At 54.2% G+C, this 141,460-nt stretch overlaps 2 protein-coding genes across 4 annotated transcripts; one reads left to right on the top strand and one right to left on the bottom strand.

Annotated features, from left to right (window-relative positions):
- The first annotated feature begins 50,594 nt into the window (after positions 1-50,594).
- Positions 50,595-83,815, top strand: KCNG2 (potassium voltage-gated channel modifier subfamily G member 2). Its single transcript, XM_079943516.1, has 2 exons — positions 50,595-51,333; positions 81,876-83,815. Exons 1-2 carry the CDS (start codon positions 50,656-50,658, stop codon positions 82,674-82,676), a joined length of 1,479 nt encoding a protein of 492 aa, XP_079799642.1. The 5' UTR covers positions 50,595-50,655; the 3' UTR covers positions 82,677-83,815.
- A 1,942-nt stretch (positions 83,816-85,757) lies between these two features.
- Positions 85,758-134,163, bottom strand: SLC66A2 (solute carrier family 66 member 2). 3 transcript variants are annotated; one of them, XM_079942223.1, is made up of 5 exons: positions 133,836-134,163; positions 128,546-128,679; positions 121,030-121,080; positions 99,237-99,453; positions 85,758-87,564 (listed from the first exon to the last, which is right to left on the bottom strand). In XM_079942223.1, exons 1-5 carry the CDS (start codon positions 134,036-134,038, stop codon positions 87,357-87,359), a joined length of 813 nt encoding a protein of 270 aa, XP_079798349.1. In that variant the 5' UTR covers positions 134,039-134,163; the 3' UTR covers positions 85,758-87,356. The 3 variants fall into 3 exon arrangements, with proteins under 3 accessions (XP_079798349.1, XP_079798350.1, XP_079798351.1); XM_079942224.1 differs by lacking the exon at positions 121,030-121,080; XM_079942225.1 differs by lacking the exons at positions 99,237-99,453; positions 121,030-121,080 and having other exon boundaries at positions 87,380-87,564.
- Between the last annotated feature and the right edge of the window lie 7,297 nt (positions 134,164-141,460).

The raw sequence follows: 141,460 nt of genomic DNA, 5'->3' as shown, positions 1-141,460 counted from the left end.
TGGGGTGCTGAGCCGGGGAGGGACTCGCCTGCCCGGGAGGGCTTCGTCCTGGGATCTTCGGGACCCGGCGACCCGTCAGGTGGCCACGGGGACTTGGTGCGGCGGCCGGAACTCAGAGGCCTCGAGCGCATTCACAAAGGCCCTGAAAATGCCTGGTGCAGAGGAGCACCCAGTCCCGCCCGGGTCCAAACAGCGTCCAAGGAGCGCTTTAACAACAGTGACACATCTGACCCCGGTTAGCCTGTCTCCTTGGATACCAGGATGGTGAGGACGCAGGAGGAGCCTCGCTTGCAGCAAGTTGTTGCTTCGTAACTGGGGCAGAGGCTGCGAGAGGGACCGCTGCACTGGGCGTCGCCCAGAAACTTCTGAGAGCGTGAAGCAAGGGGCACAGGACCGTCAGAAATCATGAGGCAGCGGCGGAAAGATGTGGATGTGCAGAGAGACGTGCATTCGGAAAATAGGCCAGAGCAGAGTCAGCAAAGCGGGAGTGAGGGCTGGAGCAGGAGGGTGCCCCGGGGTGTCTCTGGCCACTTCCCCTCCCCCCCACGGCCCCGCCCAAATGAAAGGGAAGCCGCACTGCTCGCTACTCAAAGGCCCTCCGGACACTCCTCAAAGAACTTCCTGCCTGGCCAGGGGCCAGCTCTCCCAGGGGTCGGCTAACAGATGTCTTTCCCCGCCCTGGAGGAGAGACACTGAACCAAGGCCTGCATGTGACAAAGGTGGGGGGAATCCCGGTGGTCCGAATGTCTGCACAGTCACACCTGACTACCCACATGGTCACACCTGTTTACCTGCGCATCACACCTGGCCACCTGCAATGTCACACATGTCTACCTGCACAGTCACACCCGTCTACCTGCACCATAACATCTGACACCTGTCTACAGGTCTGTCTCCCTGACAAGAGCAGAAGCTCCTTGGTCACAGGAACCCTTTGCATGACAAGCGTCTGGCACAGACCCAGCGCCGAGAGGGTAATTAAGGAAAGTTCATAAGTGAGAGAGAAAAAATTACAAGAATGGAAAATACAACTAAGGACAGTGTCCACGCACACCAGCAGGTGCTTCCACTGTGGATCCAACGGTCAGTTGCATAGGAAATGGGAGCCTCCCAGGTAAGGGCGTCGCTGTTGGTAAAGGGCGTGTGGGCTGCGGCCGCAGGACTGGCACTGCGCCCCCTGCCATGCCGCGCAGGGCGAGTTCCCCTCGAGACGCTCAGCTACAGCTCCTGGATGCTACACGCTCTCTGCCCCCCCGGGCCTCGAGCCGACTGGACCCCCTTCGGGGGCTGGCTCAGCCCTGGACTCCCACAGCTTGGGAGCCAGAGGGAGGACTTGGGGCCATTTCATCCAGAGCCGCACACGCGGGTACCTGGCAGAGGAGAGGGCTTATGAAACATTGTAACAGAGCTGGGATGTTTAGCCGGAAGAAGGGAGGGGACAGGCTGCATTTGTCACCGGAACTTGTCTATTTTTAGCTCCTGCAACTCCCATTTTTGAGGTTTGCGGCTTCAGAAAACTATGGGGGGCCGTGAGTAGCCGGGAGGGGCACACAGGGCAGCTTCTGATGTGGCCACACATTCTGCCCCTATTTTCTCCCGTGTTCACATCCATTCGTTGCAGTGAATAGCCAGCCCTGAAACAATGAAAATAAACCGGGGTTTGCCTTATCTGTTCCTCTAAGTTGTACCTGAGACATTAGTAACCTTTCCTCACCTGTAAGTGAGAGCCGGCCCAAACGACCTCTGACATTGGTAACCTTTCCTCACCTGTAAGTGAGAGCCGGCCCAAACGACCTCTGAGATCAAGTCCAAGCCAACTCAGAACCGACTGCAGCTCTGAAACAGCGATTTCCTCGCTTCATTCTAACAGAATTCGCGATGGCGCTCACCGGGGCGACCCTGCCGCCCGTCCGCGGGCACACTCGGCAGCAGCTGGAGAGCCTGGGTGATGCGATGGGGGTGGGGGGCGCTGCATCTCGCGCCGGGGGCGGGTATGTGCTGACCGTCAGCCACAGGACCCCAGGGACGACCCGCCCCGGAAGCTGAGGGAGCGAGGCCCTGGCCCTCACCTCCCCGTGGTCCCAGCCGGATGTGCCGGGCGTCCATGCCTCTGGACGCAGTGACGCGAGCCTAACCACCCAGACCCCTCCTGGAAGTGTTGCCAGAACCTTCCCTCCCCTTGGAGCCGACGGGGCCTTGGCTCCGGTGCAGTCCTGCCGAGAGCAGACCGAGGGCCCAGAGCAGAGAGACACGTGGGCCCCGAGACGCCGTCTGAAGCCTCAGCTCACGTCCTTTGCTGAGAGGAAGTGAGGTGCGGGGCTCGCGCCAGCCCACTTACCTATGTAACAACTGTTCCCAGTAAGGAGGCAAACGTGATTCTCCACCAGAATTAGTTTTCTTTCCTTCTCCCCTTTTTAATGTGAGGCAGTCAACACATGTGGTTTTTCTCTGTTGAACGTTTTTTTCTTCACTCGGCTGGTCTACGGTTAGAAAAAGCACTTTGGATCCTCAGTTTTCACCAAATTGTCAAAGAATCTGTTGCCAAAGCAGGGCTAGGCCTTCCCGGAGTAAACCTTGGGGAATCCTCAGGTTTTCCATCTCCAGCCCGTTTCCTTCAGAGGGGTTTTCAGGACAGGATGACTGGGACCATTGGAAGATACTTCTTTTCATAAGGAAAAGCGGCATCTTTTCAACTTGCAGTTTTTACTTATAAGTGAGCTTAAACAGTTCTTCCAAATGTTTGTTGACATTTTTATTTTTTGTCACTTTCATTTTGGTCCCTTGGGAAGGAGCCGCTATTCCCAGGAAGCAAACAAACCGAATGAAAACATCCCCTGGACCCTGAGCTGACGGCTGCCCCTGCAGGGGAAGCAGCCCCGTGAGGCACGAGGAGGTCGCGGTCTCCACGGGATGGGGCTGAGCCGTGCCCCGCCTCCCGTCCCCGCGCCCCGCCCCCCCGTCCCCGCGCCCCGCCCCCACCTGCACAGAGGACCCGGCACAGAGAAGAGCCTCCTGCTGGAAGGGCTCTCTCGTCCCCGAAACCAAACGCGACCCGAGGTCGCCATCAAGCCGGTCACGGGACATAGGGTCGGGACCTGCTACTTCTAGAAATTCACACTAAAGATCTGTCTGCCTTGAGAGGTAGTGTAATGTAGCCCTTCTGGTGAACAGAGAGCTTTACTAGTTTTCAGTGGGAAACTGGGGGTGAAGAGCCGCCACCTCGACTCTCAGAGAAGCTGGGAGCAGGGGCCACCAGCACCGGGGCCACGGCCACGAGCCCGGTCCAGTCCGTTAACCAGTGCAGGAAAAGCTCTCCAGACGGCTGGGGCTGTTCCTCGGGCCACCACGTGGGCCCTCCTCCGCGCCTGGCGACATCCGCGCTCCACGGGGGGAGGACAGACCGAACTCTGCCCAGAGGCTGACCCTACCCTCGCCGCCCTAGAGCCACAGCCCTGGTAGCCCCCACCCGTGTCCCCGCTCCTTCGCCACGAGGCCCCGGGGGGCCCCCGAGCCGGAAGGGCAGATGCAGACTTTCCCCGGAAGCAGGGGAACTCCACCGCCCGCCCGCCTGGCCCACCTCCGCTCCTTACGGGGTCCACCTGGGGCCGTCCTTCCGGAGGGCTCGTCCCATCTCAGCCGCTCCCGGACAGGAGGTCCGCGGGGTGCTCACGCGCAGGGGCCCGCCCTGCACCCCACACCGGGCCCAGCATCCCTGAATCCCGGAGGCTTCCTCCCCCAGGACTGGGAAGGGGCGCGGAGGGGCGGGGGACGGAGAGGAGCGGCTGCCATCAGGACAGAAGGAACCCCAGCATTTGCCACGTGAAGCTCCGTGTTCTTCCCTGAGCGCGTGCACCTAGCGCCTGCCACGGCACGGCGCACACGCACACACACGTGCACACACACACGCCTCACGGGTGCACGCACACGTGCACACACACGGGCTGGCTGCCCAGGGCCGTCATCTTGTCCGAGGGGGGGCGTGACCAGACTCCCAGCCCCGCTAGGAAGCACGAAAATCCTAGATGACTGGCTGTTTCGTAACCAGGGCAGGAGCTCCGCCTCGCGCGTGTAACCAGCGTGGGCGTTCTGTTCTCTCGTGGCAGATGCGAGCAGGACAGCCACAGATGGAAGTGTTGTCAGAACCGTGGGGACTCCTCGTAATTAGGATCGGGCCTTGTTATTCCTCAGCAAAGAAACACCCTAAAGCCAGCGTGGGAGCACGGAGCAGGCAGCCCTGCGAAGGCCACCAAACGCCCCAGAGCCGCGGCGCTCGGACGATAATTAGACCAGGCAGGCTGAGGCGCCCACCCTAGATGTCGTGAGGATGAATGTGTACGAGGGAACTGTTAGCACGGGTGTGAGGCTGAACATTTACCCAGGAAAAAGGCCAACAAACGGGCATTTCTGCCTGAAGTGCAACACGCTCTTACAAGCAATGGTCTTGCTGTGCGCTGGGGGGAGATGGACCCGAGTTTTTAAAAGGCAAGCGCAGGAAGAACGTGCGTGATGAACGGCAGCCCGTCGTCCGAAGGAGGGAGTGAGCGTCGTGAGTGGGGACCATGGACGGACGGGATCTGCGGCGAGGCCACCGGCAGGTCTGACCTCGGCGCCTGGACAGCTGGGCACCTGAGTGGACTCGGGGAGCCCAGCTTAGGCCCTGATAGCAGCATGTACGGGCAGGCAGGAAGCTCTAACCACCACCCCAGCGAGAAGAGGTGGCTGACCGGCCAGGGCAGCGTGGGGGGCGGGGAGGCAGCCCTGCTCCGCGCTTGGGCCTGACGGGGACGGTCACCCTCCTTCTGAGGGACGGAGGAAAGTGCGGTCAAGGGCGGCTGGGATGTCACTGCTCGGCGTCTGTGTTATTTTTGTCGCACCCATTCTGCTAACCCTTTTCCGAGCGTCTCCTGCACCGCTTTTATTATCACTTGCAGGAAATCCTTCCGTGCGCCTCCTCTGATTCATTCATCACTATCCGAGGAGGGCGCCTACCTCCAGCGCAGGCCATCAAGGGCCTGCTGCTTGCTACTGCCTTGTCCAGAACCCAGAACGGCTCTGCGCTCTGTCTGGGCTTGTGCGTGGGTGCCGTGGGTGCGGGGCAGCTGTAGCTTCTCCCTGTGTCTCTCTGTCTCTTTCTCACCACTGTCCTGGCCTCTGTGATCTGAGACACCACCGTTCTGCAGAGCTTGCCGGTGGAGCGCAGTGGCTTCCCGTTTGTGGGGGAGACATTTAAAGCTCATTTATAGGCTGAGCCAGGACGGAAAAGCCCTGCGCGTCAACATTCAGGCTCTTCCCCTCCGCCCACCGCACAGCTACCGCAGAGCGAGGTTTTTCTAGCTGGTTCCAGTGCATCTTGCAGGCTGCAAGGCCCAGCACTCCCGGCACCGATCGGGTGTGAAGGAGAATTTACTGAACTGGATGAGGGTGACTGGCCTGTCCCGTGACACTGGAGCCGCCGAGGGCTCTGCCCTATTCACAAAGGCAAGAGAAGTATTTCTCTTCAAAGTGTCACTGAGGCCAATAACTCGGGAAAAAGCAAGTCCCAACCAGCCAGACCCTTACGCAGTATTCTGTACAGGATTAAGCAATTCAAACAATTTAAAACGTTATTGCGTCCAATTTGAGGCCACTTTCGAGAAGCATGACACAAGTGAAACTGCATGTTAAATTCATAAGCACAAAACTGAGAGAGGCAGCAAGACCCTCGCATCCCACTGTAGGTTTAAATTAAATGATGAGCGGCTTCTGTAGAAACCCTGCTGCGCTTCTGGGATCACAAGCATCTCATAATAACAAAAGCCACGTTGAGAAGTGTTGCACGAGTCGCCCGCTGAGGCACAGATTCTGAAGTTCACAGATGAAAAGCAGCAGAGCCGGGCCCACGGGCCTGGACGACAAGTGTGCTGCTCGTTAGGACGAGAGGAGGACCCAGTCCCGGGAAGAGCCTCGCTCCTTAGGTGCGTGGGGTTAAGAGAATTCAAACGTGCGCGCCGCCCACCCCCCAACCGCGGAGACAAGCTGGTTGCTTACACTTGGCAAGAGTCCACCGCAGGCCCCTGTCCTCAGAGCCCACCCTAAAGTGATGCACACGTTTCAGAAGGACGTCTCTCTCCTGAGTGAAACACCGTCCTGTTCTTGAAACACAGGCACGAGGAGAAGGCCCAGGGCCTCCTGGACAACACGCTGAGGCAAACGATCTACCTTTTAGTAGGTGGTGTCCCTGTGTGGAGCTCAAAGTAAGATGAGGAAATGGAAGAAGAGAAATGCAGAGCAGGGGAGTGGGGGTGGACGATGAAAGGGATGAACAAAGGGGGAATTCTGGGGAAGCTCAAAGGCCCGGCCTCCCGTGACGGGGTGGGGGAGCGTGTGGTCCATCCAAGCGGGAGGATGGGGTGGACACAGGGTGGGACAGCCACCAGTGGCCTGGGGGTGGGGGGAGCACAGATCATGGGCATCTGCGGGAACTACAAAGTGACCAGAACACGTGAAATGCTGCAAACGCTCCCGAGAAAGAAAAATCAGAGAACAGAAAGGCAGAAAGAGAAATGTTTTCAAGTAGCAGCTGAGCGAACCACTGACAGGGAGAGGGCCGGTTCCCCGCAGCACTCAGAGATGAAGGGTGACACACGTCCGAAATGGATGAACAAGAAGAGACAGCAAAAAAGAAAGCCAAGAACAGGCAGATAAACAAACAAAAGAATGCAAGTGTCTGAAAGGCCGACAGACTCTTGAACGGAGCTCTGAGCACCTTGCACGCAAAAGGGACAGGTGGACAGACAGACAGACGGACAGAAAGTGCGTTCACGTCACCAGGGTCCGGGGTTCTTTACGCGGAGGTGAAAGTGCTCTGTCACTGACTGTGACGGTTGTACAGCTCTGTGCGCATCCTAAAACCCACTGAACCGCACACCTGAAGGGCACGAATTGTGCGGTACCTGAATTCTTCCTCAGTAAAGCTGTTACCAAAAAGAGAGGAGGGACTGTATCATCTTGTCTCAAAAAGGAGCCAATTCACGAAAATTTTAGTTAAGTACCCAGAATAAAAGTGCTTACTTGGAAAACGCTGGTAAAGAATGTAATTAGACGTGTGCGTTCATAACAGTATTCACGCCTTTCTGCACGTATACACTCACAGGAAACACCTTCCAAACACGCACATGGGCGCCAGGTCCCATCTACGCTAAGGACAAAGAAGCGAAAATAGAAATGTCCCTGCACACGGGGATTACTATCTGCAAAGAGAGAGAGAGAAACAAGTGCATACGCAAACTTGCTATTTCTTCAAGAAAAGGATTTCACTCACAGCAAGGATTTTCCACTAATAACATACCAGTCAGTATTTACTAATATGCTACTATAGTCAAGAAAGTGGGTTAAGATATATCTAGAAAGCTGTTTTGGCAGAAGTATTTTATAATTAGTGGAAAACTGGAGAAAACATAGATGTCAAACAACAGAGTCTCAGTGACAGTTTGGTACCAGCCACAAGAAGGAGTCCTGTGCAATCATTTAAAATGATGTTGGAGCCTGGAAAACACTGAAGATGTTCATTTGCTATTAAATCCAGTGAAAATCCAGGAGCTACTATGATGCTATTTTTGTATAGAAACAAACAAAAATATATTCTTACATTAAAAAAGTCCAAAATGTTTTGGTACCAAAATGGGTCATAAACAGTAACAGTGGTCAAGTTTGAATGGTGGAGATGGGAAGTACAGGGATTTCTTATTTTCTCCTTTGTATTCTTCACAGAAGGTTTACTAATTTTCAACAATAAGCACGTATTACGTTCAAAAAACATTTTGTAAATGTTTGCTCCTTTCCTAAAACAGAAGCTACACGAAAAATGCAAATGCATCAAACAGCAATGAATTTAATATTATTCAGAAAGAGCAATGATGAGTCTACCGGGGCTGATGGTACCATCTTTTGCAACCCTGTCCCTGGCTCCCGTCCTGTGGACCAGCAGTGAATTTATAAAATCCCTGCAGTGCTGGACCCCCAGGCACGTGGCTGCCAGAGGGTCCAACATCCGCAGCGTTCGCTCCTTACTGATGCTGCCTAACAGTGGCTTCAAAACGATCAGAAATACAGAGCAAAACCTTCAGAAGTCCAGAAACAAAGCAGTAAAAATAATAAAAGGGAATGAGACACACATAATGAAGGAAGTTAAGGGGCTTAGAGAGACGAGAAGAGTACTTAAAAAGGAAGTTTGAGAATGGTCTGTCCCTCTCCGACACGCTGAACTATTTGCTTGGTTTTAGGGAGAGGAGTTGGCCCACGTGGAAGGATGCCCACAGTGCCCATCGCATCTGCGGGTGCCAGGCAGCCCACGGGCGGAGGTTGGACTGCGTGTCCTCCCCAAGGGCCCCTGGGCCCGGAGTTCAAAGCTCCTCGGTTTGCAGATGTGCTCGGTCTCTTGTTTCAGCATTCCTACCACATTCTAGATTGTTACTGCTCTGTAAGCGCCTAAAATAATGATGATAACTGGTTTTGTTTGCTATGGCCCAGATGTGTCCTAGCGCTAACTCATTTAAGCATCAAAACAGTGAAGGAGGTTCTACTGTTATTTCCACTTTATAGACAAGGAAAGTGACCCACAGAGAGCTAAGTGATTTGGTCAAAGATGCACTGAGGCTACTAAGTGATGGACAGGACTTGCACCCGCTGCCAGCAAGTTCACACTGCACTGTTTCTAAAACAAAGTGCTGACGGTTACTCCATCACGACCAAGGGAAATTAAGCAGAACATGCGTGTTATCCTTTCTTTTTCGTTTTTGTAAAATTGGTAGACTTAGCAGTTCAGATGCCTAATGAGTTTTGCTTCTATCTCAGAAAGGCATTCAATTAAGTTTCCCAAAGAAAACAGAAAATGTGCGTCGCTAGAACAGTCTAGATGGGGGTAGAGTGTCCCTGGCACCACGACAAGGCAAGTTGAGTGCAGTTGGCACCAGAGGCACAGCTCAGAGGACGCCCCGGCCCCTGGGTGTCCTCCTCTTTGGAGAACGTTGAGTTACCGCTTTTCCACCAGCTCAAGGTGAGGACAGAGCTAATACACTGTATGATAGAATTAGGCTTCTGAAATACCTGACAGGCTCACCAAAGAGGTTAGTAAAAATGAACAAACACAATTTAATAGAAACAAATATACTGCACCTAGATTTTAAAGAACCAAATAGCTAAAAACCGCGGATCAGGAGAAACCAGGAACAACTGCACCAGTAGAGACTGGGGGAGATGGAGAGATCTTTGCCGACTGAAAATGCAGGGTTGACTGAGAACGTGACGTGATGCCAGGAAAGGCTAGTGAGTGCTTCGGCCGGATGCACAGAGGTACGGTGTCTGGAGAGGGGAGGGGCATGGGCTCGTGCCACTCCGCCCATCACAACCACGGCACAAGCTCTGAAGGGGCAGCCGCGGGGGAGCTGGGGCTGGAAATTTCCTCCCATGAAGGGGTAGGGGCTGGGGAGTATTTAGCCTGAGAATTCATACATACCCATCCGCACTCAGACCTATGTAACCCAGAGGCTGGGCGCTCGCTGTGGGCCAGAGATTTCCATAACCGCCTTGTTTACTCATTTATTGTTCAGTGTTTCCTAGAGTTGGAGGGCTTCTGTGTTAAAGGGATCCTCCACCTAGTTCTGCCTCAGCAGCTACAATATCCATCCCCAGGGGCCAAATGCCCCACCACCCATAACAGGTTCTGCTCAGCCTAGGACAGACTCTGTCCGGAAAACACGGCACGGCCAGCGCCCAGAAGCCATCACCTCCTGGGGGAGAGGTGGCCTTTCAGGGACAGAGAGGTGGCCAGGCCTCTCCGGCTCTGATATTCAGTGAGTGTTTCTATGAAGAAAAAAGCCTTCTTTCAAAGGTTCCGGTGTCCAGGCTCAAGCTGGAGAGGAACACCTTCTTCGTGTAAATGCACGTGGTGAAACAGCCCCTCACAGAGGCCGTCAGGATTCAAGACACACCACACACGCATCTGGCAGTGCCAGCCCGCAAAGCGCAGGCTCTCCTGGTGACCGGCCGAGCGTCTCCAGACCCCTCAAGTGCCCTTCCTCCGGGCTCTCGCGACCGCGCTTACTGGAGAGCCCCTCGCCTGCCCCTTTTCCGCAAGGGCCGCTTCCGCGTGTGGTTCTGGAGGGGGCGAGGGTCTCTGCGCCTCTGGAGCCGCCCCTGCGTCGGTGGGCCCGGGGCACAGATCGGGGTCCGCGGCTCGTGCGCCCCCGAGAGTTCGCCCTGAGTGGACACGTCCCCGGGCTCCCGGACGGACCGCCGCGCCCAGGGGTCCGCTCGCCCTAGGGACCCGCGGCCGGGCGCGAGGGGGCGCCGCGCCACAGCAGCCGGGCGGATCGCCGGGGCCGGGCCGGGCCGGGGGCGGTGCGCGGGGCGGTGCCGGACTCCGCGGGCTGCGGGCTCCAGAGACGCCGCGCTCCTCCTGGAGGAGGCCGCCGGCCCGGCGAGCCGAGCGGCAGCCCGCGGAGTCGGGGGCCCCGAGGTGAAGCTGCGCGCGCGGTGGGGCCGGGGACCCACAGGGGAGGGTCCCGGGGCCGGAACGGGGCCGGGGGCGCAGGCTTCCACACTGGAGGGTGCCGATGCCGGAGCGGGGCGGAAGGGCGCGGGGCTTCTGCAGTGAGGGCTCCGGGCCGGAGCGGGGACAGGAGACGCAGTAGGATCTACACCGGGGGTCCCGAGGCCAGAGGGGAGACGGGGGGCAGACGCGGCGGGGAGAGAGACCTACGCTGGAGTCTCCCGGGGCCGTAGCGGGGACAGGGTGTCTACACCGTGAGATCCTGGGGCGGGGGCGGGAGGGGCGCGGGGTCTACACCCGAGCGTCTGGGCGGGCCCAAGGCAACGGGGGCGCAAGCACCTGTCCCACAGCGGCGACAGTCCGGCGCGCGCGGTCTCTACTCTGTTGCGCAGGGGGCTGGGGCCAAGGAGATTGCGGGAGGGACATTTAAGCGCCCCTCCCCCACCCCCCCGGCCACCGGAGCGGCGGGCGGGGCTGGGCTGGGCGCCGCCCCCGGCCCCCCGTCAGGCTCCAAGTCCCGCGCTGGGCCGGCGCCCGGCCGCAGGCGCGCGCGGGCTCCGCCAGCTTCGTGCGCTTTCATGGATGTCTGGGCGGCCTTGGCCGGAGCCTCGTTCCAGCTGCCGCCCCGTCTGTCTGTGTCGGATCTGCAGGAGCCCAGGTGAGGGGACGGAGGGGTGGGACAAAGCGGCGTCCGCGACCGGGAGCGGGGCGGTGACCTAAGCGGAGATCGGGGTGGGGGCACCAGAGTGGGATGACCAGGGATCTCCCAGGCACCCTCCCTGGCTGGCTGTGGGTGCACCCGGCTCCGCGAAGAGGGCGCGGGACGTGGGCGAGTCCCCGGCGCGCGGGTGCCCTTTCCTCGCCCCTTCCTGCCGCCCCTGCTGTGCAGAGGGGAACGTCGCCCGTATACACAGCGGTGCGCGCTAGGGTAGCCTTACACACACACACACACACACACACACACACACACGCACGCACGCACGCACGGCCGCCCTCCCAGCCTTGCCTTCTCTGGCCCGGGCGCGGAGCCGGGGCGCGGACCTGAACCCACGAGAGGGTCTGCGAATTCTGCCAACTAGGATCCCAAGCGCTCCCTGCGCCCTCCCCATCCGAGCCGAGCCCAGGGGGCTCCCACACTCGCCCTCTGAGCCCATATCGGGCGCCGGGGCTGGGGGGCTCAGAGAGCAGCCTGGGGTCCGGATAGTGGCTCCAGAAATGAGGGGGGCGGGTGCTCAGGGGGTCCCGGGCTTCGGCAGGGATGACAAGGACGTCCAGAAGGGCGAGCTGGGGTCTCTCTGCGCCCCTAATGCTCCCCCAAGCTCCCGAGTCCCTGGGGACCCTGCCGTGTCCCTGCGCCCGCGCGGGTTTGCTCTCCAGGGATTTCGGGTGACCGGTGGAGCCCCCTCCCAGCCCGCTGGTCCCAGCAGACTCAGTTTCTGATTTCCGACTCTCCGGGCAGGGCTCTGATCGTGGGCTGTGTCTCCTTTTGTCACGGTTTGTCACCTCATCCGAAACTCCAGCCCAGAGCTGGGTTGGCCCCGGTGGATTCTACTTGGCCTTTGGAATTCCCTGCCTGGGCCTCCCCTTCTCCTCCCTCTCGCTGGGCTGCAAAGATGCCAGTTTCCTGAGTCCTGTACTCAAGGCCAAGATTTGGAGCCAGTGGCAGTGACCCCGCTGGGAGGTGGCCTCGCGGAGGCGGCGGTGGCAGCTGGTTTGCCCCCTCGTTCCCCGGGGCAGCTGCCGAGGGGGTCAGTTAGGAGAACCCCCAAGGTCTCCCTGTCCACCAGGGGTGGGAGCACAGAGACCCTCCGTCTCTGCGGCGACCTCCAGGGCGATCCCACAACCCAGGCAGTTTAAGCAGAAGCGGGCGCCGTCCTTCCCCCACCCCTAATCTCTAGATGGTGCGGTGTATACAGCAGGCCTCCCGAGGCTTCACCGCATCTATGATGCCCCGTTAGTCAATGGATGGACTCATTCTGGCTTCCCTTAAACTGAACGCAGGGGGAGCGTGGTGGCTCATTTGGGGCTGGAATCCCCTTGCTGTGGATCCCCGTTGCTTACCAGCCACACACACGCTAAGGATTACACAGTATTGCCAATGAAACGCTGGTATATCTGCACCTTCACTGGGGATAAGTTAGGAGAAAACTCCCAGACCCCTTCCAAGTCCAGTGCCAAGTGTCTTGATCCTTTTCATCTTACAATTTGTGTATTTCCACTTTGCAAAAGTTTTTTTTTTTTAATACCTTGAGATTCCCATAATTTAAGGAAACAATTGGATGTTTTTATAGGCATGAGAGAAAAGGAGGGACACGAGTTCTTGCCTGGCACTGAGGCCTGCGCACGCCAGATGCTCAGAAAATATGTGCTGGTTGATTCATTGTTTGAGTTTAATTAAGAGATTCTACCCAGGGTATGGCTGGGACCTGCACTATCATAATTACAGGTGTATGTGCGATGGTTAATAGGTCGTGTGGAACACATGGGTTGGTAGGAAATGATAACATGTTGGGTTTTGCCCTGGCAAAAGCAGGTGGGCTCCGTGTCCCTGGAGGATTTGACAGCCAGGGGCGCGGGCAGCCCCGCTCCTACCCCAGCTCTCCTCCCCGGGCACCAGGAGGGCAGGGCGGGCTCAGGGGCGTTTGGAGTGGGGAGCAGCCTCTCAGCTTCCGCGGCAGCGTGGATGCGAGGGGTGGGAGTGAAGGGGAGCAGATGAGGCGGTGCCGGATGTGAGGGCCCAGGGGGTCCGGGAAGAATGGCCACGTGCGTCTGAATATCTGAGCACCATGTCCTAATGGGCAATTTCCCGAGGAACAGGGACATTTCAGGACTGAGGCGCGGAGCCCGCACTGCCCGCGAGGTCACTCAGGGTCAGACTGAAGAGGGCGTCACCGGGTAGCTCCAGGCCGAGGTGGAGGAGGGTGCCGGGTGAGAGCCGCTCACACCCCAGCACCCTGGCAAGCCCTCCCTCGCTGCCCCACGACGGCCTGGAACCTGCAGCATCACCCTCGGAGCTGGTCGGGGCTCAGGCTCTGGCCCCAGCCGGCCTTTCAGTGGGTGATTAGTCTGCACGTCACAGCTGAAAGGGGGTCCGCTTGGGCGTTGAAGAAACAGCCGTGTCATACCTACAATGGAATATTCCTCAGCCATAAAAAAGAAACGAAATTGAGTTATTTGTAGTGAGGTGGATGGACCTAGAGTCTGTCATACAGAGTGAAGTAAGTCAGAAAGAGAAAAACAAATACCGTATGCTAACGCATATATATGGAATCTAAAAAGAAAAAAAAAGGCATGAAGAACCTAGGGGTAAGATGTGAATGAAGACACAGACCTACTAGAGAATGGACTTGAGGATAGGGGGAGGGGAAAGGGTGAGCTGTGACAAAGTGAGAGAGTGGCATGGACATATAAACACTACCAAACGTAAAATAGATCACTAGTGGGAAGGAGCCACATAGCACAGGGAGATCAGCTTGGTGCTTTGTGACCACCTAGAGCGGTGGGATAGGGAGGGTGGGAGGGAGACGCCAGAGGGAGGAGATATGGGGACATATGTATACGTATAGCTGATTCACTTTGTTATACAGCAGAAACTAACACACCATTGTAAAGAAATTATACTCCAATAAAGATGTTAAAAAAAAAGAAAGAAACAGCCGTGTCTCTGTCACCTCCCAGTGGCTCTCCTGAGAGCTTCAGCGCTTCTCAGCCGAAGCAGACGAGACAGAGGCCTGCTGCCCACTCGGCGTCGCACCTGTGGGCACCTGCCAGGTACGGACGGTTCCTCGGTGCCCCGTGCCATCATCGCACCCAAGCAGGCACGGGTGCGCGTCGCTGTGAGGCCAGACCTACGCGTACTGGGCCTCCTCGATCGTAGCCGCAGGGCAAACGTTTCAGCTGCTGCTGCTTTGTCTTTCCTGATCCCTCCCGTGTCAGACCAGAAGGCTGCACTGAACCATGCCAGCTCTCTGACTTTCGGGGGAAAACTCGTTTCTGTGAAACAGAGCCGGGCATACATTCACGCAGAATGAAACTCCCAACACTTTAATTTGATTGTCTGTTTAGAAAGAAGACAAACTGAAATGTCACGTATAAATAGTACAGGAGACATTACGTTGTTTTTTAAATTAATGAAGCTAAGAAGCGAGAGCAGACCGCACACCGAGGGGCAGACGGCGCCCTGGGCCCCCGACGCCTCGCCGCTCCCGAGGGGCTCCGGCTGGGCCACGGCGCTCTGCCCCCGCCTCACCCACCCGACACCTGCTCTGTCCGCCCCCCTCGGCCTCCCGCCTCCCTAGACAAGCCTCCTGGGGAGGGAGCAGATAAGCTCCAGTGGTGGCAGAGCCAGAGCCCTGGGCTGCAGTTCCCAGAATTTAATGACCTTCCTGGATATTTTTAACCTTCTCAGATATTTAAACGATGGAGTTTAAACCTCAGATTAGACTTGGGAAGTGCTGGGCACATGAAAAGCGAGGCTAGGATTATGGGGCCCAGCAGAGCCTCAGAAACCCTCAGGCTGATATGAATGTTGGGTTTTTACTAAATTCTAGCTTGAAGACGCAGGTTTATTTTTGTAAAGGATTAGCCTTTTCCGGTGGGAAAGGCTGTGATCTCCGTGTTCCTGACTCAGCCCTCACCGGCCTGCAGCCACCCGGCCCCAACAGGACGCAGGGAGGGTGTGTGTGGACGGAGGGTCTGCCCCCCGCTGGCGAGGCTTCCTGGAGCCTGTGCACTCCCAGCCGGGGGTCTCCACATGCACCCTCACCCCTCCCATCCCCAGAGGGTGCCTGCCTCCGTCCCGGGTTCTGTCCGGGGGTTGGCATGGGGCCTGGGCTTCGGAGCCTCAGCCGGAGTCCAGGTGATTCCCATCACTGGGGCAGTGGGAAGCTGGTGTGTAGGTTCTGACTGGCGTCTTTGTAGCAGAGTGAAACGGAAAGTACCGGCATGTCACCTATTAGGAGTGCAGTTCTCTGTGTTCTGGGTCACAACGTTAAACGGGTTCAAAATAACGGAAAGGCCCTGCCCAGAACGTATGTCTAAAAGCCGGATCTCCCCGCTGAGTTCAGCGTAGCCGGGCAGCCGAACGGCCAGGCTCACAGCAGAGCGCAGGGATGCCCACTGGGGTGGGGCCGGCCCGGGGGGCGGGGCGCTGGCTTAGGCCCCGCCCCTTGCTAAGCAGGCACCTGCCGGACTCCCAGGTCCCCGAGTCCCACCCGCACAAGGGTGCCGCCGCCGGCCCCTGAGACAGAGTCCCCGTGCGCTGTCTGAGCCCTCGACCTCCAGGCCAAGCTGATTTCAGATCGTCTCCCTGAACAAACAGCGGCCCAACCGGGTCTGGTAACAGCCAGGAAGAGGGTTCCCTTCCTTTCCGGGGGTCGAGGAGGCGTGTAGATTAACATGGGAAAAAGTGCATGACAAGTGTTAAATCCGTATGTTTTATGTAACATCATAGCAATTAATGCAATGGAGTGTAACGCTTCAGTGAAATAAAACGCATTAAAAATTAATGCCCATTATGTAGATTAGCTACTTAGTCTTGGGAAGGGAACGGTCTTGCTTCTCAGCCTCTGATGTTTGATTGTGGTGCTGTACTGTTGTGAGGCCCCTTTCTGGAGAATTTAGCTAGTTCACAGTTACTTCAAGAAAATGACCGCTTCTGACTGTGAACAAATTTCCTTGATTTTTTTTTCCACCAAAAGAAAAAACAAAGACATATTTTAGATGAAGAAAGATAGGAAATATGTATCGTTGGCTTCTTGAATACTCACCAAATTGGAAGTAGAAAAATTCTAGAGTCTCAAGAAAACGCAGAGGTGTGCGGGGCAACGAGCACGACGAACAAGGTGGCTTTTCATCTCCTGGAATCCTGACGTGTTGTTTTAACAAGAAACCTACAACTGGGGGGCGGAGGCTTGGCCAGTAAGAGGCTTCCGCGGGGCTGTCACTCCCGGCAAACACCTGCCGGCCGGCTGGGGGCCGCGACGCATCTGAGCCCACGCCTGGTCCCCGGGAAGGGGGGTGCCCGGTGCGTCCACCGGAGCAGAGCTGCAGGCAGACAGGCCGTTGGGAGGGAGAGGGGCCCGCTCTGCTCAGCGGCGTCATGGGTGGGTCACGTCTGGGCTGACGCCCTTTTATGTGAAGAGATTATTTCACACCGAAGGGAACGCGACCAAAGAGAAGCCCGCTCCAAGCCCGAGGAGCAAGTGGAAAGGTGGCGCCTCGTGTTTCCAGATACGACAAATGCGACTAAAAATACCTGCTATTTCACCATGAAAGAAGTACATTTTTATCATAGAGGAACTGGAAACATAGATTAAAGAGAAGCATAAGTTTAAGAAGAAGCTTGTGTAATTCCACTCCTAGAGGGACGGGCTACTGATTGTTAGGATATGTCCAAGCTTGTGTAATTCCACTCCTAGAGGAACGGCTACTGATTTGTTAGGATATGTCCTTCTTTCAGGGTTTATATACAGAATTACCACCCACAGTCCCACGTACACACACTCTCACACAAGCATTTGGGATCATTTTATGTCTTCATGTTTTCACTTGTTAAATTGAATATTTTTGGGTGGATTTGTCAAAATGTGTTTGTGTTTCCTTCTATTGTTGGCCATGTGGGTTGTTTCTCATTTCTCAATATTCTATAATAGACATCTTTGTCTTCAGAAGGCGTTTCATTTGGTCACAGTGCATGAGCTCTCAGGCTTTCCACACATGACGCCAGATGGTTTCTCGGGAAAGTTGTGCTGGAGTTCCCTGCACATCACCTTGACTCTCATCACATTTCGAATCTTAATCTCTGCGTTTCCAATGCCAAGGTCTTTCTGTCGGAAGGTACCACGGGGTCGTTACAAAACACTCACGCAGGAGAAAGTGTGAATCGGGACGTGTGTTGCCACCGAGATGGCCGGCTCCTGGGCTGTTTGTCACGCATGTCCCTGCATGTCCCGCACCGGGAGACGCCTGGTTTCCTGCGTGTGTTTTCAGGGGTCCTTGCTGCCTCAGTTGTCCCATCTGTCTCCCGGGAAGGCTGTGCTTCTTCCCCCGTTGCATTTTCCTCCTGTCCTCTGTTTCTCTGTGGCGGCCTCGCTTCTCCCATTTTTGGCGTGTGCTTCCTCCCGGACCACCGTTTGCCCACACTGTTTGCATTTACCTCCAGCCCTGCAGTGGGCCACCGGCTGTGCGAGCACCAGCACTTGGGCGCCCACCCTCTGGCCTTGGCCACAGGGCTGTGTCTGTGCTGCAGGGCCCAGCAGACGTCTCTGAGTGTTCACAGTGAGCTGGGTTCTGTGCTGAGCATCTGGAGTCCAGTTGTGGAGGAGGAGATGTGTACAGATACAGGAGGATGGACGCAGCTACACACACACGCACACCCATACACACGTGTACACACCCACATAGACACCTACACGCAGGCACATCGACACACACGCATACACACATACATACCCACCCACATGTGTACACACCCACATATACACACATTCACACACACTCGCGTGCACAAGCCTGGCGGGCAGGGGAGACCCTTAGAGAAATCTCCAGGCAACGCCCCGTGAGCCACGCGGCCTGGAGACCTGGAGTGGCGCCCGGGGGTTGGGGGCTCTGAGCTGGGTGGCCCGTGTGCGCCTGTGTGGCTCACAGACCTCTTCTTGGTGTCGGTACGTGGGGGGAATGTAGGCGACTTTGAGACGTGTCCCCACTGAGCGCCTGCCCTGGGGCTGCCCCCCGTCCCCCTCCACTCCGCACCCCCAGTGCAGGGAGGCTGCCCAGCGAGGCCCTTTGTCCGCACTCGGTACTCAGTCGGCCTCTCACTGCACCTGCCCTGCAGCCCGTGCGGCCCTGGGCCAGGTGCGGCCTGCCCTCCCACCCCCGCGGCCCTGGGGAACAGGAATCATTCTGTCCGCACACACAACGCGCCGCCCAGCTCGGGCTGGAGAAGAAGGGCCCCAGAATCGTCAGTTGGCGCCACTCACGGCTGCGGGGAGGAGGCCTTGGCACGCGGCTCCCCCACCCCCGGCCTGTGAAGGGGCGTCCCGCTGCCCCTTTGGTGGTGAGACCAGAATAAGGGCTTACAAGCCCCGTTTCAGGCAGGTGAAGGCGATGTTAATGGAGGACAAACAGGACAGTGTGGGCATCTGTTTGCAAAACCGTCATCGGCTCGGGGCCAGAATGAGAAGTTACTGACCTGAGCTCTGCAGCATTTCCTTCTTCACCCTCCCCACGGGTCTAGGCTCCGTGTAGAGTCTCAAGGCTGAACTCCCTCACCTTTTTTCACGTTTAAATATTAGAATTAGCCCCAAACCTGGGCCACTTGAGACTCCCAGGTGTTGAGCTGGAAAGAACTCGGGGAGACTCACCCCAAGGACAAGGAAACTGACCTGCCCATGACCAGTCACGGCCCTGGGCTCAGACCTCGAGTTTGGGTCGGCGCCTGGGGTCTGCAGGCGGCGGGCGGCCGTCCTCTGCTCCCCCAACAGCGGGGCCTCTGGGGGTGTGTTTTGAGAGGTCTGTGCCCCTGGGGCTTGTCTGTCCTCACTGTCCATGTGACTCCTGCGTCTCGGGGCTCCGTCTGCCTGGGGATGTCATCACCCAGATGTCCTCTCGCTGGGGACAAGCCCTGCCGCCAGAGGGCCTTGGGCGCGTCGTTTGCTCCATTGGATGACGAGAAACATCTGAGTGATGAGCTCAAGGCCACACAGCTCCCGACTGAGGGGCCAAGGCTCACATTTGCTGACTCACAATCCTTTCTAGCCTCCGTGGTTGTGAGGCCCCAGACCCGGGCTGGAGTCTGCGCTTGAGAGCCTGGTGTGCGGCCCCAGCCCCACGCAGACACCCCGGCACACGGGCACCTGATGGGGCATCCCTGCCATCCCTCCCTCACAGCAGGGCGGGCACTCGGACCCACTGATGACACCTCCAGATGGTACCTCTAGGCGTCCCAGCCTAGAGCAGAAGCCTTCACTTCTCCCAGGCACTGTTAACAGGAGTCTCGCTGAATGCCCGCCGACTTGGGGCCCAGCCTCCCTGCCTCCGTGACTCACTGCTGTGGTTTCCAACCCCTCCTCCTGCATCATGGGCGCCCAGCCTCCAGGGGTTGTGAGGTCGCTGAGCTGGTGGCCAGTGTCCATGTCACTCAGGCACCTGTGGCCGGGTTCAGTCTGGTCCCACACTGCTCACACGACTGCTATCCCTGTCTGTGGCGTGGAAACAACCCCCATGGCCTTGCAGGGAGGAGAGCAGGCAGGAAGCACTGTCGGCACCCAGGGTGGAGCTTCTTAGGTGAAAGGCCTTTCTGTCTTAGGGCAGAAGCTAGTATTTCAAAAAGAGGAGGAACTTGGAAATAGTCTAAAAGAAAAAAATCAAAGTAAAGAGGGACAAAAAGAGAAACTTAGAAAGGAAGCGTTGGGAAAGAGACAGGAGAGGCTGGAGAAAGACGCCCGTGTCGGGAATGTGACAGTCGCGATGGGGCACAGGCTCTCCTGGGACACAGGGTGGGGCTCCATGGCACTGAGGGAGGCTCACCCTAGCACTCCAGAGAGCAGGGCAGGCTGACCAGGATGCTGGGGCCGTGGCTCAACCAGTAAGAGGAGACCGACTTCGATGTCATCCAATACCAGATACTGAGTAGAGGCAGTACATGCGGAAAGCAAACATTTTAAAACAAACTAGAAAAATCTAGAAGTTACTATTTAAAGTCTCTGGAGGGACAGGACCTTCCAACCTCAGAAGTGGTGGGTGATATCCGTCAGCAATGACTGTTATAAAAACAAACCAGAACTTCAACAACACTCAAAAGCTGGTTGTGTTTCTATACACTAGCATTGAACAATCTGAAAAGGAAATTAAGAAAACAACTCCATTTATAACAGCATCAAAAAGAATAAAATACTTAGGAATACATTTAACCAAGGAAGTACTTGTACGCTGAAAAATACAAAGAAATTAAAGACCTGAATAAATGGAGAGACGTCTTGTGTTCATGGATTGGAAGGCTTAACATTGTCAAAGTGTCAGTACTCCCCAAACTGCCCTGCAGATTCAGTATGCTCCCTGTCAAAATCCCTACTTCCTGTTTGCAGAAATGGCTGGTCCTAAAATTCATATGGAATTGCAAAGGACCCAGGTAAGTAAAAAAAATCTTGAAAAAGAAGAACAGGGTTGGAGGACTCACACTTACTACTTATTGAAACTTACTTCAAAACAACAGTAATCAAAATGGTGTGGTCTTGGCATAAGAAGAGATGTATAGATTAATGGAATAGAGTGGGGAGTCTGGAAATGAACCCCAAAATCTGTGGAGGTTGATTTTCAACAGAGGAGCCAAGACCATTTAGTGGGGAAAGAATAGTTTCTTCAACAAATGGAGCTGGAACAATAGGATTCAACATGCAAAAGAACGTCCAAAAGTATCTCTGATACAAAAAAAAAAAAATCGCTCATCATACCAAGAACCAGAAATATCAAAACCTGACTGAAAAAAGACCATCAATAAATACAGAGATGAATCAGATGTTGGAATTATCTGACTAGTCTTCTAAAGCAGCCTTCACAAAAATGCTTCACCAAGCAATTATGGGTTTTCCTGAAACAAACAAACAAACAAAACGCAGAAAATTTCAGCAAAGAAATGCAAGTTATAAAAAAATACAAAGAAATTATAGAAGGGAAAAATACAATAATTGAATTTAAAAACTTGCTGCATGGGGTCAAAAGTAGAGAGGACATAACAGAGGATAAAATCAGTGAACCTGAGACTAAACAAAACTGACCAGTCTCAACAACAGAGAGGAAAAAAAAGACTGAAAATAAAAATGAACAGAGTCATAGGGACCTGTGGGAAAATAACAAAAATATCAACATTTTTATCATCAGGCCTCAGAGGGAGAGAAGAAAGGGAATGGGACTGAAAAAGTGTTTGAATAAAGAATGCCTGAAAACCTCTCAAACTTGACAAAAAATACAAACCTACAGACTCAAGGAGCAGAGCAGAAAAATAACAGAAAAATCTCTAAATTCTTGGGAATTAATAACACACACAAACAATTCATATGTCAAAGAGGAAGTCTCAAATTTTAAAATATATAGCACTGAAAGGAAATGAAGACACAACAAATCAAAACATGTGGAATGCAGCCAAAGCAGTGCTGAGGAAAATTGATAGCACTAAAATGCTTATATTAGAAAAGAGGAAAGATCTCTATATATGATACTGTATCAATAATATAACTTTTAAAATTGTGTTAATTCTTTAAGAACTCCTAAAGAAAAGAAATCTCCAGGTCCTGGGGGTTTCACTGGAAAATTCTACCAAACATTCAAAAAAGAATTAATCCTACCAGGGCTTCCCTGGTGGTGCAGTGGTTGCGAGTCCGCCTGCCGATGCAGGGGACACGGGAAGATCCCGCATGCCGCGGAGTGGCTGGGCCTGTGCGCCATGGCTGCTGAGCCTGTGCGTCCGGAGCCTGTGCTCTGCAACGGGAGAGGCCACAACAGTGAGAGGCCCGCGTGCCGCAAAAAAAAAAAAAAAAAAAAAAAAAAAAAAATTAATCCTACCAAACATTTAACAAAAAGGAGGGAACACTTTCTAAATCTCTTTGAGGTTAGCATTACCTGGAGACCACATTAGACAAAGACAACACACAAAAAAGAGAACTACAGATCAATATCATTCATGAACTTGGACACAAAATCCTAAACAAAATATTGGCACTTTGAATCTAGTGATGCATAAAGTTGCTGGACCAAGTGAGATTTAATCCAGGTATGCAAGTGTGGTTCAACATTCAAAAATCAGTCAGTATAATTCACCTTATCAACAGAACAGATATATAATCACATCAACTGATGCAGAAAAAGCATTTGATAAAATACAACACCCACTAATAATGAAAACTCTCAGAAAAGTAGAAATAGATCCTCAACTTGATAAACAGCACCTGAAAAAAACATACAGCTAACATCATACTTAATGGTGAATGGCTGAATGTTTTCCCCCTCAGATCAGGAACAAGGCAAAGGCGTCTCCTCTCAACCTAGTACTGAAAGTTAAATAAAGCAAGAAAAGGAAATAAAAGACACACAGTTCAGAAAGGAAGAAATATAACTACCCCTCTTTGCAGGTGCCATGATTATCTGTGTAGAAAATTCCAAGGAATGTACCAAGAAAGCTCCTAGAACCAGTAAGTGAACACAGCAAGGTCACAGGGTAAGATATTAAGACACAAAAATCACTCACATTTCTGTATACCAACAATTAATGTGTGAAACCAGTTAAAAACACAAGACCATTACAGTCACTTGAAAGAAAATTAAATACTTAGGTATGAATGGTGCAAAACACTTACAGGGTCCATATGCTGCAATTTATAAAATGCGGATGAAAGATATCAAAGAAGACCTGAACAATAGAACGGCATACCATGTTCATGGACTAGAAGGCTCTGCACAGTACAGTTGTCTATTCTCCTCAAACTGATCTATGGGTTTAATACGATTTCTATCAAAACCCCAACAAGAATTTTTGTAGACATGTACAGCTTATTCTAAAATTCATATGGAAAGGCACAGACTCTAACATAGCTAAAACAATCTTGAAAAAGAAGGATAAAGTGGATAATTACTCTCCCCAATATTAATGCTCACTATATAGCTCCAGTAATAAGACAATGTGATGCTGGCAGAGGGACAGACAGATGCGTAGAACACGGAACCCAGTAGTGGACCCACACAGGTACACCTAACTGATCTTCAACGAAGTTACAAAACCAGTTCAGTGGAGGAAGCGTAGCCTTTTCAACAAATGGCAGTTCAGTTGGTCATCCACAGGAGAAAAAAAGAACTTATCCTTAACTTCACACCTTCTATAAAAATCAACTCAAACAGGGGCTTCCCTGGTGGCACAGTGGTGGAGAGTCCGCCTGCTGATGCAGGGGACACGGGTTCGTGCCCCGGTCCGGGAAGATCCCACACGCCGCGGAGCGGCTGGGCCCGTGAGCCATGGCCGCTGAGCCTGCACATCCGGAGCCTGTGCTCCGCAACGGGAGAGGCCACACAGTGAGAGGCCTGCGTACCGCAGAAAGGAAAAAAAAAATCAACTCAGACACAACACTGTAACTCAGTTATATTTCAATAAAATACATGTTTTAAAAATTAACTCAAAAATGGATCACAGACTTTAATGTAAAACTGTAAGACTTTTAGAAAAAAATAGAGAATCGTCTGGATTTAGGGTTAGGCAAAAAGTTATTAGACTTGACACCAAAAGCATGGTCTGTAGAAGGTAGACTTGATAAATTGGACCTCGTCAGAATTAAAAACTGCTTTTCCAAAGACCCTTTGAAGAGCATGAAAGGAAAAGCTACAGAGTGGGAGACAATGTCTGCAAAGCACACATCCAATAAAGGACCCAGATCTGTGGTGTATAAAGGATTCTCAGAACTCAATCGCCAACAACAACAACAAAACCAAAAATATCCAATTAAAAATGAGCAAAATACATGAACAGTTATCTCACTGAAGAGGATATAAAGATGGTAAATAAGCACGTGAAAGGTGTTCACCATCGTTAGCCATTAGAGAAAAGCAAATTAAAGCCACAAAAGGGTTTCACTACACACTTATCAAAATACATTAACAATATACACCAAATGCCGACAAGGACGTGGAGAAATGATCTCTCGCACATCGCTGGTGGGAATGTAAAATGGTACAATCACCGTGGAAATTTCTTTGGCGGTTTTTTATGAAATCGATTATGCAACTACAATATGACCCAGCGGTTGCACTCCTGGGCATTTATCCCAGAGAAATGACAACTTCTGTTCACATAAAAGCCTGCACACGACAGTTTATTGCAGTTCTGTTGTAATAATCAAAAACTGGATACAACCCAGATTCTTTCTGTGGGTGAACGGTTAACTGTGGTCCGTCCACACCATGAAATACTACTTGCAATAAAATAGGAGTGACCTATTGATACACGCGGTAGCTTGGATGAATCTCCGGGGAATTCGCTGAGTAAAAACACTCTTTACAATGAAAAATCTATTTATGTGTTAGTTAGTAATATACTTTGATATATATTTCTATTGGGGGTAGGGAAGGCTTCTCAGAGAAAATGACTTTAATAGGCAAAGGGGTGTTCTCTGCAGCCTTCATACAAGTGTCTAGCTGTAAAGTACCAGTGAAATAGTGTCCAGTGATAGGGCAGTGCTGAGGGAGGGTAATGGCCCAGTACCCTCCCCAGTGTCCACCCACACGCTTACAGGCAGTCAGGAGAGCTTAGGGAGGACTTGGGGTGGCATCAAAGGAGAGCCAACGTCCTATTTCCATGGGGTTCCCGGTGCCAAGGAGAGAACCACGATTTAGCGAAAATGTGGGCATTTCCCTACAGCCCTCGCTGCCCACCGACCCCATCCCACCAGCCAGACCCCTGCGTGGAAGCCTTGCTCAGCCTTCCCGTCTGACTGGGAGGGAGCAAAGAGGAGAACTGTGTAGTCTGAGGACGTGTGAGCTCCAGTGTTCCCCCGGGGGCTCTCTTGCCTCTCCTGCTGTGGACGCAGGGCCTGCAGGCACCCACCCGTCCATCTCCCTCCCCGCCGGGCACCATGCCCACCGCAGCTGCCAGCAGCCGGAAGTCAACTCAGCCACCTGTGTCAGAATACGGAAAGAACGTGGGGGCGGACCCCCAGCTCTACGACGGCTGTCAGTGGGGATGGGATTAAAGGTAGTTCTCCCTTCTATGTTATCGCCCTGTCCAATTTTCCACTTTTCCCATGGCTTAGTTTTATACTCGGAACATTATTCTTTATGAAGATGAACTTCTAAGACTCATTTATGCAAATTAATGTAGAGATGAATAAGAAACATCAAAACATATCCTTCTTGTGGCTGAAAAGAAAAGTGTTGCGTCCGTGGTGGGAAGTCTCGTCCCACGCCTTCCTGACAGACCTCCTCCTCTGTATCCAGCAGCTGACCAGTGACACCTGGGGCTTTTGCAGGGTGGACGAGGCACAGCTGCCTCCCTCATTGCTGGGAGCTGGATCGCAGTGGGATCGTAGTGCTCTGTTTGGGCGAAATTAACCCTCTAGTCCCGTCGAAGCAGCTGGATCGCATGGGGCGGGTTGGGCGGGGGCTCAGGGGCGGGGCGTGTCGTCTCGGGGACTCGGGATGCTGGGAACCACGTACATTCACATCCTCCCGTGAGAAGTTCGGAACCTCCTTAGGACCCTGCGACGCTCAGGATACCACATACCCGAGACAGGGTCCGGCAGCCCTGCGTGTCCCCTGGAAGGTGGCCACTGGAAAGGCCCAGTGCCGGGAGGGCTGCCAGGAAGCTGCTAGGATCAGGCTGTGGGCTCTTCCCTGACGGAAGGTTCTGGCGGGAGCGGCGCCCAGCCCCCTGCCCCCTCCTGGCTGCGGCTGCTCCGAGGGACCTGCTCGCTGCCTCTGCCGCACACCCCCAGGAAGACTTTGCCGCTGCTTGGCCGTCATCCCAGTCGTGAGTGCGAGGGGCAGTGCACCCGCATTTGTTCTCCCACCCCAGGTCCATCCGGGTCGCCCTACGGAGGTGCCGACGGAACCCGCTGGGTGGGACCCACAGGTGAGGCGCCCGGGTGGTGGAGTCCCCTCCCTCGGGGCTGCCCTGGGCCTGTTGGGCCGCGCCCTGCTTCCTCTTCATCCCCGCCCCCCCACCAGCTCTCCCGACCTCTTAGAACAAGTGTGCGTTGGTAAGGTAAGAAACTACTTGGGGGCTTCCCTTCCCTGGTGGCGCAGTGGTTACGAATCCGCCTGTCAATGCGGGGGACACGGGTTCGAGCCCTGGTCCGGGAAGATCCCACATGCCGCGGAGCAACTAAGCCCGTGCGCCACAACTACTGAGCCCACGTGCCACAGGTACTGAAGCCCGCACGCCTAGAGCCCGTGCTCCGCAGCAAGAGAAGCTACTGCAATGAGAAGCCTGCGCCCCACAACGAAGAGTAGCCCCCACTCGCCGTAACTAGAGAAAGTCCACGCACAGCAATGAAGACCCAACGCAGCCAAAAATAAATAAATTTTAAATATATATATATATATATTTTTTTTTTTTTTTAAAAAGAAACTATTTGAACCGAAGAGAAAATGTTCTTGAAGCAAGTGGCACAACTGTTTATTTTGGGGCCTCTGTTAACAGCAAGCTGTATAAAAATTAAATGATACCAGTTCACCCCAAGTAGGTCGTCGTGTGCGGCAGCCCCTCCCCAGTCAACGGAGTTTCCTGCTGCGCTTCCGCACAAGCCTCGCCTGATCTGGACGCCTCATTCAGAACTGGCCCGAGGGCCTGGGTACCCCTGGGCCACCGGCGAGCGGCTGCCCGTTGGCAGGACCTGCCTGCAGTCCCACAGGCAAACACGAGGGCTTTGTTGTCATCGTAGAAATGGTCACATCTGGGCTGCAGGAAGGTGATGGCACTGCCTGGAAGGAACAGCGATGGCCTCTCTGGTTCCCTACCCGGTGATACGGGCACCGTCACTGCCACTCGCCGTCGCGGGTGGAGAAACGGACACAGGGTAGGCAGTCGACTTGCGAATGTCACATAGCTCTCGAGGAACAGGCCTCGACCCTTGGACCCCGGGCTGGAGGCAAGAGCCCTTAAGTCTTCCTTGGCTGGGTTTCCGGAACCGAGCGGCAGGTGTTGACCTTGATGGGAGGACAGCAGGTGTGACGCCTGCGGCCCAGCTTTGGGTGCAGACGGAGGGTGGAGACTCGGGGCCTCTGGCCTCTGTGGCTTCATCAGCTGCGCTCCTTTATTATTTATCCTGAATAATTTCAGAGGAACAGGGTGCTTGTGGTCTTGTCACTGATTAGTTATTCAGACTGTAGGCATCGTGGTGAAGGGGCTGACACGTTCATCTGTGGATAATCCCACAGGTTAAAGCTCAAGTATCTGGGCAGGTGCCCGACCCTGGCAATTCCCCAAGGGCCCCTGAGCACAGCCTCAGTGGGAGCAGGAGTGTGACCTGGGGAGGGGGACACAGCTGGGAGGGGAAGGAGGGGGTCTCGGGGTGCACGCCAAGGAGGACTGGAGCTGAACCTGTCAGCAGGCTGACCCATGCGGGAGACCCTGAGGCCTCCCAGAATAGCCTCCTCTGTACTGAGTCCAGGTCAGCCTCCAGCCCCGGTTCCCACCGCCTCCTGGGAGAAGTGGCACAGCTGCCAGCTGTGGTCCCACGGGGACACCCTCACGCCCCTCAGACGCCGCAAGCTTGTGAGGCCCCAGGAGAGCAGCCGGGGGTTCCCCTAGGAAGGGGGTAGTTGTCAGTTTCTGGGAAGGCTGAGAGTCCCTGCTTGTGACCTCACAACACAAGACAGCGGGTTCTTCCAGGAATCTCGTGCGCATCACTGCGAACGTGAACTGTGCAGTCTGCCCCGGGTGTTCCGAAGCAGTCTTCTGAGAGGGACATTTTAGCTGAGGAAAAAGAATGGAAATAGGAAAGCGTGAGGAACCACCGGGTGTACCAAAAGGAAAGTACAGATGCCACGGCCAGGGTTCCTTAAACATGACCGAAGTTTCATGTTTCGGCCGTCTAAACAGTGCTTTCTTCATGATCCCTGTGATCTGAAAACTAATCAGTGATAAGATCTAGGCAACTACATGGCTAATTGCAGTAAACTATACGTAACGTAAAATTTACCATTTTAACAATTTTTAAGTGTACAGTTCAGTGGCATTAGATGCATTTGAATTCTTGTGTAACCATCCCCATCTCCGTCTCCAGAACCTCCTCATTTTCCAGGTGACGCTGTCCCCGTGAAGCACTCACTCCTCCTCCCCTCCCCCAGCCCCCGCCCCCTCCTGCTTTCGGTCCCTGAATTTAACTCCTCAAGGGACCTCCTACAATGTTTGCCCTTTTGTGACTGGCTTCTCTCACTTAGCACGGTGTTCTCAAGGTTGGTCCACGTTGTAGCAGAATTTCTTTCCTTTTTATAACGTAACCTTATAACATTCCCTGTGTCTATCACCACCTGCTGCTGACCCAGCCGTCGGCTGATGGACACCTGGGTTGCTTCCACCTTCGGCTGTTGTGAACCGCGCTGCTGTGAGCGTGGGCGCACAGTATCTGCTTGAGTCCCTGCTTTCAATTCTTCTGGGTAGATACACAGAACTGGCATTGTTGGATCATACAGTGACTCTATTTTTAATTTTTTTTTTTTTTTTTTTTTTGCATACAGATATCCAGTTTTCCCAACACCGTTTGTTGCAGAGATGGTCTTCCGCATTGAATGGTCTTGGCACCATTTAAGCACGTATTCGAGGGTTGATTTCAGGGTTCGCAATTCGTTCTGTTGGTCATAAACTGTCTTTGTGCCAGTGATGTACTGTTTTGTTGGCTACAGCTTTGTAGTAAGTTTTGAAATCAGGAAGGGTGAGGCCTCCACCTTTGTTCCTTTTCAAGATTGTCTTGTCTATTTCGGGGCCCTTGAGGTTCCACATGAACTTCAGGATGGCTCTCCTATTTCTGCAAAAAACCTCATTGGGATTTGACAGGGATTGCACTGAAGCTGCAGATCGCTCTGGGTCGTGTAGATATCATAATCATATTAAGTCTTTCAGTCCATGAACACGGGATGTATTTCCAATTATTTGTGTCTTCTTTCGTTCCCTTTAACAGCCTTTTGTAGTTCTCAGGGAACGGGCTTTTACCTCCTTGGTCGGGTGTATCCCTAAGTACCTTGTACATGGAAGTTTCTTTCATTTACAACGGCCAGGCCTGGATACAGCCCAGCTTGTAAAGCAGGGGCCACACCAGCAGCCCTTTCGGGCACTGTGCCCCCGCCCGCGCCCCCATCCCCGGCCCTCCTCACACACGCCCCACCTCCTGGGGCCCTGCGCCGAGCCTCCGCCCGCTGCTTCTGCCCGGAGGTCCTCTGGGCTTCCACTGAGGATGGAGCCCCGCTCCGCCTCTGGTCCAGCCGTGTCCCCGGTGAACCCTGTCCAGTGAGGTGGGACCACGACTGGGACACATCCTTACTGCTAGTGCCCTTTGCCTCCGAGGAACTGACTTGCCAGAGGAGAAAATGTAACCAGCACAGATGTTTCCCAGGAAGGGGTCTCCCGTCACTGACTGACGCCTGGTCCCTTCAGGAGCCTCATGGCTGGCGCCCCATCGAAGGGGGGTGCACAGGGCCTCCACGTGGCAGGGGGCCTCCGCGTGACAGGGGCCTCCACGTGGCAGGGGCCTCCGCGTGGCAGGGGGCCCTCGTGACTGCAGGAGCAGGATGTCAGTTTTTACTTATTTTGACCCATTTTTATCTATAGCAGCTGTGGATAAAGGAGAAGGGGGAAAAAGTCTTCCCATTGCTGACAGGAAGCAGCATTTCTTCTAAAAATGTTGTTTTCTGAAGCCTGAAGTCACAGCGGGGGCTCCCCCTCAAAATCGCTTAAGGGCTGCGAAGGCGTCTCCTAAGGGGTCCTAATTACGGAGAATGTGGGCTGCTGCCAGAGCAGCTAAGTCATCACCTCTGGGGACGTGCGATGCTGACCCAGCCGGAACCTGCAGAGCCTCTGTGTCCCCAGACAGAACCTTGTCCTGGAGACTCCAGAGGGCTGGCGCGGTGCTCTGCGTGCCGCTTGCAGGGTGAGCCGCTCCCAGGGAGCAGAGGTGGGCGTCCAGCAGCCCGAGGTCTGGCCAGGCTTCTGGAATCGCCTGTGACTCTCGGTCCAGCCCCTCAGAGCCCAGGGCCCAGCCCGGTGCCTGGCGATATGGCACCTCAGTGACCGTGTGTCAAACAAGAAACTGAGGCATCTGCAAATACTCAAGAGATGAAAGAAGCAAAGTAAGAAGAGCAGAGAGCTCTGCCATGGCGGGGGGGGGGGGGGGGGGAGGTGAGACCCCCTTAACCCGAGCCCAGCGAGGGGCAGCGGCCGCGTGGGGAGGCCAGCGGACGAGGCCACATGCCCACAGGGCACTGGCTATGGGAGGAGCCGGCAGAGGGACGCTGGGCAGGACAACGCAGGCAGGACCCCGCGGGCCATGGCCGCCTGGGACGGCTCCGCCGCCGGCACCGCCTGGCTGTCCCGGGCACCTGCCCTGGGGCAGGACACTCGGCCTCACTGTCCTGGGAGCTTCCCTGGTGGCCGATCGGGTACAGCTGGGGCTCAGGCCGCAGCGTGTGAGCAGATGGGGAGGGCTCCTCCATGCTCACCGCAGGCCCCGTCACTCACGGCTGTGGGTCCGCACCGGGCGCCACGCTGAGCGCGCGGTCTACACGGCAGTGTGCAGCCGGCGCCTGCTGTCCGCTCTGGCTGGGCCGCGCCGGGGCCGTGTCGCCGGTCAGGGTGGCGAGTCAGCTCAGGCCACGGCTGGAGGCTCCGCACCGTGTAAAGCGTAGAGTTGGCTGTTTCGACCGTTTTACATTGTACTGTTGTGGCGTTAGCTACACTCACCGTGCTGTGTGACCATCACCACTATTTTCGGGATTTTTTCATCACCCCAGACAGACCCTGTGCCCATTAAGCAATAATTCCCTATTTCCCCTCTTCAGCCCCTGGTAACTTCTTTTTTTAAAAATTTATTTTTATTTTATTTATTTTTGGTTGCGTTGGGTCTTCATTGCTGCGTGCAGGCTTTCTCTAGTTACAGTGCGCGGGCTTCTCATGGCGGTGGCTTCTCTTATTGCGGAGCACGGGCTCTAGGCCCGCAGGCTTCAGTAGTTGTGGCTCGTGGGCTCTAGAGTGCAGGCTCAGTAGTTGTGGCGCACAGGCTTAGTTGCTCCGCAGAACGTGGGATCTTCCCGGACCAGGGCTCGAACCCGTGTCCCCTGCGTTGGCAGGCAGATTCTTAACCACTGTGCCACGAGGGAAACCCCATCCCCTGGTAACTTCTAGTCTACTTTCTGTCTATACAAATTTGCCTCTTCTAGCTGTTTCATACAATATTGGTCCTTTTGTGTCTGCCTTATTTCGCTTAGCACAATGATTTCAGGACTTATCCATGTTGTAGCAGGTGTCGGTACTTCATGTCTTTCTGTGGCTGAGAAATATCCCCTTGCGTGGGTGGACCGCATTGTTTATTTGTTCATCTGTTGAGGGTTGCTCCCAATTTGGCTATTGGGAATAATGCTGCTGCAGACATTGGCTGACATATAACTGTTGGAGTCCCTTCTTTCGATTATTTTGGTATATACTTAGGAGTGGAATTGCCGGGTCATATGGTAATTCTGTGTTTACTTTTTTGAGAAACCATCAAACTGTTTTCCACCGAGGCTGCACCATTTTACATTCCCACCAGCGCTGTGTGGGCGTCCAGTTTTTCCACATTCCAGTCAGTGCTTGCCACTGTCTGTCTGTCTGACTAAAGTCATCCCCATAGAATCTCACTGTGGGTTTGGTTTGCATTTCCCCAGGGACTAAGGATGTGTGGCATCTTTTCATGTGCTTTTTGGCTGTTTGCCTTCTTTGGAGAAATGTCTATTCAAGTGCTTTGCCCATTTTAAAACTGGGTTGTTTCTCTTTTTGTTGTTGAGTTGTGAGAACTCTTTATATATTCTCGATATTAAACCCTGATGAGGTATGTGATTTGCATATATTTTCTCCTGTTCTGTGGGTTGTCTTTTCACTCTGCTGATAGAGTCTTTCAATGCACCAAAGTCTAATTTTAATCAAGTCCAGTTGATCTATTTTTAGATTTTGCTGTGTATGCTTTTTGTGTCATATTTAAGCATTGCCAGATGTAAGATCATGAAGATTTGACCCCATTCTTACTTCGTTTTTATAGTTTTAGCTCTTAAACTTAGATTACTGACCCATCTTGAGTGGAGTGTTACATGTGATGTAAGGTAGGGGTTCAAGTTCACCCTTTTGCACGTGACTGTCCAGTGTTCCCAGCACCATTTGTTAACAAGACTGTCCTTTCCACGTTGAGTGGACCCGGCACCCGTGTCTAGATCAACTGAGCGTGATCGTGAGGCTTTGTCTTGGGCTCTCGATGATGCCCACGTGCCAGGACCACCCTCTTAGTTACTGCAGTTTTGTGGTATGTTCTGAAATTGGAGCGTGAGTCCTCCAACTTTGCTCTTCTTTCGTAAGATCGGCTGTTCGAGTGTCTGGTGTTTCATGGGAATTTTGGACGGTTTCTGGTTTCTGCAGAAAGCGTCAGAGGCCACGCTGGAAGTGGGCTGAGTGTCTGGGTTTTGCCTTTGAGGAGATCCCAGCGCTGATATCTGGGGAGGGGGTGTGAAGGCTGAAGTGAAACTCATCAAGTTCAGACTCAAGGTGCTTTTCATTCCAGTGCCTCAGGGTTTAAACAGAAAAAATTAGATTAAAAAAAACCTTCTTATTTGAACTATTTTAAACTTCCAGAACAGCTGAAAAATTAGCACAGAGTTCTCCTGTATCCCCACCGAGCTTCCCCTCATGTTAAGATCTTCTGCAAAAACACAGTGAAACCAGGGAATCAACGCTGGTCCTGCACGGTGACCGTGCTGAAGCCCGTTCCGGGGTCTCCCGTTCTCACTTGTGCTCCAGGACGCTCGGATCCCTCCCCACGTCTGGGTTGTGTTTCTCCTTCATCTCCTGAGTCTGCAATTCCAGTTTTTCTTTGCATATCGAGTTGCTGACACTGCAGAAGGATGTTCTCAGCCTGAGAGTTTACCTACTCGGCACAGCCTTGCACGCCCGGCTCTTTTGTCTGTGGCCTCACAGCCATCAGTGCTGTTTCCCACGGCTTCTCGGGCGGGTTCTCTCTTCCTCCCACCCCTACGGTGAGGCTCGTACTGTTTTCTCTCCCACCTGGCTGTTGGTCGTTGGTGGCAAAGGGAACGTGGAGCGTGTGGCTCTGGGAGCTCAGGGGGGGCCCCCGCCCTGTCCTCCCCACCCGCCCAGCCGGGGACCAGTCCCTGTGGTTTCTGCTTCTCCTTCCTAAATGTCTCCTGCACAGGCAGGCCCTGTGCGTGTTATATGCCTCTGCCTCACTAGACTGTGCGTCTCCAGATGTGCCCCTGAACACACGGCCCGGAAGTCATCACGCCCGGCTGCAGACATCTTCCTCGTTCTCTTTGCAGCGGCTGGTTGCTCACTGTGTGGACCGTGGTAGTTACTCGGTCACTCTCCTCTGCGTGGGCAGTTAGTTGGGGTGTTTCTGATAATTTTCAGAGACACCGCGCCGAACTGGAGAGAGAATTTCTGGTGCATGAGGTCTTCACAGTGAGGCAGTCACTTCAGACTTGGATTGAAGACTTATTTCTGCAGAGAGTAGGCAGCACCCCCTCTCCTGAGGTGCACTGCTCCTTCCGTGAGGGGCTCGGGGTGCACAGGAGTCCCCTGCTGTCGGGACTCCCTGGAGAAGGCGCCAGCACAGCGGTGCCCCACAGCCTCGCAGGGGCTCACACGGAGGTCCAGCTACGTGCATCACACTCTGTTGCAGAAGGTGTGGGAATGATTACTTGTTTAATAAAATTGATTTGAAAAAGGAATTACCAATTAAGAATTGTCCTGACTAAAAAGTAAAAATTCAATTATCTAGAAACTTTGCTTTGTTCACTTCCTGCTCAGGGAGCTGAGATCTGATGTTTGGAGCCTGTGAGGAGGCCGCCTGCTCTTACTGGGATCACTGGGGGCCTCTGGTCTTTTATGGGATTGCAGTGGAAGCCTTGGGCCTCCTTCTGGGGACCAGCCTGGGGACCCTCACTTAAGGCCCCAGAGAGTCCAGGGGCCCCGGAGCTGGAGTTGGAGGGTCTGGGGGCTGGTCTGGGCCAGCCCTGTGCCCTCAAGCTGCAGCCCCTCCTCTCAGGTGCCAGGGATACTGGTCCACACAGGGACGCCCACCACCCCCCCCCCGCGATCCCTGTGTGATGGGCAGAGAGCGGTAGCGGGTAGCAGCCGTGACCCACGAGAATTTCAAACCATCATCTTTCCATTCACTGCAGTTTCAGTAGCTCCGTCCTGTACAAACATCTGCTCTGGGGTCGGTGTCCAGGGCCAGGCTGGACCGCAGGCTCAGCCTCTTAGCTCAGGAAGCCCCCCGGGGCCCAGCGAGAGCTCAGGCCCCCACCAGCGGGGCAGGGCCAGGGGGCTCGCTAGCTCAGGACAGCGGCTCTCAAACTCTGCGGTCTATTTTAGACCATTCAAGAGCTTTCATTATGTGGGTTTAGAAATTGATAGGGGTGGGGACAAACCCACTGGGGGCCCCTTGACACACTGAGGGTGCTCAGGATGGATTTGGGAAATGCTGCAGAGAGACAGAATGCCAGTGTGAACCCCTCCCTCGGGGCGATGTTTCCTCCAAATCACAGGCTGGAAACCAGGAATCCACGCGTAAGGGATGGGGCGACTCCCTTCCCCCCGCTGGTGCCGCAGCTCCGAGGCTGGGTGGAAGCCCCTCTCCTCTGGGCTCCAGAAGCAAAAGCACCTATGCAAATAGCTATTTCAGAGAAAACAATGGATGTAACAGACATCCGCATACAGATGTGCTAATTAGAATCCTCTCAGCTATACCCTGAAGCAGACTCAGCAGTTACCGTTGTCCTGGAACACAAGATGCTCTTCCAGCCCGTAGGCTCACAGGCACAGGGAGACGCACTGAAGCCCATAAGGAGGTTCATGCTGAGGGTCCAGAGACCCTAACCCTGCTGAGGGTGAGGCCCGGGCGCCTCTGAAGTGATCGTTCGTCCTGTGAATCACGCAACAGAGCCTGGGGCCTGGGCGCGCCCAGAGGCCTGGGCCACGGGCAGGTGCTGCAGTGCACACACGGGTCAGCTGGGCTCCGGGCGGCTGACAGTGGTGCGCAGGTGGCCTGAGCCCTGGTGACCCCTGGGCTTCTGCCCCAGCGGCTCCTCCACTCGGGGACAGCTCACTTACCACGTGCAAGGGCATAGCTCACGGTCGTCCAGGAGGGCGTCGGGCCTGTGGGGGCAGCGGGGCGAGCCGGGGAGCCCCGGGTGGGCCCAGAGAGGGGAGGCTTCCAGAGGGATGCGCTGTTCATCCCCCGAGCGCTCTGTGGGGCCGGGGCAGGTGCGCACGGTGGAGACTCTCGCCCAGCAGGCAGGGCCGGAAGCGGCTAGCACTGGGGGCAGGGGTGTCCATCTGTGAATTGCTCTTCTGCTGATTAGAAAGAGCCCACAGGGGGCTGGAAGAGGGAATAATTGGGGAGGCGAGGCAGGATGAGGGCACAGGACACACACTGGCCTCCAGAAAGAATCCTCTCCCTGAAACAGGGAAGACGTGGTCAGGGGCCTTGCGTTTGAGCCTGGAGGTGACAGTTCTTACATTTATAGAGCGATACGCCGAGTGTCTGTCTAGGTCGCTGATGGGAGACCGAGAGGAGATAAGAAAAGAACAAGTTCTGAGAAGCTATTATGTTTCCATCTGTCTTGTCAAAGCCCTGCGCTCAGAGCATGTGCACACCTTGGAGACGCGAGTGAGAACGTTGATTGGGACGAAGTACAATGACCATCACGATGTCATTAAGCGGGTAATTGGAATGAACATTCCCCCGGGACCGTGGGGCCCCGTGACCACGGCAGACTTCAGACGGTCCTCAGACCCCCAGACCGACCGTGTGCTTTAGGAGGCAGTGAACCGTGTTTCCCGGATTCTGTAAGAAGTCCGTGACTAACCAACGTCCAGACACGGCGCCCCGAAGGAGGGCCGACCTGTCGTTTCAGGGGTTGGAGAAGCACCGGCAGACGGCCTGGGAGACAGCAGCTCTGGAAGAGGGCTCCCTGGGATGAGCCCTGACGCGGGGAAACCAGCCAACGGTAAGAGGGTCCTGCGTGTGGCCCAGACACCCCCGGGGAGAATGGGCTCATCGAATTAAAACCATCGCGTAAAGAGTCCCAACATGTGGACACCTGAAAACAGCGATTTCCTCAGAGGTTAATGCCCAAGAGGGAGGAGGACAGAGATTTGGGGAAAGAACCAGTGGCATGGACTGGCCACTCAGACGCCTGTCCCCACCGGACAGCTCCCCGGAGCCTGAGGCTGTGCTGGGGAGGAAGGAGGGAGACAGACACAGAGAGAGAAAGACAGAGACAGAGAAAGACAGAGACAGAGACAAAGACAAAGAGAGATGGCCACGAGGAGCTCTGAGTAGAGAAGAGTGGAGTGGTGGCAAAATGAAGAACTCGGGGCCCCCAGAGAGCCTGTGTCCACTGTCCCCTCCCATCCTTGTCCCCTGGGTGCCCCAGGCTCCAGCCGACCTCATTCTCCTCAGGGCTGCCTCACCCCAGGACACGGAGGCCACAGAGGAAACATCATTTCCTCCCAGGACCCGGACTGAAAGTTGGGCTGGTGGTCGGGGGTGCTAACCCCCCGGTGGAACTGTTTCTACCTGCCGCCAGGTGTCCCCCACCTGCCCAGGTCTCTCTCTTCTTCAGGCTTTGCTGCTACTGCCCCCCTCCATCTTCCCGCTCTCTTTTGCTTTTTTCCAAGAGGCTAGGCTTTCCATCTTTTCCACTCTTGTCTGGTACTTATGGACCTTGAGTCTGGAAGAGGCCTAGGGATCATCTCATCCAATCCCTTGATTCACCGACCGGACCCTGAGACCCTGAGAGATTTTAAGTAACTTTTGAGTAACTGGCCCCGGCACCTGGCTTCTGGCTCCGTCCCGGGTTTTCCCGCCTACATGCGGGAATCTCGCTGTGTGCAGCACCTGGCAGGCTTACGAGGCGTTCACACATTTACGTGTGTTGTTTTCAAAGAAACACAGTCTTGGCTTTGTCCCCGCATTGCAGCACATGCCGGCCCTGCGAGAGCTGGGCCGCTTCCGCCTCACCTGCTCGCCTGCCAGCTGGCGCCTCCCCGTCGGTGTGGCAGGCAGAGGCCCGACTTCCCTTAAAAACTGGCCGGGAAGGATGTTGTATAACTTTTCTCAGTGTTTCTCAAGCTTATAATGAATGGAGGCTCTCTCGCCACGTAACCTAAATCTCTCCTGCTGCCGTTGGTTGTGACTGTTGTCCTTGGGAATTTCCGTTGTGATTCTAATTGCTTTTCTTTCGACACCTACGGTGTGAGTGATGTTTGCAAAGTGAGAAATTAGTAAGGACGAGTTTATAGAACAAAACCCAAATCTGTGGCCACAGTATCTTAAAAGAAACAAACTTTTGCAGAACTCCCCGCGGATGGGCAGGAGCCATTGGGAGCAGGTCAAAGTGTGCTGAAAAGTGAATGAACGATGGACAAGTCAATATGTGTAAAAGAGTCATTTGGCCCAAGTGGTCAAGACCAGTGTGGTCGGTTCTGAGTGATGGTTCTGACTGAAACAGCACAAAGGCAGATCCACACAAGCAAAGCTGAGTCCTTGACCGGGGCCTCTGTGTCGGAGGGTGTGCGGGCTCTGTCCTAGCGCAGCTGGCAGACGCCAGGAAGGGAAAGGAAGGTGGGGTGACCCACAGCCGACGTAAGCTGCCAGCCCAGAAACGCCACCAGCAGCAGGAGCAGGGACCCGGCGTCGGGCGTCGGTGGAGGGGGGAGGGGGACCTTGCAGGGCCGAGAGGCAGCGGGCTTGGCTACACAGCAGGGTTTGTATCTTTAAAAACCTTCATGCTAAGACATAAGATGTAAGACACCCACGTCAGGGAGGGCAGCCCGCTTCACTCTACAGATTAGATGTTAATCTCATCCAAAAACGCCTCGGCGGAAACACCCAGAAAAGTGTTTGACCAAATATCTGGGCACCCGTGGCCCAGCCCAGCTGACACAGCATAACCATTATTAATGTTTCCTTCAATAAAAATGGAGGCGTGTGTTGCTCTGCCTCCTGCTTTGTGAGGAGAAAAGTAATGTCATTAGAATCACGTTTAGTTGGTTTTGGCAGGGGGCTGCTTTTTCCTAGCTCCTTTTTAAAATTTATTTATTTAATTTTATTTTTGGCTGCGTTGGGTCTTCGTTGCTGCACGCGGGCTTTCTCTGGTTACCGTGAGCGGGGGCTACTGTTCGTTGTGGCGCGCGGGCTTCTCACTGCAGTGGCTTCTCTTGTTGCAGAGCACGGGCTCTAGGCGCGCAGGCTTCAGTAGTTGTGGCTAGCGGGCTCAGTAGTTGTGGCGCACGGGCTTAGTTGCTCCGCGGCATGTGGAATCTTCCCCGACCAGGTCTCGAACCCCTGTCCGCTGCATTGGCAGGCGGATTCTCAACCACTGCGCCACCAGGGAAGCCCCTTTCCTAGCTCTTTCTAAGTGAAAAATTTCAAGCATAAAAAGAAGTTGAAAGAGTAGTACAGTGAAAACCTAGCCATCTGTGTGGAAGTATATATATATATATGTGTGTGTGTATATATATATATATGAAATGTGTGTATATATATGTGTGTGTGTCCATATATATATGAAATGTATGAACCATTTGGAAGTAGTTTACAGAAACCAAGACAATTATCCCTGAATAGTTAAGCATGCATCTACTAAAAATAAGGTCATTCTCTTCTGTAACCAAATTCCACTGTAACACCTAAGAAAGTTAACAACAATGAATATATCAGGTCCAAATTCAGATTTCCCCAGTTGTCCCAAAACTGTGTTTTGTAGGTTTTTTGGATAAAATCTAATCAAGGTTTATGTACTTCATTTGGTTATGTCTCTTGATCTCCTTTACCCCACATTCTAGAACATCCCTCCCACCTTTTATTTTCCCTGGTCATTGACTCTGAAGACCCCAGTTGTCTCTCCCTCTTCCCGTATCCTCCGGATGCAGGGACTTGGGTCTGGACACCTGTTGGAGCTCGTCCTTGCCCAGGGCAGAGCTGGACGGCTGCTGGAGACTCTGACCGCTGCACCTTCACCACAGCCCAGACCCTTGGCACCAAGTTCGGCTACGGGATTAGGGGTGGACATGGTTCGCACCCGTCGTGAAGCCCGCCCCCCTCTCGATGACGTGGTAGCCAGCACCGTGCGGATGTCTTGTTTTCCGACGGTGAGTTGATTTTTCTCTTTCTTCCTCTCTTTGTCACTGTGTATACTGTATGTACCATAGACTTGAGGGCTTTACTTACTCGTGTGTTAAGTCCAGTCACTATGTATTTAGACTTTCAAAGTCTGCCTGAAGGAGCCCTTCTGTGCCACCCTCGACCTTTGACTCATGCCATTTGACACTGGAGCTCTGCCTTGCTTTCTGGCACACGGTGTCTGATCTCACGTTGGGCCTGGCCTGCTCCCATCAGAAATGAGCCGCTTCTGGTGAGAAACGGTTCTTCAGTGGGAAGACGTGGTCCCAGGTGGTGAAGTGCGATTGCAGTAGAAAGAGAAAGCGTTTAGCTGTACGAGCCTACAAGCTATACTGGGCGTGTTCATGTCCACGCTCTGAGCAGATCGGATATGTCTTTCCTATTTATTCAGTAGAACTATCTGAGCTTAATAAACACTTAGAGGTAAATTAACCCAGTCTAGGCTTATGATTTCAAATCCCCAAAAGGCAGAGATTGAACAGAGGGGTTTGAGAGAACTGGCGCATTTCCGCCACCGGGTACCGGTACAAGGTGGGTGGCGGGTGTCACAGCTGTTGGAACCAAGGCCAGATGTTCCCTCAGAATTGGGTGGAATGTGGGTGAAGATTGCTATTAAAATTCCGAGTCATGCTGGGAGACTAGAGCCGCTTTCAGTGACTGCTATTCTAAGAATAATTTTAGAAAAACTATTTGTTTAGAAATCAGAGTCAATGGGCACCTGAAACATCTGTTTACAAATTTATATTTACACACAGCTTCCAAAGAATGTGTAAGATACGGAGCAGCTAGAACATGAAGACACGCTAGATGCTCCAAGCATATCATTTAAGTAAATTGTAAAATTTTTAGAGGAGAAATTACATTGGTTTTATTTTATTGTAACTTGTTTCCAGAGCCGGCAGAATTTCTTGTAAATGACTCTATCATAAGTCACAAGATTAGCGAACATTTTATAGCTTGCTTTCAAAATCTTTGGGGACTTCCACTTCCGGGAAGATGGTGTAGACGTATTTTCCTGCTGAGCACCTAAGTCCCACACCTTATACAAGAATTAAGTCAGACTTCAATGTAAGTCAAATTAAGTCCGACTTAAATGTAAAATGCAAAACTATTAACTTTAGAAAAATAACAGTAGAAAATCTTTGGAATGTTGGATCATACACATCATTCTTGATACCAAAAGCACAGTGAGGAAAAAAAGAAATGTAAATTAGACTTTATCAAAAGTAAAAACTTTTGGGGCTTCCCTGGTGGCGCAGCGGTTGGGAGTCCACCTGCCGATGCAGGGGACACGGGTTCGTGTCCCGGTCCGGGAGGATCCCACATGCCGCGAAGCGGCTGGGCCCGTGAGCCATGGCCGCTGAGCCTGCGTGTCCGGAGCCTGTGCTCCGCAACGGAGAGGCCACAGCAGTGAGAGGCCCGCGTACCGCAAAAAAAAAAAAAAAAAAAAAGTAAAAACTTTTGCTCCACTGGCTATTTAACCCAGAGAGGGGAAAAAACCTTTATGGAAATGTTTATAGCAGCTTTGCTCGTAACAGCCAAATCGTAGAAGGAACCCAGCTGTCCTTCACCTCGTGGGCGGTTCAAGAGCTGCGAGCATCCACACCATGAGAGCTCGTGGCGTGAACTGTTGATACAGCAACAACCCGGTGAGTCTTCAGAGAATTACGCTGAGTGAAAGAGCCAATCCTCAAAGGTTACATAGCAGCGCAGGTCCTTCTATACACCATTCTCGGGATGACGGGAGCACGGGGACAGAGAACAGACCAGTGGTGGCCGGGTTAGGTTTGGGGGTGGGGCTGGGAGGGCTGGAGGTGGGTTGCGGGGGCCGTGGTGGTGACGGATGCTGTGTCTGGACTGTGTCAGTGTCTGCACCCTGCGGTTCTGCGAGATGCTACCACTGGACAAATTGGCTAAAAGGATCTCTTCAAGCTCAAAATTGAAAGTGTAATTTAAGAAAAATCTTCAGGGCCATTATATGCAGCTCATGCTTTGTGAATAAGAGTTATCAGTTACCAAATGCCAACGTGTCTTACAGATTTGGAGATTATATGTGGTTCTCATAAATCATAACTGAGAAATAACCACCAGCCTTTCCGTCAGCAACATGGCTAAGAACTAGATCGATCTAATCAGCAAGTCTTGAGTTCTGTTCATATATACACTTTAGAAGCCTTTTGTAATTTGTGTAACTTTGACATATAGAATATAAATGCATTTCGAAACAAAATAGTTGAACACACTGGAGTTTAACAACTGGAAGGAAATGATAGGAATGATCCTAATAGTACGTATCTTTAAGGCTGAAGCTTCCTAAGAATCATGTTTCATTTAAAATTAGTTCTTTGCCTTTGGGGCTGTGTTTTTAACCCATAGATGATTTTTATCTTAATTCATATGATGTTTGTCTTGGTAGGACAATAAGAATTGAAAAACAAAAAAGGCAGTGGCTCACGAAATATTAACCTCTGCTCTCTTTATGGTCAGGAGGTTAGATGCATTTTTATTTTAAACTAGCTCAGCCGCAGTCATCTGCTAGTTGGAGAAAAGCATTTCTTATTTAGATCACTTTTTCCATCCTGTCACATGGCCTGTTTCATGTGTTCGTTCTCGTGAACCTGTGTCAGCTCAGAGGTTAAGCATTTCAGCTGTAAAGCAAAGCAGGTACCTGGAAGGAGAGACCAGCCGAGAGGCGGGAATGGTCCTTGTGGAAGGGCCGGGTCACGGCCCCCTTTTCCCGCAAACCACCAGGCGGCTGAGGGTGAGAAGAGGTGAGGGAGGAGGTGGCGTGTGAACTGAACTTGTAAAGATTCCGAACCAGAACTGAGGCAGGGAACAGTCTATCAGAGCCTTTAATCACTGGATTAACTATCTGGCAACATTTACGGTGTGAAATAATGTTTTAGATCCTAAAGCCACTGGCTTTTCGGCTGAGATCAAACACCCACCTTTTGGACGCATCTGGGGGCCTCCTGTGCCCTCGGGGCGCCTGGTTCCCCCACCCTCCCCCCCGTGCCTCACCCTACCCCAGTCCCCACCCCCCAGCCCCCAGCCTACCCCATGCCCCACCCCCTACCCCAAACCACCCACCACCCCCACACCCCACCCCCTACCCCACCCCACCCCTACCCCCACCCACATGCCCCACCCCTACCCCACCCCACCCCCCACCCCCCACCCCCACGCCCTAACCCCGAGTCTGCACTGAGGCCCGGCCGGGGACCGGGGGCTCAGGGGCTTCATGTCACCATGGCAAGAGCTGCCCCGGGGAGCACGAAGGCTCAAGCATCTGTGGCCTGTCCGGCAAAGAGACAGGTGCTGACAGCTGGGAGTCCACCAGCGTGTGCACAGGCCGGGGACGTGGGGGCCACAGGGGGGTGCGGGGTGCCCAACAGCATGGATCCCTCGTCCCAGGTACAGCCAGGGGTCTCATTTTAAAGGTCACCTTCTCCAAGTAAGAAGCTGTCTGTTTCGTACAAGGAAAGAAATCTCTCCTAGAGAATACTCTGCTGAAGAGGTTTTAGTCTGCTCCAGTTCGTGTTTTTAAGCCTAAATTGGTAAATTCAGCTACAGAATAAATATTTCCTCCACTGTGGGTTGACCTGGTATTTGAGAACCTCTTCCTAATCATGTGTGTTTTTCCCCCTTTTCATTTTCATTCACACACGCCCCTCTGCCGCGCTCCCTTGCAGGCCCCCCAGGAGATGCATCCCTAACCGGCCCCCCTCCTGCCCGCAGCTCCAAGGGCCCAGGGACGGAATGCGGGGGTGCCAGCCGGGGCAGGACCCGACGGGCGCACAGCACGATGGGCAGACGCTCCCTCTCCTCTGGCCACGGCTGCCTTGGAGGCAGTGGACCAGGCCCCTGGCCCTTTCTGCGGTGACCGCTGAGTGTGTCCAGCCCCAGTTACAGTGTCACAGGGCTTTGAGCTGAGGGAGAGGCTGTGCCAGACACGGGGGCGTCTTTCCCCAGAGCAGCTACGAAGCCAAGTCCCACAGCACACATTCCTTTTGAGGATAAAGCCCCCAGGTCGCCCTGTGAAGCGCCAGGTGTGGAACCTCCTCGTCCTATTGCGCACTGAGCCTTTGCAGCTGGATGTCTTCCATCTTCACCACATTTTCGTCACTTGGTTTATTTTCACCTCTTCTCCTGGGATTCCTGTAAACAGAATTGATCATTTTCCTTTCTCCTTTGCTTGCTTTATGTGTCCTTGTCTGTGATGTCTGTCTTGCATTGACCCCTTTTGGAGGGTTCCTGGGAGAGAATGCCTCCACCTGACCCAGCCTGACCTCAAGCTGACCCAACCTGACCTCAAGCTGACCTAACCCGACCTCAACCTGACCTCAACCTGACCTCAAGCTGACCTAACCTGACCTAACCTGACCTAACCTGATCTCAGCCTGACCCAACTTGACCTCAGCCTGACCTCACCCTAACCCCAACCTGATCTCACCCTGACCCTAACCTGACAGACTCTACTTTCAGTCTCATCTGTTCACCTCTGGAAACTGTCTTTCTTATTCAGATCCTCCTGGACTTTGTGATAATGTCTTTCTTCCTCTGGGGTTTTAATTCCTTCTTTGATGTCTGTGAAGATTTTTGATAATCCTATCATCTCAAGTTCCCAGGAGCCTGATCCTCTTATTCCTGTGTCTGCTGGGGTTTGCTCGGGTGGGACTCTGCCCTGTGTATTTTATAATTTCGGTTTGTAAATTCATCTCAGTTGAGGCTTCATCAGCGGGAAGCTATGAGGCTTGAGTGGCGAGCCGTCCCTCTGGACCAGGGGTGCTGATGGCATTGGGCTGGGTCTGCCCTTGTTCTGGGGTGTCCTGCACGTGCGCTGTAGGGCTTCGTGGCACCCCTGGCTCCTTCCCACCAATGCCAGTCACACCCAATCACGACAACCAAAAATGTCCCGGGCCTTGCCAGGGGTCCCGGGGGCAGAGTCACCCCAGTTGATTATGTGTGTCTCCAGGATATTGCCAACCTGGGACCACCTTTCACGGGGGATAATTTCCTAGCTTTGAGTTTCAGAGACAAAAGTTTCAACCTCAAATCCGCTGTGCAGGTGGGCTTTTTGACACATATTCTTGTAGAGCCAGGCAGAGAAATCTTGTAATCCTCCTATCCCATAGGCAGATTTTTTTCTAGTTTACCCTTTCACTAGGGTGTAAGGACAAACATCAGTGCTTCCTGTAGGATTAGTTCAAACCCTCCACCTCCTGTCATGATGGTTTACCAGTTTACTATCTATCAGAAATGAACACGTCCGAGAGACCCCACATCCTTGGCAATAAAGTGTGTCATCAAACCTTCCCACCTTACAACGTAGTAATTTGAGATGCTTATTTTTGCTATTAGAAATGAACTGGAGGGACTTCCCTGGTGGTCCAGGGGTCAAGAATCCACCTTCCAATGCAGGGGACGTGGGTTCGATCCCTGGTCGGGGAACTAAGATCCCACATGCCGTGGAGCAACTAAGCCCACGCGCCGCAACTACTGAGCCTGCGCTCCTCAACTAGAGGGAGAGAGAAAACCCATGAGCCACAACTAGAGAGCCCGTGCACCACAACAAAGCCCTCTTGCCACAACGAAAGATCCTGCGTGCCGCAACTAACCCCCGAGGCAGCCAAATAAATTAATAAATTAAAAAAAAAAGAAATGAACTGGAGCATCTTTTCATATATTTAAAGTTTGTGTTTTCCCTTTACTGTAAACTCTGTGACAATCTGCCCATTTTTTCTATCGAGCTGTCCGTTTTTTTCTTAAAATCCACGGCACTTGAATGCCTCTTATGCCCCACACAGCGGATAGGGACGCACTTCAGGGCTCTCAGCAGAGAGAACGTGACTTAACGACACTTAGTAACATGTAAGTTACATTTATGTTTGTACATGTATATTCCGGGGAAGAAAACCCTCTACAGGAAAGCTGTCGGGTCTGGCTGATTCCCCAGTTACTTTAACGATCGGTCACCCCTGCCTACAAAGAACTCGGGGCACACATTTGACGTGGCTACAAAGGGACTTGATTGACCTGTGGTACGGATTTGTCACTGGCTGCACGGGGACAGGAAGACGTGGAGGACCCCAGCCTAGCGCAGGCAAGGTGGGCTTTCCCACTCCATACTTGTCTCTGCCCCTCACGGTATTCCAGGCAGAAGCTGCCGTCAGCTCTGGTTCTGACAGTTACGGGAAAAGGACGTGAGGGCACGTGGCGCTTTCCCTCGGGCACACCTCGGCCTCAGCCCAGAAACTCGTGAGCCTGCCCTGCAGGCTCCATCCTCCCCGGTGGCCTCGCACGGCTCCAGAGAGTGGGGCGCCTCCCGTGAGGACCCCCGCCTGCCTCCTGGGCAGATGCTGAGTCCTCCTCCGAGCTGCCTGGGAAGGAGGTCGGCTGTGAGCCGCTGGCATCCTTGATGTGGAACTCGAGCCGCTGTCCCTGGGTCCTCGATGAGAAGCGGCAGCTTGGGGGGTCTCTGCAACAAGTTTCCGCGACCTAAACAACTGACTGCGTTTGAGGGAAGTAGGATCTTCCTCCTCAGCATTACCTCCTCAGATTTCCCCAACCTCCTGCGGGTAGGCGAGGCTGCAAAGCCCTCGGGGCAGCCTCTCCTCTGCGCAGAGCCAGCCTCGCAGTGTTGGAAGTGCCTGTCGTCCTCGCGCCCCCGGCTCCGCCCCCCACCCCCACCGCCATGAGCTCCAGCATCACGTGTCTAGCACCAGCCGATGTTACTGACATTTGCTGCATGAAACGCCGACCCCGAGGCGTCAGCAACACAGCTGAGCCCGGAGCGCCTTCGCCCTCAAATCCTGCAGTGACTGGGCGGGCACGCTGGCTCTCTCCCCACGGCCCCTTCTATTTGGTTTTCTCCCCCTCCCAAATCTCAGGGTCAGTGAGGCATCCGGGCTGCATGCCGAACACCCCTTGGGCGTCCCCCCCTTTACGGTTCGTGAGTCGCCCTGGTGGTAGGTTTGCCTGGCAGTGGTTAGAGCAGCAAATCCTTAACAACAGCGAAAGGTCTTGATTTTGGCCGTTGAAGCAGTGGTTCTCGGGCTTTAGTGCACTACACCTGCTCATTGACATGCACAGAACCGGATGTCAATTTTTTTTTAATTGAAATGATAACGTCCATTTTAATGTGTACAATTCAGTGTTTCTAGTATTTTAACCCTCACCACTACCTAATGCCAGAGCATCCTCATGACCACAAAAAGAAACCCCGTCACCATTAGTCGGTCACTCCCCCACCCCAGCCCCCAGCCCCCGGCAACCACTAACCTACCTTCTGTCTCTGCAGATCTGCCTGCTCTGGACAGCTCCTTTCTGTCCGGCCTCTTCCACTTACACCATGTTTCCAACATCCATCCGTGCCGTGTCCTGTGTCCGCACTTCATTCCTTTTTGTGGTTGATGGTGTCCCAGTATGTAGATGGAGCACGTTTACGTATCCATTGGTCAGCTGACGGACAGTTGTGTTGTTCCCACATTTTGGCTGCTGCGAATGTTCACGTACAAGTTTTTGCGTAAACCTAGGCTTTCATTTCTCTTGGAGTAACACTGCTGGATCCCATGGTACGTCTATGTTTAACTTTTTGAGGAACTTCCCAGCTGTTCTCCACAGCAGCTGCACTATTTCACATTCCCACCAGCAGCAGACGGGGGCCCTGAGTTCTCCACGCCCTTGCCGACACTCCTTTTTCCATTTGTTTGGTCGCAGCCGAGCTAATGGACGTAAAGTGGTACCAAGTCATTTTGATTGGCGTTTTCCTGATGACCGATCACACTGAGCATCTTTTCAAGTGTCTATTAGCCATTTTTGTATCTTTTCTGGAGAAGTCCTTCAAATCCTTTGCCCACGTTTTAGTTGGGTTGTTTGTCTTTTTGTTTTTGAGTTGTAGGAGCTCTTTATATATTCTGGACACTAGACCCTTATCAGATATATGATTTGTACATTTTTTCTCATCCCATGAGCTATCATTTCATTTTCTTGATAAGGTCCTTTAATGCACAAAAGAGTTTAAGTATGACAAAGCCCAGTTTATTTATTTTTCTTTTGTTGCTTATGCTTCTGTTGTATTTCAGAAACCATTGCCTACTCCAAGGCCGTGAAGATTTACTCCTGTGTTCTTCTAATCAGATTCTTCTGCTCCCCAGGGTTTGTTGTAATTGCTGTTGTTTGTTTGACTTTTCTGGACGAATTAGGCAAAGTCTGTATGTTTTTGTCTTGTGTGGCCACTGATATCTCTGTCCCATTAGCTTAATGGTCAGCAAGTGACTGGACAGAGATTCTCACATGCCTGGAACAAAAACAAAAACAAACCAGTCTTTGCCGACGGGCCCTGTGTGTCAGGGCACCCTCAACACCCAGCAGGCCTGTCCCTTGCCTCCCCCTTTCGCCTCCTGCTTGTGCAGAGCTGCAGGTCCGCTGGGGGCGGGGCGGGGGGAGAGTGTAGGGCCTTCTCAGGTCTCTCCCGAGCGCGCACATGGCCCCAGGCGCGTGAGCAGCATTCTAGATTTCCAGCAGTGTGTTGGAGTATTTCCAAAGCGTCTCACTCCCCAGCCTCTTCTCCCAAGCTTTCTGGTTAGTCTATTTTTCGCCCCAACAATAATATTCATCCGTTGCCTCAGCAAACATTTTCGTGTAAGTGATTTCCACAAACTGCCCGGGGGGCCACTTCAGCCCTGGGAGAGTCCCAAGTGAGGGGAGGTACAGGCAAGCCTTCTGACGGGCCTTTCGCGGGAGCCACCAGAAGGGTCCAAATAGTTATGGTTCCTCCTGAATCGGGTCCACTCTCCTCTTCCAGTACCAGTCCTGGTACCAGGAACGCAGGCTGTCATCTTCAAGGCGAATGCTGAACTGAGAAGCAGGTTAAATAAAATGCTAAGAGCTCACTTTTCTTCTTTGCGGTACGCGGGCCTCTCGCTGTTGTGGCCTCTCCCGCTGCGGAGCACAGGCTCTGGACGCGCAGGCTCAGTGGCCATGGCTCACGGGCCCAGCCGCTCCGTGGCATGTGGGATCCTCCTGGACCGGGGCACGAACCCGCGTCCCCCGCATCAGCAGGCGGACTCTCAACCACTGCGCCACCAGGGAAGCCCTCAGCTGTTTTTACTCAAGTGTTCCCCTGGCTGCTGCTACCCTTTGGTTACTGTCCAGAGTTCCAAAAAAAGTTGATTCTGATGGTTTTTGCCGGTTTTCTCATTGCTTTAATGGGGGGATATTTGGGGGTCCTTACTGTGCAGTTTTCCAGTCCCTCAGAATTTTAAGTGTAGAGCCAGGAATATACTTTTTTTTGCAGGTTCTTTTGATAATTTTGGTGCTGTTGGCCCTCAGTCTACACTTTGAGAACCAAACTGGAACTGTCCCTCCCCTGCAGATTACTGCCTAGCCAATGTCTAAGATATACTCCCTGGTAAATGGGACCTTTGGAGTTTATGTCCCCGGATTGGTATTTGCCTATTTTCTCTGCTCTGTCACTGTTGCCACGGTGCAGAGAAGTGCGTGGTGCCCCGTTGTGTTAACACGTCAAGGGGGGCCATCCTGAGCAGGATGTGGAGGAACAGAACCGCCCTCCAGCGGCGTGGAAAAGAACCCACAGGAGCCTCTGCAAAGGACACAGTCATCAGTGTTACTTATGGACCCTTTTTGATGTGGTTCCTGAGTCAGGGACCCTGTTTCCAAACAGATACATAGACGTTAAGGGGTGACCCAGCTCTGGGCAGAGGAAGGAATGCCAGGTGCAATTGTGGGTAAATACGCCACAAAACTTTAAATGTCCACATTCAGGGCAAAAATGATTTTGTCCCAGTAACATATTTCGCGACGCGTCCTTTTAACAAGTGCCGAGTAAACCAACACATTTAGGAATTCTGGCTGCGGTCTGTGCACAAGCTACGATGAGATACTCGTTAAGAAGAATATGATCTCTTTTGTGAGTTTCTTGAACCCTGGTCAAAGAATAAAACAAGTAATCATTCCTGTAAGAAACTCACCTGGAATCTTCCCTCTGCCCAAGCATTCTTAAGAAGGCATCCGACAACGAATGCCAAAGTGTACATGCCCACCAACTAGTGTGGGTGACCCACGTTCAAAATATTGTAAAGGGGACCCGGGCTAGCAATCCCCACACTACAGAGATAGTTCCCTCCCTTATGTTTGGAGCTGTGAGCTTCATTAAGCTTTGAGGCCACAGATCCCTTGAGAATCTGAGGATCCTCTATTAGAAACACGTGTACACAGGCAAGTTTGCATCTAATTTTAGGAGGCTCAGAGACCCCTGAAGGATTCCCATGAACCTCTGGCTTAGAGAATCAAGGCAACCGAAGCACCGTGAGTTTCTCTGCATCAGCGCCTCCCGAACCCAGCTGTGCAGCAGAATTATCTGGAAGCTTTTAAAAAGCAAGACAAACCTGTTTTTATTAGGGACGTTTGTAAACGTACGTAAAAGCAGAGAGAAAGTATAATGGCCCCAGTGTTCCCATCACCGGGCTCCAGCAGCAGGTGAAGCGTTTTGTCTGCACACCACCTTGAGAAAGATGTGCTTAACGAAGACCCAGCCCTCATTGCACGTGAATAGCTCACTGTGGGCCCCTAAGGGGCCGAAACGCCCTGTTTTTCACGAGTGCAGTACTCGTCTCATGCCTTCAAGGCGGCTTTAAAACCATAGGTAGTGCTGGGATTTTCTTATTTACTCTTACGTGTTTCTTTATAGTTGGTTCCCTCTAATCCGAATCCGAACAACGTCCACAGGCTGCTCCGGCAGCCTGGCTGACGCTTCTGAAGGATCAATACATCCGTAGCAGCCCCCTCCCCCGGCCCCACTTGTTAACCAGCCGGAAACCCCCCAGGTCTGGCCTTGCCATCATCTCCTGAGGCAGCATCTCCAGGGCGGCCCGCCCTCCTCCCTCGTGCTGCCCCGCGTTGGCCGCGTCCCTAGTCTCCAGGCAAGAAATTAAGGCGGGTCCCTTGTAAGCGGGGCCTGCTGGAAAGCTGAGGGGCGGGCTCCTGGGACCACCTGCAGGCGTCAGGGATGCAGCAGAGAAGAACCGAGCGGCTGGGCCGATGGAGCCCTTGGTTTGGTTCGCTCCCCAAGCCCCAAGGTCATGCGTGGGCGGGGGTGTCCCAGAGCTCCCGGCCGGTCTACGGCCTAACGCGCGCTCCCTTCCTTCGCAGGCCCAGCCTCCGGACCCTGGTGTGGCGCATGGGGCCATGGCCCTGCTCCCCGGGCCCGCGGAGCCCCCGGGCCCCGAGCCCCCGGTTGGCGGCGGCGGCGGCAGCGGCAGCGGCGGCGTTGGCGGGGCCCGCGCCCGGCACGTCATCATCAACGTGGGCGGCTGCAGGGTGCGCCTGGCCTGGGCCGCGCTGGCCCGCTGTCCCCTGGCGCGCCTCGAGCGCCTCCGCGCCTGCCGCGGCCACGACGAGCTGCTGCGCGTGTGCGACGACTACGACGTGAGCCGCGACGAGTTCTTCTTCGACCGCAGTCCGTGCGCCTTCCGCGCCATCGTGGCGCTGCTGCGCGCCGGGAAGCTGCGGCTGCTGCGCGGCGCGTGCGCCCTGGCCTTCCGCGACGAGCTGGCCTACTGGGGCATCGACGAGGCGCGCCTGGAGCGCTGCTGCCTGCGCCGCCTGCGCCGCCGCGAGGAGGAGGCCGCCGAGGCGCGCGCGGGGCCGGCGGAGCGCGGGGGCCCCGGCAGCCCGGCCTGCGCCCCTGGGTCCGGCGGCGGGCGGCTGGCGCGCGGCCGGCGGCGCCTGCGCGACGTGCTGGACGACCCGCGCTCGGGCCCGGCCGGCAAGCTCTTCGCCTGCGTGTCCGTGGCCTTCGTGGCCGTCACGGCGGTCGGCCTCTGCCTCAGCACCATGCCCGACATCCGCGCCGAGGAGGAGAGGGTGAGCGCGGGGCCGGGATGACGGGGCCGGGCAGGGCTGGGGGCGGCTGGGCCGGAACTGGGGAGGGGCGGCGGCAGCTGGGGCGTGGGGCGCCCGCTGGGTGGTGGTCTTAGGCACCGCGACCCCGTTGGTCGCTGAAACTGCAGGCCCTGGGCCTCCCTGCACCCGCCCAGGGCAGGTTTGCTGGGAGTGAGCCCGCGGCGCGGCTGCCCCATCAGGCCGCCCACTGCGCTGCCAGCAGAGGCTCCAAATTCCAGCCGATTTCAAGAACTCGGCGAGGCTGCCGGGCCAGCGGGCCTTCTCGCTGAACCGCTCTGACGGCCAGGCCTTGAGGCTTGGACAGCTTGGAGTTAAAACACACAGTCTAGAGAGTGCTGTGCTCTAAACTCAAGTCCCGTCGTCCTGGACCACAGGGACAGGACCTCTGAATTCTTCCAGGCGCCCAGCTCTGGCACACCCAGGGCCGGCTTTGTGGAGGTGCTGGGGCTCGTTTCTGAGCAGACAGTAGACTTCCTGCCCCCTCTGTTGTCCCGTGAGGCAGCGGGCAGAAGTGTCGTCCTGGGATCAGGATGTCACCCAGAGCTCAGCAGCGTTTGTGCGATGTGCACACTGCGGAATGTCTCGGAAACACTCGGGGAAGGCCTGAGTGGGTGTCGTCCGGGTCGGGCTTAGACGAGAGGAGGTGCTGCAGTATTTGAAGGATGTGGCTTCGTGTTGCCCTCAAAGCATTGCCTGTGTTTTCTCACGGGGTGGCAGGGGCGTCCTGCCTTAACCTCCCCAGCTCCAGCTTCCAGGGGTGGCAGAGGCTCGGACTTGAACCCCACAGCCCCAGGCAGAGCAGGGCAGAGCTCATGTCAGCCTCTCAGTGAGAGCCCCTCCGCAGTCCGGGGTAGAGCCCGAGCTCCCTGCCGTCAGCTCATTATTCAGAGACACGGAGCTCTGTTCTCCTGGAACATTAGCTGTGAGCCGTCTTGACCACGAGCCTGGTGATCCTGACTGCAGATTAGATTTAAATGTAAATTTTAGGCAATTGGTTTGGCTTCTCCTTCATCGTGTGGGTGTCTGACTCCTGAGCTGTCATTTCCAGTTGTCTTAACCAGGCCCCAGCTGGGGATTCTGCTTGGAAAGACACTTGACGTGTTTGGACTTCCTCAGTAGCAGTAACTCCATACAGTCCGAGGAGGGAAATCACTTACACAGGGATCAGGGAACAGAAGTTAGGGCTGTGCCAACCGATGACAGCGTCACCAGAGGTTGAGCTGACCCTGAGAATCCTCTAGGCGTCATCTGGTCCCCACGTCACCTGCCATTCACGTCCGTCACCCACCTCTTCCCCATTTCCAGAAACACTGCTTCACACCACCCAGGTGCTGTCTCACCACATCAGTCATCAGATTAGGAAGTAAGGACCCCAGTGTTGGTGAGCACGTGGTGAGCGTGGCCGTGTGCTCGTGAGGGGTGCTTACGAAGCCCTGGCCCGCTGCACACAGTAGGAGCTGTCACTGCCACAGGAAGGAGGAAGTTTTATGTTTCATCAGCTGTGTGTGTGGTAAAACCCCATACAATTCACCGTCTCAGCCATTTTCATGTGCAGTTCAGTGGCGTTAAGTACATCCACAGTGCTGTGCAACCATCACCACCCTCTGTCCCCAGAAATCTTTCATCTTCCCAAACTGAAGCTTTGTCCCCATTAAACACTAACTCCCCAGCCCCTGGAACCCAGCCTGTACCTTCTGCCTCTGTGAATGCAGCTCCTTTAGGGACTCATTTAAGTGGAATCCCACAGGCAGCATCTTTCTGTGACTGTCTTGTTTCACTGAGCACAGTGTCCTCTGGGTTCACCCGTGATGCAGCAGGTGTCAGACCCCTTCCTGTTTAGGGGCTGAGTACCTCTCCCGCGTATGTATCGCCTCACCTTGTTCATCCGTCATCCGCCCGTGGACACTTGGGTCGCTTCCTCCCTTTGCTGTTGGGAATAACGCTGCTGTGGACGCGGCACAAACATCTGGTGAGTCCCTGCCCTCGGTTCTTTGGGGTTTATCCCAGGAGTGCACTAGCTGGATTCTGTGTTTACTTTTGTGGGGAGCCTCCCTGCTGTCCCCTGCAGCTGCACCCTTGATGGTCCGACCACGGAAGTTTCCAGGCACGAGGCATCAGGGATGGAGGGCATGGAATCCTTCATTATTTTCTTGTTTGTTGGGGTTTTTCCAGTAGAAATTTTTATTTTATTTTATTTACTTATTTATTGGCTGTATTGGGTCTTTGTTGCTACACATGGACTTTCTGTAGTTGCCGCGAGCGGGGGCTACTCTTCATTGCGGTGCGCAGGCTTCTCATTGTGGTGGCTTCTCTTGTAGTGCAGCATGGGCTCTAGAGCGCAGGCTCAGTAGTTGTGGCGCACGGGCTTAGTTGCTCCGCGGCATGTGGGATCTTCCCGGACCAGGGATCGAACCTGTGTCTCCTGCATTGGCAGGCGGATTCTTAACCAGTGCGCCACCAGGGAAGCCCTCCAGTAGAATTTAGCTTGAAAGGCACAAGGCTGAAGCATTATCTCTGTGTGATCTCTGATTTTAATTAAGTGGCTAAAGAACTTCTTTGTGAGATTTCAGGTCTTCTCTTGAAGGCTGCAGAAAGCATCCTCTGAGAGGCACAGCACCGACAGCTCCGTGGGCCTGAGGTCCTCATCCTCCATCAGTGACAAGCAGGGACGCTTCCCCAACGCGCCCACATTCTAGTTAGCACTCCAGTTAAATGCACCCAATTCCCTCCTGAAAAACGACCTTGGGGGAGCAGGGAGTGTCATGAAGAATCAGGGGTGAGCTGGTGCGGCTCCCTTTTCATCAGTCTGTCTGGTGACATCTCTTGTCATCTCTGGCAGCATTGGCATCGGTGGTTATTTTTGTGTGTAGGTGCAGAAAAGCGTCAAGGGAGAAAAAAGATTATTATCCTCCATTATTCAGGGACTCAGAGGAAAGTTGATTCCTGCTGCCGATCCCTGAAATACCCCTTGAGTGGCCAGGCCCCCGCCTGGGCTGGAAGGAGGCCCCCACTGCACAGAAATCCCGGCCCCCGGCTCCAGTGTGGCCGGGACGCGGCCTTTGGGCACAGGGACCAGCTCCCTTTGCCTTCTTGTCTTGGCCCCAGGACAGACTCTGCAGCCAGACATCCAGGTCCCCTCTGGCTGGTGACGTGGCCTGAGCCCCAGGGTGGCTGGCAGAGCTGCGCAAAGTCCCTGTGCCCCGAGGCCGCGCAGGCACCGTGTGCTTGTGGGTGGGCTCCCTGCGGTCCGCCCTCCCCTGGAATCCAGGCTCTTGCTGTCCAGCGCTGCCCCTGTGTCTCCTCGGTGCCCTGGTAGTCCCTGTGCCTGGTGGTGGCTCTGTCCAGAATTTGCTCTCACGCGCTGTAACTGAGTGAGAGCTAGGTCTCCGCTTTTCACGGTTTATAGGAAGAAGGATGGTAAGAGCATACCTGCGGGACGAATCTTGAGGACGTTTTGCCGAATGAAACAAGCCAACTGACCGTTCAGTAGGACAAATCCCGTCTGATTCCACTCACATGAGGCACTTAGAGCCATCAGATCCGTGGAGTCAGAGTGTGGACGGGCCGGGTGGGGGCCGCAGTGATCCGCAGGGCGCAGCCCGTCCCAAGTCAAAGCAGCTGGGGCTCCGGTGCGTCCGACCCTCGGCCAGGCGGGTCCCAGGACCCCCCCTCACGCTTAGCGAGAGCAGGGCAGCCCCGGGCCGAGCAGACCCGGCATGGCTGCAGCAGGAAAGGCCACAGGGCCCACAGCCACACCGGGACTCCTTGCTGCCTCTTGCGCCCCCGTCGAGGTGCGGGGGGGGCCCCGGGCAGAGCCGCCCCTCCGACTCCATGGCGTTCGGTGTCCAGGTCAGCGTGCGGGTGGGGGCCGGGTCCCCAGGAGCGTCTGTGGGGCAGCCCAGGGCTGGGCTCGGCCTCGGGATGGGACCCGCGGGACCCTCACGGCCCGTCCTCTGGCTCCTGCCGTTCTGAAGGTGACACGGTGAGCAGTTAGGCCTGCTCCTTGTTCGCGGTGGGGCCTTGACGGCTACGGCTCCACCGTGGACCACGTGTGTCCCCTGCTGCCGTGAAATAAACCACCACGACTGCCTCATGAAACAGCACGACTCGCCCTTGAGGTCCCGGTGGGACCCGGGCCTCACGTCCAGGGCTGGTTCCTGCGGAGGCTCCGGGGGGCCTGTCCCCTTCCCTCATCCCTCGGCCCCTCCTCTGTCCTCCCAGCACGTCGCCTGGTTCTCCTCTCCCACCACCGTCCCCTCCTCGTGATGGGCTGGAAGGACCCTGTGACGACACTGGCCCCGTAAGCAGAATGCTCCCGGCTCCGGCCTCGCCATCATCCCACCCTCCATAGTCCCTTCTGCCATCAGAGGCGACACAGCCGTGGGCCCGAGGACCAGGATGTGGACGTCTTCCAGGCATTATGTGGCCGACCACCGTCATGAAAACACTCGAGGGTGAGACTCCTGCTGCGTGTCCCCAGGTCCCTGCCCCGGTCGGGGCCACGCTGGCGCTGCCCAGGGAGCTGTCTCCCTCCTGCACTGAGGTCTCAGCCAGGAGCCCCTTCCAGCGCTCAGCTCTGCCCTCGTGGACGCCTGTCCTCACCCTTCCGTGTCGTGTTCATAACCTCAGGCCCAGCAGACGTAAGGATCCCGCCCGTCTGAGGGCTTCCGAGGGTTCGAAACCCCAGGTGATATCGGAGTTGTCCATGCAGAATCTCCAGGCCCGGACGCTGGTTTTGCCTTGGAGATGAAGACAGGTGTTTGCAGGGCGAGAAGCTGGCCAGCGGGAGAAAAGGAGACCGCCACCCGGAAGCCCCATGGAACGCACACCAGCCCTGAGTTATCTTAGCACAGCGCTCGCTGTGTGTCGGCAACAGCTCTTAGGAGCGTTGCTGTGGCGTCTCGGGCGTTCACCGGGTCAGGAGCACAAAGAAGGACCGGTGTCCCCCCCAGACTTCTGGGGCTGTGGCTGCTCTTGCCTCCGCCTGTAGGACCCAGGGGCAGGGGCTGGGGGCGTGCACGCAAGACCCGCTCTGTCCTGCCCCGGGAGGGCCCCGCGGAGTGGGCTCAGTCCCCAGTGTCTGGTCCACGGTGGGACCATCCATGCAGGAAGGAAAGGCTCCCTGGCACCCAGCGGGTCTCGTGACCAGGCCTCAGGGCTGTCTGCTCAACAGTCCCTCCTTGTCTGCAGAGATGAGATTAGTAACACCAAACCCCTAAACACCGTGGCCACAGAAAGTTACCGTGCCTCCTCTGACCCCAAGAGTACACTCTCAGCTAACGCACTGCCTGGTTCCTGGGAGAAACGATCACAGCGGTCAGCACCCCGAGATGCCCCCCGTCTCATTACCGGGCTGGACAGTCTCCCCTAGGCACGCGAGCAGAAGTTTTAATGCCAGGCTCAGAGGGAGAGGGAGGGGTCTGTGCCCCCCGACCCGGTGAGGTGAGGCGGGGGGCCAGTGCTGGAGGGACGCCCCCCAGCTCCTGCAGACGGCGAGGCAGCCCCAGCTCCAGGGCTGACCCCAGACCCCACCTACAAGTCGCTGTGGGAGCCCCAAGCCAGACAGGAGGCGAGGCCCCCGACCCGCTGCCTCAGGGGGCTCCAGTGGGCCTCTGGCCTCACTCCTAGGGTACTGGGGGCTCTGTGAAGGAGACAGAGCGTTTCTCCAGCCCTCCCCACCCCACCCCCCGCCGGGCACCACGCAGGCCCAGGGCCTGGGCACCAGGCCATGCCAGAGCCCACGATTGCTGCAGGATAATCCAACCTCCTGAGGCTGTGTCGGGCGTGGTTAGGTGACCACGGGGCCAGGTCGTCCCATCGGGGCCCTCCCCGTGCTGGAAGCCACCCCGTGGCGCCAGCCCAGCCATCAGATGCTGAGGACAGGCCTTTGGAACCGCTGGGAGGATGGGACAGGAGCCTTTGTTTCAGCAAACAGCTCGCAGATTCCTTCATGCGGTGGCGGCCGTCGTTGCCTGGAGACAGTGCAGAGCTTGGCGGCGGCGGGACGGGCTGCGAACCGGCCTGGGGGGAACAGCGCGTCCTCACGCAGGCTGCGCTCAGAGCCAGCACTTCCTTTCCACGGAGGCTGGTGTTTGGCTTGCGAGTCGATTTTTTCCTTTAAGCTCATATGATTAAATCAAGACCCACATAATTAGTTATGGATTTCATGACTGGGACTTCAAGTATTGAATTCACTAAGACATTTGGCAACAGCTTCGGAAGCTGGTGACAGAGCTTCTGCTGCGTGTGGGCACAGACACACACGTCGAGTTTGCCAGCCTGGAGCTGGGGTGAGAGCTTTGCTGCTTCCGACCTGTGTCAGTCAGGGTTCCCGGGAGAAACAAACGGAACCAGCGCAGCGGGCTGTCTCTCCTTGGTTCTCCCCTGTGGGACCCCTGGCCCACCGTGATGTGTGGAAGCACGGCACCGTCTGGTCACAGGCTCACAGCTGGAGGGATTTTGCCTCCGATGATTCGGCCTGGAGTCCCCCACCACCCGCCCCCGGCCTGCCTCGGATGATGTCAGGCCTTAGACTCTGAAGTGATTCAGACTTTGGGGGCTGTTGGATGGAATGCAGGGGAGAAGGACATGAACTGGCAGCGGTGGGGTGCAGAGTGCTACCGGCTGAATGTCATGTCCCCCAGATTCACATGCTGAATCCTAACGCCCAGTGTGTCGGGGCCGGGAGGCCTCTGGGGGCGACGAGGTCATGAGGGTGGAGCCCTCGCGATGGGATTAGTGTCCCCGTAACAGTGACCGCAGAGCTCCCCTGCCCCTTCGCCATGTGAGGACACAGTGAGAAGGTGCGTCCACGTACCAGGAGCAGGTCCTCAGCAGACACCGATTCTGCCTGGACCCCACGCGTCTGGCTCCAGAGCTGCGAAGGATGAACATCTGTTGTTTCAGCCCCGGCAGCAGCACAAACGGACTGCGCCGGCGGCAAAGGAGCCCCTGAGCCTGGGGACCTGGGCTTCTTTCCAGCTCCTGGCACAGCGTCTCCCGTCCACGACGTGTAAGAATGCTGCATTTGGGCCGCTGCCACAGGGCCGGACCACGGGGCTCTCCCACCAGCATCCGCTGGGCACGGGGGCTGCACGTGACCTCCACCTCGTCCCAGGAGGCTCCGGTCCCCACCCAGCAGGGGAAGGTGGCTTCCCTGTGGAAACGCGGCCCGTGACCCTCTGTGTCCCATCGTCACACGCATGCGAACGGACTGGTGGTGCTGTCCTGACCTGGTGGCCACAGGGCCCAGTGGAGCTGAAAGGAAAAAGGAAGGATGGAAACGGGCCAGCAGCCTCTGCTGACACAGCCGCCCTGGGGCTGCAGGGAGCGCCCCTGTGACCCCAGGGCCCCCAGGGACTGAGCTGGGAACAGAGGCTCCCAGGACCACTGAAAACGGGTAATAGGTTTGGCTGGTTTATTTTCTTGTTTGCAAAGATCTGATCCAGGAACCACCAAAATGTGGTGGCAGCTATTCTGCTGTGGCAGAAGCTCATCTGAGAGCCAGACGTTCCTGGGCCAGGTGCTAACCCTGATCGTCGTTCTCTTCTGTAAAATGAGGGTGGTGGCTTCAGGGCTGCTGGGAAAGGCGAGGCTTCGGCCCCTCCCCCTGACGCGTCCCTTCTCCCCCCACCATGCCCCCACCACGCCGCCCAGAACTGTAGTCCAAGGCCCCTAGCAGTCATTGGCCGCCACGCTGGAGGGACCACTGCCTGTTTTCAAGGGAGACCCTCTTACGAGGCTCTTAGAGGCACTGGAAACCGAGCCAGATGTGCCAGGGGATAAACATGAAGCTCGGGACACTTTCCTCTACTTTCCATGTACATTTGGCAGGAAAAACAGGGGATTTTTGTTTTGAATTTGTGCTTTAGTCTGTGGGGAAAAAAAGACTTGTGCTCAAATGCCTAGAATAGAAGCTACAAGACTCTTTTTTTTTTTAAAGACAATTTTTTAGAGCAGTTTCAAGTTCACAGCAAAATTGAGAGGAAGGTACAGAAATTTCCCATATGCCCCCTGCACCACCACCCCCAGATGCACAGCCTCTCCCAGCATCAGCGTCCCCAGAGCGTGGACGTTTGTTACAAATGATGAACCTATGCCGACATGTCATAATCACTCAAAGCCCAGAGTTTACATGAGCGTCACTCTGGGTAGTGTACGTTCTGTGGGTTTGGACAAATGTGAAATGACATGAATCCGCCATAATGGCCTCACACAGAATCGTTCCACTGCCCTAAAAATCCCCTGTGCTCCTCCCCCCCGCCCCGCCGCCGTATTCACCCCTCCCTCCCCTTCCCCAGGCCCTGGCACCACTGATCTTTTTACTTTCTCCATAGTTTTGCCCTTTCCAGAATGTCCTGTAGTTGAAATCCTCTTCAGGTTGGCTTCTTTGACTTAGGAATATGCATTGAAGGTTTCTGCAGATTTTTTTCGCGGCTTGGTAGCGCATTTCTTTTTGGCCTTGAATGATGTTCCATTGTCTGAATGCGCCACAGTTTATTCATCACTGAAGGACTGAAGGGCATCTTTTGGTCGCTTCCGTTTGGCAGTTATGAATAAAGCTGCTCTGCGCATCTCTGTGCAGGTTTTTGTGTGAACATGCGTTTTCGTTTCCTCTGGATAAATACCAAGGAGTGCGATTGCCGGATCGTCTGGTAAAACTATGTTTAGTTTTTTAAGGAAGCCCCCAAATGTCTTCCGAGGTGGCTGCACCATTTTTGCGTTCCCGCCAGCAGTGATGAGCGTTCCTGTGGCTCCACATCCTCGCCAGCCTTTCATGCTGTCAGTGCTCTGGGTTTTGGCCATGCTAACAGGTGTGGAGCGGTGTCTCCCATGCTAATAGGTGTGGAGCGGTGTCTCGTTGTTTTACCTTGCATTTCCCTGATGACATAGGATGTGGACCATCTTTTCACATGCTTATTTGCCATCTGTATGTTTTCTTTTTTTTTTTGAATTTTATTTTATTTATTTTTTACACAGCAGGTTCTTATTATTTATCTATTTTATACACATCAGTGTATACATGTCAATCCCAATCTCCCAATTCGTCCCACCCCCCCCACCCCCGCCCCCGCCACTTTCCCCCCTTGGTGTCCATACGTTTGTTCTTTACATCTGTGTCTCTATTTCTGCCCTGCAAACCGGTTCATCTGTACCATTTTTCTAGGTTCCATATATATGCGTTAATATACGATATTTGATTTTCTCTTTCTGACCTACTTCACTCTGTATGACAGTCTCTAGATCCATCCACATCTGTACAAATGACCCAGTTTCATTCCTTTTTATGGCTGAGTGATATTCCATTGTCTATATGTACCCCAACTTCTTTATCCATTCGTCTGTCGATGGGCATTTAGGTTGCTTCCATGACCTGGATATTGTAAATGGTGCTGCAATGAACATTGGGGTGCATGTGTCTTTTTGAATTATGGTTTTCTCTGGATATATGCCCAGTAGTGGGATTGCTGGGTCATATGGTAATTCTATTTTTAGTTTTTTAAGGAACCTCCATACTGTTCTCCATAGTGGCTGTATCAATTTCATTCCCACCAACAGTGCAAGAGGGTTCCTTTTCTCCACACCCTCTCCAGCATTTGTTGTTTGTAGATTTTCTGATGATGCCCATTCTAACTGGTGTGAGGTGGTACCTCATTGTAGTTTCGATTTGCATTTCTCTAATAATTAGTGATGTTGAGCAGCTTTTCATGTGCTTCTTGGCCATCTGTATGTCTTCTTTGGAGAAATGTCTATTTAGGTCTTCTGCCCATTTTCTGATTGGGTTGTTTGTTTTTTTAAGATTGAGCTGCATGAGCTGTTTATATATTTTGGAGATTAATCCGTTGTCTGTTGATTCGTTTGCAAATATTTTCTCCCATTCTGAGGGTTGTCTTTTCGTCTTGTTTATGGTTTCCTTTCCTTTGCAAAAGCTTTTAAGTTTCATTAGGTCCCATTTGTTTATTTTTGTTTTTATTTCCATTACTCTAGGAGGTGGATCAAAAAAGATCTTGCTGTGATTTATGTCAAAGAGTGTTCTTCCTATGTTTTCTTCTAAGAGTTTTATAGTGTCCAGTGTTACATTTAGGTCTCTAATCCATTTTGAGTTTATTTTTGTGTACGGTGTTAGGGAGTGTTCTAATTTCATTCTTTTACATGTAGCTGTCCAGTTTTCCCAGCACCACTTATTGAAGAGACTGTCTTTTCTCCATTGTATATCCTTTCCTCCTTTGTCATAGATTAGTTGACCATAGGTGCGTGGGTTTATCTCTGGGCTTTCTATCCTGTTCCATTGATCTATATGTCTGTTTTTGTGCCAGTACTGTATTTTCTTGCTTACTGTAGCTTTGTAGTGTAGTCTGAAGTCAGGGAGTCTGATTCCTCCAGCTCCGTTTTTTTCCCTCAAAATTGCTTTGGCTGTTTGGGGTCTTTTGTGTCTCCATACAAATTTTAAGATTTTTTGTTCTAGTTCTGTAAAGAATGCCACTGGTAATGTGATAGGGATTTCACTGAATCTGTAGATTGCTTTGGGTAGTGTAGTCATTTTCACAATATTCATTCTTCCAGTCCAAGAACATGGTATATCTCTCCATCTGTTTGTGTCATCTTTGATTTCTGTCATCAGTGTCTTATTGTTTTCTGCATACACGTCTTTTACCTCCTTAGGTAGGTTTATTCCTAGATATTTATTCTTTTTGTTGCAATGGTGAATGGGATTGTTTCCTTAATTTTTCTTTCTGATCTTTCGTTGTTAGTATATAGGAATGCAAGAGATTTCTGTGCATTAATTTTGTATCCTGCAACTTTACCAGATTCATTGATTAGCTCTAGTAGTTTTCTGGTGGCATCTTTAGGATTCTCTATGTATAGTATCATGTCATCTGCCAACAGTGACAGCTTTACTTCTTCTTTTCCAATTTGGATTCCTTTTATCTCTTTTTCTTCTCTGATTGCCATGGCTAGGACTTCCAAAACTATGTTGAATAATAGTGGTAAGAGTGGACACCCTTGTCTCGTTCCTGATCTTAGAGGGAATGCTTTCAGTTTTTCACCGTTGAGAGTGATGTTTGCTCTGGATTTGTCGTATATGGCCTTTATTATGTTGAGGTAGGTTCCCTCTCAGAGTTTTTATCATAAATGGGTGTTGAATTTTGTCAAAAACTTTTTCTGCATCTGTTGAGATAATCATATGGTTTTTCTTCTTCAATTTGTTAATATGATGTATCACATTGATTGATTTGCATATATTGAAGAGTCCTTGCATCCCTGGGATAAATCCCACTTGATCATAGTGTATGATACTTTTAATGTGTTGGATTCTGTTTGCTAGTTTTTTGTTTGTTTGTTTGTTTGTTTTGCAGTATGCGGGCCTCTCACTGTTGTGGCCTCTCCCGTTGCGGAGCACAGGCTCCGGACATGCAGGCTCAGCAGCCATGGCTCACGGGCCCAGCCGCTCTGCAGCATGTGGGATCTTCCCGGACCGGGGCACGAACCCGTGTCCCCTGCATCGGCAGGCGGACTCCCAACCACTGCGCCACCAGGGAAGCCCTGTTTGGTAGTACTTTGTTGAGGATTTTTGCATCTGTATTCATCAGTGATATTGGTGTGTAATTTTCTTTTTTTTTAGTATCTTTGTCTGGTTTTGGTATCAGGGTGATGGTGGCCTCATAGAATGAGTCTGGGAGTGTTCCTTCCTCTGCGATTTTTTGGAAGAGTTTGAGAAGGATGGGTGTTAGCTCTTCTTTAAATGTTTGCTAGAATTCACCTGTGAAGCCATCTGATCCTGGACTTATGTTTGTTGGAAGATTTTTAATCACAGTTTCAATTTCGTTACTTGTGATTGGTCTGTTCATATTTTCTATTCCTTCCTGGTTCAGTCTTGGAAGGTTGTACCTTTCTAAGAATTTGTCCATTTCTTCCAGGTTGTCCATTTTATTGGCACAGAGTTGCTTGCAGTAGTCTCTTATGATGCTTTGTATTTCTGCGGTGTCTGTTGTAACTTCTCCTTTTTCATTTCTAATTTTATTGACTTGAGTTCTCTCCCTCTTTTTCTTGATGGGTCTGGTTAAAGGTTTATCAATTTTGTTTATCTTCTCAAAGAACCAGCTTTTAGTTTTATTCATCTTTGCTATTGTTTTCTTTGTTTCTGTTTCATTTATTTCTGCTCTGACCTTTATGATTCCTTTCCTTCTACTAACTTTGGGTTTTGTTTGTTCTTCTTTCTCTAGTCCCTTTAGGTGTAAGGTTAGATTGTTTATTTGAGATTTTTCTTGTTTCTTGAGGTAGGATTGGATTTCCCTCTTTCCCCTTCCCTCTTGGAACTGCTTTTGCTGCATCCCGTAGGTTTCGGATCATCATGTTTTCATTGTCATTTGTCTCTAGATATTTTTTGATTTTCTCTTTGATTTCTTCAGTGATCTCTTGGTTATTTAGTAACGTGTTGTTTAGCCTCCATATGTTTGTGTTTTTTATGTTTTTTTCCCTGTAATTGATTTCTAATCTCATAGTGTTGTGGTCAGAAAAGATGCTTGATATGATTTCAATTTTCTTAAATTTACTGAGGCTTGATTTGTGACCCAAGATGTGATCTATCCTGGAGAATGTTCTGTGTGCACTTGAGAAGAAAGTGTAATCTGCTGTTTTTGGATGGAACGTCGTATAAATATCAATTAAATCTATCTGGTCTATTGTGTCATTTCAAGCTTGTGTTTCGTTATTAATTTTCTGTCTGGATGGTCTGTCCATTGGTGTAAGTGAGGTCTTAAATTTCCCCACTATTACTGTGTTACTGTCGATTTCCTCTTTTATAGCTGTTAGCAGTTGCCTTATGTATTGAGGTGCTCCTGTGTCGGGTGCACATATATCTATAATTGTTATATCTTCTTGGATTGATCCCTTGATCGTTATGAAGTGTCCTTCCCTGTCTCTTGTAACATTCTTTATTTTAAAGTCTATTTTATCGTATATGAGTATTGCTACTCCAGATTTCTTTTGATTTCCATTTGCATGGAATATCTTTTTCCATCCCCTCACTTTCAGTCTCTGTGTGTCCCTAGGTCTAAAGTGGGTCTCTTGCAGACAGCATATAGATGGGTCTTGTTTTTGTATCCATTCAGCGAGCCTGTGTCTTTTGGTTGGAGCATTTAATCCATTCACGTTTAAGGTAATTATCGATATGTATGTTCCTATTACCATTTTCTTAATTGTTATGGGTTTGTTTTTGTAGGTCCTTTTCTTCTCTTGTGTTTCCCACTTAGAGAAGTTCCTTTAGCATTTGTTGTAGAGCTGGTTTGGTCATGCTGAATTCTCTTAGCTTTTGCTTGTCTGTAAAGCTTTTGATTTCTCCGTTGAATCTGAATGAGATCCTTGCCAGGTAGAGTAATCTTGGTCGTAGTTTCTTCCCTTTCATCACTTTAAATATATCACGCCAGTTCCTTCTGGCTTGTAGAGTTTCTGCTGAGAAATCAGCTGTTAACCTTATGGGAGTTCCCTTGTATGTTATTTGTCGTTTTTCCCTTGTTGTTTTCAATAATTTTTCTTTGTCTTTAAGTTTTGTCAATTTGATTACTATGTGTCTTGGCGTGTTTCTCCTTGGGTTTATCCTGCCTGGGACTCTGCATTTCCTGGACTTCGGTGGCTATTTCCCTTCCCATGTTAGGGAAGTTTTCGACTATAATCTCTTCAAGTATTTTCTTGGGTCCTTTCTCTCTCTCTTCTCCTTCTGGGACCCCTGTAATGCGAATGTTGTTGCATTTAATGTTGTCCCAGAGGTCTCTTAGGCTGTCTTCATTTGTTTTCATTCTTTTTTCTTTATTCTGTTCCATTGCAGTGAATTCCACCATTCTGTCTTCCAGGTCACTTATCCGTTCTTCTGCCTCAGTTATTCTGCTATTGATTCCTTCTAGTGTAGTTTTCATTTCAGTTACTGTATTGTTCTTCTCTGTTTGTTTGTTCTTTAATTCTTCTAGGTCTTTGTTAAACATTTCTTGCATTTTCTCGATCTTCACCTCCGTTCTTTTTCCGAGGTCCTGGATCACCTTCACTATCGTTATTCTGAATTCTTTTTCTGGAAGGTTGCCTATCTCCACTTCATTCAGTTGTTTTTCTGGGGCTTTATCTTGTTCCTTCATCTGGTACGTAGCCTTCTGCCTTTTAATCTTGTCTATCTTTCTGTGAATGTGGTTTTCGTTCCACAGGCTGCGGGACTGTAGTTCTTGCTTCTGCTGTCTGCCCTCTGGTGGATGAGGCTGTCTAAGAGGCTTGTGTAAGTTTCCTGATGTGAGGGATTGGTGGCGGGTAGAGCTGACTGTTGCTCTGGTGGGCAGAGCTCAGTGAAACTTTAATCCGCTAGTCTGCTGATGGGTAGGGCTGGGTTCCCTCCCTGTTGGTTGTTTGGCCTGAGGCAACCCAGCACTGGAGCCTACCCAGCTCTTTGGTGGGGCTAATAACAGACTCTGGGAGGGCTCACGCCAAGGAGTACTTCCCAGAACTTCTGCTGCCAGTGTCCTTGTCCCTTGGTGAGCCACAGCCACCCCCTGCCTCTGCAGGAGACCCTCCAACACTGGCAGGTAGGTCTGGTTCAGTCTCCCCTGGGGTCACTGTTCCTTCCCCTGGGTCCCGATGCACACACTACTTTGTGTGTGCCCTCCAAGAGTGGAGTCTCTTTCCCCCAGTCCTGCTGAAGTCCTGCAGTCAATTCCCACTAGGCTTCAAAGTCTGATTCTCTAGGAATTCCTCCTGCCGTTGCCGGACCCCCAGGTTGGGAAGCCTGACGTGGGGCTCAGAACCTTCACTCCAGTGGGTGGACTTCTGTGGTATAAGTGTTCTCCAGTCTATGAGACACCCACGCAGCAGTTATGGGATTTGATTTTATTGTGATTGCGCCCCTCCTACCGTCTCACTGTGGCTTCTCCTTTGTCTTGGACGTGGGGTATCTTTTGGTGAGTTCCAGTGTCTTCCTGTCGATCACTGTTCAGCAGGTAGTTGTGATTCCGGTGCTGTCGCAAGAGGGACTGAGCACACGTCCTTCTACTCCGCCATCTTGAACCAATGCCCTGTATGTTTTCTCTTCTCCCACATTTGCTGTGAGAACCTCATTGACCTCCTGGTGGTTAATCTCACAGTGTTGAGGGCCTCCCCTGACAGGGTCCCCTGGAGCTTCTAACTCTCAGACTTGTTCACCCTGAGCCTCCAGCAATTGGAAAATCACAGTCGGGTTTTCCTGCCTGGCCCTGGTTCCCACGGCAGCTTCGAGTCTCTGCCCTAGGAAGCGGGACTCCCTGCGTCCACCCGTCTGTCTCTCCAGTCCTCGGGGGGCAGTGATTTGCCCTGTGACCTCACCTCTCTTACGGCCCAAGAAGAGTTGTTGACTCTCCAGTCTGTTCAGATTTTCAGTTGTTGTTTGGAGGGAGCGGCGACTGCCAAGCTCTTGACGTGCAGAACTGGAAGCCGGTCCCAAGGTTCTCTGTGTCATAATCTGGCCAAGGCCTTTGGTTCACCTTCTCTGTCACCGGAAGAGGCAAAACTGGGTGTTGGTTAAGTTCTCAGACTTAAATGCAGACCAGGGCTCCCGCCCCAGCTCTTGTAACCCACTGCTGAAGACCTGACAACACTTCCACGTCCTTTCAGAGCCAAAGTTTCCTCGTCTGTGAAATGCAGATACTTCAGAGCTGCTGAGGTTAAACTGAATAATGCTTGGAAACTGCTGTGGACGGCGCTTTGCACACAGAATCCAGTGACAGCTTTTTACCCTTTTGCAAACAAGATGCTAAAGCACGTGCGGGATACGGGGTGGGCGGCGGCGACGAGGCCGCGTCCAGGCACTGACTCTCCTTCTCCAGACACTGGTTTCTGTAAACGACACAGCAGGAGTTGTCGGTCCGCAGTGGGAGCAGAGGGGAAGCCAGGCCGAAGGGGCAGCTGGGGAATCAGACGACCGGCCCCTGCATGGCTGTCAGCAGGTGCCTCATCGCACTCAGGATGTGACCCGGGCCCAGGGCGGGGGCCTCCGTCTCCCCAGCTGGTGTGGAGACCATGGGGCAGGGTGACTGGGAAGCCGCTGTGCCAGGAAACAGCCCTCTGGTCGCTTCCCCACCCTCCCTCCTGGTGCCACCGGGGGTCCCCATGCCATCCCCGCACCCCAAGTCTGCACTGACCCCCTCCAGCCTCCAGGGGCGAGACTGGCCACTGCCCTCGGCTTCAAGTGAGGAGGCCTGAGTCCTGGTCTCCCGACACAGCCACCTCGATCGGGCCCTCGGACAGTCTCTCGCTCCAGGACAGAGCGGAGAGAGAAGCGGACAGAGGAGAAAGCGGTAGAGCCCAGCGGGCCTCCCTGAGCCCGTCCCCACCCAGCCCGTCCCCACTGAGGCCCCTCCCTGGCCCCAGGCGGGGAGGACGGGCGTCACCTCGTGTTGCAGTCAGTGCCAGGGGACCCGTGCCTCGCTCCTCCACGGCAGCCGGTGTCGGGGCAGCTGTGAGAACCTTGAACGTGCCTGGAAATGAGTGGCGATCAAGGGTGTCTCCCAGCGTACGCGAGGCCATGGCCTCAGCACTTCCCTCACGGGCTTGAGGTATTTTGCTTTTTAAAAGCTGCACGTTGAAGGCAGCAAAATTCATCCAGCACCAGCCAGTTAGCGGGAACAGACCTGAGCACATAACATGAAGGAATTTTTTAATGAGAAAACGTTAACTGTTGTAATTCAGCAAACTGGCTGTTCCCAGAACCCCAACTTCTAATTTATCAGCGCCCACAAGCTCTTTGGTGAGCGAGGGTCAGGGTTACTGCAGCGGGTCGGCTTTGTTTGTGAAATCCCCACACGGGCAGCTCCTAGGGAAGCGGGCTGTGCCCCAAGGAGCAAGGTCTCAGCGGAGACTGGGGGACTGGGAGAGCTGCTGTTTTCTGATGTGACCTGGCAGTGAGCATCTTGAGAAATAAACCCTGCGCTCCTGTGAGAACGGCCACGTGGGCTCGGCTGGGTGCAGAGCTGGGAGAAAACAGCCACCGCACCGCAGACCCTGTCCTGGATGCGGTCAGCCAGGCCCCTCGCCCGCCCAGCGCGCCTGCCCAGACGGCCTGTCCCTCTGCTCCCACCAGCCTGACGCGTACCCACGCTTCAGAGTGTTTTCCTGGTTGTAAACGTGATGCTCCTTCTTTACGGAAGCGTGGCAGGTACAGAGCCGTGTACAGAACAAAGTGAAAATCAGATGAGAGGTGGTTGCTGAAGCCTGAGTGCATTTCACTGCCTCTGTTCCCGAAGCCTCTTCGTGAAACTGTAAAAGTGGTGCAGTAGTGCCTTGTGGCCACTTGGCTCCCGTAACAGTAACGTCAAAGCGGTCCGGTTATTTGGTAATTTTAAGCGCTCCCTCCCTGCAGCTCTCGTTTCCAGCCCTTCCTGTCACATCTGCTAACGGATCTTCCACCGCTCGACCACTCTGCTCACTAGGTCCTCAGCTGTACCTGTCGGGGGCGGGGCTGTGAGCCCACGCCCCGAACGCTGCCCCAAGGGGCCCTTGCGATGCCTTCGTGGGCTCCAGCCCCTGGACCCCGGGCCCGGCCGGTGCTGGGCGACCTGATAACAGTTTGCCTGGCTTTTTACGTTTGCATTCGCTCACTACAGGCTGTCCTCTTTTTGCATCTCCACCTGCATTTGCACTTCTGACGATTTCCTTCTTCATCCACCTGCCTTGGGTTGTTTGTTCTTGAGTCGGTGTGTGCGTTGCGGACGTTCCCCCAGTGTGATGACACACATCTACTGCGCCCCTCCTGAGCGAGAGGGGCTGCCAGCCTCCGGCCGGGGTCCCCCGCCACGCACGCCCCCGCTCAGCCTTCCCTGCCCGCCTGACCCTCCGTCCTCTGCCCCAAGGATGTCCGTGCAGTGTTGGCACGGCCCTGGGTCCTGCAGAAAACCTTGGCTGGTCCTGCGGGTCCACAGCGCTGCCGCTGCTGTGGTGGCCGTGATGGGCAGGGCCCCTGCCCCTGGCCCCGTGCATTTGTGCCTTCAGCTGCCAGATGGACGTGCTGAGGTCGGCAGGGAGGGGCTGCTTTCCCAGGAAAAATCACCTCCTGCTGAAGCCAGTCAGAAAGCGCACGGAAGCCAGGGCACGAGGGCCCTTCTGGTCGGCACCAGGAGCCGCCTCCTGCCCGGGTCACAGGAGCCGGAAAGCGTCGCGGGGCGAGCGCCCTGTGCGTAGCATCTCGGAGGGGCCGCGACTGAACCCAGCAGCCGGGAGGGTGCGATCAAGTCGCTGCCGCCAAGGGCTAAGGGGGATTCGCACAACTGTGCGTCAGGGGCGCCGCACGGACGGGTGGGACCAAGCCCAGCACAGGACAGAGAGGGGGAAGCACACCTGTTTCCCTGGAAAGAGCACGCCCACCCCTGCGGGAGGGCTTCCCTAGGAGCAAGGACTAAGCTTGGCGAGCAAACGAAGAGCAGCGCCTGCCCACTTCGTGCCGTTGCCTGTGACTCGGACGGAATTCAGGTTCCCGGCTGGGAACTGTTCTCCCCTGAGACGGACGCCCTCTTCACTAATTCCTGGGCGGCGGCGCTGTCTGTGATCATGTCGTTCGTCTGTGTCTGCGGCTCACGTGGGCCGCTCCCGCGAGGATGGCGGGGCCCTGGGAGCAGGGTGCCCAGCGCTCACACTCAGCGAGCTGGTGGAAAGGATGAGCGAACACCCTGTAGCTCAGACATGCTCGCAGCTGTGAGCACTGAGCGACCTCCCTCCTCAGGGCACCGAGCGTGAAGATGCTGGTGGCTGCGGTTCTGTCTGGTTCTTGAACCCCTCCAGCATTTGGGCCGGCACATCGTTCCCGGGAGGGACCAGAAGATGCGGGTGGGTCCAACGGGAAGACAGGCTCATTCCAGCCAGGCAGAGGGTGGAGTACTTCGTAACCAAGGTATCTTCATTTCTTTCCGTGTGACCCCACAAAACTGGTTCGTGGGCTGTTGCCAGGAAAGTCAACTGACAGCGCTGCTTCAGTGCAGACAGTTCGAAATGAGTACATTCATTATTTCTGTGTAAATGACTGTTTGATCTTTTTAACCATTTGTTCTCTTAAGTGGATTTAATATTCCTTCCCCTAATTATCCATTTGTACTACAAGAGCCTGTTACCATAGGTAACCGGAAAAAATAAACCTCAGTTCAGCTCAAACTATTATAAATTTGGAGTTGGTGAAATGAGTTCATAAGTATTTTCCTTAAGGTACTCACGGGCGGCACAAAGGAGACCCGCACGCGAAGCTGTTAACGAGCGACCAGCTCAGTGAGTAAGGACGAGCCCTTTACTCTTCCAAGTGTCCCGTCTGTGACGGGGTGGCTTTGTGGCCCTGCTGGTGCCCCAGCTGCAGGCCACAGCTTGGCTTCGCTGTTTTGCCAGACACAAGGTCCGCGGTGGATGGATGGAGGGACGAGAATCTGTCCAGAGCGCACACAGGCAGCGAAGGGACGTGAGCATTTAAGGGTCTAATCACACCCTAGATAAACACAGGGAGAGCCCGCAAGCCTCGGGGTCTTCGGTGGGACGCTCCCTGGGGTCGGATCCCTCAGGCCGGCGACAGCCATCCGGGCTGAGCTCAGCGCTGCCCTCGCAGTTACGAGTCCCGCCCCCCGCGGCCCGGCCCCTGTTCCTCTCCTCGCCCTCACATCTGGGTTTATCTACGAGGAGTGGTTGCACACAGTCTAATAGGGGCAGCAGGCGCCTCGGCAGGACGAATGCCGCTGAATCTTTGATGCTCTGAAATGAGAACGAAGCAGGGGCTGGAGGTGCAGCCAGGCCAGGCCTCTGCTGCCCCCCCGCCGGCCCACCGAGCCACTGGCCACCCCTCAGCCTCTGTTACTGAGGAAACCCGGCCGGCTGTTTATTTTCACTAGGAAATCAAAGCAGGGTCGGTGTTGAGCGAGGGCCGGGCCGTGGAGGCCGCACCTCCCGAGAACAGTTCCAAAACCACTTGGTGTCCAGAAGGCCCTGGTGTGGAGCCCGCCTGGCCTGTCCCCGGTGGTCCCACTGTCCCGACGGGGCTGCTTCCGGCCGCCTGCCCCCAGGAGCCCTGAGCCCGGGAGCGGGCTTGGGGTGCAGCCGCGTAGGGTGGGGCAGAGCCTGCCATGGCTGACCTCAGCCACCCCGCACCCGCCACGGGCACCTGGACGACCCTCCTCTGGAGGCGCTTTCTCTCGACGGGGTGGAGTCCCACCGGCCGGCATCGGGACCCCGACGCAGCCGCCGCCCCAGCTTTTCACCTGCGAAGCCTGGCGGCCGACGGGCCCGTGGTGCGGGCAGCTTCCACACGGTGCCTCGGCCTTCGGAGGAGGAGAGGCCTGTTGGGAAAGGAAGCCCATGGCAAAGACGGGCAAAGGTGGAGCTTGAAGGAAACAGGAGACCCCAAGGGGCCTCACTGGTCCCTGTGGAGGCCCGAGGGGAAGGGCCACGTCCACAGAGCCAACAGGGGTGAGATGTAATCGTAGCGCCTGGTTGGAAGGGTTGGCGCTCGTCTAGGGGGCGCTGAGAGACGACGTGGAGAGGTCGGGGGAGGGAAGGAGTCAGGGGTCGAGCCAGGAGGGCAGCCGTCACTGGGAGGAGATCATGATGAGCAGACAGAGAGGAGGACACGGGGACCCCGAGTCTCTGGGACCCGAGGGCCCGGGTCCTAGGTTGACCAGCCCCGAGAAGACAGCCGAGAACTTCCGCAAGACAGGGAATCGTGACGGGTGAACAGTCCCCACGGCGCCGGACCTCAGGGGAGGGAGCTTGGGGCAGACCTCGGGGTGGAGTGGGCCTGGGGGTGGCCCTCAGATGGACCTCGAGGAGGAACTCTGGGTGGCCTCGGGGTGGCAGGCTCGGGAGGCCCAGCTGGCCATGTTCGGGTTCCGACCTCTGCCAGCTACACGGTCCCTTCGGTTGGAAATGCATTGACTGAGGTTTAAGCGCTTCTCCCTGTCAGTGCTAAGCTTCACCAGCAGCACTGAAAGCTTGGACGTGATGGGGCAGCACCGTCAAACTTCCGAGTGGAAATGGACTTTCTGCCCATCGCCTACATCAGGCCAGAGCATGGAGGTAGAGTCAGGACTCTCCAGACGTGCAGAGGCTCAAAGACGTACCCGCCGCGTACCTCCTCTCGGGGGGGGGGTGGGTACCAGAGGATGTGCTTCGGCAGAAAAATGGAGTAAACTGAGGAGGAGAACCCGCGTATCAAGGTGGACGGAGAGCCCCAAACAGAGAGGAGCTGAGAGCCGCTGCGGACCACAGGGCACAGCAGGAGGGCAGAGGCCCCTGCAAGGGGAGGCAGGCCTTGGAAAGGAAACAGGACCGTCCGGTGTGTTTTCAATCTGGAGAAAATACACCATGATTTACAGCAAGCTAAGCAACTTCAGAACGGGGCCATAAAACTTGAAGGAAAAAAGAAAACATTTTATGAGGGAAAAAGAAGTAATGCAGCGTAGCCCACAGCCTGGCTCGGCAGTGAAGAATCCCCACCTTATCTTAGTAGCTCCAGGTTTCACCTCAAAGCGTGACAGCCCTGTTTCTAGAGGAAAGGGATCATGGGTGTGGCGGGGATGGTGTCAGAGAACCGAATCCTCAGCTGCACAGAGTCATAGAACTGTGTACAGTTACTACATCAGTAAGCCAGCTAAGCACGTTGCCTAAAGGTATGGAAGTAACTGTAGCAGAAGGAACAGTTGAGAGCTCCTGCCCCTGGGAGATGGGTCGCGGTAGGAATACTGTTTCTTCCTTTATAAGTCTATCTTTTTTGTTTCGTAAAACAAAAATAATTAAAAACATGTTCAGTCACCAAAACTCATTCAAGAAGGAGTAGATAACCTTATGCTGATTACAGAAATGTAATTCATAGTTTAAAACCTTCCAAAAAGAAAACTCCAGTCCCAGATGGTTTCACTGGTGAATTCTACCAAAAGTTTAAGGAAGAAATGATGCCAGTTCTGCACAATCTCTTGCAGAAAGTAGAACACTTCCAATATTATCCTGGCACCAAGCCAGACAAAGACACTAAGGAAAGGAAAAAACCACAGACCAGTGTCTCACATGAACATAGATGCAAAACTCCAACGAAATGTTAATAAATCAAGTACGGCAATGTATAAAAGGGGAACACGTCGTGACTAAGTGGAACTTTTCAGGAAAGCAAGCCTGGTTCAACTTTTGAAAATCAATCAATGTAATTCACAGTATTAACACAGCAAAGAAGAAGAACCATCTGGGGCTTCCCTGGTGGCGCAGCGGTTGGGAGTCCGCCTGCCGATGCAGGGGACACGGGTTCGTGCCCTGGTCTGGGAAGATCCCACGTGCCGCGGAGCGGCTGGGCCCGTGAGCCATGGCCGCTGAGCCTGCGTGTCCGGAGCCTGTGCTCTGCAACGGGAGAGGCCACAGCAGTGAGAGGCCCGCGTACTGCAAAAAAAAATAAATAAATAAATAAGCAGAGCCATCTGGTTATCTCAATAGATGTGGAGAAGGTGTTTGACAAAAGTCAACACCCATTCACGATTAAAACAAAAGCGTTCAATTCTAGAAATAGCGGGAATTTCTTTAACCTGGTGGAGAACACCTATTTAAAAAAACCTACAGCTGATGACATACGGAATGAGAAAGATAAATGACGATGCTTTCTCCCTGCCATGGGGAATAAAGCCTATTAATTCAGCATCGTTCTGTAAGTCCTCCCCTGTGCAATGAAGCAAGAAAAAGAAAGACAAGTATATGATGGGAAAGGAAGCAGCAAAACTATGAACACACAAAACATCCCAGGAAATCCACCGAAAAGCTTGTGGAATGAATGAGTCAGTTACATGGGGTCAGCACCCCCGGGTGTATTTATCCAAGAGAAATGAAGCCCCGCAGCCGCTTTGCATCAACCCCAGACTGGAAAGCACCGCCACGCACACCCACGGATGCAGGGGTAACTGGCGCGTCCATGCAACAAGCCGTCAGCAAGAGAGCAAAGCAGCGCGAGTCTCAGGATACGACGTGGGAAAAGCAGACTCGAAAGTCCACACGCGCGGCGTGAGTCCGCTTATGAGGCGTCTGGAAAAGGCAGGGATCCATGGTTGCCAGGTTGGGGTGGGGACAGCCTGGCTGTGAAGAGGCGGCGCGGGGGCCTCGGGGTTGGTAGCGGTGGCTCCGCGGCTCCAGCCCCGGCCTCACCGGAGCGCGTATCCTTCCACGTCAGCCTGTGGGCTCGTGTCTGACAGTCCCTGAGAACCCACTCCCCAAACGGGCTTTCCAGGCCGAAGGGTGCGCACCCTTGAAGGCTTTTCAGATGTATCTGTGAGCCGTTCGTGCCGATGTATACTCTGCGCAGTGTTCTGGGCCCCCCTTGATCCTTGGCCTGGGGCAGGGGCCCCCGAGACCCTGGCCTGGTGGGGAAGCGGGTGAATTATGGAGCTCCTGAGGGGAACAGCTCAGCAATTTCTGATAAACGTGAAAACGTTCTTGTCTGCCAGCCCGAGGCTGCCGCAGCCCTGGAGGAACGCTAGCGGCTCCGTTTGGTTTTTCGGTGACGGTGGCTAGTAGCGTTCACGTAGGTTTGCAGTCCCGCACGGAATCTGATGTGCGGCCTCGACATTTCTGGACGTGCGGGGACATGGACGGTGTGGCCACACAGCCCACTGCCCTGCGTCCACGTCGCGGTCAGCGCAGGCTCGACGCCGCGGTGACGGAGCCGCTTCCTTGGGGGCAGCGGCCTCTGGTTCTTGAGCCGCAGGTAATTGAAGGACGCCCAGTGACCCTTCCGGAAGGAGAGGGGAGGGACCCAGCGCCCAGGGCAACGCCGGCTGGAGCATCACGCAGAGACTCGCAGGCTGGTGCCGAATCCCGTCCGGGGGAGGGGGCGGCGTCCTGCGGCCTTTCCCTGGGAAAGGAAGTCTCCCGTGGGACCAGACAGGACCCAGGGCTCTGGGGGAGGTGGCGGTGCCTCACGGGAGCCCTGGCGGAGCCCGTGAGTGGCACCAGTGCAGGCTGTGCGGGGGGAGCTGCAGCCTGGGGAGAAGGCCCTGCCTCCAGTGCTGGGGGCCCTGCCCACCCCCATGCAGCTCCCACCTCAGCCCCACAGCTATGCTTCTGGCCTCCTGCCCTAGAGGACGACCGGGCCACCCCAGGGCCCCGCAGCCGTCGAGGCCAGTTCTGGGCCACCCGCACCTCCCTGTCCCTTCTCCCCCCTCCTCAGGAGCCCCCTTGCCTGTGTGGGACCCTCCCTCCCACCCCCAGCCCGGCTCTTGCACCCCCAGTGAGAACCCCCTGCACCTGGTCCTGGTGAGTGGCGGGCCTGTGATGGTCGCGCGTGGTCCAGCCTGCGGAGCCCAGGGGTTCCTTACAGCAGATGCTGCGCCCTCAGCTCCCCGCACCCACGGGTGGCCGGAGGCGGAGGGGCCGAGAGGGGGTCAGGGCTCCAGTGTGGTAGCGGCCCAGCCAGAGAAAGGGGCTCTGGGTCCTGGGATTCCCTTTGCTGCTCCTGTTTCCTCTGTGGAGCCGAAAGGTGCTTGTGATTCTGAAGGGGGAGCCCTTTCCCTGGGCTCTGGGGGTCGCTGGTCCATTTGATTGGCTCTGGCACGTTCCAGGCCGTCTTCCTGGGGTCAGAGGTGGCCCTGCGGTTCTCATGGGAACACCCCCGGGGGACGCGAAGGGTGGTGTGGAGGTGAGACGGTCCCACCCACCGAGACCAGACACGGAGGTCCCCCACTGCCTGCGACCGTCCCAGGGTGTAGGGTCCACCTTCTCTCCCTCCAGAAACGACCGATCCGGAGTCTCTGTGTCCCCCACAAGCCCCCGAGACCCGAGCCCTCCCTTCCCACCCCGACAGCTGGGGGGCGGCAGCCGTTAGCAGACGCCCCGTCCGGCCCTGATGGTCAGCCCCCGGGGGGAGCGGAGGGCACGAAGAGCGGACGACTGGGGCCCCCAGCCTCGAGCCGGGCAGGTGGGGTGTGAAAGGTCCTCTCGGCTTGGGCAGGGGCGGCATCACCCCGCGGCCGGCGCACAGCAGCCCGTGCGGGGCAGCTATGGCCTAACTACCGGCGTCAGTGAAAGTGCAGGCAGTGGGGCCTTCAGAAGTGGGTGAACCAGCGGAACATAGATTTACCGCTGACCCAGTTTTGGCCAAACAGGCCAGATGTGTCAAATTATGATAAATCAGCGTCATCTTCTGGACTCAAAGTTCCAGACATAGCTGCCTCCAGGGAACCTCCTGGCTGGTCCCTGAGGGGGTGAGGGGCGGCGCTCACAGGACGCGCCTCTTCCCGGACCCACCGGATGGGTCAGGCCCCAGGCCGGAGCGCTGGGGTCGCTTCTCCAGCACGGGGCGGGCGGGCCGGGGGGCCTTTGTCCCTCCCCCACCAGCACACGTGGCCGCAGCCCACCTGAAGGGGGGCCAGCGGCTGCACTTGGCCCAGGGATGACGGGGGACCCAGAGCCCCAGGTCGGCCTGGACGAGGGGGCGTCGTCGGGCTGCTCCTGGGGCGGGGGGTCACGGGACCCCCAAGCACCCCTTGGGCTGAGGTCATCAGAGTCCCGAGCAGGTGAGGCAGGTACGACCTGGGGCTCCACCTTCCCCTCCCGCTCACCTACCAGCGGGTCCCCTTCCCCCGCCCAGGTTTCCAACCCTGTCAGTCCCCACGGCCCCAGCTGCGCCTTCCTGCCTAAATCCTGGAGCTGCTGTGTCCTAAGGCCCCAGGCCCAGCGGGACGCCCCGTGCCAGGTGGTCAGAGGCCCGGGGCATCAGCGCCGCCGGGGAGGCGCTGTAACCTCTCAGAGCCTGACAAGGGTGTGCCCCAGGCTCGCCCTCAGGGCTTGGAGCGCCCACCCCCACCCTCGCTGCTCGGGAGTGGACTCGGCTTTTCCACCCGTGTGCCCCACGAGCGGGTCCGAGACCGAGGTGGGGTGGGAGCCCTTCATCCAGCTGGAGCCGCCAGCACCTCTGTTTGAGGATGGACCTGCCCAGTGACATTCAGGGCTTTATGCGAAAGCGGTGACCTTCCGGGGCCACGCGGGGAAGTAAGCACACGGCCGGGAGGGTGACTGACGTAGAGGCCAAGGCGCTGGGCTCAGACAGCTCATTAGTGAGAACGCCAGGCTCCGCTCGATACACACACAGCGCCCTGGGCACTGGGCGGCTGGCTCAGAAAGTGCAAATCGAAGAGGTTAGCGGGAGTCGGGGTGCCCCAGGTTCCCCATTGACACGTTGGTGTATGGCTTGGGGAGCAGCCCTGCGGGGTCCTGCCCACCTCTGCGCCCTCAGGGCACCGAGGCCAGCGCTGCAAATGTCTTCTGAACCACGACCTGCTCCCCGTTGGGAGCACCAGGCGGGTCCTCACTTCCGGTCCGCTTGGCGACGGAAGCTCACCACTTCTTGCTGGGCGGGGACTCAGAGGGACGTGAGCCAGGTGGGGGCGGTGCAAGGCCCCGGGTCCCCTCACACCCGGTGTGAGCCGCGCCGAGACTGACAGCAGAGAGCATCAGGGGCGTCCACTGAGTCTGGTGTGTTCTCCTGACCTTTCCTTCTGTTCCTCAGCAGTGACAGAGGTACCCTGGGGAGGGGACTTGGGCTGGCTGGGGGCTCGGGGTCAAAGGTGAGACGTGGCCAGACGGGGCAGCTGGGGACGTCTGCACACTCTCTGGCTTCCGCTCTGGACGCCCCTGCACACGGAGCCCCGACACCGGGGTCCTCACTCACTGTCCACACCCAGCCAGCCACACTCTGTGAGATTAATTAATGTCTTTTTTAAAAATTAGCTTTGCTGGGCTTCCCCGGTGGCGCAGTGGTTGAGAGTCCACCTGCCGATGCAGGGGACACGGGTTCGTGCCCCAGTCCGGGAGGATCCCACATGCCGCGGAGCAGCTGGGCCCGTGAGCCGTGGCCACTGAGCCTGTGCGTCCGGAGCCTGTGCTCCGCAACGGGAGAGGCCGCAGCAGTGGGAGGCCCGTGTACTGCAAAAACAAAAGAAAAAACAGCTTTGCTGATATATAATCCACACACTGTACAGTTTGCCCAGTTTGAGTGTACGATTCAGCGGGTTGTCATATGTTCGCGGGTTGTGCTGCCGTCACCACCGTCTGATTTTAGAGCATTTCCACCTCGCAGAAGAGACCCAGTGCCTTCAGTACTCACTGCCCGGCCCCACCTCTCCCCCCACCAGCCCCAAGCAACCACGGATCAACTTTGTCTTTATAGATTTCCTTGTTCTGGATCCGTGAGAACAGAACCACCCAGCACGTGTCTTGTGTCACTGGATCCTTTCACTCTGAACCATCTTCAGGGCTCGTCTGTGTTGTAACAGGAACGAGCGCTGCATTCCTTTCCGTGGCCCGATAATGTCCCCTTGTACGGCGCTACCAAGTTTTGCTGATCCATTAATCATCGGATGGACATTTGGGTTGTTTCCAGTTGTGAGTCGTGCGGCCACGAACATCCGTGTGCAGCTGCTTTGCGCACGTGCATGTTGACTTCTCTGGGCTCACACCTAGGAGTGGAATTGCAGGGTCATGTGAGGAACTGTATGAGGAACAGCCAGGCTCTTGTCCAAAGTGACTGGACGGTTGCATGTTCCCGTCAGCAGTGCGCGAGGCCCTGATTTCTCCAGCACTTGTCGTCTGCTCTTTCATTCTGGCTGTGCTGGTGGGTGTGAAGTGGGACCTTCGAGTGGGTTTGATCTGCACTTCCCTGATGATTAACGGTGTTGAGCCCCATTTCATGTGCTTCTTGGCCACTTGTGTATCTTCTTCAGAGAGAGGTCTATTCAGATCCCTTGCCCATTTTTTAAATTGGGTTGTTTGTCTTTTTTATGGTTGAGTCGTAGGAATTCTTCCTGTATTCTAGATACAAGTCCCTATCGTACATGATTTGTAAATATATTCTCCCATTCTGCGGACTGTCTTTAAAGACCTCATCTCCAAAAAGTCACCTTCTGAGGTACTAACAGTCAGGGCTTGAACAGAAGGGTTTTGAAGAGGAGCACTTCAGGCCTTTGAAGCGATTACGTTTTAAATTTGATTCAGTTTAATTCATCTATTTTATCTTGTTTGCTCCTGCTTTTGGTGTCACATCTAAGAAGACTCTGGGATCACTGGTTTCCAGCCTGAAGACCTTCCTTTCGAGTTCTTGTAAGGCAGCTCTCAGTCTTGTTTATCTGGGCAAGTCTTTATGTCACCCTCCTTTTTTAATGACAGCGTTGCTGGATGTAGGATTCTCGGGTGTCTTCTGAGCACTTTGAACACACTGCCCACTGCTTTCTGCTGGGATGTAGGCGTAATCTCGCCAGAGTGAGCTCTCAGGTGACCTGTCGCTGTCTCTGCTGCTTCCAAGGTTTCCTCCTTGTCTTTGGCGGTCAGCATTTTTCCTGTGATGTCTTTTCCCTGCTGGAGCTCAGTGAGCTTCCTGGGTGTGTAGGTCCTTGTTTTTCAATCGATTTGGAAGTTTTCAGCCACGGTTTCTCGAACACTCTTGTCCTCCTCTCCTCTCCCCTTCCTGCTGGTACCTGGATTCCCTGGTTCCAGCACGATCCTTGCGTCTCTCTGTTCTCAGCCTGCGTAATCGTCACCAATCGATCTTCAAGTTCACCAAACCTTTTCTCTGACAGTTTACATCCACTGCTGAGCTCCTACAGTGAATTTTTTGTGATTGTACTTTTCAACTTCAAAATTTCCACTTGGTTCTTTTTAAAGTTTTGTTTATTGATCTTCTCCATCTGATGGAACGGATTGTCATCATACCTTCCACTACTTCTTCTTCTTCTTCTTTTTTTTTTTTTTTTTGCGGTACGCGGGCCTCTCACTGCCGTGGCCTCTCCCGTTGCGGAGCACAGGCTCCAGACGCGCAGGCTCAGCGGCCATGGCTCACGGGCCCAGCCGCTCCGCGGCATGTGGGATCTTCCCGGACCGGGGCACGGACCCGCGTCCCCTGCATCGGCAGGCGAACTCCCAGCCGCTGCGCCCCCGGGGACGCCCCTCCACTACTTCTTTAATCAAGTTCTCCTTCGTTCTGTGAATGTGTTTATAAGGGCAGTTTTGAAGCTTTTTGTTCAATCTGACGTTGGGTCGCTCTCGTTGGCAGTTCTGTTGCCTGATTTCTGATGTGTGGGTCATACTTCACTGTCTCTTTGCCTGCACTGTGATTTTTTATTGAAAACTAGACATTTTAGACAATACAATTTAGGAACACTGGATATTGCCTTCCCCTGTTCCCCAGTTCAGGGCACATTACTGTCATTTGCTTGTTTAGTGATTGGTTGGATTATTTTAGTGAAGTCCATTCCTGCCCTGCCCCCTGCCCCACACACACACACACACACACACGCACGCACGCACGCACGCATGTCCAGCCCTTGGCGCTGCTCCTCTAAGAGGCCCAGTCACCCTGGGAGGACACTGCTTTTGGTAGCACTTGGGTCTCTTTCCCTGATGGAACTTTGAAAGTCCTCTGATTGCTGGCTGACTGCTCTATTGTTTTCAGCTGCCCTTGGGCATAAATTCCTCTAGCAGCCAATCCAGCCGCTTCACGGCTCTCAGGATGGAACAGTTTCTGAGGTCAGCTGATACTCGTTCTGACTCCAGGAGGGCTCCTCCAGTTCTGCACCCCAGTTCTCTCCTGCAAACTGGCCACCCCACAGCCTAGGCTGTGTCTTCATTAGGTCCACAAACGTCCTCTTGTTTTCCTTCACTGCAACCTCTACCACTCTTGAGAGCACCCTTGGGTTTGAACTTCACCACTTTCTGTTGCAAATGAAGTCGGTTCCTCTGGAAGTGATCAGGGGCATCTCACTTACAGTCTGCGTCTCCGCTACACAGCATCTCTGTGCCAGGGCTCTGGGCCTGGGGGTGGGGCAGTGGCAAGCTCCTTCCTTGGTGACCCCCATTCTCTGAGCTGACTGCCCTGCAGAGAGACGGGGAGCCAGCGGGCTGAGGTCCTCTCTGTCGTCTCTCCTGGCGTGGAACCACCCTCACAAGCGGGGGCGAGGGCTCTGGGGGTCCCGGCGTTCTCAAGATACAGCCTCCGTTCCACTGCAGGGGTGGGGGCTGCGTGGGAGCAGGTGCCCCTCTTCCCAGCCGCACTCCCCGGGGACTCGGCCCACGGGACCAGGGAGCCCCGCGTTGGTGGCTGCAGCCTCTGGACTGGAGCCCCCTCCTCGCTGAGCTGGGACGCTGGGGGAGTCTCGGTTCAAATACCAAAGACTCCTTTTTAAACCAATTTCCACAGATTTTCTTGAATACATTTGTCAATTTCTGTTGTCCTCAGGAGTGTTTCCAGAGACTTTAAGTGGTTGTTTTTTAACGATTTTCTCTGGTTTTGCTGGGGAGTTGGTCCGCTGAGCTCTGATTGCTGTCCTGTGGGAAGCCAACCTCCCAGTAAATTTTTGTGTTGTTTTTCTTTTTACAGGAATTGGGCTTTTTTGGTGTACAACCCTTGCCCTTACAGTGGCACATGTGCACGGGTGGGCGTCAGGAGGAAGGGCAGCCCGGGAGGGACAGGCCTCCCTGCCCCCAACACGTGTCCCCTTCTCCCCCCCCAGGGCGAGTGCTCCCCCAAGTGCCGCAACCTATTTGTGCTGGAGACGGTGTGTGTGGCCTGGTTCTCCTTCGAGTTCCTGCTGCGCTCGCTGCAGGCTGAGAGCAAGTGTGCCTTCCTGCGGACACCGCTCAACATCATCGACATCCTGGCCATCCTGCCCTTCTACGTGTCGCTGCTCGTGGGCCTGGCGGCGCGGCCGGGCGCAGGCGGCAACAAGCTGCTGGAGCGCGCGGGGCTGGTGTTGCGGCTGTTGCGCGCGCTGCGCGTGCTCTACGTCATGCGCCTGGCGCGCCACTCGCTGGGGCTGCGCTCGCTCGGCCTGACCGTGCGCCGCTGCGCGCGCGAGTTCGGGCTGCTTCTGCTCTTCCTCTGCGTGGCCATGGCCCTCTTTGCGCCACTCGTGCACCTGGCCGAGCGCGAGCTGGGCGCGCGCCGCGACTTCTCCAGCGTGCCAGCCAGCTACTGGTGGGCCGTCATCTCCATGACCACCGTGGGCTACGGCGACATGGTGCCGCGCAGCCTCCCCGGGCAGGTGGTGGCGCTCAGCAGCATCCTCAGCGGCATCCTGCTCATGGCCTTCCCGGTCACCTCCATCTTCCACACCTTCTCGCGCTCCTACTCGGAGCTCAAGCAGCAGCAGCAGCGCGCCGCCAGCCCCGAGCCCGCCCTGCGCGAGGACAGCACGCACTCCGCCTCTGCCTGCGCCTCCGCCGCGGAGGACGACGGCTCGCAGGGCCCCGACGGTGCCGGCCCGACCGGGGACTCCGCGGCCGCGCTGTGGGCATCCGCGGGGCCGCCCTGACCCGGCGGGGACGCGGCACCGGCGAAGAGGCTGCTCCCCTGGAGCTCCAGGACCAGAACCGCATTCTCGCCTCCCGCTGCGCACGGAGGGACGGGGACGACTCTGGGGGCCCGGCTCCCTTTGCCGTGCATGTTGCTCGCTCCGCACAGCCCAGAACTTGGCCCGGGGCTGACCCCGGCCTGAATCGGGGGGTCACAGCCATCCTGTGCTTTGGAGTTGAACTCCAAGGAGCGTCACCAGCCTGTCCTCCGCTTTCCTTCTGCCTCTGGACTTTTGACTCCGTGATGGCCAGCTAAAAGTAAATTCAGCGATCCCAGAAGCTCCAAGCCTGTAGCTCGTCCCCAGGCCTCACTTTGACCTTCCCCTGCGCGTCACTGGTGGGGGTGGGGCGCAGTGGGGCTGGGAGAGGGCACAGTCCCTTCCTGCGCCCGCCGTGTCACCCACAGTGGGCCATGCCCATCAGAGGGGGTCTCCTCATCACGCCTGCAGAAGCCCACATCGCTGCCAAGCGGTAGGGACAGAGGTGTGACACTGATGCTCACAGCACGCCAGTTCCTTCGGGAGAGGGAGGTCCCAGCCCTGACCTCTGACCTCCCTTCCCCGGCACAAGCTCCGTGGGGATCTTCCGGGATCCCTCCTCATCTGTTCGCCCCTGAAAATGCCCGGCAAAGCTGAAGGCCTGCACGTCAGCCGGCCCCACCCTCCCCTCGGGCACCCCGGCCCCCGGCCCCGCCCGGGGTGACTGAGCTGCTTCTCTGGAGGCCAGAGGAATCTGTGCTCGTCACTTCGCTCGTCACCCAGCACGGCTGGTCGTCCGGGAAGAACCGCTTCCTCCTGCGGGGCGGGGAGGCCTCGCCGATTTTCCCTCCAAGGGTTCGGTCAGCGGTGGAGTAACCCAAGGCAGCTGTCCTCTGTCCTCCCCCGCCCCCCGCAGTGGCTCTGAGGGCACCCAGGCGCCCTGCAAGACCAGAGGCCACCTCGGGTCACGGGATGGGGTGCCCGTCGGCCATCCTGCTGGGAACCGCGGGTGTGTGGGGAGGGGCGGAGCACACCCACTGCCCACCACGCGGGCGGAGCGCCAGCCGCTGGCTTGTCTGTTCCGTCTCCCCACCGCCACCCCGACCACCCCCCCCACACCGTCCCTCCGGCTGCGCTCTGGAAGGCTCCGCTGGCTGTGGCCTCGGTTGCCCATCTGGGTTGGGGGCCGGGAACTGGCCAGGTCCCCGCCGGCCTGCTCCCTCATGCATGTCAAGGAAACCCAGACTGGAGACACTCCTATGGGACAGCTCTGTGCGTCTCCTGCAAGACGTGGTGTTGCCATCACTGCCTCCTTGGCCACCTGCTGAAAACGCTCGAAAGCACTGCAGGAGGGAGGACAGGAGACTGAGTTTGCGAATGCAGCTGTCTCAACCCCCCAAGTGCTGTGCCGAGAGCGAAGGTCCGTTCCCGCCGACTCACGACTCGCTCACGCGGGGGCACTGGGTTTGATCTGGCCACCAAACCAGTGGGCAGGCTGAGTGGGCCAGGCACACCCCTCTGCACCTGAGTTTCCCCATCGGTACAACCAGAGTGATCCGGAAGAACCCTCTGGCTCCACAGCCCCAAGATGCAGGATCCTGGTCCCCGCCAGAGCTGTCTGGTTGACCCCAAAACGTCTGCAAAGCGTTTAGGGGGTGACTTGCGTCTGTGACATTCCAGGAATCAGCCAGCGCTCCCCTTCCCCTCAGGGCTGCTTTCTGCACAGGCTGTGCATCCTCCCTTGGGCCCTGACGGGCCCTCCCCCACCCCCAGCTGACCCGCGTGTGCCACTCAGACTGAACAGGGCAGCTCCAGGGCTGAACATGCTCCACCGTCAATGTTGAGGGTTGGAAACCCCCATATTTGCTTCCAAAATAGCCCCAATTCCTGTACTCCTTATCTTTGGGGAAAATGCATCCCCCGCCTCTGCGCGCACGCGCGCACACGCACAGAGTTTCTTCTTGGCCAGCTGGATACCGGGGCTGGGGTGGTGAGGGCAGCTCGAGAGCTGTGGGCAGGGTGCCGGCACCGTTTGCAGCTCTTTATCTGCTCAGAGCTTTCAGCAGCTCAACTGAACGAGATGAACTTTCTCACGCACCCCAGGAGCTGGGGCAACAGCACCATTTTGTTCCCATTTCCAAAATGCTATCCTCGTTGAGAGGAAGAGCTATAAAAATAAACAGGGCATTTAGGGTTTGGGGGAAAAGTCACCTTCCTATATTTTTTTCACTAGAAGCCCCGCTTCTCGTGGGGCTATTAAAAACGTCTGCCCTTTCCCCGGTGGATGGCTGTGCCCAGAGCTCGGGGTTCAGAGCTCTCGGGGCAGCAGCTGGGCCTGTGAAACAGCTCTCTCTCCTCTGTGTCTGAAGGGCAGCTCCAGGGCTCGCTCCCCAGAGGAACACGGGAGCCTGTTCAGTGCTGTTTCCCGGCTCAGCAGTGAAGTCCCCAAAAGGCACCTTCATGTTTTTTGTTTTTTTTAGTATTTGAACTTCTACGGCATTAATTTTTTAATTAAAATAGATATTTTCAATTAACACATTATCAGAAGGAAAACAAGATCTACCCCCAGAGCAGGACCCCTGTCCTGCGTGACTCAGCACAGGGGCTCCAGGGTCCACACCGAGGCTCCCTGCTGCCTGGGGCGGCCGCATCGGAGTCACCACTTTTGATCAGCTCCCTCAGACTCTCCAAGGCCAGCGCCACAGGCTGGGGTGACTCGCTGAAAAAACGTAAAATATATCACTTCCATGTATTTCGACTCTGTTGATTTTTTGGTCTTGCCCTCAGCAGAAATACTCTCCACGAAAAAAGAACTGCTCGGCACAAAGGGATCCAACCCTACTTGCTACACAGAATTACCCGTTTTCCTCGAAACACTTCTTCTGGCCTTGAAAGGAGACACTCCCCAACCTTTTGAGGCATCCCCTTGTTAAGGGAACTGTGTGAACTGGCGGAGACCAGGGCGCCACCACCTCCCCCCGCCTGGCCCTGCTGGCACAGGACGGTCACTGTCCCCGGGGGCCTGAGGGAGCAGCCCCGGTCTCACAGGGGCCACAACTGTCCCCCAAGGAGGAGACGCTGGCCCAGCCCTTCCCTGGGGTCCCCTGAGGTGAATGAGGACGAGACCGGCCCTTTACTCTGCCCTGGCCCCCCACTCCGACGCCACTCACAAGGCCACGCTGGATCCACGAGCAGTTTATTGAATTAAAGCCGCCCTGACAGAACCAGCAGTGCTCCCACACGTGGCATGTAGGTCACCCCTGCACTGGTAATGTGTTAATTTGGAGGCAATGACTGCTACAGACATCTCCTTTCATTTTTAAAAAGTAAACGTTTTCAAAGCGTCTTGCAGGCCAGAGAACTAAGCAGGATCCTCAAACATTCAGGAGTTTTTGAGGAAAACTCAGGAGGAGGAAACGGCTCCGCACGCCGTGCACTGGCCACGGCGGACGCTGCAGCTTTGGCACCAGCCCCAGGACCGTGGACGCTACAGAGCCACCCCTCTGCCTGGGGGAAGGAGAGCCCCTGCGGGAGCCGTGTGGAAGCATCTAAACACTTGCCCTGCGGGGCCCGGACTTGGAGCAGGGCCGCTGGGCACGGCTGAGATGCTCGTGTAAACCGAAGGGGGACCAGTGTCAGACCAGCACCCCACCACCGCCAGGCACAGCGGATGCGGAGGGCTGCACAGGAGGAGGGTGGCGGCAGGGATGCCCTGCACAGCATGGGGGAACACCTGCCTCGCTGTCCCCTGCCCTGACCCGCAGGCATCTCCAGGCCTGGAAGACAGACACCTAAGGCCATATCTGCAAGCACACGGTTCCCAGAGGAAAGGGATGCCTGTGCGGTAGCCCTCCGGGGGGATGGCCAGTGGGTCTGCCCCTTCCCAGGCAGCCCCGGGGGCTGCTGCACCCGCCATGCCCCAGGCCCCGCTCCCAACACCCCGGGGCTCACACTGGCCAGAGCCCGGCTGGAGACGGTGTGTCCACGGCAGCCTGCCCAGGAGGGGCCGGCGGAGCAGCGAGGCCACTGGGGGCCCTGGAAAGGGACCTACCTAGGGTTTCGCACCCAGAGCCCTGTGATGCTTTGGTACCTCACCCCCACGTGTCCTGGGCCCGACCCTGCTGGGAGTCACCCCCAGCCAGTCTGAGGCTGTGGGCTCCGTGGGCTGGGACCTGGGCTCTCCTGGTGCCGTTTCTCACTCCTGCCCCCCGTCTCTCCCATCTTGGGGCTCCCCAGCCCAGCTGCAGGCCCCCTTGGCCCCATCAGCCACGTCGAGGCCACGGGGGCTGAGATGTGGAGGTTTCCTGAGGTCCTCGGTCCTGCAGGGCCCAGGGTGGCCTCCTCCTGGTATATGAACATGACCCAGGCTCCAGCCAGCAGTATTTTGAGCCAAAGTGGGAGAGGAGACCTGCTTTTCCGTCACTTTGAGAGCAGCAGGCGCCCAGCCTGGGGGGAAAACCTGCTCACACGAGTCCTGGATAACAGAGCACAACGTCGGCACCCAGGCCCCATCACCCCCTGAGAGCCACAGAAGCTGAGCAAGACCCAATGGCTGGGACCCTGTCTCGGGGCCGCAGCACCCACCTGCCCCACTCGGGGAGGACAGGTGGCCTGGCCGGAGCCCACGGCCCGTGGTCCCGCATCCTCATCCTCCCGGCTGCCTCAGAGGGCCTTGGCGCTGGCGGGGTGTGCTGCGTGGGGGGCCGGCTTTAGGGGGTGGCGGGTGAACACGTAGGCCTGCCCCAGGATGGCCAGGTCCACCAGCACCTGCAGCAGCCCGCACGCTGAGAACTGCAGGGGCGCGCCGTTCAGCAGGAAGTAGACCGTCTTGAAGGTGTCGCCGCTCGTCCACATGAGGACCATCTTGATGCTGTGGAGACATGAACGGTGGTCAGGGCTCACAGACCATGGATCAGGGGTCACGACCCCCGGGTCGGGGGGCATAATCCAGGGGTCAGGGGCCAAAATCTAGGGGTCAGGGGACATAACCCAGTGGCTAGGGGACATAACCCAGGGTCAGGAGACATAACCCAGTGGTCAGGGGTCCTAATCCAGGGGCCAGGGGACATGCCAGGCCCCCTGTCCTGGCCATGAAGCCACCGCGTGCATGGCCGCAAGGACAGGAAGGCCCTTCGGCAGGAGCAGCCTCAGCTCTCCAGAGCAGGGGAGGGGCTGGCACAGGGGCCGAGCCCACACGGCCTCACAAACATCCCATCCTTCCTGGCTGCAGGCACATCAGGTGTGTGTCCCTCGGGAGACACGCTGTGGCCTCAGACGGGAGGGAAGACCGCCACCTCCTCATGCCGCGTCCCACAGGCTGACCCTGCAGCACGAGAACTGGCCTGGGAGGGGCGGCCCTCTGCCCCCCACACCTGCACCCAGGGGTGCTGAGCAGGAAACCAGAGGCTGCCGGGCGAAGCAGGGTGATGCAGGCTTCTCCTGGGAATCCCCTCCAGGCCAGGCCCCTCACTCAAAACACAGCCTGAGGGCGATTCCATTCCTGGTCATCGGTGCCACTCTCGAAGTCTGAGATCGGTCCGTGTGGCACAGAGCGGCCCCGTGTCATCTATCGCTCACGTCTGCACACACCTTTCCACACACAGCATCTAACGCCTGGTTGCCAGGTAACGGGCATGAGCACCATCATGTTTTCCTGCATAAAGTGTTTAAATCAGACCCACTCCCACAGCAGGCACACACTGCGTGGCTCACTAAACCAGACCACGGCTTGAGGGGGGGCTGCCTGTCACAGGGCGGAGGAGAGGACCCTCAGGGACAGGATGACACCAGGCTGGAAGCCGTCTGTGCCCCAGGCAGGGCGGGCACTTTGCGCCCCTGAGGTGGCCCCGGTTCACCCCAGAGCTGGGCGGCCTCCGACCCCAGGTCAGCTCTTACCAGTAAAACCAGGCGAGGAGCCCATGGCCCAGTGCAGGGATGTCCATGTCCCCTGCTCTGCCCACAGGAGTGTCAGCCCGACCGTGCAGAACCGGGACAGGAAGTGGACAGCTCCCCTGACCTGCACCACAGCGTCTGGAGGCTCCCCTGATCCTTAATCAGGAGAATGACTCAGGGCCCGGGGAGGCCCAGAGGTTGGCTCCCGTCGACCCCGCAGCCGGCCACCCATCTGAACAGCCCAGCGCGTCTCGCTTGGCTTGTCGGGTTGACCCACGTGGCGTTCAAAGACTTTTGTTTCTAATTAGCTGATACCTAACTCTGCATTTAAAACTCCAGGTTATTACATCATCAGTCCTTTTTCTCTGGCTTTCCACATTTATTTGACTTTGGTTTTTAGCAGTTTGTGATGTAATGCATGTTTGGGACTTGCTGAACATCTTAAAGCTGTACAGTGATCTTGCATCAAGTTTGGGAGGTCTTCAGCCGTTCTTTCTCCAGCATTCTCTTCTGCACCAGCCTTTCCCCTCTCCTGTGGGCTCAGGTGACACGAATGTTAGATTTCATGGTGCTGTCCCTGAGTCTGTTCTCTTTTTTTCCCCCGATTTTTTTTCTGTTGTTCAGACTTTCACTTTTTCTGTTGTTCACACTTTCATTGATCTTCAAGTTCATTAATTCGTCCTCTGTCGTCACCATTCTACTACTGAACTACTGAAGTGTAGTTTTTATTTAGCTATTGTATTTTTCAATTTAAAAATTTCGAGCTGGCTTTTCTTACAGTTTTTATTTCTCTCCTGAGATGGTCCGTCTTTGCATTGATTTAAAGAGCGTCTGCTGTTGCCCTTTAGAGCAGTTACACTAGTGCCTTGAAAATCTGATAATTCCAGTATCTGTGTCACCTTAGTTGACTGTTTCTCGATTCTTTGTTGTCTGTTGATTGTCTTTTGAGAGTTGCTGAGATTTTCCTATTCTTCGTGGTGAGTAACTTGGGTTTATATCCTAGACGTTTTTACCGTTCCGTAAGGAGACTGTCTTGCTTCAGTCCTGTGGAGAACGTCGTGTTTTATGTTCTACCAGGGAACCGACGCGGTTAAATTGAGTTCAAGCTGCAAGTTCTGGGTGGTTTTCAGGGGCTACGGCTCAATTTCAGCTCAGTTTTCAAAACCACTGCGGCGCTATTCGTATCTGCACTGTGTGGGCAGCCCTCGGTGGCCAGGCGGGGACTTGGGTGGTGGTGTGCCCCGCAGGTCCTGGAGGAGAGCCCTTCCTGCCCCTCAGACCAGGCAGAGCGGCTTCTCTCAGAGCTTTCTACCCAGCACACCGTTCTGGACTTGGGGCTGCGCTGGAGTCCAGGCTGGCAGATGTGAAAAAACAAAACGTCAATCCGTCTGCTCCAGGACCCAGAGCTGCTCCATCCGTCCTGTCCGGATTTGTAGCTGCACCCGAGGGGAAAGACACGGTGGAGAAACGCACCAGAGTGACAGCTGCGGCGGGAGCGGTGTGCGCCGGGGGACTGGGCACCAGTGTGGCCGGGTGGCAGCAGGAGGCTGCGGGCACCTGGGCAGACCGGAGCCACCCATCTGATCTACAGAGATGCCCAGCCTGCCAGCGAGGCTGCTCCCAGCTTTCCACAGCTCGGAGCACCTCCATTTCAAAGGAAAACCCACACCCACAGAGCAAGCATTTCAAGGAGAAGCTCCGACAAGCAACCGCTATGTCTGCAAAAGGCCATGAAGACAGGAAGGGAACCAACGAGTCATAAATGAGTCTAGTTCCACTTTACAGAATTAAGAGCTGAGGCACAGTCTCCCCCAGAGGTACGAACTTAATAGGAGACCCAAAGACCCCCCCTCCAAAAACAAACAACACGGAGTGGCCTGTGCGGCCCCTTTCACGGAGGAGAGGCTGAGGCATAGAGAAGTCGGTGGCTTGCCCAAGGGCACACAGCGAGTGCCTTACACTGTGGGAAGGGCTGGGGAGGGGGCGGCAGAAGGCACAGCTGGAGCCTGGCCCGGGCTGGTGTCCGTCTGGGCCCTGGAGGCACAGGTGCACCTTCACCCCACAAGTGGAGACGTGAGGTCACTGCAGAGAGCTGGGCCCTGCCTGACGCACACGAACATTTTTAGCTGCCCAGGCGCCTCCCCAGGCCCGGCCCACAGTCAGCTCTCGGCCCGGGGGCAGGAATCCGACAGGCCCCACCACCAGCCCCACGTGTCGAGGGCTCGGGGCAAATATTAATCAGGCTGCTCCCGGCCCGTCTAAGCAGAAGACCAGTGCCAGCCTGAGCGATGTGAGCCCTCGTGCAGGGCGCTCTGGACGTACAAGCTCGTGCCTCGCACCCTCTGGTCACCCCAGACCCTGCGGTGCCCTGTGGACGTGTGCCGAGCCCAGGCCCATTCTCCCCACACGGGTGTTAGGTCATCCTTTACCCTCAACAGCTATCGGGCAGGGCGAGCCCCGAGGCTTGGCTACCACTGGCCAGCAGGCCAGGGACGTCCTCGTGGACACCACGTCCGGAGCTCGCCTGCTGCGCACGGCTGGGTCTCCAGGAAGACCCCTCCTCGACAGAGGGCTCAGCTGGCCCAGGGCTCCAGTGATGCGGGGGGCGCAGGGCTCAGAGAACCTTGCAGAAGCCGGTGTGGGTGGGAGGGGAGACCGTCCCCAGGCTGCATTCCTCCAGCTCAGGGGGCGCCGGGAGGCTGGATTCCTTTTTCTAGGCCCCCCTCACACCGGGCCCCACCCCAGCTGCTGCCTCAAGTGCCTGGCCCTCCCCGCCCTCGCGCTATTTTAATCCGGGCCCCGGCACCTCATTCTTGGCTCCAGCATGTTTCCTCCCCAAGTGAGCAGGCAGATGACTATTCCTAAAATACCTCTCACCTCATCCTCGCCCCATCCGGCCGTCCAGAGAGCCTCCGCCCGGCCAGTGCCCACGAGGTGAGAGCCTCACCCCTGCGCCTACCCCGGCCCCGCCAGCAGCCCACACACCTCCCCGGCCGCGCCTCATTCCCACCTCCCGGCCCGGGCCACACCTACCCTCCTGTCCGCCTATCCAAAGCTCCCCGAAATTCAAACCCTACCCAGAACACATCCCACAGGAGTAGGTCTTTGTGACCGTGGGTCACAAGAAACAATGGTTTCTTGGGTGTGACCTCCAAAGCACAGCAGTTTTTTAAAAAGATCCGTTGGACCCCATCCAAGTCAGACCTCGTGCTGCAGCGTGAAAAGCCAGCGCACAGCGGGAGAGGGCATCTGCACATCGTGTATCTGTAAGAACAGTTAAAGATCTCTACAACTCAACAATGAAGGACAGCTAACCAAATTTTTAAATGGGCAAAGAATCTGGATAGACCTTTCTCTAAAGAAGACGCATAAATGGCCAATAATCACAGGAAAAGGTGTTTGATGTCATTAGTCACCAGAGAAACGCAAATCAAAGCCACAGGAGATCCCACTTCACACCCACGAGGATGGCTACAATCAAGGGGTCAGAGGGTAACAGGCGTTGGTGAGGGTGTGGAAAAGCCAGAACCCCCGAACACCCCTGGTGGGAACGGAAGATGGTGCAGCCACCAACTCAGCAATTCCACTGCTAGGTGTATTCCAAGACAAACGAAAACATACGTCCACACAGAAACTGGTACACAAATGTTCACAGAAGCACTGTTCACAACAGCCGAAAAGATGTCAAACCCAAATGTCTACCAGCTGAAGAAGACATAAGCAAAACCTGATCTGTCCGTACACTGAAGTATTATCCAACCTTAGAAAAGATGGACGCTGACAGATCGTACGTGGACGGACCTTGGGAACATTATGCAGAGTGAACGCAGCGAAGGACCTCGCATCGTCTGATTCCATTTACATGACGTGCCCCGAGCACAGAGCCGCAGAGACGGAAAGCAGACCAGTGGTTGCCCAGGCCTGGCAGCGAGGGTGGGGGAAACGGGGAGTACTGATGGGTGTGAGGCTGCTTCCTGGGTGACGAAAATGTCCTAAAATTAGATTGTGGTGACGGCTGCACAACTCTTTGGAAGTCCTAAACTCCACTGAATTGCATACTTCAAATGGCGATGGTGTGATAGGTCACATCTCAATGAAGTTTTTTTTTCTTTTAAGTTCCAGGGCTTTTGCTGAATTCTAATTCCTGCCCTCCTCGTCCATCGACTGGACCCTGGGTGTGGCGTGTGCGCACATGTGCAGGGGTGTGGCGTGTGCGTGTGTGTACTGTGGCGGAGAAGCGTGTGTGGGAGCCCAGGCGTGCGCTGTTACCACGTGCATGGCATTCTCCGCTCACACCATTGTGGGCTGATTACGTGTCAAGGACGACAGAGGAAGATGAGTGGGGGCTGAGAAGTGACGTACGTGCGGCCCCCGGGGGAGACGCCACCCTGATTCCCGAGCAGCCAAGGCAAGGCTCCAGGTGCCCAGCTCCAGGTTCAAGGGCAACGCCGGAGCCGGACCAGGTGGACACTTCCCGGACGCTTTCCGTCAAGGCAGGAAGTGTCCCCGCTGGGACAAGGCAGCGGGCTGGGGCATCCCCACCACACCACGGGGGCCGCGCACACACACACGCACGCGCGTACACACGACCTCCTCTCGTGGCCCCTGCTCGCTCCCGGGCTTCCCGCCTGCCCCTCCCCCTCCTCAATCGTAACCGGTTCCCCGGATGGTTTTCCCCACAGCTGGCCTCCTCTTCCAGTCCCACCCGCCCCCAGGCTCTCCAGTAATTACTTGTTGGGGAACATCTTCCGATCCGGCCAAAACGCGGAGGAAGGAGGAGGGAACTTCTGCACTAATTAGTAACATGATTTCAAAAGCGACAGCACTTTCTAGTACTGGTTCAGAAGCAACAGTCACTTAACATTTTGTAAAGGGAAATCATCAAGTATCTCTTGCATTTCCTCCAAGAACTGTACGTGTGTGAAAATGAGTGTGTGCATGTGTGTGCGTGAGCATATGTGCATGTGCGTCTGTATGTTTGAGAATCTGTGCGTTTGTGCGAGTGTGTGCATGTGTGCGTGTGCACACACCTATGCGCGTGGGCTCACACCCTCTAAAGGCGTCCATGGGTAGGCCCTTCCAAGCAGGTCCACAGGAGATGAAGTTGGCCCTCAGACAGGACCTCACAGCCCCTTCCCTTCTTACACCTCCTGACGGTCTTCTGTCTGAAGCAAGTTGAGGCTGAGTGTCCTGCAGCAGATCTGTGGTGGCCCTGACCACAGGGCTCTGAGAATCCCAAATCCCAGCGGGTCCAGGGCTTCTCCATCAGAGAAGGTCGGGGGGTGAAGCAGCCCTCCCGGCGGGCTCCCTGGATGGATGCCTGAGGACGCTGGGTCAGGCCACGCAGAGCGGCTGCTGGGAAGTGGGGACGAGGGGCAGAGGCAGCCCTGAGACCAAGTCCTGAGTCCGGGCCTGGGTGCAGGAGAGGGAGGAAGGCCTCTGGTCCTCTGCTTGGGACGGGAGCAACCAACCTCAGGAGGCTCCTGTGTCCATGCCGAGGGGGGCTGACCATGCAGCCGGCCGGAGGGTCCCGTGTCGGGGCAAGTTCTGGTCTGAACCTGGGCTGAACCGACCCTGCTAAGTGCACACAGGGAGCCCCAGCCTCTCTCTTCCAGGCCGGGATGTGGAAAGCGCAAGGGGCGCTTTCCTCACAGCCCCACCCTCCTCGCCCCACCCAGGAGCCCGCGATCCGCCCCGTAGGAATCAGGCTACAACGTGACAGGCTGGACACTCGGGGGCAACCATGCTCGCCACAGCTCAGGCTCCAGCGGGCATCCAGGCTCCCTGAACACACGGGTGGCATCGTGCTGGCCCTGGGGACGAGGGAAGGGTCAGACGCAGGTCAGACCAGCCCGGGCTGCACAGGGAAACCTAAGAGTCTCATTTTCAGGATCGTGGAATCGGATTTGCTGACATGTGACAGCCAAGCTGTTCTGAAGACACGTCACTGAGCAAGGAAAGAAGGCCCCACCCTGGGGACAAAGTGACAAAACGGAGCTTGGCAGGGATGGAGCAGAGACCGCGGTGGGGCTGAGGGAAGACCCAGCAGAGGGACGCGCGGAGGCCCGGGTGCCGGTGAGCTGCGCTGGGAGAAGCCTGTGCCGGCGTTGCACTGTTTACGCACCTGCTTCAGGTTTAATCCATCAATGCGTGAAAATTCCTTTACCTTAGAGTTTCTCTTACACAGACTTCTTCGAAGAAGCACAAATTTTACAGGAAACAAAACTGTAACCAGGCTCCAGCCCTGTACTCACTCTCTCTCTCAGCACTCAGTCTGTGCTCACGGCTAAGAAAAAGGGTGTTGGCCCTTTAAATACACACAGAGCAAGGTCACCTCTCTGTTAACTCCAGCTGAGCAGAGAACCTGTGACCCTCCCGTCACCTCCGGTCACCTGTAGGACACGCCACCCCACACCACACGCAGAGGCCCCCAGCGGCCTGGCCCTGCAGACCCTCCCACGGAGCCCTGCCACGACAGCAACGCTGAACAGGCCCCTAACCTAATCACACCTCCACCCAGAGCCGGCTCTGAGCGGCAGGGCCCACGATTAGGTTAGTCGTCTTAACGAGGACGAGTGGGGCTCTTGAGAGGACCCTGCACTCCAAGCTGATTGAATTAGCGGCCCGTGCCCATGTCCGTGACAGAGACTGCCCCCCTCCGCTGGCTCCGGGCCCTGCTCGGGCCCCGCCGGCTGGCATGGAGCGGGTCTTCGTCCCCGCGCAGCCGGGCCTTCTCGCGACCTGCTCGCGGCACTGACCGCAGTCTCCTTCCCTTCCCTTCCGCCTTTGCCTTCTGTCTCCTTTACCCAGTGCCACCAGGCAGGCGGGTGGTCTGTTGGGGGGAGGGCACTGGGGGAGAGGGGCTGCGGTCACCAAAGGCTGATGACCACACGCATCCCTTCCGCCCTAAAGTCAGAACCTCAGGAGCACGTGCACCACCCGGGCTTCCTCCTTTCAGGTCCAGCGCCCCAGGTACCAGGGCCTTCCGCACATCCTGTCACCCCCGAGGTCACCCTGACACAGGAAGGGGATGGCCACGCCCACGGCCGCGCTTCTGCAGAGCAGCACAGACCTCCGTGGTGCGGCCTGGCGTCTTCCCAACACTGCCTTTGCTGGCTGAGTCACCACAGCCCCACCAGGGACAATTCCCACTGGGGCCTTCTGCAACTTTTGCCGTTGTGCACAAATTCTCCAAGAACTAGCCCGATCAGCTAGGTACCCACACTGGTAAATCTTCCACATTCATACCTGCTTCCCCAAGTGTTCTCACTTTCCCGAAAGTGATTTCGAGTATCAACTATTTTAGTCCTTCATGAGTTCATTCAATAAATATTTACTGAACTGAACTGCTGTAATTTTCCAAGCACACTGTCAGGTGCTGGGGAAAGAAAGAAACAGGATACAGTCCTTGCCTTCAAGGCTGTCAGTCAAGTAGATGAGCTGGGCAAATTAAAACATCCGTGCATCACTGTCAGATGGCAAGGATGTTTCTGGAGAAACATGGAGACGGTGGTCAGATAAAAGGAGGTTTAGAAGGTCAGCCTTTTAAAAGACAGCTGCAGTCATGTGTCCCATACCCAAGATAAGAGGATCGCACACAAAAACAAAGGGTTAGTTAAAATCAGGTGTGACACAAACTTCAGCTTCTTGGAAGACAGAATCGTCTCCCTGTTCCTCCCCTATACACCCTGGACATTACACAGAAACACAAGACTCTCAAAGGTGGGGAAAAGGCCACAGGAATGCCAGACTTGGAGCTGAAGAAGCAGGAAATGCCAGGAGGCCCCAGGAACAGGCTGTTCTCTGTGCAAAAGACCAGGAAGGGTGCAGCCTGGCAGAATAGGCAACTTTAGCCAATAACTGCTCTACTCCAAACAAAACAGAAAAAAAGGCAGCCCCACCACCACCCGTGATAGCAGAGGAGGGTGGAAATCCTAGACGTTTACTCCTGCCAGGCGTCCCAATCCCACCGCCAGGGTACTGTCAAGAAAGCCAGCTAAAACCAAAGGTCTAAGTAAGACCCAGAGTCTTATAAATAACGTGGAAATGTCCAGGTTTAAACTGGAAATCATCTGTCGTATCAAGAACCAAGAAGATCTCAAACAAAATTTTAAAAAGACAGTGTTTAGATGCCAAAACTGTGAGAAAAAGCAAAGATTTTCAAACAGCCGCTTTAAAACTGCTTCAATGAGCAATTATGAGTATGCTTGAAACAAATGAAAAAAGAGAGTTTCAGCAAAGAAACAAAAAGCTTCACAAAAGAAACAAATATGTAAAGAAGAACCAAATGTAAGTTTTACTGTATTGAAAAATACAATAACCAAAGGAAACAGTCAGTAAATGGGCTCTCAGAGCACAGTGGCTGGAACACCGGAAAGAACCAGTGAACCATAACAAAAAAAGAAACGATCTTAACAAAAGAATCATAGCAAATGACCTAACGTTCCACATCATCAGAGTCCTAGACAAGAGGGGTAAAGGGCAGGACTGAAAAAGTACTCAAAGACATAACAGCTGAAAACTTCCCCAAATTAGCAGGAAGTATAACCCTAGGGATTCAAGAAGCTGAGTGAATCCCAAACAGGACAGATCCACACCAAGACACACGTCACAGTCAAACTTCCGGAAACTAAAGACCAAAAAAAAATCTCAAAAGCAGCTAGAGCAAAACAACACCTTACTTACAGGGGAAACAAACATCACAGTGGGTTTCTCCTCAGAAGCCACAGAGGCCAGAAGGAAGTGGCACATTCCTCAAGGGCTAAAAGAAATGAACTATCAACCTAGTTCAACCTGTATCAGCAAAAATATCCTTCAGAGATGAAAGGGATATCAAGACATTCGCAGGTGAAGGAAAAGTAAAAAAATCTGCCACCACCTGAAATACCCTTAAAGGCTAGTTACAGGAGTTTCTCAAAACAGGAAAAAACAAAACAAAAACGAAAACAAGAAAAGAAGGCATCTTGGAACAGCAGGAAGGAAGGAAGAACATCATAAGCAAAAATAAGGGTAAACACAATAGACATTCCTGTCCTCTTCAGTTTTGTGCATTATGTTGACTGAAGCAAAAATTACAATATTATCTGATGTGGTTCTAAATATGAATAGAGGAAATATTTAAGAAAATTATAAGTGGGGCTTCCCTGGTGGCGCAGTGGTTGGGAGTCCGCCTGCCGATGCAGGGGTCACAGGTTCGTGCCCCGGTCTGGGAGGATCCCACGTGCCGCGGAGGGGCTGGGCCCGTGGGCCATGGCCGCTGAGCCTGCGCGTCCAGAGCCTGTGCTCCGCGGCGGGGGAGGCGACAGCAGTGAGAGGCCCGCGTACCGCAAAAAAACAAAAAAAAAGAAAAAAAAAAAAGAAGGAACAAGGTTTGTTCATAGACGCTTCCAGGCCTGAATTCCCCATGCCTGGTGGTAAGAGTGTCCCTCTGCAAAGGAAAACAGGGTCCGGCTGCTGGGTCCTGAAAGGCCAATAAAGAGGCAAAGTTGGTGAAAAAAAAAAAAAAATTATAAGTGGAGGGAAACATCACATATATAAAATATACTACATTAAAAATATCACAAAGGGAGGTAGAGTTTCTACACTTCACTAAAAAAATCTATACAGAGAGATACCCACTCAAAAACACCATAGATAAATACTCATTAAACAATAACTCCCCATCCTCCCCTCTTCCTAGCCCCTGGCAACCACCATTCGACTTTCTGTCTATGAATCTGATGACCCTCAGTCCCTCATATAAGTGGAACCGTACGGTATTTGTCCTTTTGTGACTGAGCACGTCCTCACGACTCCATGAAGTAACCTGTGTCAGAACTTCCTTCCTGTTAAGACTGAATAATATTCCATTGTATGGACAGACCACATTTTGTTTATCTATTCATCCACTGATGGACACTTGGGTTGCTTCCGTGTTTTACCTGTTATGAATAATGCTATTATGTTATGAACATGGGTGTACAATATCTCTTCAAGACCCTGCTTTCAATTCTCTTGGTTATATGCCCAGAAGTAGAATTGCTGGGTCACACTGTAATTCTATTTTTAATATTTTGAGGAAATGCCATATTGCTTTCCACAGCAGCTGGACCACTTTGCATTCCCACCAACAGAACACAAGAATTCCAATCTTTGCCCATCCTTTACCAACACTTGCTGTTCTGTTTTTCTGACAGTCACCATCCAAACGGGTGAGAGGTGGCATCTCACCGTAGTTTTCATTGTACAGGTCTTCCACCTCCTTGGTTAAGTTAATTCCTAAGCATTTTTTGCTTTTTGATGTTCTCATAAATGGAACTGTGCCTGAGGGAGGCAGGGAGCGCCTGAGACCTGCTCTTGGTGGTGCTAAGGGGGAGGAGGCTGCCGCGTCGTTTCCTACATTAAAGGGCTTGAACCTTCTGCCTTCGGGAGACATCTGTGGACCCCGCCTCCCGTCCATGGCCCGCAGTGAGCTGCTTCACGGGAGGGTCTCGGCTTCCCCTCACCTGTCGCACAGGAGCACACCTGCTTGTACGTCAAGAGGTCAGAAGACCAGCGTCCTAACCCGAAGCTGCTCTTGAACTGAAAGCGAAGCAGCAGATGTGCGCATGGGTCCCTGCCGCGCCCCTACCTCATGCCCTCCGTGGACACGGGTCCCTGCCGCGCCCCTACCTCATGCCCTCCGTGGACTGGTGGCGGTGGTTGCGGCAGAGCTGCGGCATGCCCAGCATGGCCTCGGTCAGCACGGCCAGGAAGCCCAGGCTCTCCACGAAAAGGGCCGAGTCGATGGACAGGTAGGTGACACAGCCCGCCACACCGGTGAAGGCCAGGACACACTGCACGTAGTCCCCAAAGCTGTCCCAGTGCCAAAAGTGCTGGGGGTCGAGGTCTAGGGCGAAAGGGAGAGAAACGTGAACGAGGTTTGCAGGCCAAGGTCAGTGGGGGAGGACGGGACCGAGTGAGGAGGCCAAGGTCAGTGTGGGAGGACGGGACCGAGTGAGGAGGCCAAGGTCAGTGTGGGAGGACGGGACCGAGTGAGGAGGACAAGGTCAGTGGGGGGAGGACGGGACCGAGTGAGGAGGACAAGGTCAGTGGGGGGAGGATGGGACCAAGTGAGGAGGCCAAGGTCAGTGTGGGGAGGACGGGACGGAGTGAGGAGGTCAAGGTCAGTGTGGGAGGACGGGACCGAGTGAGGAGGACAAGGTCAGTGTGGGGAGGACAGGACCGAGTGGGGAGGCCAAGGTCAGTGTGGGGGAGGACGGGACCGAGTGAGGAGGACAAGGTCAGTGGGGGGAGGACGGGACCGAGTGGGGAGGTCAAGGTCAGTGAGAGGAGGACGTAAACCGTGGGCTCCATCTGCCTCCATTACGGCATTTCTGAAGGAGCCTTGATACAGATACTAGCTCCACATAAAAGACACTAAAATCCTTAAATTCTTCCTAAGCAGTCTGAGGGTGCGCTGCGGGCTGGCCCAGAGCCGCTGGAGCCTCTCCTGGTTAGGGTCCCCATTCCTTCCCTCTGCAACTTTGGATTAATTTCATTTCTCCATTTCCTCAGATGTAATAGAGGAACAATAGTTCCTACCTCCTAGGAACTACTATCTTATGAATCTCAAAAGTACCCAGCCCACAGTAAGGGCCCAGTAAAAATGTACGATATCACCACACACTCAGCTGGTACGATGTTATCGTTTGCCGCACAGACGTGTCCTGCCGACACCAAGTTCACAAGCACTCACACAATGAGCAGTCCACACGAGCTTCCTGGGCTCGGGCAGAGACACGCGGGGGTCCTGGGCACAGACGTGGTGGCCGGGAAGGTCAGGGAACGGGGATAAACACGGAGGGAGTCGGGGAGGGCGTGACGTGCCGAGCCTGACCCCGTCCTTAGACTGGTAAGGTCCAGCAAGGGCTGCCAGCACGGGCGAGGCCACCAGGAGTCGGCCGTCCAGGGGGCCGGGAGGCGCCGTGGGGGAGGGTCCAGGCTGCACCACACGCCCCGTCCCCCACATCCAGGTCTCCCACTACCTAACCCCACGTGAGGACACTGTGGGCATCGGAGCTGGGAAGGGGGAGGGCAGGCAGGGGCGCCAGAGGCGGAATGGACACGGCCTGCGGCTCTGAGGTCCCCTCCCCGAGGACCTCAGGGTCCTGCGCCTGGCTGCTCCCTGAAGAGGCCCCGGCTGCAGTGTGTGGCCCTGCGTGTGTGGGGGCAGGACACGGAACAGCGGGCCCACGCGCAGGCATCCGAGACAGAGGGCCTGAGAGGGTGTGGCAGGGCAGGACGCGCAGGCCTGCCGAATTAGGTCCTGTCTTTGTGCCCGAGGAGCAGGGAGAACACGGTCAGGGCTGAGAGCTCGGGCAGGACAGGGACAGCTGAGGACACCAGGTGAGTGTGCGGGGACTTCAGAAAGCTGGGTCTGTGGTCAATCGATCGGAAGCCTTTCTATCTTAGGTTCTCGGGGAGCAAGTCAGTTGGTAAATGACTACCAGAAAACCTGTGTCAAAAAGTTTCTGAGAAGAGACCGAGGTTGGGCCCCTACCTTCATGTGCAAAAATTAACTCAAAATGGACCAAAGACTAAACATACTAGATAAAACTAGAAAACTCTTAGAAGAAAATACAGGGAGAAAGCATCATGACACTGAGTTTGTTAGCGATTTCTCAGATATACCAAAAGTACAGGCAACAAATGCAAAAACAGATAAATTGGACTACATCAAAATCTTAAACTTCTGTGCTTCTAGGCAAAAAGCTCCTTGATGTGGGTCTTGGCAACGATTTTTTGGATGTGATTCCAAAAGCACAAGCAACGAAAGCAAAAATAAACAAGTGAGATGACATCAAACTAAAAAGCCTCTGCAACTCATAGATATAAAGAACAAACTAGTAGTTATGGTGGGGGGCTGCGTCCAATACAGGGGTGGGAGGGTGCAAGGTACAAACTACTGGGTGTAAGATCAGCTACAGGGATGTACTGTACAACACAGGGAGTATAGCCAATACTTTGTAAATGGAGTGCAACCTTTAAAACTTTAATGGAAAAAGAAACAAAGAAAAAGCTTCTGCAGAGCAGAAGAAACAATCGGCAACACAAAAAGGCAAACTATGGAATGGGAGGAAATATTTACTACCTTGTAAGGGGTTCATATCCAAAATATATACAGAACCAGACCACTCAACATCCAAAAACAAACAACTCCATTAAAAATGGGCAGAATGGGACTTCCCTGGTGGCGCAATCATTGGGAATCCGCCTGCCAGTGCAGGGGATACGGGTTCGAGCCCTGGTCCGGGATGATCCCACATGCCATGGAGCAACTAAGCCCGTGCGCCACAACTACTGAGCCTGTGCTCTAGAGCCCGCGAGCCACAACTACTGAAGCCCGTGCGCCACAACTACCAAGCCTGTGCTCTAGAGCCCGCGAGCCACAACTACTGAAGCCCGTGCGCCACAACTACCGAGGCTGCGCTCTAGAGCCTGCAAGCCACAACTACTGAGCCCACGAGCCACAACTACTGAAGCCTGTGTGCTAGAGCCCGTGCTCCGCAACAAAAGAAGCCACCGCAATGAGAATACCGTGCACTGCAACAAAGAGTAGCCCCGCTCGCCACAACTAGAGAAAACCGGCACAGCAACGGAGACCCAACACAGCCAAAAATAAATAAATGAATGAATAAATTTATTAAAAAATAAAAAAATAAAAATGAAAGTGGGCAGAGGAATTGAATAAAAGTTTTTCCAAAGAAGACATACAAGTGGGCGACAGGTACATGAAAAGATGTCCAATATCACTAATCATCAGGGAAATGCAAATCAGAACCACAATGAGATGTCACCTCACACCTGTCAGAATGGCCATCATCAAAAAGACAAGGAATAACAAGTGTTGGCGAGGAGGTGGGAAGAGAGAGCCCGAGCACTGCTGGTGGGGATGTAAATTGGCGCAGCCGCTGCGGAAAACAGGACGGCAGTTTCTCAACAAATTAAACACAGAATTACTGTATGATCCAGCAATTCCACTTCCGGGCATACACCCAAAAGAACTGAAAACAGGTACTCGAAAAGATGTTTGTACACCCAGTCCTGAGGCTACAGGACGTCAGCGCGAGCTTGGACAGAAGAATGGTGCCCAGAGAGGGGCCGTGCCAGAGCCACGGCATCTCTGCCCGCCCCCCACCCGCAGGGAGGGTCAGGCCTGGGGCTTCACCTTGGCCTCAGGGAGGCCGCAGGGGGCCCACCTGGCCACCTCCGACTTCTCGCTAGCTCTCTTCAGGCCATCCCGGGCCCCTGGTCTGCCGGTCCACATCCCGCTGCGTCACAGGCAGGTTCTGCAAAGCCGTTGTAGCCAAAAAACCATCCACACAAATGCCAGAAACGGCACAGCGAATGTCGAGGTCACCCCACAGGCGCTCGGGGGAGTCCGCGTCCTGTCAGCCCCCGCTCCGCTGACGCTGAAGACAGCACCCCTCCCTGCGTTCACCACGACGGACTCCCAGGAGGGACACAAGGACCAGAAGCGGGTCACGATGGGGGGGACGGCGTCCGTGGGAGCGCGGAGGGGCCGGGAGCCCCGCTGCCACCTCCAGAGAGCTCGCTCACATGGCTGCCGTTCGCCAGAGCGCCTGGCTGTATTAAGTCTGTCGAGCAATCTGCGTTTACGCTCGAAAACACAAAGCTGCATTTTATGGAATGAAGCTCATCTGTGGCAGAAAACACAGCCTCTTGGACACATTTGTAAAGAATTCCTTTTGAAAGCAAGGACTATGTACAGGCACATGAGCCCCCAGCAGGACGGACGGATCGGCCTCCTCCCATCAGCCTGGCACCAGCCAGGGGGCCCTGGGCGGGCGAGCCGGCAGGACGCACAGTGCGCGCCAGCTCCCGGGACTCGATGCTCAGGAAACTGCCCCCTCCGAAGGATTAGGCGCCAACAGTTCACTTCGAGAACCCAGGAGACACGGCCCTTTTCACCGTGACTCACTGTGGTGACCTGTGGAAATGAGCGTAATTCCTGCCGTTCAGGTTTATAAAACTTCAACCACGTGGGTCAGAGTCCAACAGCAGCGCTCAGGCATCCCAGCTGTCAAATTCTCATCCGACAGCCCCTCGCCCAAGCATCCACTGCTGTGGTGGTGACGAGGGTCCGGGCTGCGCACCTCAGCCACTGCAGTCGCTGGGACGCGCCCCTTCAGTAAACCCGACCTGAGACCCGCACCCACCTGCTGCAGCTGAAGTGCTGTCCCCGCGCAAGGACCCCACTCGGAACCAGCCGGCAGCCCGGGCGAGTGGGTGAGTGACGCGGGCGGGCGCAGAGGCGGGCGGGGCGGGGGCGGGGGGGGGGACGTGAGGGCGGCCCGGCAGCGCCACCGGGCCCCGCGTCTGAGTGCGGGGGCTTGGAAACAAAAAGTCATGCAGCTCGCTCACAGGTCTATGCTCAGGAAGAGGTGGGCCCAAGTAAGCATGTTCTGAACGAGTAACTCAAGGTGTCTCCTCAAAGGGCCCGAATGACTGTAACAGGCAGCATCACCAACAAGCATGGATTCCCAACGAGGTGGAAAGCTGCCCAATTCAACGCTCATTTGGCAAACAGTACTTGGCCGCCTCAGAGAACAAGATCCAAGAGGTCGATGCCTCCAAGGCCACCGCCGCACGGGGACCGCCACACGCCCTCCGGGGGGTGAGGACAAAGGTCCCTGAGAACGGGAAAGGGCAGGAGGAAGTGTGGCTCAGAGGAGGTGGGATAGGAGCTAGTCATCGGGGACAGAGGACCTGTCATGATCAATGCCCACTTCCCAGAAGTCTGCCTCTGCCTGTATCACAAGCAGGGGAATCGTCTCTTCCAGGAGCTGCATTGACCACTGTTTCTGAAGTTCCAGGGAAACGTGCCAGCACCCGGGAGCACCTGGCCCTTTACGAGATATAGCAGTGAACTGCCAGAGGAAGGAAAAAGGACCCTCACGTGCATTTTCACAAAAGTTACCATGTATCTGAGACAAAAGAGGAAGGCAAAGTGTGATGAGATCAAGAAGATGAGAGCTGGGCTTCCCTGGCGGCGCAGTGGTTAAGAATCCGCCTGCCAGTGCAGGGGAGACGGGTTCGAGCCCTGGTCCGGGAAGATCCCACACGGTGCGGAGCAACTAAGCCCGTGCGCCACAGCTACTGAGCTGCACTCTAGAGCCTGTGAGCCACAACTACTGAGCCCACGTGCCACAACTACTGAAACCCGCGCGCCTAGAGCCAGTGCTCTGCGAAAGAGAAGCCACTGCAGTGAGAAGCCTGTGCACTGCAACGAAGAGCAGCCCCCCGGTTGCCGCAACTAGAGAAAGCCCACGCGCAGCAACAAAGACCCAACGCAGCCAAAAATAAATAAAATTAATTAATTAAAAAAAAAAGAAGACGACGAGAGCCCCACAGATGCCCAGTTGTGTTTCCATGGCAACAGCGTGACTTGATGCACGTGGGCTTCAGATGCGGTCACTGTCCCTCTCTGTGGCCCATCCAACCCCATCCAAGCCTGTCAACTCACTCAGCCTATGATGTTCACTGAAAATCAAGGCACAGGCCCTTCCTAAAAAACAGGCACCGGTAAGCCGAGCACACCCTAAGCCGTTTACCACAAACGGAGCCATCTAGGCGGGGCCCCCCAGAGCAGCAGGGGGACAGCTGGTGCCCCTAGCGGGGAGGGGTGGGGACTCCCTGGGACACCCACAGTGGCAGCTCGCACCAGAGCAAAGGAGCGGGGGAACAGCCCGTCACAGTCACCACCGCCCTGAGAAGAAAGGGTAATCATCCTTCCACTCTGGCAAATTCCAGGCTGTAGGACAGGAACAAAAACCCGTACTAGCTGGGCATTTACACCTAAGCGGCTCGCGGTGCTCAGAAGAACACAAAGGCCGGAAAAGCGAGAACTGAGCTGCCACTTCTCTTTCCAGCCAAGATGGGGCAAAGGGGCCACATTTACTCTCCCAAACAACCAAAACACGGTCAAAATACGCGGAGTTTTGGACCAAAAATGGGCAAAATACATCCTTGTAAGACCCTGGACACTGGGCGTGAAGGACAGTGACCTCTGAGATGGGAAGCAGGCGTGGTGCGCCCCAAACTGTCCCAGCTGTACCCGGCGAGTTCCCAGTAAGACCCTGGACATTGGGCAGCGAAGGACAGTGACCTCTGAGATGGGAAGCAGGCGTGGTGCGCCCCAACCTGTCCCAGCTGTACCCTGCGAGTTCCCAGTAAGACCCTGGACATTGGGCAGCGAAGGACAGTGACCTCTGAGATGGGAAGCAGGCGTGGTGCGCCCCAACCTGTCCCAGCTGTACCCTGCGAGTTCCCAGTAAGACCCTGGACATTGGGCAGCGAAGGACAGTGACCTCTGAGATGGGAAGCAGGCGTGGTGTGCCCCAACCTGTCCCAGTTGTATCCTGCGAGTTCCCAGGACACGGGACAGGAAGTGGGCCCCTCACAGCCAAGCCGGCAGACAGCCTGGGTGAACGAGCTGGTCTGGGAATGAACAGGTGGAGTGCGCAGGTCTCGGGGCTGGAGGGAGGGCCGTGTGGGGGCCAAGCGCCTGCAGAATGGCCCTCAAGGACTCGGCGGGGCCCCCACCAGCGAGGGAACCAAGAGGGTTCACATTAGCATCCCTCACCCCAGCCAGCCTGGGAAACCTCAAAACACACAGGCGTTAGGCAGAGCACAGGGGCAACTTGCCCCAGCAGTAGGGAACAGGCTGGGCACTGCTTTGGTTCCGCTGAACTAATCTTAAAAGCAGGATCTAAGAAGATCAAACTGGGACGTCCCTGGAGGTCCAGAGGTAAAGAATCTGCCTTACAGTGCAGGGGACGCACGTTCGATCCCTGGTCAGGGAACTAAGACCCCACATGCCACGGGGCAACTAAGTCCGCGTGCCACAACTACTGAGCTCACCCGCCTCAACTTAGAGCCCGTGAGCTGCACGCACTACAGAGCCCACACACTCTGGAACCCATGCACCACGACTACAGAGCCCACAGGCCCCGGAACCTGCGTGCCACAACTAGAGAAGAGAAAACCCACATGCCACAACTAGAGAGAAGCCCATGCACCACAACGAAACATCCCGCCTGCCTCAACGAAGATCCTGCGTGCTGCAACTAAGACCTGATGCAGCCAAAAATAAACAAGATAAATAAATCTTTTTTAAAAACAAAAAGATCAAACTGTTTCCAAGTTACTTAACTGCACCCTAGAACAAAGCTCAAGAAAATCTATAGGCCCACAAAAATATCCATCACTCAGCAAAGTAAAATTCACAATGTCTGGCATCCAATCAAAAATGACCATTGGGGGCTTCCCTGGTGGCGCAGTGGTTAAGAATCCACCTGCCAGTGCAGGGGACAAGGGTTCCAGCCCTGGTCCGGGAAGATCCCACGTGCCACAGAGCAACTAAGCCCGCGCACCACAACTACTGAGCCTGTGCTCTAGAGCCCATGAGCCACAACTACTGAGCCCGCGTGCCACAACTACTGAAGCCTGCATGCCTAGAGCCCATGCTCCGCAACAAGAGAAGCCACCGCAATGAGAAGCCCGCGCACCACAACGAAGAGTAGCCCCTGCTCGCTGCAACTAGAGAAAGCCCGTGTGCAGCAACGAAGACCCAATGCAGCCGAAAATAAAATAAATTAAATAAATCAATTTAAAAAAATGACCACTGGAAATGGTAAATAAGTGGGTGAATATATATGATTTTTTTCTTATCATTTAAATCTTATTAATAGATAAGTGACTATTTAAACAAAATAAGAGCAATGTCGCATGGGGCTTTAGCACATGAAAAGTTAACTGTATGACAATTACACTAAGGTAGGCAGGGGATAAACAAAAGTGTGCTTTTCCCTAAGATCAAGAACAAAGCAAGTATGCTCACTCTTACCACTTCTAATCAACACTGCTGGAGTTTCTATCCAGAGCAACCAGGCAAAAAAAAAAAAAAAAAAGAAAGAAGTAGAAGGCATCCAGGTGGGAAAGGAAGAAGTAAAACTATCCCTTTTTGCAGATGACATGATCTGCATCATGGATTAGATCCATTAGAATGTATAAATGAGTTCAGCAAGGTTGCAGGCTATCAGATCAATACACAAAAGTAAATTGCATTTCTACATACTAGCAATGAACAATCAGAAACTGAGATTTAATAAACAATACCATACATGATACGGTAATAAAAAAATATGAAGTACTTAGGGATAAATCTGACACTGTGCAAGATGGGCACACTGAAAACTACAAAACATTGCTGAGGGAAATGAAAGCAGACGTAAGTGGAGAGCTACACGGTGCTTCTGCGCTGGCGTCTCAACACTGCTGTGGCGGGAGTCTCCAAGACCATCCCCAGGTCCGATGATCTTCCAGGAGGAGTCACCCAGCATGTCTCCAGAGCCACAGCCGTGATGATTATACCACAGCATATAAAGCAAAATCCACAAAGGGAGGGGCAGATGGGGCGGCGTCTGGAGGACTCCAGGTGTGAGCTCCCAGGAGCCTCTCCCAGGACCCTCCCTCGGATGAGCTTGATTCCTCCAGCAACGGACGATCACCAGGGAAGCTCATTAAGGACTCGGTGCCCAGAGCTTTTACTGGGGGCTGGTCACGTAGACACCCTCTGCCTAGCACACACCAAAATCCCAGACTTCCAGAAGGAAAGCAGGTGTCCAGACAGCTGAAGCACAGAAAGCCCCTCTCATCGTTGAGAATGACGGGAAGTATGCCAAACTCCAAGTTCCCAGACGTCAGCCAGGGGCCAACTTGGCAAGCAGGCTTTCCTAAGGACAGCAGTCCCAGGCCTCCGGTGTTAACACTTTCGGCACAGTCATAAAGATGTCGATTCTCCCCAAATTAATCTATAGATTCAAGATAATCCCAATCAAAACCCTACCACGCTTTTTGTAGAAAACGACAAATGGATTCTAAAATTCATATAGAAATGCAAAGCACGTAGAACAGAGAACCAAGTTGGAGGACTGACGCTACCTGATTCCAAGACTCAGCACCAAAAAGCCACAGCGATCAGGACAGTGGGTGCTGGCATGGGAATCGAGAAACAAATCAATGCGACAGAGCAGAGTCCAGAAATGGACCCCACACACAGACAGCTGACTTCTGACAAAGATGCAAAGGTGATTCAGTGGGGAAAAAAGACGGTCTTTGGACATCCATATGCAAAAACAACAACGCTGGAGCCATGCCTCACACTGTGAACAAAAATTAACTCACAGATAATTAGATCACAGACCTAAATGTAAAACCTAAAACTGCAAAAACACCAGGAAAAAAAACAGGGAGAAACCTTGTGCCCTCGAGTTTGACAAAGATGCCTTAAACCTGACACTAAAAGCACAACCGATAAAAGAACAAACTGATAAACTGGGCTTCATAAAAATTTAAAACTGCTCGTCAAAAGAAACCACTAAAAGAATGAAAAGACAAACCACAGACGGGGAGGAAATACTGCAAACCATGTACCTGATAAAAACACCCGTATCCAAAACGTTAAAAACTCAAAATTCAATAAGAACAATTGTTAAATTGACAGAAGATTTGGATACTTCACCAATGAAGATATAAGGATGACAACAAGCACACGAAAAGATGCTCGACATCATTAATGAAATGCAAGTTAAGACAACGATGAAATGCCACCACATACCTATCTGAATGGCTAAAAATTTTTTTAAAAAAGGTCCATACAAAGTATTGATGAGGATGCAAAGCAACTGGAATTCACACACTGCTGGTGGGAATGCAAAATGGTACAGAACTTCGGAAGACAGTGCAACAGGTTCTTAAAAAATTAAACATACACTTACCATATGATCCAGCCAGTCCACTCCTAGGTATACACCCAAGAGAAAAGAAAGCATATGTTCATATAGAGACCTGTACGCAAGGGTTCATTCACAGCAGTTTCATTTGTAACAGTCAAAAACTGGAAACGACCCAAATTTCCATCAACCAGTTAATAAACACACAAATTGTAGTGCAACCATATAACTCAACAGTAAAAAGGAATGAACTGTTGATACACTCTACAACCTGGACAAATTTTAAAACAATTACGCTGAGTGAAAGGAACCAGACAAAACAGTACATACTGTATAGTTCCAGTTCTGTCACATCCTAGTAAACGCAAACGAGTGTCTAGTGAGAGAAAGTAGATTAGGGCCTGGGGGTGAAGAGGAAAATCTGGGGGGTGACGGTCATGTTCACTGTCCTAATTTGGGTGAAGGCTGTATAATGCCCAACCTGACCAAAACTGCACACCAAGTGCGCCCGTCATGTGCTGATCAGACCTCAGGAAAGCTGCTAAAAGAAAACGGAGCTGCTTAAACGGGGCAGGAGTTCAGAGGGGCGTGAGGAGCGAGCCACGCGGCAGGGGGACAGGCCCTCCGTCCCAGGAAGCCCACCCCCACGGCTCAGTGTTCGGAGCTGCACAGGGGGTCGATGAGAACTGGCGCAGTTTCACCTGCCGTTCTGCTTGCATGAGGGAGGGGGTCTGCTTCCCAGTTCAGAGGTTAAGACCGAGGCCCCTCCCAGGTCCCGGACCGACTGTCACTGTCACTCGTGCTCCCTCGGATGCGAGGAGGGGTCCGCGCATCCTCACGCGAGGAAACTGCCAGTGTCCAGACCCCACCCGGGCTGCAGCCCCGGCGCACAGGGCCTCACCGACCCTCTGAGGGGCTCCTCCCACCACAAGCCAGCCCTCGGCCACTTCCCACACAGGCTTCATCCAGGTCACGCAGCCACGAGAGAACAGCTGGAGCCCGTCCACTCCTCTGCCTTCTGATCTTGCCTCAAGTTAAGGAAACCCTCAGGGGCTGTGCTCTCAGCACATCCTCGGTGCGACGGTCGAGGACCAGGCAGCCCCGGAGGGCAGCGCCCAGGAGGCTCCCGTGGACCTGACTCTTCTAACCGCTGGCTGTTACGCAGGGGCCAGGAGAGGAAGCACGGGCGCAGCTGCAGGGAGGACACACGCATCCCGGGTCACCTCCCGCGACGTTAGGGCCAAGAGAAGCTCTGAGAGACACTAAACCAGAGAAATCTACAAAACAAGCATCACTCAGCTCCCGGGAGAGGCCAACAAGCACATGAAAAGATGCTCAGCGTCACTAATCGTAAGGGGAACGCGAGTCAAAGCCACGGTGAGATGTCAGGTCACAGTTACTATGGTGGCAAAAATAAACAAGACAGAAGTTTTGGTGAGAACGTGGAGAAACTGGAACCTTCATACGCGGCTGATGGGGATGTAACATGGCGCAGCCACTTTGAGAAGCAGGCTGGCAGCTCCTCAAATGATTCCACATGGAGTTACCACATACCCAGCAACTCTACTCCTACGTAAATGCCCAAAAGACCTGAAAACATATGGCTACATGAAGCCTTCCTATGAATGTTCACAGCAGGACTATTCACGACAGCCAAAAGGTAGAAACCACCCAAATGTCCATCAATGGACGAACAGATGAACAACATGTGGTCCAGCCATACACTGGAATATTACTCAGCCTTAAAAGGGAAATTAAGGACTGACACATGCTCCAAACTGGACGAATCTTGAAAATATTATGCTCAGTGAAAGAATCCAGACACAAAGGCACATATTGTATTATTCCCTGATGTGAAGTGTCCAAAACGGGCAAAACAGTTGAGTGGTTGGCAGGGCTTGGCGTAAGGACATTGGGAGGTGTGGGGTCTCTTTTTGGGGTGATAGAAATGTTCTGTAATTAGACAGTGGTGATGACTGCACAACATTGTGAATGTACTAAAAAACCCTGAATTGTAAAAAAAAAAAAAAAACCCTAAATTGTAAAAAAAAAAAAAAAACCCTGAATTGTAAAAAAAAACAAAAAAACCCTGAATTGTAAAAAAAAAAAAAAAAACCCTAAATTGTAAACTTTCAAATGGTTAAAATGGATGACTTTGTGCCACTTTTATCTCAACTTTAAAAATTTTCAGGGTACGTTTTGTGATATGTAAATTATATCTTAAAAATAAATTTAATGTGTAATAAAGTTTTTCATATATATGATTTGCTTTTCATAGAGAGATACAGATGTAAATACCCACTTTAGTAAATATATTTTCTAATGCTGAAATTAAAAATAGTTCTTTTAAACTTCAAGTCTTAGGTGCTGTCGTTGGAATCCTGGACAACTTAAAATCCATTCAGCGACCCATCTACCCATCAACTGTAACTGATGTGTTGCGGTGAATTAAATCAAGCAGTAGGGAGAAAAAAGTAGGAATTACATAAGGAAAAATGTCAGCTGAAGATACCACTGGGTAGATATAGAACGCATGAAATGAAATTTGCAGAGTTTAGTCAGAAAAAGTTAGAGGAACACAGAAGCTGCTTAATCAAAAGTAGATTCCTGATCTGTAATCAGATGTGACCAAACATTTTTTCTACTTCTTTAGAGATTCCCATGTCAGATTTTCTCATTAATAATTTAAAAAACGAAGCTAACAAAGAAGAGAGGTCTGGATTCCCTTTCAGAAAAACTGGTGCTGGCCCAGGCACAGGGGAGGGCGGGCACCCCGACTCCTCAAAAGGAGCCACACCGTCTCCCCCTGGGGCCCCCGCGCCCTGCTGTGCCGGGACTGTCAAGTGCAGGTGCAGGCGTGAGCAGACGGTGCTCAGAGAACAGGAACACGGGCAGAACACCGCCAGGAGGAGGCCCGAGGAACTGGAGGTGTTAACATAAACTGCACCCCGTCACCATTTCCGCAGCGAGCCCCAAACTCAGGCAGGATATGCTTCCTCCTGGGATGTGGGGATGTCCCGGGATGTGGTTTCCAGACAAGAAGGCAAGACTTGAAGACAAGGCGTTGAGAGCTGAAGGGAGGTCCCCAGGACTGGGGGCCGAGCCACGTGTGGCCTCAGACGCATCCAGCTCACCTGCTCCCTACCTGCCTCTAAAGACACCTGATGGTGAAGAGCACATCCCTGAAGCTTCGCAATTATTGAAATGTTACTCAGAAGGTCTGAGGCTTCCCTGGATCCACAAATCCATCCCTTCCTTGTTCAGTCCCATCACTTCTGGGTTAAGACGTGATTTACCATTTGGAGAATCTGCACCAGGAGACTGTGTCCTAGTGGCAAGGAAGACTCGGTTTCTTAACAGATTGTGGTTTTATGCTCCAAACGAATATGGAAAACATCTGGCCTAAGAGGGTGTAGACCGGCCACCGGTGAGAAGAGCAGAGACCCAGGGGAGGTTTCTGAATGCGGCTCCAGACACAGAAGCCGCTGCGCCACGGAGCCGACCTGGGTCGCCGCAGTCAGCCTGGTGCTTTCCTTAGTGAGAGAAAAGCAGGAACAGCGCGCAGACACCCCAGGTACCGCCACACGCAACCTGCAGCCGTGTCCGGGCAGCCCTTCTGGGCCTCTGCTCCGGCCGGCACACGGGGCCCTCCCCAGGCAGGATCGCGGGTCCTCACCGGGTACCTGCGAGGGACACGCACCAGCCGGCCGGCCCAGGAGCCCCCTGCGCCCCCAGCGACTTTTCTAGAGCGCACTCCCTCCAAGTGGGGCTCCGCTGTATGTAAACTGCACCTCCACGGAGTTGATTTTTTAAAATACACAAACCGCTCACCTATCTCAATGCAACAACTTGGTCCTCTCAAATCGTGAGGTCACATTTCAAAGAGGAAGGAGGCTTCTGGGGACGCTGTGGGCACTGCCCTCTGACCCCGGACGCCTGGGCCTGGCCGGCAGCACGGCTGATGCCGAGGCCGGTTTGCTGCCACCGGACTGGGCTGTCGGGTCCGCTCCTCGCGTCGCCGTCCAAGGCCATGGAAAACAGGCACAACCGGCACCACCGCCTCCCGGGCCCGCCACGGGGGCCCGGACCCGTCCCGCCCACAGCCCGGGGCCCGCCCCTCCCATTAAAGCCGAGACCCTATTAACCGCGGGCAGTTACGGCTCCGCAGCAACTGACGCTCAATCCTGGCCTGGCGGCCCGCGCGCGCCCCCGTGCGACCCGCTCCCGGGAAGACACGAGTGACCGCCGGAGGGCCCCGTGCGCTCCGGCCCCGGCCCCGTGGGGAGCGCGCGCGAGCCCCGGGGCGGGGACACCACCAAGGGGGCTCCCCACGCGCCCCACTCCCGGGGGCAAGGCCACCCTCGGGATGGCCCCGTTCTCAGAAGACCCTCACGTGCCAACCTTCCATCCCTTCAAAGCCCTGGTTCAAACTGAAACCCGGCTCTTAACCCCACCGCTGTCTCATTCACCGGTTTATACGCCTCTGAAGTGCCCGCTGGGTCCTGGGACACAGCCCTGACCTCCGAACCCATGTCCAGGGTTCACCCTCCAGCAAAGAACGAGGGCGTGCCAGCCCCCATGGGAGCACAGGGCCATCTGAGAAGGCCCAGGGCATGGCCCGGCCAGGCTCCAGATAGGGACTGGCCTGGAGGGAAGCCCACCCAGGTGCGGACCCTTCCTGGCCCCCAGGCTTCACTTTATCCAAATGACCAGGGACGACACAGCACTCAGCGAGGGTAGCCAGCGATCTGGTGCACGAGTATAAATGCCCTCTCAGCCTACAGAGCCTGGCTCACGTTTCGAACCCACCTTTCATCCCATATGCGCTCATCCAAAGCAGGCAGGCCACGGCCCAGAGACTCAGAGACCCAGCCGAAGGCCCCACCGACCCCCTAGCTGGGCAGGACTGACCACTGAGAGGGGACACACCCCTCATTCAAAAGTGCTACCTGGGAGGTGAGCTCATCACGTCCCAAGGCGGCCCCGGGCAGGGTGAGCCTCCCCGTGGGTGCTGGTTGGTTGGCCTTCCTGGCTCCTGGCTGCAAGAGGCTTTTTGTCGTGTCCCGTCACACCTCCAGGCCCCACTGCTAGCTTCTGCTCGGACAACGAGAGAGGCCAGAGGCTGACGGCCTGTGCTCCCTGCTCTGCCAGTCTGCCCAGCGAGCTGGTCACTGGTTGACCGAACCAGCTCTGTGCTGAACCACGGCACCCACATGGCTGTACCCAGCTGGACGAGCGCCAGAAAGGCCCTGACCCAGGCAGACTGGGATAAATCGTTTTCGCCAAATCAAGATAGCAGCTTCACTTTTAAAGTGAAGCTTTAAGGCTACTGCTCAAAACGGAAGGGAGGACATGGCCTTCCGGTAAGGCGGACCTTCCAGGGCGCCCGCGTGACGGCAAACCCACAGAGATGCTCAAGTGCCCTGAGTTCCCCCGTAAGTAAAGAAACACGGAAAAGCTCGTGCCCTCCTGGCCCGAAACACCCTCTGTGATTCAGCAGCAGGGCTTCCGTCGGGTGAAACGCAGCCGAGGGGACGGGCCGTCCAGGACAGGGCGTGAGGTTCTCCACCCCCTGGTGTGAGTCTCTGGAACCGAGAGGCAACTATTTGGGAAAAGAGCCTGGACGTGGCCTGCTTCCCGCCCTGCCCCCGAGTGATGACAGCATCACCCCAGGTGGGGGCAGCCCAGAGGGGCCCCTCCCCGCAGCCCCCAGGAGCAGCAGGTACAGAATACCCCTCCTGCCTCAGTGCGCTCATGGGGTGGAGGTCCCACAACTGGAGGGGAAGCCGGGAATACCAGGGGCTACAACCCCCAGTGCCTGCACTTAGAGCACTGCAGTCACCCCAACAAGGGCCACCGCTGCCCGGCCTCCAGCTCCAGAGCAAGGGTTCAGAGGGTCTGCCCTGGCGGTGGAGGGGTGAGAACAGAGCGCTCCACAGCTCCCCCCAGAGGGGTACCTTGCTTGGAACAGGCTCAAGCCTAAGGGCACAGACACAACAGGTAACCTGCCGGAGGGGCACAGACAAACACAATAGGTAACCTGCCAGAGGGCAACTGAGGGGAAGCTGGCCGTTTATCAGAGAGAGGCAGCAAGAGCCGCCCTCCTGGACACAGCAACTGTCAAAGGCGGGCCTCAGGCCACCCCTGCCTGCCTTTAACTGGATCAGACCTTGGAGCGCTGCGCAGCCTAGGCCGTTATCAAAACCAACAGAGCAATCAGTTGTTAATCAGTGGTGGCAGACCCCGGAGCAGCTTAACAGGGGGGCCAAGGACAGCCAAAGACAGCAGGTCCACAGCCAGCCTGGCGGGGGAGCGGGGGAGGGACTCTAAGAGGGCAGCCATCCAGCCAAGTCACTAAACACACAGACACCAAACAGGCCCCCAAGCAGGGTGGGGTCAGCGTCCAGAGTTGCTACAGTATTTTACCTCAAACAGCCAGTTTTCAACAAAGTATGTATGGAAAGTGGCCCATACACAGAAGAAGAAAGAAAAGAAAAAGAAGGAAACATTGCTTTTGAAGGGACAGAACCATTGGACTCAGCAGAAAAGACTTCAAAGCAGCCATTACAAATATGTCCAAAGAACTAAAGGAAACCATACATGAAGAATGAAAGGAAGAAGTATACTGACAATGTCTCATCAAACAGAGAACAGCAATAAAGAGGTAGAAATTACTAAAAAGAGCCAAATGAAAATTCTGGAGTTGCAAAGTCCAGTAACTGAGGTAAAAAAAAAAAAAAGCACAATAAGGGGCTCAACAATAGAGCTGAGCTGGTGGAAGATTCAGCAAACTTGAACACAGATCAATAAAGATCATGCATGTGAAGAAGAATGAGAAAATGGAATTCAGAAAACTGAACAGAGCCTCAGAGACACACAGAACAATAGTCAGCGCACCAACGTGCGTGTGACGGGTGCACTGAAGAGAGGAGAAAGGAGAGGAAAACAGCCTAAGAAATAATGACCGAAAACTTCCCAGATTTGATGAAAATATCAGTCTACACACCCAAGAAGCTTAACAAGTTCCAAAAAGGATAAGTACAAAGAGAACTACACCCTCACGGAATACCACCGTCTAAATGTTGAATGCCAAAGAAAAAGACAGCAAGAGAGGGAATTCCCTGGCGGTCCAGTGGGTAGGACTCCATGCTTTCACTGCCAACGGCCTGGGTTCAATCCCTGGCCAGGGAACTAAGATCCCGCAAGCTGAGTGGCACAGCCAAAAAATAAAAAAAGAAGAAAGAAATCAGGGACTTCCCTGGTGGTGCAGCGGTTAAGCGTCGCCTGCCAATGCAGGGGACAAGGGTTCCAGCCCTGGTCTGGGAAGGTCCCGCATGCTGCAGAGCAACTAAGCCTGTGCACCACAACTACTGCGCCCACGCTCTGGAACACTCGAGCCACAACTACTGAGCCCGTGTGCCACAACTGCTGAAGCCCGCGTGCCTAGAGCCCATGCTCTGCATCAAGAGAAGACACCACAATGAGAAGCCACGTACCGCAACTGAGAACAGCCCCTGCTCACCGCAACTAGAGAAAGCCCATGTGCACCAACGAAGACCCAATGCAGCCCAAAATTTAAAAAATAAATTAACTTAAAAAAAAAAGAAAGAAATCAGCAAGAGATAATGAGTAACATATTTGAAATGCAGCAAAGAAACTGTCAACCAAGATTCTTACATCCAGCAAAACTTTATTCTTTTATCCTGGCTGCACAGCTTGTGGGATCTTAGTTCCCCAACCAGGGACTGAACCCGGGCCCTCAACAACGAGATCGTGGAGTCCTAACCACTGGACCACCAGGAAATTCCTGCAAAAAAATTTTTTTTAAAACAAGGGCAAAATAGAGACATTTCCAGATAAAAAAGAACTGGGAGAATTTCTTGTTAGCAGACCCATCTTACAGGGAATACAAAAAATAAGTTCTTCATGATGAAAGAAAGAGACATCAGGCAATAATTATAATCCACGTGAGAAAAACAAAAAGTATAGGTAAAGGTAATTATGTAGGTAATTATAAAAGACAGTATATGTGCGTAGTTCTTCTCCTTTCCTCTCTTAACTGATTAAATAATTAAGTTAGTATAAGTCTGAAGTAGATTCTGGTAAGATGCATGTCATAAGCCTTAGAGCAACCACCAAGAAAATAACATAATATAATATAATATAATGTGATATAATGTAGTATACACACACACACACACACACACATATGTATGTGTGTCTATATATATATATATTTAAGGCTCATTAAAGGAATTAAAATATTACACTAGAAAATGTTCACTTAATACAAAAGAAAGCAGTAAAGAAGGAACAGTTGGGGGTTAGGGTAGACATGAGGATAGAAAACAGAAGCTGAAATGGCAGGTGTGAATCTAAACATATCACAATAACGTTAAATGTGAATGAATTAAACAATCCAATCAAAGGGCAGAATTGCCAGAATGAGTTTTTTTAAACGATCCACTATATGCTGTCCACAGGAGACGTACTTTAGATTCAAAGATACAAAGAAGTCAAAAGCAAAGTGGAAAAAGATATGCCATACAAACAGCAATCATAGGAGATCTTCAGTAGCTACACTACTGTCAGAAAAAAATTGACTTTAAAACAAAAACGTCACTAGAAATGAAGGAAAATTTTATAATGATAAAAGGGCCAATCTATCAGTATGATAAAACGATAAACATATGCACCTAACAACAGTGCCCCAAAATATAAAAAGCAAAAACTGACAGAAGTGAAAAGAGAAACAAATAATCTAAAGGTAGCTGAAGATTTCAATACACACTTTTAGTAACGGACATAACAACTAGACAGAGGAAAAAGGGAAGAGGAGACCTGACCACACTACAAACCTAACAGACACGCCTCCACCTCCACCTGGCAACAGCAGAATATACATCGTCCTGAAGTGCACATGGAACGTTCTCTAAGAGAGACCATCAGCCAGGCCATCAAACAAGCCTCAATTTGAAATGACTGGAATAGGGACTTCCCTGGTGGTGCAGTGGTTAAGAATCCACCTGCCAATGCAGGGGACACAGGTTCGATCCCTGGTCCAGGAAGATCCCACATGCTGAGGAGCAACTAAGCCCGCGCGCCACAACTACTGAGCCCACGCTCTAGAGCCCGCAAGCCACAACTACTGAGCCCGTGTGCCACAACTACTGAAGCCCACATGTCTAGAGCCTGTGCTTCACAAAAAGAGAAGCCACTGCAATGAGAAGCCCGCGTGCCACAACAAAGAGTAGCCCACGCTCGCCCCAACTAGAGAAAGCCCGCAAGCAGCAACAAAGACCCAATGCGGCCAAAAATAAATAAATAAATAAATGTATTTCTTTTTAAATATAAAATAAAATAAAATGACTGGAATAATACAAAATATGTTCTCCAACTACAATGGAATTAAATTAAAAATCAATAACAGAAGGAAATTTGGGGGATTCACAAATATGTGGAAATTAAACAACAAACTCAAAAATAACAGATGAGTCAAAGAAGAAATCCTGAAGGAAATTTAAAAATATTTTAAGACCAAATGCAAACAAAAACACAACATACCAAAACTTACAGGATGCAGCTAATGCATTCCTTACAAGGAAATTATGGCTGTAAATGCTGTATTTAAAAAGAAGATCAACTATACGTCAACTTAAAAAAAGAAGAAATACCTCATCAATAAATTAATTCTATCTTAAACTAAAAAAAAAAGCAAACTAAACCCAAAATAAGCAGAAGGAAAGAAATAATAAATACTAAAGTGGAAATAAATAGGGACTAGAAAAACAATAGAGAAAAATCAACAAAACCAAAAGTTGGCTCTTTGGGGAAAAAAAACCAATTAAATGGACAAACCTTGAGCTGGAAGAACCAAAACAAGGAGAGAGAAAGGGAGGAGAGTCAAATTACTAAGGTCAAGAATTAAAGAGAGATCATTACCACCAACTTTACAGAAGTCAAAAAGATTATAAGGGAATACCAAGAACAATTATATGCCAACAAATTAAATAACAGATTAAACGGACAAATTCTAAGAAAGAACTTCTATTGAAACTAACTCAGGAAGAAATAGAAAATCAGAATAGATCTATAACAAGTAAAAGACTGAATTAGTACTTTTAAAACTTCCCACAAAACGCCCAGGCCCAGAGAGTTTCACTGGATAATGGTACCAAACATTTAAAAGAACTGGTGAACTTGCAACAAGCAGCAAATAAGCCCCGCAGAAGATGCACAGTAGAGTGAATACAGACAACAGCCCTGAATTATAATCGTCAAACTTGCTAAGAGACTAAACGTAATTATTCCAACTACTAAAAAAAAAGATAATTATGTAACCTGATAGAGGTGTTACCACTCCAGGGCTATCATACCACAGTATACACATGTATCAAATTAACATATACACATTTAACTTACATAATGTTACATGTCAAATATATTTCAATTAAAACATTTTAATTAATAAGGAATTGATAGCAAAGTCTTAAAATTAAAAAAAAATAGAAGAGGAAGGAACACTTCCCCTTCCTAACTTACTTTATAAAGCCAGTTCTATCCTGATACTAAAACCAGTCATCACAAGAAGAAGGAAACAAAGAGACCAATATTTCTTACGAATATGGACACAAAAATCCTCCACCTAATACTAGCAAACAGAATCTAGCAACTTATAAAAAGGATTATACATCATGATCAGATGAGATTTATCCCGAGAATGCAAGGTTGGTTCAGCATACAAAAATCCATCAATGTAACACACGATAAAAGCAGAATAAAGGACAAAACCACGCGATCATCTCAACAGACACAAAAAGCATCTGACAAACTTAAATATCCTTTCATGATGGAAAAACTCAACAAACTCAGAACAGAAGGGCACTTGCTTAACCTGATAAAGGGCATCTCTGTAAAATCCACAGCTAGCATCATACTTAATGGTCAAGGACTAAATGCCCTCTCATTACATCAGGAGCAAGACAAGCACACCTGCTCTCCCACTTCTGGCCACAGGGCTATTAGGCAAGAAAGAGAAATGAAACGCATCCAGATCGGAGAAGAAGGAGTAACACGACCTCTAACTGTGGGTAACAGAATCTTGCATATAGAAAAGCCTCAAATATCCACTAAAAAACGATTAGAATAAATGAGTTCTGCAAAGTTGCAGGACACAAGATCAATATGTGAAAATCAATTTTATTTCTACAAAGAAACAATGAGCAAACCAAAGTGAAATCAAGAAAACAATTCCATTTACCACAGAATCAAAAAGAATAAAATACTTTGGAATAAATTTAACGGAAGAATTCCAAAACTTGTGTTCCGATCATTTCTCTTTCTTTCCACCTCTCCATGCCCCTCCCTCCCTCTCCCCCCTCCCACAAACGCAGGAAATGGGCAGGTTTCTAGGAGCTACTTCATGCTCGAAAACAGCAGGTGTGGCTGGTTAGCTGGCTGCAGCCTCGGCCACACTGGGTGGATGATGTACACGCAAGGTGAGGATGCGGCACAGGTGGGAGCAGAGACAGAGAGGGACGAGCTGCAGAGGAGGAAGCTCATGCAGCGTGGTACCTACCCAGATGTGACCACCTGGGGGGGCTCATGCAGCGTGGTACCTACCCAGATGTGACCACCTGGGGGGGCTCATGCAGCGTGGTACCTACCCAGATATGACCGCCTGGGGGGGGCTCTGGCTTCATCTTTATTATCTGCAGCTACATTTAAAGACAGAGAGAGAGAAAACAGGAAGGAAGAAGAGACAAAAACAGACTGGTTTTAACACTGGTAAGTCCTTGTTGTATTTCTTTAAAAAAAACACAAAAAACAATGGAACAGGAAGACAGCAAGCTTTTGGTTTCTGTGCATTAGGAAATACACTTTCTGAACCATTTTTCTCCAAACCTACCCTCCTCCAAATAAGTGCTTGGGACAGAGGGAAAAAAATGAAAAGCCACCTCATTTTCATTTAATTTCTAAGGTCAGAGGTGCTGACAGAGATACAGCAGACCCTTCTTCTACTTTCCCCTGGGAACTCATCTGTACGGAAGCCCTGGTTGCAAGACAGTTGTCTCAGGGTCCAAACTCTCCGGAAGGTTGCTCAATAGAGCTGTTTTCAGAGGACACTCAACAGGACCCCTGCCATAAACGGAGAGCTAGCTCAGCACGTGAACTTGACCGCCCTCGGACATCACACCCAGTCAGGGAGCAGGTCTGGCAGCTGTCTCCACTGTGGCCCAGGAAGGAATACCTGACCCAGTATGCGACAATTCGACTGCCAGGTACCTTGCCCCTCCGAGCACCCCACCCCACCTGAGACCTCCCTAGTCTGGGCCACCCCAGGACAATGACCGACTGACCTACCGACCAGAGGCCCTGAAGACAGAGTGCCTCCAGCTGGGTTCCACCTGCAGGTGGGGCCTGGGACAGACGGTAGTTAAAGAGAAGAGTCACTGAGGTCAGAAAGCAGAGGCAAGACCAAAGGTCGTGTGTCACCTGCCCCAGGCCATGTTCACTCTACCCCAAAATGGAAATTTTGCATGTAATCAACTAAAAGCAAACACCAGACTTGCTGCCTAGACCGGGAGGAGCTGGGGGGCCGGGGCAGGGGGAGTGGTTTATAAACCAACACAAATTGCAGTCTCCTCTCCGCACCCCACCCCTCTCCCCAACACCCCGCCCTGGACCTTCTGGGTTCTGACCCCTCAGAGTTGGTCAGATTCTCTCAGCTTTTTGCTTCTATTTCTTTGATTCAGACCAATTTCACCATTCATGGGCACCTCCTCTACAGATCAAAATCCCAAAAGAGGGAAGGAGGGGAGAGGAGGGAGGCTGTAGGAGAGAGCGCTCAACTCAGTTACTTGTGCGTTTCAGACACCGTTTCCCTTCTCCTCTCCAGGCCTGATCACACTGAGCTGACAAGCAGAGCTTCGCACATGCAGAAGCACCGGGCATGGCTGGGAGACGCACAGAGTGCGCGGGTGCAGAGCTGGGGGTCGGCAAGCAGAGGGCTGGGTAAGTTGGGTGGGAAGGTCACATCCCTGTGTACTGCGGCAAGCTGCCTAAGGTTCCTTGGCTGGAAAGCAACATGATCAGATCTACGTTTTAGAAAAGACACCTTTGTATAGGACAGATGGAAGAAAGTGGGCTCTGAAGCTGAGAGACGCTAGAAATGTTTTCAACAATCATGTGCTTCCACAGAGCTGTACTGAGGACACACTCCAGGCCAGGCACGAAGGTTCCAAAACAACTGCACTGGGACTTCCCTGGTGGTCCAGCGGTAAAGAATCCGCCTTACAGTGCAGGGGACACGGGTTCAATCCCTGCTCAGGGAACTAAGATCCCACATGCCACAGGGCAACTAAGCCCACGTGCCACAACTGGAGAGCCTGCATGCTGCAAACCACAGAGCCCATAAGCCCTGGAGCCTGCGTGTCACAACTAGAGAAGAGAAAACCCACACGCCACAACTAGAGAGAAGCCCGCACACTGCAACGAAAGATCCCGCGTGCCTCAATGAAGATCCTGCGTGCCGCAACTAAGACCCGACGCAGCCAAAAATAAATAAATAATAACTGAATCTTTAAAAAAACACACAACCACACTGTCCTCAGAACCTCCCCTCCCCCACCAGGAGGCGGGTCTTTGCCCCCTTGACCATGGGTGGGCCTGAGACTGCAGGTCTTCAGAAGTGATGCTGTGTGAGTTCCAAGACTAGATCTTTAAAAAGATACAGCGTCCACCCGGTTCTCCCCTTGAAACTCAGCGCCACCTTGTGAGGAAGCCCAGGCCACATGAGGAGGCCACGCAGGGATGTTCCAGCAGAGCCCGGCTGAGGTCCGGCCAACAGCCAGCACCAACCCAGACACATGAGAGAGGAGTGAAAGAGAGAGACAGAGACACAGAGAGAGACAGAGACAGAGGGAGAGACAGAGACAGAGAGAGGAGTGAAAGAGAGAGACACAGAGAGAGACAGAGGGAGAGACAGAGCAAGAGACAGAGAGCTAGACAGAGAAAGAGAGGGTAAGGGGGAGAGACAGTGAGAGGGAGAGACAGAGAGAGAAAGGAGGGGACGGGAGAGAGTGAATGAGACTGTGAGAAAGAGCTTGAGCAAACAGCCGAACTGTGGAGTCCGAAGCAAAAATGTCCTTTCACGTCATCAAGTTTTGGGGTCACTCGTCGAGCAGCCCCAGAGCCAGGAACCAGAGATGACAAGGCAGAAGTTCCAGCAGAGCTGAGACGGGAGAGTCAGCCTCTGGCGGCCAGCAGGAGGCTGGGGGGTGGACCAGAGGCGGGCCCTCAACTGCCCCAGGGGCTTTAGTCCTGCCACACTTTGAGACTCACTGCTGGGGTCTCTTGGAGACACCACGCGGGGGCAACGGTGCCTGCGTGTGGTGGAAGGGAGGACGGCTACGGGGGACCGGGGGACCGGGAGGCCAGGAGGAGTACTATCATGGTGGTCCAGGCAACACGGGAACAGGAGACCCTGTGTCAGCTCCAGGGCAGTGGGCTGAACTGAAGCAGGATCGTAGCCTGATGTCCGAGGACACAACGGAGCCCTTGAAAATGCAGGACGGTCTGTGGATAAACATCTTCCTGGGGAAGGGGGTGTCCTCAGCTTTCAATCTCAGGATGGTACGTGACCTCCCCACCCAACGTGTTTTTACAGCTTTACTGAGCTGTAACTACACACCATAAAAAGTCGCTCTCCCAGTGGTGTGGAGGATGCCCACAGGTGTGTGGTGCAGCCCCCACCGCTACGGTATTTTAGAACTTGCTTCACCTCACAGGAAACCTGTCCCCTTCAGCAGTCACCCCTCCCGGCCACCTCCCCAGCCAATGCCACCCCAGTGCTGAGATGTGGGGCAAACCTCAGGTGAGTTCACGCCTGCAGCCGGTTGGTGACGCACCCATCGGGAGGCACTATTCTTAGTGACAGTACAACACGGGAATCTGGCGGGAGGAACGTGTGGCCCTGAGGATCCCCGAGGAAACAGCTTCTCAGCAGCCTCGCTGTCGGCGGCCTCATGACGGAACCTGGCCAGGAGCCATGAGGGAGGCGCCTGGTGGAGACGCCACGCTCTGTTATTCTTGGGTCCCTGGGCTGCAGTGGGAAGATCAGAGCCGACCAGGGCCCCGTGAAGGGCCAGCCTGGGAGGGGGCACTCTGTCTCCTGGGAAACCTCCAGACCAGGCTCCTCGGACACCTGGCTGACTGCAGGTCTGGGGCAGGAAACTGGACAGCACGCTCAGAGCATCTTGTCGCACCAGTGTCCGGGGTCCACAGGACCAAAGGTCAAACATCAAGAGCCGGCGGCAGGGCTTCCCTGGTGGCGCAGTGGTTGAGAGTCTGCCTGCCAATGCAGGGGACACGGGTTCGAGCCCTGGTCTGGGAAGATCCCACATGCCATGGAGCAACTAAGTCCGTGCGCCACAGCTACTGAGCCTGCGCGACTGGAGCCTATGCTCCGCAACAAGAGAAGGCCGCAACAGTGAGAGGCCCGTGCACTGTGATGAAGAGTGGCCCCCGCTCGCCGCAACTAGAGAAAGCCCTTGCACAGAAACGAAGACCCAACACAGCCAAAAATAAATAAATAAATAAATTTAAAAAAAAAAGAGCCGGCGGCAGAGGCTCCCACTGGCCAGAGGTGGGTAAAGGGGCTTCCACCTCATGAAACACAGGATAACATACAAACAAACGTGCTCATCGCTGCAAGGTGCTGGGAACCAATTTTGAAAAGAGGCAAATATAGGCCTTTACCTGCCTTCCTTTAGAAATCAAACCATCGGAAGACCAAGTAGCGTTTGTGGGGAAGTTTCTCTACAGAAGCTGAGACGGCGGAGCCTCGGGGCTGGTGGCCCGGGGCTGACTGTCAAGACTGGGCCCTGGGCCCCCGTGGCTGCCACCACCCAGAGGGGCCAGCTGACAGCCACACCTCCCAGAGGAAGGACGCAACAGTCCTGCAAAGACAAAGGGCCAGACCTGGGTCCAGTTATCTTTTAAAATGTTCTCTGCAGGGCGTCCCAGACAGACCTGGTTCAGCAGCCCGATTCCGTCCAGATCCCGTGGGCCTGACTCGCTCTGAACACTGCTGCTGGTCTGCTGACCCTGTGCTGGGCGTGCAGCGCTCAGCTCACAGCAAACGACCTGTTTCAACAACAGATAAGTTCCAAGGAGAAAGGGGAGTTAGGGAGAACCTATAGATTAAGAGGACAAATCAACAACAAAAAGACACCAGCCAATCACAGTGTGTGCTGCATCCTGATTTAAGGAAACAAACTGGCCAAAAAGTCAGGAAACGGAAAGTCACACACAGATGGTGGTTTCATGATAAGGAACCATTGATTTCTTATGGGTGACGATTTCTTTAGAGATACGTTACAGACTATCTATAAAGAGGCTACATCTGGGATTTGCTTCAGAAACTGCAGGAAAAAGACGTGAACGGGGTCTGGAGGCGGTTACGGTGCCACACGGAGCTCCGTTATGCTACTCTCCCTACTTCTACGTGCTTGAAATTCTCTACAATAAAACGCGAAAAAGGAAAAACACAGCACCTTCGAGACGGACACCACACTTCACTCCTAGTTCACAGTTAAACATCAGGTGCATATTAGTGTCTCCAGCCAATTCCTCCGTGAAACACGTGGTCTCGGTGGATGCCATTTCACCTGGGACAACCCGAGGAGGGGGACCCACACCCCGGCCCTGCCCCCACTACACACAAGGGCATGGAAAAGCTGCCAGTGGAATGAGAGGTTTGAAAACGTTTGATCCTAATTTTGAAAATGATCCCAATTTTGTGATAGGAGACTAACAAAGAAAAAAGAAAGAAATGGGAAACTATAGCACAATGTTCAAAGCAGTCACCTCCGGGTGGGGGGACGGAAGGCTTTTTACTCTTACTGTATATCCTGTCTTCCCTAAAATGTCTACAATGAGCACATGATGCTCTTCAGATAACGAATTAGATATTTAATTTTCTAAGTAACCTGCTTTTTCTCCTCACCACCATCTATGTTTCTTTAACCCTAACTTTCAAGTTGAATTAGTGACCTTCAAAACTGCAAACCTCTATAAAAGATAGCTGGGAAATATTTAAGCTTTTTTTTAGGCTGCCTGGCCATCCTATGAGAACCGTGAAACAAAGCTCCCCAGACTCTCCTGGAGAGTTACTGTAATGTGCATGGTCAGCTCCCCAAGAAGTCTGTGTCCCGAGGCCTCGGCTGACACGTCGGGAAGCGGAGGCCAGCCACCTGCCACGGGGGGTGGGGGGAGAGACGGGGGCCGCGGCACAGCGGCCCACGGGCTCTCAGAGCTTCCAGGCCCGAACCGCTCGGCTTCTTCACAGCCCACCCGCCTACTTCTGGCAAATAAGAGGAAATAAACCCACACATTCATTAAAAGCTTCCCACAGTGCGGTGGTGAGACCCGTGTGTCTCATAAACAGTAGACACGGAAACACGTAAACCGATCTGGACTCAAGTGTTGAATGCTCAGACGCTCAGCCGTGTGGGCGGAGCTTAGGAGACGACTCTCCCTGAGGCCGCAGGGGACCAGTGGGGGAGGGCCGGGGTCAGGAGGGGGCCCAGAGGTCAGGAGGCACGGTCCTCCCTCCACCAGGGCCGGCGTGCACCAGCAGACCGGCCATCACCGTGAGCTGCTATCAAATGTCCAACGTTAAACTCTAAGTTTGCCGCGTGACCCAGAGGCCTCAACACCTGCTGTACCTGGCACCCTCCGCCTTCACGACCCACGCACAGTTTCAAACAAGGTCACAAGCCTGGTCTCCCGCTGCAGAGCCTGAGGGGCAGGACCACTACGCCACCAGGGCACCGGGTGTCCTCTCCAGGCCTTCCGCCCGCCCTGGGTGAAGATGCACACTGACCACCCCACGCGGCCCACTCTGCACTCGGCTGTGAGATCCTGCACCCATTAAAGGGGGGGCTCCAAAGGGCACAGACCACAGAGGGCAGGGCAGAAGCCGCTTGGGCAGAAAGCCCTCGACTCAGAGAAAGGTCAGAGCCAGCTCCTCAACTCATGAGGGGTCCAGGGTCCAGAAGCCCTGCTTTCTAGGCAAGAGCAGCGGTACCAGCGGCACCACCTCTGGTGGATCTCCTGAGTCACAGCTGGGAGGGTGGCGTTAACGGGACAGAAAAAGCAAAAACACACCGGAAACAGACAGTGGCGGGTGATCCTCTTCACCATCTCCGTGACCCTAACTGATCCAGGCTCCTCATCGGGGCTGAGGCTGACCCACTTCTACAAAGACTGAAGTTAGCACACACTCACTGTCACTCTAGAAACAGAAGCTACACAAGAGGAGAGGAGTCGCTCAAAGGGAGAGAAAATAACCACCAGGGAAAAAATAGCTGGGCAAGACCTCAAGTCTGCAGGAGTCCCAGAACTAAACAAACTCCAGAGAAAACGCTTCTCTAAGCAGTAGCTGAGATCGCACACACCCACATTCTCAGACAAAGTCGAAGGGGAGAGCGGTCTTAGACTTAGTCATTAGAAAAACCAGAAGTACGGCATCAACCCTCCTGCACAGAGAAGCCCACAGCCCGCGCGGTCGAACGCAGAACATCGGCTTGAAAGAGACATTTCCTAAGGAGAAGGCAAAACCAGCAGGAGCACCTTCTATCTTCTGAGCCAGCAAAAAGCCGCAGGGGCCGAGCGTGGGGCTCGCCTGCCCGAGCTCGTGGACCCCGCTGCCCACCCGAGGCCCACAGAGCACGACGCCGGGTGAATGTTTAACAAGGTATGTGAGAAAGATGCCGGTTGACTCAGCCACAAGGAATGGGAAAAACAGAGGCTGTGTTTGGTGCACAAGCCACACACAAGGTCAGAGATAAAACCGCCTCTGCAGGAAACATCTGGCTCCGGCCTGATCAGAAACAGACCAGCAGTGCCGCCCTCCTGCCCCAGCTGAGGGGCCCGCGTGACGACGGCCACGGCGAGGGACACGGCAAGAACAGGTCGTAACTCGCCCGAGTTCCAGTTTCACACGATACGGTGTCACTTGGCTGACTGCGAACACCGGTGTCGCGCCAGACACTGCGCCACCTGGCGATGCCAGCGCTGCTGGGGTGGCACTGGTGGAGGCCCCCCACCCTGAGAGCTCCAGCCGAGCCTTGCTCGTCGAGTCGCTGGGCTTCATCCCCACAGCTGCGGGTCACCAACCTGCAAAGACCCGGCGCTTCAGGTTCAGCTCGTTGGCCACGCGGACCTCGGTGCAGAGCTTCAGCATCAGCAGCATGGTCAGGATCATGACAACGCTCTGCCAGAGCAGCGGCGCCTCGAAGCGCCTCCCGAACCTGCGGGGGAAGGGCCGCGGCGTCAGGGGGCGCTGGCCGGGCCTCCGATGCCACGCCACGGAGGCACGGAGCCGGCCTCCCGAACCTGCGGGGGAAGGGGCCGCGGCGTCAGGAGGCGCTGGCCAGGTCTCCAGACGCCACGGTGGCACGGAGCCGGGATGCGGAGGGGCCGGGCGCCCCCACCGACGGCCAGACCGGGCCTCCACCGCCCCCCAGAGCCGAGTCACGGGCAGGCTGCTCCTCGTGCTGCAGGCCCCCCCGGGAGCCGCTGCGACCCTCCCAGGGCCCAGGGCCGAGGGCCGGTGGGAGTGGGTCTCCTGCCCTCGCCCCCCCACCCCCGGTCCGGCCAGCTGACCGTCGCCCTCCTGCGGAGGCCCAGCCGCCACCAGGTGAGAAGCCCAGGTGCCGGAACACCTGCCTCCCCAGGGCTCGTTCCAGAGTCTGGAGACCGATGGCAGCCCTGGCCCCTGGCCGTGGGGAGTGGGGTCTGCAGGCCAGCACGGCCCCCAGTGTGAGCAGAGCAGTGGGGGGCCGGGCCACCCAGCCCTCACTGGAGAAGAGGAAACGGCAGGCAGGGCATGGTCCGCACTGCTAGCCTCAGGCCCTGATGCCCAACCAGGCCTGGCTGGCCCGCACGGACGCCTCCACGTCCACTCTCTTCTCTGAGCCCCAGCCTGCCCAGCCCTCCCAGCCACAGGCCCCAAGGCCTTCCTGCTGACTTTCCTCCAGTGTGTTGAGCATTTCAGCAGCTCGGCCAAGAGTTCCTGGAGGCCACAGCCACAGTCCAGTGAGTGGCACTGCTGGGCCCATCAGAAGACCCCGGCCCAGGGGCTGGTCACAGCACTGCCCTCCGCACACCAGCTGGGGTCTCAAACGTGGCCACCAGCATCACAGGACTGGCCTGCAGAACTGTCACCTCTAAGGCGAGGCCCGAGAAGAGCACCCTCAAAGCCCAGGCCCCCATTCTAGCCTGGCTGCTCCGGAGCAGAGATCCCACTGGCACCGGCGGCAGCGCGGCCTGACGGGGCGTCCCCAACCCGAGTTAGTGGCCGACAGGTCACAGTCGGGAGGTCCTGGATGGCAGTCTGACCTCCAGCTTCTCCTGGAAACCAGGAGACACGGCCCGGCCCACCTCCCCTGGCCTCGCTCTCACACCCGCCCCTACAAGGAGAGGGTCACTGACAGCTGGCTGATGCGGCCACACGCGCTCCGCCACAGGCTGGCTCTGGGGACCACGCTGCCCCCCCGGCCTTCTCACTGTGCCCCACCACCTCCGGGCTTCACCTCTTCCGTAAAGTGCGGACACAACCCTACAGCTGCTTGAGGACGTTTCTAGCAGTTCTAGGAACTAGTCCCCACTGGTTACCTGACTGACCCCGGGGGGCTGACTAATCAACAGATAGTCCAGAGGAGAAGACAGAGAAGGTTCTGCGCCAGGCTGGGGAGACTGGAGCGGGCGGGCATCACAAAAAGTCACTCAGTCTAGGGACCAAGCTCATTTCCAGTTAGTGACAAGGCTGAAGACGCGGGGTGGGCCTTTATGTAATAAAGTCTACTTCCATTGTTTTCAACAGAAACAACGAGCGACTAGAAAAACGGTGGGGGGCGGGGGGGGGCGGGGGGGATGAAGGTTTGTGCTTCCCCTTATACCACACACCGAAAATCCAATCTAGGTAAATTCAGTATTTACAGTGAAGTAAGGGGGGCAGAGTGAACATTAAACTGCTTTTAGGGTGAAGACAGGCTGAACAAGACAGAAAATTTCAAAAAGCACAACTTTCCACAGAAGATACACAAGGGACAAAACAAATATGAAACAAAGTTCAACATCATTAGTAATTTTTAAAAGCCAATTAAAATAGAAAGACACTATTTTTTACTTATCAAGTTACTTAAACTTCTGCCTTTAATGCTAATAGTCTGTGCCGGCAGAGGTGTCACCAGGCACCTCTCCCTCCCCCGCCCTGAGAATGCAGTTGGCAAAGCCTGGTCTGCAGCAGAGGACAGGACAGCCCAGCAGACGAGCGTGTGGCCTGCTGCTTGGAGCAGCCAGTGGAAGCGCCGTCCCCCCCCCCGGTGCAGTGCACATGTCTCGCTCCCAGGGAGACGCACGCGGCAGAGAACGTGCACTGCCTCACCGAGCCTGAGCAAAAGCTCCCACAAGGAACACCTTCTACGCGTCTTCAAAGTAGCAGAGAAAAGCTCGATTGGAAGAAAAGCTGTGTATCTACTTCCCTGACTGGCTTCTCGAGTAGCGGATTGTCACTAGCCCTCTGGTGCAGTGTCACCACATCTCCGATACAATTTTACTACACCTGCAATACAATGTCACCACGTCTCTCCATCTCCGGTACAGTGTCACCATATCTCTGATCAGATAGGGACAGGGCTGGAGAACTAGCTCTGTGAATGCCTCAGGCCCTGGGTCAGATGGCCCTGCAGCAGCGTCCTTGCACCCTGGCCCCCTCCCTCCCCTTCTCATTTACAGAATCACTCCACCCTCTGGCTTCCGACACCACAAAGGCCAAATCCTGCACGTCAGCATTTTGTATGATCTGCTCAATGCTGGTTCTGCAAAAGGATGGGAAGAATCGCAAGAAATAAAGGCATTAGAGTTCCGTGAGTTACAGAAACGCCAGGTTTCTACAGCTTGGTCAGCCTTCCCCCACCCCATCCCCGACCCCCAGGACTGCAGAGCTTCTCACATGCCTCACACCACACATTTCCCTGGGCGGCTTCCCAGGCAGACTGGAGTTCCGGAGACTGCATTCCCAGCCAGCTTTGGGAAACGTACTCTTCACTTCCTCCAAGTCCATCACTGCTCTCGTCCCACTCGGAGCCCACCACAGCTCCCAGCCGGTGCTCTCCCCCTCCCCACCACCCATCACCCATATACACGTGTCTGGCACGTTCCATACAGCACTTCTGCTGAAGCGTTAACCCTGCAGCACCTGCCCAGTGTCTGGCCCATGGGAAACCCTCAAAAACCTATAAAATCAAATGGGCTGCTAGGGGACCCAGGAGTAGGGGCTTTGGAGGCTCCAGAGAAAGGAAGGAAAGGGAGCACAGGCATCACCCTCAGAGCAGTGGGGCCTTGGGACCACGTGGGAGGAGACGCGTGTATTTGTTACAAGTCATAGACGGAGCCCGGCCTGTCTGCTGGGCTTCACCACGTGAACTACAAAGTACTGCCAGGTGTGAAACACAGGGAAAGCACAACCCCAGGTCAGAGGGATCCTGGAGGAGAGACCTCTGCCAGCCCTCCCTTCTTCCCATAGGGTCCCACAGTCTTCTGGAATCCAGGCTGAGGGCAGCCCTGTGTGTTCACACAGCAGCCACTGAACTCACGGAGGGACCCAGGACAGCTCACGCAGCTGATGCTGTGGGCAAGGGGCAATCAGATGTGCAGAAATGGACGTGCCAGTGCACAAAGTTCAGAATTCCACCAAAGACTCTTTCTTTCTCAAAGGCTCAGGCCCTACAATGGAGAGAGAACTCCCAGTCCCAACGCATCAAATGCTTGCTTGTTAAACCCAGAAACACTGACGAGATGGCATTCAAGAAACTGGTTTAATTTCTGATTTCTCCAAAACAGATAGCTAGAGGTCGATTAGATATCCTATTTTCTTTTTGCAATTCTGAATGATAAGCATAGCTGGGGGGAAGCCCTCTCAAAGGAACTATTTCCCGTAAGAAATGCAACCTCAGTCAATCCTCCGCCACTCCTCCAGAAAACTTGCCACTGCCCAAAGGAAATGCTGCTTCCCGACCTAAGGCCCGGGCCTGGGCTGGGAGCTCCGGGGGCCACACCCAGGGTGCTCAGGGTTGACAGCAGTGTCACACACGATTCCAGTTTGGGACCTGCTTCTGTGCAACCTTAGACCTAGAGAGGGGCAGCTGAGAGAGCGAAGGGGAGAGTCTTGCTGCAGTGGGCGAGTGCTGTCCTCAGCCACCGGGAAAGGAGGAGTCGTCAAATGCAGTTTTTCAACTTGTGCTAAACAAGTTAAAAGATAAGCACCCTCTGACCCCTCCTTCAGAAGCGGACTGGCCCAGAGACAGGGCTCATGGTGTGACCAATTCTTCCAGGAGAAGGGGTCGACTCACCAGCTCACCTTTTAAAACCTCAGACTGAGCAAAAACACGGTGAGAGTGACCAAGGGCTGCCTTAGGCCAGGTGGACAGAAGGTGAAGGAGCAGAGAACTTCTGGACTCAGGGGACTCACACCCTGATGACCGCAGAGGGGACGTCTGCCAAAACTCATCAAACTGCACAACGGGTGATTTTCTTCCCTGTAAATCGTGCCTCGGTAAGGCTGACTTAAACTCCATTAGCAAGAAAGCACGATTACTCCAAAAAGTCAAAAGAAGGAGCCAGCTGCCCGGTCCCAGGCTGTCCTGTCTGTGCTCACAGAGGGGCCTGGGACCGTCTAGAAGGAAGGAAAGTTGTGGGCTTTTCTGGCCTTACAGTGAGGCCGCGAGACCTCTTATCACTTCCTCTGAAAGTGTACCCTCCCAATTACGTCTGGCTTCAACAACTGTTAAAATTAACTTCAAGTTCCTGACCAGAATGCAAATGATAATAAGAGGAAGCTGGTCTGAGAGGAGCAAGAAAACATAGTCTCTTAAGTATTATCCAGAAAGTTGACTTTACTGTTAAAACAAACAAAAACAAACCCGCACACACAAGGCAGAAGGCAGGAAGGGACCACCCTTCAAGGCAGACCACCCCCACAGCACTCCTTCCTGTCTGGTTCCCTCCTGAGAGCCTTTACTGGCCAGTGGTTTGTCCTTCCTATGCTGACCACCTTCTGTTACTGGTATTCATTAATTCCCTTCGTTTTCTCTCCACTACCCCCAAACCTCACCCAAATTCCTAAGGGCATGGACCCAGTCCTAGGACACAGCTCCACAGAAAAGGCCCTGGGCAAGCATCCAGTACATGTACGAGCCACCGAAAATGAAGACGCAGATCCGAGATTATGTGAGCTTCTCCACTTCAATCCCACCATTTTCCCTGGGAAAAAGTCTCATCCATTTCACCAGCTCCTTCCCAGGAAGTGCAAACACTTCCGCCCCCACCCCACCCCGGCCTCACCCAGAAAAGGAGAAAGCCATCTCCCTGGGAGCACCCCACAGTAAGAAAACCCTCAACCTACCAGAAGAGGATTCGTAAGATATTGGCCACCAGGAGCACCAGACATACGTAGGTCGAGAAGCCCTCGGCGTTCTGAGTCCTCCGGATGTCCCTGTACTGCGGGATGTACGGCACCACCCCTCCGAAGACCATGGCCCCAGCTGCCCCCCAGGAAACCAGCTGCTGCAGCGGGACCAAAAGCCAACCCAAGCCTTCGGCGTCCATCCCGAGCGCCCGGCGGCCCCGCCGGCAGGCTGACGTCCACCTGGCCCACGCGCGCTCCGCGCTCTCGGGCTCCTGGCGCGCGCGCTGTCACCCTCACATGCCGCCGCTGCCCTGAGCCGTCCTCCGTCGCGGGGCCTGGCGAGAGAGGAAAAGCGGTAAAGCACTCGGGCCGAGCCTCCACGCCCAATGGGGGGCGCACCGCCGGGCTCGCGGCTGGGGCACGAACCCCTCCTCCGGGGCGCCGGCCCGGGGTGGACTTTCAGTTCGGGGTGGGGGCTCAGTTCCGGGCGAGGGGGTCGCACAGCCTGGGGGTCGGAGGGATGGGAGGAGGGGGGAAGAGGGTAGACACTGCCCAGGGGGCCCGGCCCGGGGTGGACGCTCAGCCCAGCGCGGCGCTCGCGTCCACGCACACTGCTGACCCCGCCGGGCTCACCCGCGCCGGCGGCTCCCAGCGGTCAGTCCACCCTCCTTCTGTCTGTCCAAGCGCCGGGCCCCGCCTCGGCGTGACGTCACAATACGTGGCCCCGCCCGCGCCGGGAGGAGGGGCGGGCGCCGCTGGGTCCTAGAGCGCGCCGGTGGGCGTGGAGGTGGGGGCGGGACCCGGGGCGAAGCCGGGTGTCGTGGGTCGTGGCCAGGGCGCTCCGTGGGCCCACCCGGCCCTGGTTAGGAAATCGCTGCCTGGCGGGGCCTCTCCTTCTGGGCCAGGGGCCCACGTGGACCCGGCGCCATCTGTCCCACGGCGAGTTGCCTTGTAGACGCGGCGCGCCGCCAACGGGAGCAGAGGACCGGGTCCTGTCGCCGCCCCGAGGGTCAGCGCGAGGCCTGGGGACGCCCCCCTCGTGGGGACTCGGGCAGGGTCTGAGCGCCCCGTGATTCCAGGGGTCCTTCCACCGTTCATGGTCTGCCCGGGTCTGTGGGGCTCCCCATCCTGAGCCGGGGCGTGTCCCTGAGGAGCGGCGTTCGGAAGTTTGCAGAGGGCCAGGGCAGTTTCGGCCAGGCGGGGGGGCCGGGGGCGCGACTCCTCGGGGAAGCGAAAGCCCACCCGCAGCCTGAAACCTCTGAAGGCCCACTTCGGGGCCCAGGGCGGCAGCAGCCAGGACTGCCGTCCACAAGTGCGTTAGGTACCTTGTCACTGAAGACAGTGCTGGCCGGTGGAGCTCGGATCCGCGAAGGGTACGTGCTTCATCTCGAGCGCACAACTCTAGCACTCACTGAGAGAGAAAACAGGAATTCCTGAGTGTGTCACCTGACCAAGGTGAGCCCTCGGAAGCTCGAGGGAGGTAGGTGCTCAGAACCCGGATGCTGGTGGGCGAGGGAGGGGTGGGGGTCAGGGAGGGCCCTGTGAGAAGCCAGCCAGCCTGCCCAGGACCCTGTGCTGGTGGGCTCAGAGCAGAGAAGACCGCCTGCAGGCCCCCAGGATTCTGTCTACAGAGGAGCTCCCCCAGGGCTCCCACCTCCACCACAGCAAGCCCAAATCACCCCAAAAGGGAAGGCCTGGTGGGTGAGAGAGGGGGGTCCCAGGGACACACACCGGCCAGCCAGCTTCCTACCTGGTATGCTTCGTGGGAACTCCTAAGAACAGGTACAACCTCACTTAGAGCAACTCCCAACGAGCCTGGCTGTAAGGAGAGCTCTCCGTGAAGCACAGGTTGCTCTCATCCTCTCCAGCCTCTGAGGCCAGTGGACTTCTGGGTATCCACCAGAGAAGGCCGAGAACGCAGCACCAGAAACGTACAAGGAAATGAAACACAGACGGAGAAGGAAGTCCTGGAGGGGCTGGAGAAGAAAAGTGGTGTTCCTCCTTAGCCAGATCCTCCCCCGAGCTCTGGAGCTCCAGAATGTTCTGTCCTCTTTATGGTGGAGGTTGGAGTAGGGGTATAGTCTTCCCTCCCCACGCACTGGAGCATCTGAGGCCACTGCATCTGGCCCTGTTTGTCCTGGAGCACGTGGGCAAAGTGGTGCCCGTCCATAGCCAGCTGCTGCCCTGGACCCATCAGCTGTGCCAGGTGGAGCGTGGGCAACAAACGCCTCCAGAGCCCTGTGAAGTGCATACAATCTTGCATTCTTGACCCAAGATTTTGCCCCACAGAAGGGGCCTGTAATCCTTGTGAACCCCACCTGTCTGGAGTAGAGGGGCACCCACTGGTCCAGAACCATCGCTCAAGCAGAAGGAGAGAGCTCATGTCGGCTGCTGCACATTACCTGGCTTCCTGTGTTACAAACAAAAGAAGCCGGCCAAACTGTGCAGTCTGAAAAATGAAACCCAGAACTAGCACATCCTAGTTCCCGGAACCTGTGAACATTACCTTCTGTGAAGAGAAAGAAATTGCAGATGTGATTACGTTAAGGACCTTGTGATGCAGAGATTATCCTGCATTACCCAGGTGGGCCCTAAATGCCATCACGTGTATCTTTATAAGAGAGAGGCAGAAGGAGACTCGAGACACACAGAGGCCATGTGGTGACGGAGCAGAGAGAGGTCTGAAGATGCGGCCTTGAAGGCTGGAGTAATGCAGCGCAGGAATGCTGGCAGCCACCAGCAGCTGGCAGAGGCGGGGAGCGGATCCTCCCAGGAGCCTCTGGAAGGAGCAGAGCCCTGCCAACGCCTTGATTTTGACCCAGTTAAACTGATGTCAGATTTTTGGCTTCCAGAACTGTGAGAGAACAAATCTCTGCAGTTTTATGCCGCCCAGCTTGTGGCAGTTTGTCACAGCAAACTACTGGGAACTGACATAGAATCCATAAAGCGAAGGAGAAACACCTTCTCAGAAAAACATGGCCCCAAGGAATTCGTTGCCCGCAGACCAGCCCTGTAAGGAATGTTCTGTTTTGGCCGCGTTGGGTCTTCGTTGCTGTGGCTTTCTCTAGTTGCAGCGAGCGGGGCTACTCTTCCTTGTGGTGCGCGGGCTTCTCGTTGTGGTGTCTTCTCTTGTTGCAGAGCACGGGCTCTAGGCACACAGGCTTAGTGGTTGTGGCGCACGGGCTTAGCTGCTCCGTGGCATGTGGGACCAGGGCTCGAACCCATGCCCTCTGCATTGGCAGGCGGATTCTTAACCACTGCGCCACCAGCGAAATCCCCAACCCTGGAGGAAATGTTAAAATAAGTTATGTAGTCAGAAGGAAAATTGGATCTCCATAAAGAAACGAAGACCCTCAGAGAAAGAATAAATGAAGGTAAATCTTTTTTTCTCTTATTCTTAATCTAAAAGATTATCGTTTATTTAAAGCAATCAAGTAACAGTGTATTGGGTGATTATAGCACGTGGATAAATGAAATGAATGACAAGGGATGTAAGGGAGGAATTGGGGAATATTCTCATATAAGGTACCAGCACTACACATAAAGCAGTATATGTTATTTGAAGGTGAACTTAGATAATTTTAAAATATATATTGTAAACCCTAGGGCAACCACTAGAAAAGTTTTTTTAAACCATAAATAATACACCAAGAGATGAGATAAAAATGGAATTGTATAAAATGCAGTTAAAACCAGAGAAGGCAGGAAATGAGGAGGAAAAGGAAACAGAATAAATGCAATGAATAGAAAACAATTACAAAGTGCTAAATTTTAATCCAGCTATATCAATAATCACTTTAAATGTGAGTGGTCTAAACACACCAATTAAAAGACAGAGATTGTCAGGCTGGGTGAGGTTCAGAAATAAGCCTCCGCAAGCGACACCGTCCTTGGGGTATGTGGTGTCCTGTGCAGCAGAAATACAGGGAAGAGGACCACGGAGGTCTGTGAGCAGATGGGTGACAGGGACAGCTGTCTCAGGCAATGCTGCTGGCCCTTCGCCCTCCCAAGGGAATTGCTTCTATGCTGCAAAAAAGACGGAGCGTCAGCAAGACCATTAGTAATTTATTCACGTATATGAGTAAGTGCGTGAGAAACAAGTCTGAGCAGATAAAGCCTCAATTCTTAATACTTATCTCTCATATGACTATTTTATACCTTTCTGTGTGGTTTAAATTTTTTTAACTAATTAATTTGTTTTATGTTTGGCTGCATTGGGTCTTTGTTGCTTTGCTGTGCGGGCTTTCTCTAGTTGCAGCGAGCAGGGGCTACTCTTTGTTGCAGTGCGCGGGCTTCTCATTGCAGTGGCTTCTCTTGTTGTGGAGCACGGGCTCTAGGCGCGCGGGCTTCAGTAGTTGTGGCACGCAGGCTCAGCAGTTGTGGCTTGCGGGCTCAGTAGTTGTGCCTCAGGGGCTCTAGAGCACAGGCTCAGTAGTTGTGGTGCACGGGCTTAGCTGCTCCGCGGCACGTGGGATCTTCCTGGACCAGGGCTCCAACCCATGTCCCCTGCATTGGCAGAATCCCCGATTCTTAACCACTGAGCCACCAGGGAAATCCCTGGCTTAAATTTTTTACAGTGAGTATGTATGATTTTTGGGGGGAATATTTATTTTTTGGCTGCAACACAGCATGCGGGATCTTAGTTCCCCAACCAGGGATCGAACCCGTGCCCCCTTCAGTGGAAGCTCGGAGTCCTAACCCCTGGACCAGCAGGGAAGTCCCTGTATGACTTTTCTAATTGAAAAAAATACATGGCTCCACTTTACCAGAAGAAAAGGCGAGTTTCTGCATTGCTACCTCTCCCCAGAAGTGAAAGCATGTCCCACACTTGGGTCGTGTGGCATCCAGACGTGTCCCCCGTTTGCCCTTGAGCCAAGCACATGCCACTTGTTGGATGCCTGTGGGCTCCATTGCAAGGCTCTAGCTGAGGCAGATGGGCTCCAGGTGTGAGCTCTTACGTTCTCCTCAGCGCACAGGTGCTATTTTTGGAACGAGTCGAGAATATGGAAACGGCACCGAGAAAGGTGAGCTCTCTGAGCCCACCAGGCTGAGGGCTTGCGCTGAGCCGGCACGATGAGGACGCGCGGGCTGAGAGTCACCCGAGGGTCCATGCATCCCGTTGCCGGAGGATGTGCTTACCGGTTGTTTCTGAGAACTCCATTCTGCCTCTGAATGTAGACGAAATAGAATCCAGGGGCTGTGGACAAAGCACCCAGCTGAGGCTTGTAGAGGCTGCAGAGCAGGGCGGTTGGGAAGGGCAGCTGCAGGGCATCATGGGCCCGGCCTTGGCTTCTGCCTGGCGAATGTCTATTTTCATGTATCCTGAGCTCGTGCCTTTACCATGTGAGGCCGGGCTCACTGCTGGCCCCCAGGCCCACCCCTTGCCTCGGGGCGGCCGTGCGGCTGACCTCTGGCCAGTGACATGGGTGGAGGTGCCTGGCCCCGCCAGTCTCCACCCCAGCCTCCTTGCTCGCCCTCTCCTGCTGGCCAGGTGCGAACAAGGTAGTAGAGAGCTCCACTAGGGCGTGGCCACCAATGAGAATGTCGCTGGGCTCAACCACTGGAACAGGCGTTGTTCATTACAGAGGAGCATCACTTCCCCTCACACGCACACGAATTCTGAAGTGTCCACAACTTTAGCGCTTCCCAAGTGGCATCTAACGACAGTCAACCATACTACACAAACCCCAGCCCAGTGGCCCCTAACAGCCCACATGAGCCCACTGCTGACTTTCCAGACTGGCACCTGTGTTCCCACGTGGTGGAGCCACTGCAAGCCCACCCGAGTTGCCCTCGGCCCCACACAGAGCAGGCGGTAGACGTGAAGGGCACCTCTCATTAGCATCAACACTCATTGACAGCACGGCGGCTCTGCAGTTGCTCCATAAACAATGGTTCTGCAGGCGAAGAACACCTGCAGAGAGCACAGAACTGTGCTCCCGCCCCTGCACCCGCCGCATGTCCCATCTCCGCAGGCCTTGGGACAGGCCGTCACCCTTCCAGGTCTCCTCTGGCCTCTACTGGACTCAGCTCAGGCCCTGGACATCCTCGAAGGTCGAGGATATGACCACCCTTCTCAGCCTTGCCTCTGCCTTCCAGAGCCCCATGCTGGAGGGCCCCCCACCTCAGCCTTTGTGCGGGAGTGTCATGTAGCCGATGGACTGCTAGGACCTTACACAAGAACGCTGTCACCTCCATAGATTGTAAATGACAAACACACAAAAGTAAGATAAAAGGACAACAAAGGGGAGAGAATGTTCTTTTAAAAGCAGGAAAGGAAAGATGTGCATCCTGAGAGGTGTCCTGTCCGGCTCCTGGTTGTGAAGCCCCGAGGTTTCCCTGGTGAGATGGAGACAGAGCTCCTGGGCCGCAGGCCCGGCCAGACAGAGCACCAGCCTAGATGCACATGCCCCTCCCCCAAAGCAGTGAGGAACCCCTACACGGAAATGCAGACTCCACCTGCAGTGAAATCAGGAGGGCAGCAGAAACACCAAAGACCACACAGCACGTGGGGCGGCTGCCCGAGCACAGAGGTGGGACACCACCTGAGCAAAGTGAACGGGGCAGGGGTGTCCCGCAGCCGGGAGACCACCGGCTGGGCCCCGAATTACAGAGCAAGCCCCCAGCTTGAGAGGCGGGTGGTAGGAAGGTTGGGAACTAGTTAGAGCCCCGTCGGCCTCCAAGAGACGAGTAGGAAGCAAGAGTGCAGAGGCTGGTGTCGGAGACCTTTGAGAATCACGAGTGGAGCAGCGCCCGGGGGCCCTGGCGGTGCTGCCCACGGGGGTCTGAGCCTGGTTTTCATGAAGTACCTGGGCGCCCGGCACCCTCACTGCTTTGTCAGGAATCGATTGCTTTGCCACTTTTCTTCTGGGAACTTCACTTTCCAGAAAGTGCAAAAGACGCCAGCGACTGAACAGCAGAGTGTGCGAACGTTTTTAAATATCTTCAGAGAAATAGATGCAATTCTTAAAATTTGTCGGGTGATGGTAGCATTATGCACCAAAAGTAAGTGAATAAGCAAACGTGCCTGTGAAACTGGACAGATCTAACGTCTGCAGTTTAGCCAGTAGCATTGTGGCAACGATGTCATATCCCCTAGTTAAGTGAGCCATCCTTGCGGGAGGCCGGAAGTGTGTACAGAACAAGATGCTCTCTGAAAAAGAGGCTGAGCTGGGGGGTAAAACTGCAGTTTGAAGAAACTAAACAAATGCTAGTGGGAAATCTGCGCATAGGTTGAAGACTAGAGGAAGGCTAGAAGGCTATGGAACTACATAGTTACAAGTTTTATCAAGGAATTATTTTGTAAAACATGCAGAGAAAAAGCCCATAGTGAAATTAAACTGAGTAAAGATGAGGTCTGAATCTGATCACATCGAAAAAGAAAAGACCAGAATAAGCGTGTGCAGTTACCAGACAAAGAACCGTCCAGATGTGAACAACGTGCAGAGCTCAAAGGACCGATGGGGTCACATCAGAAGTCTCAAAAGACCCAGAAAAGGTTTCGCTTATTTTAAAAAGTGACATGGAAGTTCCGTGCAGTTGGTTTATCCAGCAGACTATGTGGCCAGTGAGCACAGGGAAAGTAAGAGAAGGCAAATGAAGGCGTCTCATGTTCAAAATTC

Source organism: Stenella coeruleoalba, assembly GCF_951394435.1.
Source record: "Stenella coeruleoalba genome assembly, chromosome: 14".
NCBI classification, from domain to species: Eukaryota; Metazoa; Chordata; class Mammalia; order Artiodactyla; family Delphinidae; genus Stenella; species Stenella coeruleoalba.
The sequence above is the reverse complement of the archived record's forward strand: the minus strand, read 5'-3'. Positions and strand labels throughout refer to the sequence as shown.

Bases quoted from the DNA above. Each gene is read 5' to 3' on its own strand.
- KCNG2 (XM_079943516.1), top strand. From the start codon at position 50,656: ATGGCCCTGCTCCCCGGGCCCGCGGAGCCCCCGGGCCCCGAGCCCCCG. The intron at 51,334-81,875 runs GTGAGCGCGGGG...CTCCCCCCCCAG, and splicing joins TCCGCGCCGAGGAGGAGAGG to GGCGAGTGCTCCCCCAAGTG.
- SLC66A2 (XM_079942223.1), bottom strand. From the start codon at position 134,038: ATGGACGCCGAAGGCTTGGGTTGGCTTTTGGTCCCGCTGCAGCAGCTG. The intron at 128,680-133,835 runs GTAGGTTGAGGG...CTTCCCCCGCAG, and splicing joins ATCTTACGAATCCTCTTCTG to GTTCGGGAGGCGCTTCGAGG. The intron at 121,081-128,545 runs GTTGGTGACCCG...CTTTAAATGTAG, and splicing joins GAAGCGCCGGGTCTTTGCAG to CTGCAGATAATAAAGATGAA.